Consider the following 138717-nt stretch of genomic DNA (forward strand, 5'->3'; position numbering starts at 1 on the left):
GCTGCGGCGGTCTTTTATTTGATTCAAAGCTCACCCTTTCGTTTAAATGCTTTCGTTTGGCACGAATTGTTTCAGTTCAGACGCGAGGAAAAAAGCGGAAAAGTGCAAAACAAATTATTCAAATTCTATTCTATTCGGCTTTAATTAGAGAGAGTGTTCCGGCCAGCGTAATTAGCACAGTGCAGCAACCAGACCAGCATTCGTGTCCAAATCCTCACCAGAAAGGGGAGGATATGCGTTCTTTCCGTTCCTGATTCCTTAGTCCGCTCTTTTTTCTCCCCACTTTGATACTCTAGTTTGAAGTATTTGAAAGGGGACCTAAACGAATTTTAAATAAATGTCAAATACCATTGTTTATCTCCCTGAAATTTACAAAAAAAACTAAATTTCAAAAAAATATAAAGACCTATTTTTAAAAAAATGTTTCTTTGGTTCTTAAATTTTTGTAGTATACAAAATATACTGATTATACTTTTATAACATCCTTTTTAAAATATAAAATGAAAGTGTATCCAAGCAGTCGACCTATTAAAACAAATGTCTCTATTTTTTACCCCGTTTCCTTCTCTGTGGTTGCTCATTAAACAAAGGACATTAAAGTAATCAAGCTCATTGCACTGGCCAGCGCAGAGATAATCCACAAAAAGGAAAGGGGAGTGCGAGAGACAGGGGAATTAGACTAAAGGATAAACCAACCCGAGGCTCCAGCGGAGTTGCAAACAGTTGGTCCTGGTAGTTTGTCATCTTTTGGCTGCAATCTCGCAGCACAATCATCCAGCCATTCGACGTTTAAACATCGATTGACCCATCAGCAAGGTGACCCAGAGAGCCGGGCACTGAAGTTTGGGGGGGGGGGGGGGGGGGGGGGGGTTGGGGCAATTGTGACAAGGCAGGACAACACGGGACCATGCATCCTTGGGGGATGCATTGGGCTCCATTGTGCAGCAGCAGCAGCTGCAGCTGCATCGCATCCATTGCCATTGTTGCAGTTGCACAGCTGAGACAGTGGGAACGTTGTCCTTGCCGGCCGAAATGCAGCAATTACCATGCACATGGCGTGTCCTCGTGACCAGTGCTGAGCAGAACACATCCGGTCAAAAAACTTACTGATAACTTACTTATTCATTAATATTCATTAAATAAAAGGATTGCTTTTAGCTTTCAAAATATTTCATTATGGTTATTCAAAATAAATTCCACATATTCAAAATAAAACAGCGTTATCCAGATTTTGAATTAAGACAAAAATTGTAGAATTCTTTTGTCTAGAGCAACATCTTCTTGATTTCAAGAAGATGAGTCCTAGCTGGTTACATTTCTCCGGCTATCTGGTCAGCACTGGTTATGACTGTTGGTTTGGCCCCACGAAAAGTTCAATATGTAAATAGGTGGGTGTGCGTGTGGGTGGTGGGGTTGGGGGTCTGTCAACACATCGGCAAACGAAAATGAAACAGTCACCTTGGGAGCCATTGCTGCGGCAACTGTGACATGCACATTTTGTGGGTCACTGCCTCGGTGGTTCAGTGGATCGTTGAATCGCAGAAACGGTGGGGATGTCAAATGGCGGCTCTCAGCTAATGCAGTATTTAAAGAGCTCAACTTGAACTCGAATGGCGAAATCCTCTTTGGCACATGCGCCGAGTGGCAGAGGCGGTGGCAGCAAATCATTTTTGAAATGTTTAGTACACGGAAATGCAGCAAGTGCGTGAAAATGTGCAAAAATCGAGCCGCCACACACTCATATCCACAGTGAAAAGCAGGCGAACATTTCCACCCACCCAGCGCGCATTAATTAAGCAGAGATGCCACTCAGATATTGTTGCTGCCGTTGCTGTTGCTGCTGCTGCTGTTACTGTTGCTGCCATTCCTGTTGCTGCTGGCGCTGCGTGTTGCAGCAACATGCAACGCTGCCATCACTGTGGTCTCCACTCCACATGCCGACTTAATTAAAGAAAACTTAATTAAATGATAACACAGCAGCAGCCAAATAAGTTATGCCAACTATTTGCACTCCTCGGGTGGCTGTGTTCGGTTAGCTGATCACATTGTGTTACAACAACATGGCCACAAGGACAGATATTTCCAAAATAATTGCGGCCCACGAAACAACAGGTGATGGGATGGAATTGTCCGGCTTTGGCAATTGTTCTCCGATATAGTCTCAATTATGGCCTAATTGTCGACGATTACTGGAGCAACACTAAAAAGATAAAATCGTTCAGGGGACTGTCTACTCAGTACCATAAAAAAGATATTCTGGTTAGATAGGATACCAATTTATTGATATAAGAGATAGAAAAGTATCATTTTATTTACCTTTTCTCAAGGATAATTGGAATTATACTATTCGTATCTAAAACAGGAAAATAATAATAATGAAGATATTCCTTACACAAGTTATTCCTTATAAATAGTACCAAAATATTTCACAACACAGTTTTTAAAACATTTTTTTTCAAAGTCAAATATTGTTCTAATTAATGGCATCTGGTATCTACACGTTTTTTTCCCACATTCCTTCTCAGGTTGATTTTCCATTATCTAAATGGAGTTTCCCAATTAACCTTATTTCTCTACAAAATCTGTTTGCTAAGAACTTCATCTGTTGAGATGAACTGAATGCAGTCGAATGTCTGTCCGTTTAGTATGAGCTGCAGGTTGCAAAATCCGAAAGGGGCTGGCAATCGCTTCCAATTGCCAGAGCCCCGAACAATCCTTTCCACTCCAATCCATTCGATGCCACAACTCACACACCTCTTTCCGCCCATCCGGCAGAACAAAGAAAACAGATATATTAGCGACCAAATGCATACATGCACTGGAGTATCTGTGAGAACGGGTGCTCTCGGGGCTGTGAATGGCAGCACTTTTAGATGACTATGCCGAAATGGCTCTATAAGTGTTTATGCAACTGTCCTCGATGCCTGTGGGTGCCTACACACTCCCACCCACCCAACCGCCCACTCGCCACCCCACTCCACTGCTGGCCAAGAAAACAGTGACACTTTTCTGCTTGTTACGCCTGTTGTTAAAATTGTTTGCTTTCACACACGAACAGCAGAGGTGACACTTATAGATCCCAAAATGTTAAAAGTCTAAATATTTATCATTCAGCTTGTTAATTCTATATAATTGTATTTTTCTTTATAGAGACTTTCAAGATAATTTTTAATTAAAAAAACCTCAATGATTTTTGTAATAAATTTATTATGTAGTAGGGATTGTTTTAAACAAAACCCTAAAATTAAAATATTTTAGTCTGCACAAAAGGCAGTTACTTTTAAGGGACAACTGTTTTTTGCAATATTTTAATTTTCGAGTAATTATTTTTAATACATACTGCTGTTGAATAAAGCATGATCCTGGTGTAAGCCATTGTCAAAATTTTTATATATTTTTAAACATTATTAAATTCTGAATACTCCTCCTTTAACCGCGACTGTATGTGGACTCAGGAGCCACAGTCACTCGCATGCAACACAGCATCTGCATGCATTATGCCATTGTCTCTGTCAATATTGTTGTTTCGTGGCACTGTCCTCAATTCTACTTCTATGTTTGCATGTGTGGGTGAATGTGTACGCTCGTGTTTGAGTGTTGCACGAGTGTGTGTGTGTGTGGGTGAGTGTGCATTCAAGTAAGCCCCAAAAACATTTGTTGCAGACTTTCAGGCTCCTGCCGCCATTGCTCTTGCTGCCTTTTGGTAATTTGTGGGCCGTTTTAAAGTGCTCATCTTTGCATTTAAATGATGCAAAGATACGGATACGTTTACATAATGCTATCATGATCCAATTTCATCCGACTTTTCCGTTCTATCAGAGATATTTTCCATATCAGAGTACCTATTCTAGGTTATCATATGAATGCTTTATTGAGAGTCACCGTTTCCCAGCCACACAGGACTTCGTGTTGACAGCAACCAACATCCGTTTCCGGCGGAATTATGCTCGCGTGCTCAGCCAGCAACTTGCCTCAATCGTTATCCTGACTTATTGGGGCGATAATCCAAAGGGGAATTTCAGTGCCATCAATATGCGTCGGGAATTGTTTGCTCTTCAGCTAAGCAACAACTTGTTTACCACGAAGTGATCATGCAAATTCATTTAGACATGTGCAACTAATACGCGACCAATAAATACCCTTTCAACTATCAACTTTTCTGCAGAACCAAAACACGGTTTAAAGCTTAAGTTTAGTGGTCTGTTTGTAGAGGCTTTATGGCACTTCAATTTTTTTAAACTGCCAACAAAGTTGGAAAAAATATACATTTTTACTCAATTTAAATATATTTTCTTTGAATTTCGACCTTTAAATATGGAATATATAATTAACAACTAGCTTAGATTTATATATGAAATTCTTTTTTAAACTGTCGTAATGTATACAAATGCCTAAAATTACTAACATAGTACCAAATATTTTCTACTTTGAAAATAAAAGTATGTTTTGTTTTACTTTTAATACTAAAATTACTATTTCACTTTTTATCAGTGGCATGTTTCTTTTTTTGCGGCATGTGTACATTTGTTTTTAAACTGGCGTTGGTTACATCTCTCGGCAGTTATTTGTGCATTTTGTTCAGTTTGGCTTGTAAATTTCAAATGACGATTTCCACTCTCTCGCTCGTTTTGCATTTTCCCTTTCAGTATGGCATTCTGCAACTGTTTTTTATGGCATGTGGAAATTAGAAAATCATTTTGTTTGGCTTTTCGAATGCAGATTGTACTTTTTGTGAATGTACTCCATTTGTTGCTGAACTTTCCATAAATAGTTGCAAAATCATCACGCACACACACACAGCCGCCCCAAGCTCACACTCGCACACAGATGCCAAATTAAACTTCCTGACCGTCTGTCCTTCTGTCCAGCTGGCCAAATGGAAAAGTTTACACAAATGTGTACACAATTCGCATTTATTTTATTGCATAAATTTGTCGCTTACCGCTTTCACTCTCCCCCAAATTCCCCCAACTCCTGTTCATGCCCCTCCATTAAATCACAAGCAAATTTTTTGTTCTGCTCTACTAGTTCAAGTGAATGTTGTACAAATTGATTTTTGATAAGGCCAAACCAAGGAAAACTGGCGCCCAGCCCGATGGGGGACGTAAGTCGGAGTTGGAGTCAGATTAAATCCCAATAAACAGCGAAACAAAGCCGGAAAACAAGGCCAAAGTAAGTTGAAGTCGGAAAACACTGCGAAGATATATGACAGCGGGAAAAAGATATTGTTGGCCAAAGTTTCATAAGCAACATGGCGCTATCTAGCCAGTGGTAGGGGCCAAAAAAGCGCTGGCAACCTCATAATGAAAATGCGTTTTCATAGAGAACTTTTGCGCTGGGGGCGAACGTTGATTGATTTTGCGTTTTGGCCCCGGTGACAGACAGCTGTCAGTTGCGGCGGAGTACGGGGTTATCCGGAGGATAGCTCGGCTATCACTTATGCATGTCGGACTCTTACTGGGTTGGCGATTACTTAATTAATAGGTATCTTGATGCTATGGACTGAGATATACTCATTCCTTAAAACCTAAGTAAGTTCATTTTTAAAAAGGTTTTTAAAACAATGATTAGTTAAAAGCTACCATGGTTACAAACAGATTACCCTTATGCTTTTGTATTCAAAAGTTGGCTTACTTAATAGCTGATGCGTTGAGGTATCACTTTTGATTATGTAAATATTGTTAATAATTTTCCCCAGTTACCAGCTGATTCAGTTAGTGGAGCTCGAACAGGTGCAAGCCAGAAACCGAGAAACAAATCGAGACACTGTTTGCAAAGGAAAAGTTTTTAATGAGTTGCGACAGCGAGGGCAATGCCGCTGGCTGCTGATTTTTCCAATAATTTAACTCACGTTGCGTATACGCCGCGTAAACGTCGCCCGAAAACGCAACCGCACATGCCACTTGCTGCACAATCCAATCAAAAGTTTACAATTTACGCTCGAAATGTTTCGCCTGGGACGCGGCACACATTGATAGGCGTCGTCAGCCACCCACTACCCATCCATCCGCCTACCCACCCACTCCCTATAAGGGATCTCCTCAGAAGCCCCCTGGCTCCAGCCCATCCACTTTGCCACCGAGAGTGCAGGGCGTAAAAAATGTATTCAACGCTTTAAATATGTGCAGGACAAAGTTTTGCCAGCAGGCCTAGGCCTCACCCCCAACGAGTGTGTTTTTTATGTCCTTTAAGGTGGACCTTGAAACTAGAGTTATAGTGTTTTAAAGACCCCTAATAAATATATGTTAAAAAAAACAAAAGACCTTAGAAATTTATAGTTTAAAGGTGGATTGGTTTTCATTGTTTACTTGAAATATTATTTTTAATGGACGGAATATGTAAGATAGTTTTAAAATGTTTTTTTTTATTCAAAGTTCAAAAACACACATGTTTTTATTATTATATGTTAATTTTGTAGACATCCGTGGTATCTATGGAGATCATATATTTTTATGTGGTATTCATCTCATAAACCAAGGACATCCACGGTCCATCTTAATATCCATAAACCGCGGCAAAGCCGCTTAGCAATCTCAGTCTCGTTGCGGAAAAAGCAAGCAAAGGACAAAACCCTCAACGCGTGGCACATTCAAAAAAAAAAAGGTAAAAACAACCCAGACACTCTCTTAAACAGCTTATTCGTCTTCATTTCATCTTCAATGATGATTATGATTTAAGGTAAGTGGCCACGCCCCTTTAAACATGCATGCATGGGTATTTATCTGCCCAACAGTCGGTACACATGTTTTAACACTCAATTACAATTTACTTTTCTCGCATCTCGTTTCGGAGAAGTTTTATTATGCAAATGGTTCGGAAGGAAGAGTCAAAGGCAGCAGAAACGCACTTCAACCTTTGACCCGGCTGTCTGTGATTGTGGCCAGGCCGTTGAGCAGGGGGCGAAGGTTATTCGGCCCATAATTAATTACTTTGATCAGAGGGCGTTTTCAAAGGCGGTCGGTCAGTGATACTGCTGCAATGGGCGGACAGAGGGAATGATGAGTGCAGTCGAATGGTTATCGGGTTCTTGAGACATAAAGCAATACCAGAAGACCTTTGACTCAGAGGATATCCACAACAGAGTGGACCAACCTGTAAGGCTCCGAACCAATTAGTTAACCAAATTCTAAGAGGATTTCCATACCTAAGCTTATCGATTTATAGAAGTAATTCTTTACATCGAACTATCAAAGCTGAAACATAATGTTTTCCCAAGTCGGAGGAAAACTCCTTGTACCCACAATAATCAAAAAAAAAATAATAATACTTCCTAACCTTATAGCTCCAATGAAATTCAATATTTCCTCTTCTAGACCCTTTAGTTGCCGCTTGTACTGCCACCGCTGCCTGCGACATTGTGGCAACTGCAACTCTATTAGGATCCATCAATGTCAGCCAATTTATGCGCATATTAAAAATGCGGTCTGCAGATGACAAACACGCCAGGAGGAAGGCTCCAAGGAATAGGGAATAGTACAGAGCGGCGAACCCAGAAGAGGACGCGACAAGGACTCTGGCAGGACGCACGTGGCGCTTACATTGGCAAACATATGACGATGCGCGAAATTGAGAAACTACTCGCCAACGTGACAAGAGCAGAAAGGCAAGGAGAACCTGAAGGAGCCCAAGCAGGAGCTCACAGTGCCTTCTTTAAAAAGGGTTGGGGTAGCACCTGGAAAAATAACCCACATAATCCATAAAGTTGTTCAGCTTAATATAAAACTGAAGCTTACATTTTGAAAATATAGTTTGAGCGAAGTCTTTAAACGGATTTGATAAGATTTAGTGTTTAGAATAAATCAACAATACGTCCACACTTAAAACTAAAAGATTTTAAGATTAGAAAGCTTATGGAAATTTTGTAGTTTAAAATATATTTATATAAAATAAAGTTCCTTAAATCCTACACCAATTTCTTTCCGTCGTACGAAGAAAATTGCACCGAGTAGGAACGGCATGTAACTTTGGCTGGCTAAAATGTAACTTTAATGCAACTCGGCAAAGGAGCTGCTGATGCGATTAGTACGCTTGTGCGGGTGGTTTTCAGGGGTTAGGGGCACCAGGACATACAAAGAGGGGGAAGCACACTCCGTTGCCAATTATGACAAATGCATGAAATCGAGTTCAAGCTGAATATCCCCATCGACGCCACGGGACACCAGTCGAATGCGAATTTCCCTCAGCTTATCGCAATGTGCAGGTGTGTCCTTCCGAGTGCCTCATGTGAATCCTTCATCCTGCCGCCCAATAGAGAGCTGAGAAAAACTACCAACCCAAGACTTAATTTAATCTTCATTCGATTTTCTCTGGCAAGGCTTCCGCTTTAAAGATTATTAAGTCCAAGTCATCGGGAAGGCAGAGGGGAAGGGACAAAAACGGAGGTGGTAGTCCACAACACATATCAAAATGCAATTCATTAACTTTATAACCTCAGAAACGAGCTGACCACAGACCAATAAAACCAGAATGAAATATTTACAAAAAGGTTGCCTCTTCTCGCAAGTGCAGCCAATTTTGCTATTGAAGTCAAGCTGCGACAAATATATATGTATGCAGCCTATATATAGACAAACATACTATATACGGATGTGTGTATCTATAAATTTGTACGTACATGGTAGACATGGGTGGTGTGGAAAATCTTTAGGGACAAATGGGGTGGGGGGTGATATCACATCGAGTTAAACTGGAAATGACATTGCTGTCAAATGAGCCAGACAATAATGATGATTATGTGCATACCATAGAATAATTATTAATTTGCATGGCTGCTCAAGCACAAATATATGAATACACACACACCAATTATATAACAGGTGCATTTAAATTTAAAGTGTATTTTCGATATGAGATTCCAGACTATAGAAGAATATATTTCGCTACGTAAATTGAATAAATACTAATAGTATTTATCTGGCAAGTCAGAGCTGCAACTTAAATATTGGGTGGGCAAGAAAGTCATGTCGTTTTTTTTAGTAATCGTTTTTAATCTAATTTATTTACGACTAATCGAGCACCAGGGTCACACTTATTAGTATCGTTTTAAAGCTTATTGTCTTAGGTACTATCGACGAAAATTTGGTAATTATTCGATAACATTTGTGGAAGCTATAGCAAATTAAACATGGAGGACCAAAGTGAGCATTTTCGGCATATTTTGCTTTTTTACTTCCGAAAAGGAAAAAAAGCGGTCGAGGCTCGCGAAAAATTGTGCGAAGTGTATGGTAAAGATGCCATGAGTGATCGCCAATGTCAGCGCTGGTTTGCCAAATTCAGGCTTGGAGATTTTGGAGTTAAAGACGCCCCACGTTCTGGTCGACCATCGGCCGTTTTTGACGAACAAATTCAGGCTTTGCTGGATGAAAACCGGCGCTATTCAACGCGGGAGATGTCAGAGAAGCTCAGTGTGTCGCATACAACGGTTGAAAACCATTTGAAGAAACTTGGCTACGTAAGCAAGCTCGATGTTTGGGTTCCGCATAACTTAAAGGAAATTCACCTAACTAAGCGTATCAACATCTGCTATTCTCTGCTGCAACGGATTAAAAACGATCCTTTTTTGAAGCGGATCATTACTGGCGACGAAAAGTGGGTTGTTTACAATAATGTCCAACGAAAAAGATCATGGAGCAAGAAAGATGAGCCAGCCCAAGCCACATCAAAGGCCGATATCCATCAGAGGAAAGTTATGCTGTCTGTTTGGTGGAATTGGAAGGGTGTAGTGCACTTTGAGCTGCTGGGACGGAATGAAACCATCAATTCAGATGTGTACTGTCGCCAGCTATCCAATTTGGCGGAAAAAATTAAAGAAAAGGAGCCGGCACTAGCTAATCGCAAGGGTATAGTCTTTCACCATGACAACGCTAGGCCCCACACATCTTTGGTCACTCGGCAAAAATTAACGGAGCTGAATTGGGAAGTGCTACCACATCCACCTTATAGTCCGGACTTAGCACCTTCAGATTACCATTTGTTTCGCTCTCTTCAAAACTCTTTGAATGGTAAAAACTTTGATTCAGATGAGGCTGTCGAAAACCACTTGTCTCGATTCTTTGCTGGAAAAGACCAAAAGTTCTTCGAGCGCGGAATTATGCAGCTGCCCGAGAGATGGTCATTAGTGGTCGAACAAAACGGCCAATACATAATTGATTAATTATAAGTCCTGATATAAATAAATCATCTTTGAAAATATTGAAAAAAAACGACATGACTTTCTTGCCAACCCAATAGTTCGTATTATTTTATTGGTCACCAATATATGACTAATAATTACGATGCTATTGATTGTGGTTTCTTATATGTCTCTGCATATGCTATGCTAATATAGTAATTTAGGTCAATTGTTCGAATCATAGGCCAAATTCCTGATTATATACCATCGGAAGGCATTGTATGTGTCTGGCACAAGTTGGGTGTTCTTTAATTTATGCAAATTTGTCCCACAGTCAGACGACGGGCTTTGTTTATCTGCCCATTGTATTTGCCCCTCAAAATGCATTCTGCAGCCTCTGTGTGTATGTGGGGTTGTTTAATATTTAAACAATAATTTGCTGTTCGTCTCTCGAGGGGGAAACTGCAATAGAGAGCAGCATGTCCATGCACAAATTTGGGTCATGGTGAGCATTTGTTATGATTATTAATAATGCTACTAATGGTCTTGTTTTTGTTGCTGTCCCCAATATCGGTATTAGACAAGTTCACACTGCATTTACCAGGCTTTCGGAAATAAGTCGAACAAAAATACCATCGCAATGCATTGAATGACATACGGTGACACGGAGCGTATGAGCAATGTGCTTAATTTGATGGGAAAATAATTAAAGCCATTAAAGTATTAATCTTTTGCTTGCCCGACTGCACGGCTCATTGAGTGCACACATAAGTAATTTCATTCCGACTCATTATCTCGTTTGATTTGATTTGCCGTTAATCAAAACATAACAAAGCTCAAAAACACACACTCCCAAGTCGTCGTCTGTCTATATGGCCTATGTCTACATGCGGCAAGGACAAACATTTTAAGGAGTCGACAGCTGGCAGACATTTTAGCCCAAACACCCGTCCTCTTATGATTATAATCCCCCGGCCATTTACACGCTCAATCAAATTCAGACCGCGTTTGCGAAATATTAACCAAATTAGTTAAATACCAGAAAAATGCATTCAAAATTGAGTTTACCCCTTAGATGTGAAAGCGCTTTCGCCCACGTAAAAGCCCAATAAACTGGGTGCGCGAAAGTTTTTTCCTGTCTCTGGAAAAAGTTTGGCTAACTGAAGGCAGACGAATGGGTTGAAATATGGAGGAACTTGTTTGGAGCGTGCCCACGTGAGGATTATTAAATCACGCAAGGTGTTGCAGGTCTTTCCAAGGAATATCAAGTTGGAAACAAAACGTATTAAATATTCATAGTTGCAATGGCCAATGAAATAATTTGGATACTAAGAGTATACTTTATAAATATGATATATGAATAATAATCTTAACAATATACCAAGATCATTATTCTTACTAAGCCATTTGATATTATTTTAAAAATCGATACATTTTAACAAGTTAGCTATAGTTTATATTTCGCAACCTCTCAAATTAGGTTTATTATGGACGCCACGTGGAGGGGAAATGGATACCCCTAGCATGTGTGCCCTGCCATAGAATGTGGCACACTGCCAGCAAAGGGCAATGGCAGCTAGTCGAAAAAATAATAGAAATATAGGGTGGAAAAAACAGCATGGCAATGGTGAAATAAAAAAAACATATCGCGGCCTTATCATTGCACATTTCAGTGTTGGTGTAACAATTACGCCAAAGCCAACAACATTTGGCAAACATTCAAAAGCGCCAGAAGCCAAAATATATACACGGACTCCCTTCATTTCCCCGATCAAACCCAAACCCTTCCAAAAAAAAAAAAGGGCAGCCCTTCGACCAACTCAAACTCATCCAGCGCTCTGTTTTCCTGCTACAAATGTTTTTGATAATATGCAACATTGCAACAAACTAACCAACAACGAGAGAAACCAGCAAACACACACGAAAATAAATGAAAATGTTTATACTCAATGTATATGCATATACACTCGAGGGCAAAATAGTGGAATACAAAATTTATTTTTTCAGAATGGGAATAGCTTACATTTTGGCATTATACATTCGAATAATTAACCTATATTTGTTAGGGTAAACGAGATTGATATAAAATCCTTAAATCACAGTTCTAATACACTAATCATAACTATAGGTATCGTAAGCTTTGCAGATACATAAAGACTTCTTTTTGGTATTTCGAATAATTTAACTACATTTTTTAGGATAAACAAGATCGATATAATGTCCTTTAACTACAGTTCTATCACTTTAAGCACAACTGTAGATATCGTGTGCTATGCAAGTTACATATACACATAATTGCTTTGTTTGGGGGTCTGAAACGAAGAGTAAGGGGCGTCGAAATAGGCACACCGACCCCTTTTTTGTCTCTGGCCCTCGCCACAGATAAACCCGTCCAGAGGGGTCGGCCCCAAAATGCAAACGGAAACTCAAGGACCTTGTTCCACAGCCAAGGGGCGCTGAGGCATACGTGTGCTATATGCATGCAGATTAATCTGCATAATTATTAGCTGGAAAAAGGGCTGCCGAAAAAGCGAAAGCTGTTTCCCTGCAAGTGTGAGCCAGCATTTTCGCTAAAAACTAAGCTTATAATCATAAAATGCATTTCGAAGTGTGTTATTTTAGCTAGTTTGCGCAATAATAATATGCAATTACATTACCAACCCTAAGCTGGTTTCTTGACTTTTATAAAAATATAAAACCTTTTTGATGACCCGTATTTAATTTGTATTATTCAGAAATAATGACGACTGTCATTCTAGTTTAGTACCACTACCTTTGCACTTTAAATCCCTTTTTATTAACTTTTTATGCCACCATCGACAATTACTGAAATAAAATAATTAAAATCAATAAAACTTCTGTAACCGCAGTTTTTTCAACTTGTTTCCAATAACTTTTTCTACACATAAATCGTTAGGCACTCGCAACCAAAAACAGTGAGCAAAAACTTAAAGTGGCAAATAGAAATACATTAAAATTGCATAACGCTGACAGTCGCCAAGGGCGGCAGGAACAATTTATTAAATTAATTTTGGTTTAACATTACAAATGCCATTAAGGAGTGAAAAATTGTGCGCCGCATGAGATAAATTTAAAATGCTAATTGCATTTGAGAATAAATCTCATATGGTAAACTACACACATGCATTCAGACAGCTGTGCGTATAAATGCTCTTCATTAACGTTGCTGCGGCGAAATAGTCATGTAAATTTCATTAGGAATGCGATACGCAAATGAGGTCAGTTAGTCATAGTCATCTGATCTGATTCTGATTCAGAAATGGGATAAAGAAAGGGTTCGCCGGGCTGTCATCTCACTTGGCCCGCCTGAATCGAAATTAATTGCAAAATTCCTAGGACTTTTTGCATTAAAACAAACGAGCGAATAAACCTCCAGTGAGAAAGAATGCAAGCAAATTCAGCATTACTCGAAGGCAGCAAAACAGTTGATCCAGACATAAACTGGGTGTCATCTGCCCCCTGAAGAAATGGGAATCCGAATACGTTGCAACCGGCCAACTGGATGTGTGTGTGTGTAAACAGGAAATAGGCAAAAACCCATGTCACTGACACACTCTCAGCCCCAGCAAGTGTGTCAAGAAGCAAAAACAAGGACGAAACAAAAGCTGTGCAGGCCATAAAGAAAACACATAAATGGATCTCCAAATACTTTGAGATATCCGAACGGAAAACAAAACATCAACAATCAACGTTCAACGTTCAAAAGCGCAAAAAACTTGCTCTATAGATGAAAGGAAAATAAAGTGGTTTTATAAAAACCAAATGAGATAGAAAATCTTCCAGAGCAATTTAAAAATATATTTTACAAGTGAAATAAACTGTATTATTTGATAGATAGTATCTTAATTGAACGGAATTCAGGAGTGAATCACCCAGAACAGAGGTACAATTTAAGGCACCTTAGTATTAAGACATTTGTCCACTCAATTGCCCACCCTGGGTCGAACTAATCGCTGACATTTGTGAGCAACTCGGGAGCCACTTAATCGTGGGAGTCATCGATTTCAAGTTAGGGGCAATTAACCACGCCCCCAGGACGACCAACTGACGGGTTCACAACGCCCTAATTGAGAGATGCTCGCCGTGTACATGCTAATCAAGTGGGCGTGGCAATTGCCCAGTGTGTGCGGCAATAGTAAATTATTAAATCATCGCAATCGCAGGGGTCTCTGGGCTCGACACTAATTTTTGGTATAGGTATATATAGAGGACCAAAGGAGCGGAAAATTGGACAATTCCAACATGGCAGCGAAGAAGAAAACTCAAGAACCCAAGGAGCAGGATAAATCCGATCCCATTCCATTGGATGGCTTTCTGAAGTATGCAAATGTTTTCTATCTATCGATTGGAATGTTGGCCTACGATCACAAGGCAAGTGACAAAAGAAAGGAGCTCCTGCTCCACTGGATGTTCATTGGGCAGATGGTGAACCTGAACGCAGTGCTCGTTTCGGAATTGATCTACGTATTCCTGGCGATCAGCAAGGGAAGCAACTTCCTGGAGGCCACCATGAATCTGTCTTTCATTGGTTTTGTGATTGTTGGGGATCTAAAGATCTGGCACATTTGGCGTCAGCGAAACAGACTCACCCAAGTGGTTAACGAATTGGAGAACTTGCATCCGAAGCGATTAGATCAGCAGGAGCCATATAATGTCAAGTATCACCTAAGTGGCTATAGCCGTTATAGTAAGTTTTACTTTGGAATGCATTTGGTGCTGATCTGGACCTACAACCTCTACTGGGCGGTCTACTATCTGGTCTGTGATTTCTGGCTGGGAGTACGTAAATTTGAGAGGATGCTGCCCTACTACTGTTGGGTGCCCTGGGATTGGAGTACCGGATTTAGCTATTACCTGATGTATGTCTCGCAGAATTTGGCTGGACAGGCGTGTCTCTCGGGTCAGCTGGCAGCGGATATGTTGATGTGCGCCTTGGTCACTCTGGTGGTGATGCACTTCATCCGCCTTTCCGGGCACATCCAGGGGCATCTGGCGGGGACTCTATCGCCACAAAGAGACATGGAGTTCATTCAAGCGGTGGTGGCCTATCACCAGAGGTTACTGCACCTCTGTCAGGACATCAACGAGATATTCGGAGTATCGCTGCTGTGCAACTTCGTGTCCTCATCTTTCATCATCTGCTTCGTGGGATTCCAGATGACCATCGGTGGCAAGATCGACAACCTGGTGATGCTAGTCCTGTTTCTCTTCTGCGCCATGGTTCAGGTCTTCATGATTGCCACACACGCCCAACGGCTCATAGATGCGGTGCGTTCGATATTAGTTTCAATATTACTTAAAATGATACATTGCATATATGATTTAAATTAAAAATGTCTGCTTATGTCCTGAATATTATATAAAGAACTTAATATTAGAAATATATAATTTCAGAGCGAGCAGATTGGCCAGGCGGTCTACAACCACGACTGGTTCCATGCAGATTTACGCTATCGGAAGATGCTAGTTCTGATCGTTAAGAGGGCCCAACAACCCAGCCGCCTAAAGGCCACAATATTCCTCAATGTCTCACTGGTCACCGTAGCGGATGTAAGTTTGGTAAACTTCCTCTTTAATCAGAATTAGTTTCACTTAGTTAATTTATTTTAGCTGCTACAACTATCCTACAAATTCTTCGCCCTCCTGCGCACAATGTATAGCACCTGAAGTGTATGCCTTTCCTGATTATGGCCACAATTCAACGGCCAACATCATGTGGCAGTGACATTGTGTGGTCAGAAGGTTTTTAATTAAAGTAGTTGCTCAAATGATTAGCGCGAATCGCAGGTCACGGAACAAATCGAAGGGCGGTCAACTAACCGCAGTAGCAATGATTAATTATCGCCATTTCGTTTGCACAAAGGGCCAATTTCAGATGCCAGACAAAGCACTGGTGCTTTTAGAATTAGCGACTCCGCCAAGCTCTTTTTGCCCCCAAAAATCACCTGGCACAAACGATTGGCCACCCCGTGACCAATTTAATTAAAGATTCCCCAATCCTTCCTGTGCTTGAACTTGCTAACATGCTGCACTATCAGGGATGCAAAGCGGAAATGGGCCAACGTGGGTTAATGAATTAATAGTTCATCAATTGGAAAACCTTAGCGATGAACAGAGTTACCATTTTTTGTATCTATGAGTACTTTTTCAAAATAATCACTGGGATACGAAAGTTAATAGTTAAAAGCCTTATGACACTTGAGTAAGTTTTTACTAACTTTATATGATATAATGCATAAGTCCCATAAGTTAGTTGAGATTGATGTAGGTGTCATACGGCCATAGGTGTAGTTTGCTTGAAAATCTTTGCAATATCCCCAAATTTACCAAAAACCTTTATTTCGTTATTTTTAGACCCTTTTAGTATCCAGCCCTGTTTCAAATCAATCGCATATTAGCCATTTAGGCACGCCTCTTGACCTTATGCAGCACTTAAAAGTAATTTCGTGATATCTTTACGCCCACCGAAGTCGCTGGCAAATTGCATTTTTTATGAATATTTAATTGAAAAGTTGACACAAACAGACAACAGTCGGTGGATTTACGGGGCGTTAGGGGTTGGGTTAGGGCCAGGCTAATTACATTTCTACGGCTGTCGACTGATAGATGCGAACGGGCCAGGACGGGACCGACCTGCCAGTCAGATGGATGGCAAAATTGAAGAATTTTTTCAATTAAAATTACTAAAAACGAGCAGGGAAAAGAAGTCGGCTCACGACCAAATGGAAATCAAATTGGGCCCAGTCTGGGGAGGATGGGATCTAAACAGGAAGAAAATTGTGTTTAGATGCATGTAATTATCGATAACTACATATGTGGGTTAAGTAGGTTTCAAACCATTTCTTTTTGTGAAAATATCAGAAATTTGGATACCCGATTTGTTCAAAAATTAGAACAGTTCACTATTAGCTTTGCTTTAAATAAAAAAAACTTAAATAAATCACTGAAAATACATCATATATATCGATATTCTTATGCAAAAGTCAAAAGTTGTGTTGTATATATAAAAATTCTTATTGAACATAGTAATATTTTTTCCAGTGCCAAATTTAGGCGTGGTCTGTAGGAACCTCCCCAATATAATTAGAAATAACGCGCGTCACGAACTTGACTTTGCCAGTGTGAATGTAAAATCGGTCGAGGATGCGGATGTCGATGCCTATGGAAATTGGCGTGGAGTGGATGGCCGGCTCATTGCCACGGAAATGCCCAAATAGTTTCGACTAATTTCATTTGCGTTTGCAGTTTTCACTTGCCAAAGTTGTGCTAGCAAAAAGTTTCCTTTCGACTGCCATTCCCAGTTCACTGGTTCCTCACTCTGCAGCAAATAGTTAAAAAAGGGACGGAAGTGGGTGGTAAACCGCAGGCATTCTTGGGGGGTGCCAAAACCGCCATTAATCAGTGTAATTGCAGCGACACAGGAAGGTGGATTGACCTAACCACCTAGGCTAATTAGAGGGCAATGCAGGTGAGCAGTTCTTAAAACAAAGGTCTTTTCTGGCACAAAATGTTTCATGTCCAGGATATAAATAACAAGTACCACAACTATAGTAAATATTTTTAATATTTACACACTGAATTCGAAAACTTAACTCTCTTTCAAAAGAATATATTTTAAATTAAAGAGGACATTGTATTTTATTTAAACTTCCCTCAAGTCGTGCCGGTTTTTATTATTGTTTGCGTGGGCCTCATTCAATCTATATTTATACATTGTCGAACTCAAATAAATTAATTCGTGAAACCAACTTTGGACGTACTTTGTGTGTGTGTTTCTTTTTCGCGAAAAAGAAACCCAATGGCTCTGCAAGTCAGAGAAATATTGGCTTTTAAAAATGTCAATATACCAAGCAGCGTGCGCTGATTTGGCAAGAAAATTGCAATTGCAACCAACTTTTTTGCGTTCAGTTGCGTTGCTCGTTGAGAAATTGTATTTCGTTTCATCAAATGAAGAGAAATCGTACATTTTTATATGGCCAGTAGAATGGGGATGCTGCAGGACATAAAGGAGGGGTGCAGGGAAATAGAGTTGGCTGCCATTGTCCAGAGTTTGGCGCCACAGTAGCTGCTCCTTCTTCTTCGCCAGATTTATCCTGGACAAGGGTTTCCAAGGGGTGCGGATCAGGAAGCACGTCACTTTGGCTGTTATTGAATTTGACATATTTCCGCACAGTGTGTGTTGGTTCGAAATGTGCGCCACAGTCGGGCCTCGGAAATTGAAGAACTTAGGAAGTGACACAAAAAATCACCTTGCCTAAAAATGATAATCAAACAAATTTATATACATTTTTTTTAAGGTATGTCATTCTAAAATCGGCATCCGAGACTATGGATATGCATTTCTGGGTCACCTTTTTTGAGAAATCGAATTCTAGAATCGGATTTGGACGAATGCCCACTGTACTGGTGCACCCGTATGTGTGAGAGTTGCGCCGGCCAAGGGATTAGCGTCATTGCCATTTTTGGCGTATTTCTCATGTGCCCTAAGCTCGCTAGTCGGATGTGACCCCGGCCACGCCTCCTTTTCCTACTCCCATTCGAGCCGCCCTTGGACTGCATTTTAGTCGTCTTGTGGGTGTGCCTCTGTGTGTATTTGTCAATTTTCACTCACTTCATTTAAGTAAACACATTTGCTGCATTTCATATTTCCAGTCACGTTCTAAGCATAAATAACACACACAGAAACGCCGCCATACAAATGTGAACGCGAGTTTAACTAGTTCCCAGTTTTATATTCGCAAATTTTAGTCAAATGTTGGAACTCTAGTTTGGTAACCATTTTCGTTTTTAGACCTTAAGATATAGGATCTATTTCATTCTACTAAAAACTCCCTTCAATATTGAAATCTAAGACATAAACTTAAAAGAAAACCTGAACTTTTCAAGGACAATAGATTGGTTTTCATTTAAAATAATTTACTAAGGTACCCATTTATATTCCTTATCGTTTTGAGAACATTTCATACGTGCTTGCTGTAGTGCATATTCTATGAGTTGACTTAGTTTACTTGACGATGGTTGTCGTGGATTGAAAAGAGGAACCGAGCATCTAATACTAAAGTTATGTACTTGTTGTGAACTGAGAGTGTCGGGTCTGTTTACAATCCATTTTTTAAACATTCTGTGATAGTATCCGGTTTTCCTACTCTACCATCTTGTTTCGTATAGTAAAAGTGAACTTTGAAAATATTGAAACCGCGTTTCTGTGGCTGCTGAAATGAAATTTGGTACTATCTTGTGTTGCTATCCATTTTCGGATATTGTGCGGCTGGCTCGGGCTTTTTCGCCATATTTCCCATATTTATTTTGGCCGAAAGTTGGCAAAGAAAATTCTTGGCCAAGGATACATAATTAACGACCCCTTTTTTCAATAACTAAACAATTTCGCGTTTCCTTTACCCGAGAATATGTTTGCAGCGGCTGCAATTTGTGGCCAAAAGAGGGGTTGGTTATTGGAATACGCGAAATCGATGTAATCTGGCGCCAGGCCCACCGCAAAAATTTAAATTAAATCTAAGCTGCATCGAACTTTAACAATATAAAACGGGTTTAAATAATTCATCAATGTGCTTCTTCTTAAATTAATATATCTTAAAAAAATATTATTTACATTTTAAAATGCTAAAAGAAAAGTTGACTGGCATTAATAAAAAAATTCCACTACATTTTTATGAGGCCATTAAACTTAATAATATTGCTTTTTTTCACATCTTTTACAATGTATTCATAATTTTAATTATGTTTTAACAATATTTTTTGTGTTAATTGATTTTTTATAGATATTTAGCATTGCTGAATTTTGATTTATTGTAATAACAAACTCAGTGAATTGAGATTTGCCGTATGTTTATAGGCTATTATCAAATTCAAGCCACAAGTAAATAATCAAACTAAAAAACATATTGTTCATCCAAGGTAATTAATTAACTAATAAAACAGAATACTTCATTAAATGTTTATTTGCATTTTGATCAGGGAAAGGGACCCAAAGTAGAACTCATCTTTCTGCTGTACAAATACTCCGTTCAGAATTAATTGCCTTACAAACAGCAATTTATACCCGTATGAAATATTAATCCAGACTTACAACAATCACAAATTCTCAATCCCATTGTAAGTCCAGGTATTTTGTGCGAATGTAAATAGGCAAGTGCTTCCGTTTTTAGTTTTCCAATTTCAGACAGAGCTTGGGCCAATATTAAAGCATTTACCACTGTTCGGGTGGAAATTTAAATTTCTTAACGCCGCAAAACGGTAAGCTTACAAATCCAAACAATAAACAAGAAACAATTGCTCCCAAGCAACAATAACAGGAGCAACAACAATATCGACAGCAGTCGCATTGGATAACAATGGGAATTTTCCATATTGCTGAAATGCAATTGCAAAATGCTGCTTACAGGCTTCGCACACACACAGAGCAAGGAAAACATAAATAAACGTAACCATCAATGGTTCAATTCTCCATGCAACTGCATGATTGTGCGGGGGAGGAACTTCCGGAGGGTCCGCACCGGGGGATCCAGAAGGATGCTACATGGTACATTTTGGGAACTGCAATCGACCGAAAAATGTTACATATTTATATTGAACTTTATGCGGAATCGCTCTGTTCATAAAGAAGGGAACATCCCAAATTTCACTACCATTATGTAGCTCCTCTATATATTTCTATACTAGATAACCATTAGTTTTCCATCAAGAGTTCGGAATTTGAACTTCCTAGTGAATATGTTTAAATTTAAAAATAAGTTACAATTTACCTTCAATTTGAAATCCTCTGTTATGTTAGACTGGTGATATCCTGCAGCATAGAATGGCGATGATTTTGGATGTTTATTTACCTCTTTGTACTTGTATTCAATTGTTGGCACAGACAAAACCAGCAGACGGAGAGAAAATGGTACCAGGCAATACCCACTGAATGCCGCATTCAAAGCCCATTTATACATAGCTGGAATCGTAGTCCTTGCTGCTAAAATAAAACGTTAAACAGTAAATATAGATACTTGTAACACACGACCGGAACAGACAAACAACGCGTTCTACCATGGAATGTAAAAATCAACAACCGAATGCCAGATGAATTGGAAACTTTTCTCGCCTCAAGGACACGTTTTCCTCTATTTTAAAATGATTTAAAAAACGGTGTATCTGAACTAGGTCAAAAAACGTAAAATTAAAAACCAATTACTTAACTTCCTTTATCATTAAAAATCTAATTTATCTCTCAGAATATTTGTGACAGGTATAAAAATAAAAAAGCTACCCTAACTCTTAATATAGTAAATAGTGCTTTTCAGGCTATTTTTGCTGTTGCCCATTTAGATACTGCTGTGATTCCGTAACCGTGTGGCTAATAAACCCCGTATATTTTATATGCCCGGGCAGGAGGACAATGGGCGGAATCACCCATGAGCATGGCATCACATTTTCATCAACAGGAATCTGTTTTATCGCACTCCCCAACTCCGAGTAGCACATCTACATTTTATTAGCCTTGCAGCTATTCGTTCACATAATTCGATGGCGCCCCTACTTGTCTATTTTTACTGTCTTTCGGTTTATCGATGCCACCTATCCCCAGACTCCTTACTCCTTGCTTCATTGCGCAAATCCAATGGTGGGTATTTGTCCTGATTTAATTAAAGCCGCCCAGCAACAACACCGCTTTTAAGACAGGGAATTTTTACACCCTCATGGGTCTTACTTATATGAATTTAAGTAAATATTGAATCTGTGTACTTAGAAAAACATTTAGAAACAGTGACTTTAATGTGATTACCATACCTTTGATAGTACCTTCCAGGTATTTAATTTCTTGTTGGATTCCACCATTACCAAGGAATTAAAAGTCCTTTTCAACCAAACATAAGGTTCAGTGTGCGGACTAACTGGCATCTATTTTATGGGAAAATTCAATCAGGCTGTTGGATTTACACTCCACCCTTTAGATTCCCATATTTTCAGACTAAGCTAATGCAACGACTGCAATTGACTGAGTGGCTTCAAAACGGATGATACGGATCAACAGGCAGCATCAACACAGAATCAAATCGTCAAAAAATTTGATTAGTCGTCACTTGCCCCTGCAATAACTTGGTGTCCTTAACCACCAAACTCACCCCTTCTTCCTGCAGAAGTGCCACCAGCATCCAATAGCTTCGATGTGTGCCGGACTTGAGAGTGCTCCTACACTCGAATGTGAAGGACAGGACAGGCAAGGCAAAAGTGCTGAGATTGCGTAGGGTCCGATGTCCGTGCATATCGATGTGGATGTTGGAAAGGGCAGTGGATGTGGATGTGGGGGCTTGCAAGCAAATAACAAGATTTCACGCTTGATTTTCACATCAAAAGCCGGATAAAGAAATGAGGAAAATCTCTGTGTCGTGTGCAAATGAAACGAGGCAGCAAACAGAATAGGGATTGGACCCGTGCCTCTGCTCCGGATTGTTTTTCATAGCAGCAAATTGAAGTTTACAAAGTATCGCATTTGATGGACTTAAAATAGGTGCAGTAAATGCATTTTTTCGTGTGAGCTTTGCTGTTGCTTTAGAGCTCCTCCAAGGACTCGATTTTCAAGAGGCGTTGTTCGGCCAAATGCTGCTCTAAAGCCTCCAGCATGGCGTCCAGAAAGTCCGACAGGCTGATCTTCTGGTCCAGTTCGAAGAGATCGCTGCTGGTGTACTGGGCATGGGCCAAAAGAGGCAGCTTACGCAGCGTTCGGCCACTTAGTCCAATGCTCCGCTCAGCCAATTGGGTCAGAAGTCCCTCCTCGGCGTCCTCCGCCTCCAGAGCCTCGCGCTGCAGAACTCCCGCCGTCATTAGCTCAGCCAACATGCCCTTGTATATGGCTCGAATAGCGGGCATACCGGGGTACCCGATAAACAGACGCACGTCGGCACGATCCAGGAAGGCCAGGTCAATGCTTTGAGCCAGATTGGATGTGGCCAGGATGAGTACGTTGGGACAGGCCTTAATGTCATCCAGCTGAGTCAGCACCGCGTTCACCACCCGCATGGCATCTCTGGGCTCGTTACTAGACATGGCACTCCTGGCGTAGGCCAGCGACTCCACCTCGTCAATCAGCACACAGACCAGATTGTTACGATCCGCCACCAGTTCCGAGATCTTCGAGAACAGGCGCGCCACCAGTTTGCCACTCTCCGAGAACCACTTGGAGAACAGGCTGTGGCTGTTGATCTCCACCAGGTGGGTGTACGCATAGCTTCCTTGGGTGCGTATGGCCAACTTCTGGGCCAAGGCCTTGCAGAGGCTCGTCTTTCCCGTTCCCGGTGGTCCATGAAGCAGCAACAGCCGGTTGCAGGCGATCACATTCATGTCCACCCGGTGCTGCGAGAAAGTGAGTGCCGACAGAGCAAACTTCAGGAGCTGGAGCGGAAAATTTGTAAGATCGAGTTGTTTTGTGCTGGTATCTACATATATACAGTGCTCCCCTTACCTTCTCCTTCAGTCCGGTCTCGTAAATGAGGTTCTCCCACAGGCCCACAAACTGAACGGCCGGCAGGAGGACATGATTGGCCGAAACGACGCTATCGATGTCATCCGAGTCTCCACTACCTCCTGCTGGGAAGAGTCCACCAGTTGCCTCTACCCGCTGGGTCATATAGAAATGGAAGCGGTACTTGATCTCGGTGTTCTGCCATGCCTTGCCGTCGCCGTTGTCGCGCTCCAGGAGCACACTCTCCAAGTATTGACGCTGAACTTGAATGATGTCCGGCTGGAATGCCAAATTTCTGGGTAAACTGCTGGTCGACTGAAAATAAGCCAACAAAGCGCGCTCTAGACCGTTGCGAATTTCACTAAGGCGACTGCAAAAGGATTTTTTAAAATATTTATTCACTTTTCCGGCAGACTATACTCACAATTCGTTTTTCACGCGAACTTCTACATGAACCGTGCCGCTATTGCTTAAAAAACTCATTGTGCAAGTAAAGCTTTGAAAAATTGCGGGAACAAAGAAATTATAAACAAAGTGACGCTTGAGCAGTGTGACCAAATTAATAAAGCTAAATGATCCAGCACACTTTGTTTTTAAAATTAAAAACAATTCTTTTTAGATGTGACTATAAATTGTCTTATTTTACATTACTCGATTTGAAACCAAAATAATAGATGAACTCCCAGAGAAGTTAAGGCCAAGTGTAATCCTAATCAACCGACGAAGTACCTCTATTAACACATTTATTGCATTTAACACTAGTATTTAATTGTGGACTCCAGGAAGTACTTGTTGAACTTGCGCCAACCGAAGCGCTTCTTAGGATCCTTTTTGCTCCACTCAGGTGCCAGATTGGGCATCAGTCCCGCCTTCTGGGCCATGGTCACCAGGGTGCCCATCTTCTTCTGCTGCCGGTGGCACAAACCGGTGATCCGCCTGGGCAGCATGCAGCCGTCGGAGCGGACGTACTGCGACAGGATTAGCACATCCGTGTGCTTGATGTCCAGGCCCAGAGTGCACTCCGGGCAGAAGTTGGTCTGGCAGGCGGATTTGAGCATAAGGACGGCACGCGGCGACTCCACATTAACGCCCTCGAAGATCTTCACATTGTTCTCCTGCTTCTCCTGGACTGGAAGTGGTATTTAAACCAAGAAATCCATTAGTTCTTGTACTATTCCCCTTCGGAGGGGTTATGAAACACCCCATGGAGGTCTGTGGAACTCACTTTCTTTTATCTGTCTGGGCGTTGTGGTGGCCACGCCGCGCACTTTTATGATGGAACTCCTGATTGTACTGGTGGCCACTTTCAGCAGGGAGGACATGTTGAGGGCGTTTTTTAGTTATAATTTATAATTTATAAAAATTGTGCTTAAATGCAATGTTATTGCTCGGTTGGCCATTCACCACGAAAGCCGCAGCGTTGCCACATCAACGGTGACTAATCGTTTAAATGTATCGATAGTCGGGAAAATACTTAAGGTTTAATTTTAGATTAAAGACAAGATACGTTTGAAATATAATATTTTTTATCTCGCTAATGATATGATAAATTCTTTTAAACGTGCCTTGTAAAATGGATAATATAGTACAAGTATCGATAATAACAAACAAATAGGTGGAAAGGTATCGATATTTAACACGTACATGAAAGACGCCGGCTGGTAGAAAAAATAAAATATGTGTAAGCAAATTATGGGAAATTGCGGCCAACAGAAACCAAAACCCGATCCTTTGCAGCCGCCTCGATGAGCAGCAAGAGCACACTGGTGTCCTCCATTATCTCGGGACTCCTGAGCGTCGTCCTCTTCGCCACACTGCGATTCTGCTCCGAATGGTTCAACGACTCGCAGCTGAAGGTGCTTTTGGGCGGATACCTCTTCTCCTGGCTGTTCATTCTGAGCCTCACATGCGTCTCCAACGCGGAGATGATCATATTTGGCCAAGACTTCCAGGCCAAGCTGCTGCCGGAGATCCTCTTTTGCCTCTCACTCACGGTGGCCGCAGCGGGGATCGTACATCGCGTCTGCGCCACCACCAGTGTCCTGTTCTCCTTGGTGGGCCTCTACTTCCTGAACAGGATCTCCACAAAGTACTACTCCATCCAGGTGCCCACGGTGGATGCATCTGCGGCGAGGAAGGGCGGCAAGAAGTTCAAATGATCACGCTGAATCTCTAGCCTGGACCATATGTGCTGACTAAAACATTCGAATAACTATAAAACACATTAATAAATAACACACTCTTATAATCTATGCCGAACAGAATGTTGTGGTCCATAAAGCTCACAATCTGAAAGCAGATTAATTGCATATAATAAGAGCTATTAATTATTTTTTTAGTCATTCTGAATCTTTAATTTAATGGATAATTGATAACCTAGTATCTCAATCCCTGCCTTACCATTAGACCTTGTTTGCACTACAGATCCCTGTGCTTCTCGAGCCGAGCACGCAGGGTCTTGAAACACTGAGATTCCCACTGCTTTGGGTGGCAAATCGGAACCTCTGTATCCTGTCTGATTTAGTTCCTGGTTGTTAAAGGCGGCGGTGGCGGTCATCATGGCAGCAGGAACAAATCCACGGATAAAGAGTATTTAGCCACCACCTCCTCCAGGCTTAGGTTGCCTTTAAGCGTCTGCAGGAAACTGTCATGGAACTTTCATCCACAAAAAATGAGTGTTTATCCTTATCAACAATGATTTTAAATTTCCCACCCTGCCTACATTGCCGTCCTTACAGACGCTTCAAAATAATTTTCCGCTGTTCAAAAGCTAAATCGGAAGCTTTTATATTTGAAAAATGTGATAATTGTGAAAAGTTGTTAACAAAACAAATACAAACTGCCTTCTTTTCAATATTTAGTATAATTTTAGTCGGAAAATACGATATTTAATAGACGTTGCCAGATGGTCTAAATATATTCTGGCATATTATGCTGGTTAAAAGTATCGTAGTTTTAAACACATAGACAACACGTTTAAAATCAGGTAACATAAAATTAATTTTTAATATTGTTTATAAATAAAGATTAACTAGTTTTTATATACATGATTTAAAGGACTAATTAAACATTCTAATTGGGAATCCTGGATTTTTTACGACTTTTCATAAAGGAATAAATTTTATCAATAGTTTTAATCAAAATCAAAATGATTAAGATGTAATTATTTTTAGCAATCTAATATATCTTTAATTGCCAATCCACACCCCGCAGAAAATAAAAACAGTTACTTTTTAGCTATTTATAGCTACTTTCAACTTTTTAAATGTTCGACAGCCCTGTGCGTTCAACAGTCTGGCAGCACCGTACTTAGGCGCGTCTTTAAAGGTTTCTGGCAACACCAATAGAAAGCGTCGCATCCTTTGACTAATTTAGAAATTTTGTGTGAAATTAGTGAAATAAGTTGTGTTTAATTGTAGTAATTTATGTAAGAAGCGTAAGAGGTCAAGTGACCATAGCCAAAATGTAAGATCGCGATCATGGATCACAGAAAACCATGCAGAAAACCGTACTAACGCAGAGTACACCCAACTATTTCCAGGTCGAAGCCCCAGAATGATGACACTCTGGAGCTGGACGAGATCCTCAGCCAGCCGGTAAAGGACAAGGAGCGCTTTGCAGCCTTCATGTTGCGCAAGTTGGCCGAGAACAAGCCGCCACAGAACAGCAATCTCTTTGGTAACTTCAATCTCGACTTTGACTTGGATTTTGAGGCGCCACTGATCAAGAAGATCAAGCCCAAGGCCAAGGTACCAGAAGTGCAGCCTGCAGTGTTGCGGGAGTTAACCACTGCATCCGATGCCGTCCCCGAGCAACCCAATAAGCCGCCTGTGGACCAGGCATCCAATGAGAATCAGCCGCCGCCCACAACCTCGCCCACTTTGTCGCCAAATCATCGACGATCCTTGCGCCGCAGCGGAAATGTTCCGGGCTCCGACAAGCTACGCCGACATGCCATCCGCAGGCGATCCCGAAGCTGCGGACGCCAACTGCTCCCTGAGTTCGAAGAGGCCATCAACCTGACCCGCAGCCTATCCAGTCCCGTAAACTTTGTAGGTGCCACACATCTCCAGAAAAGTCTTAATCTTATCTGAAATCAAATCTTGTAGGTCCCAGAAATAAGCAGCACACCCTGCGCAGAGAAAACTAAACAGGATGATGCTAAAGCTGCGGGAAACCCAGCAGACAAACAAAAAAAGCCAGTTGAAAAGCCGGCGGTGCAACCCGAGAAGCCAGCAGAAAAACCAGCGAAAAATTCTTTAACGCCAGAGGTGAAGTCCCCTTCCAGGTCTTCTATTCTCGCCGCTGAAATTGATCAAATCTGCAAGGAACGGCAGAATTCCTTTTACAACAATGTCCTGCAGCTGGAGTACACTGGTCGGTCACCGCACACGCGTCCCTTGACCCCGTCTTCACAATCTGTGGCGGGTTTGCGACGCACTTACACCATGGAAAAAGGTCCAGCTCCGGGACAGCTGCTGCTTTCACCTTCACATCGCTGTGAACCAATTATCAAATCACCAGTGGTGAAGTTAAAGCGGACGAATCAAGAAGTAACAGTGCCTGACACACCACAACGACCGAGTCATGAAACTACCTGGCAATCGCAGCCACAACCGGAGTTCGTGGTGCCGGAAACTCAGCCACAGGATCTGGGAGACCTGGTGCAGACTCTGTCGCGGAATGCCAGCGGCCCAATTGTGGTGATAAACACAACCAATCCAAGGCGGAATTCTGGCCAGGTAGAAACTCCTCCGACATCTCCACTTCTCAGGTCGTTTTCCCAGCCGGTATCTTCCGCTAAAAGTTTTGCTGCTGCCCCTTCCCCGAAACCGAAAGGCCAATCTTCGCGGGTCGTAGAAAATGTAGACGCCATTATGACCGACGACGAAAGTGACGAACAGCCCAGCTCAGCGGCATTGAATCTAGCCCCCCCGGGCGGCAACACAACTCGCCAGCGACGCTTGCGCAATAGCAACCGGGTTCGAGTTGCCGAAACTAAGGAGAGTTCCATGCACCTGCTTAACTTACACCGGTCGGACAATGCGAAGAAGACTAAGCCCCGTATGACAACAGTACCACTAAACAAGGCCCCCAGTGCTCCCATTAATGGGGAGCAGTTCGCCAACGAACTGGCCCGCATGAGCAACTATGAGATTTTGGATCTGCGCAAGCGCATCTCAGACGAGGCGGTCCCTTTAAATGGCCACAAGCGCCGTTCGGAGATGCTTATTCAGCAGGAACTTATGCGGAGAAATATGATGGACGAGCGCGACGGATTGCCCGGAAAACCATCCTCCTATTCCGATTCAGATGAGGAGTATTCGCCGGTTAAGCGAAGAACCCGTAGTAATCTACGAAGAAGCAGTGAGCGATCGAAGAGAGGCCGACCGCGCTCTAAGCGACGGGATCCACCAATGGTGAGTTGTCTTAGGAAATAAATAAATGAAGTTCATTAAAATTTCCCTCCCGATTTCACTCTGCAGACGAAGGAGCTTGAGAACTATTTGGGCCTCTCCAATACTATGGAAACTCGTCGAAAATTATCCAAGCAAAGCAAACGAAGTCTTTACACAAAGGGGGACTCCAACGTTGAGGATTATGATTCGTCATCGCCGGTTAAGCTGCCAAGACTGAGTAAAAGTATTCAAATTGTTCCGCCTCCTCCCGCTTCCCTGCGCTATTCGCAATCGATGCAAAATTTGCGCCGCAGCACTAGATTCGATTTCGATGATGTCGTGATGGCTGCTCCTCCAGAGTTTAATAATACTGGGAATAATGATAGCATTGAAATTGCACCACCGCCTCCAGAGTATTTAGTAAATACACAAAACAGAAGCACAATTGGACGAAAAAGTCATAAAGACGATCTTTTTTCTCCTCCACCGGAGTACAATGAACAAAGTGAAGACGATGAGCAACCAAGAATTGGAAGAGCCAGACCATCACAGCAGTCGATTCGACGAAAGACGAAAGAGAACGAGCTGGTTCCACCTCCATTTGAATATATTGAACAACAGGAGAACGAAGGAGTCGAGGAACAAAATGAAAATGACGAACCATCAAATAAACCGCAGCTTAGTTTGCAGCCAAGACAATGTGGACAAAAGACTAAAAAAGACTCAGTGGTACCACCTCCATTTGAATATATTAACCCAACGGAAAACAAAGATGAAGAGGAACAGGATCGTAACGATGAGCCACCAAGGAAGTCGCTGAAAAATACAAGAAAAACTGCTGAGTACAACGCGACAAATCGGAATACGGAGCGACCGGAGCCCCCGAAAAATGGAATCGGCGATAGCGATAGCGAAATTGAGCAACCCAGGAGTCTGAGGAGCAGAAGAAACAAATCAGACAACCTAAATCCAAATGTACAAAAGGCGAAGAAGAGCGGAGTCGTTCCACCTCCAATCACTGCGGATGATGTGGAAGACGGGGAACGGGGGCAGCAGGATGAAGTAGTACCACTTACATTAGAATGTATTGAAGGTCCCGATGATAAAGCTCCGGAATCGGCATCGACACCAAGTGCCTTTGATTCTTCATCTAGCAATAGGAAACGTAATCTTCAGAGTGTATCAAGAAGCCAAGATGTTGATCAGTTACCCAATCGGTCATCTAAGTCCTATAATCTTTCAAATAACCGCAAGAGTCCTAAAGCTGATTATGTAATAAACGCTCATCCAACCACCCAAGAGGAAGAAATTATCGAGAAATCGGAACAAATGGAATCCCTACGCGTAAACACTCCCACTCCTCCGCCAGCTCCAAAGTCAAGTGATGTGAGCAGCAAAAATCGGCCTGTCCATGAGGGTTCTTTGGACGAAGACGATGTGCCCAGCACGAGTCGAGCGGCTCTGGAAGCTCTGCATCGTAGTCAAAGAATGGCAAAGAATCAGTCAAAAGATGTTTTGAACGATGATGTGGTGTTTAAGAAACCAAAGGCACCGGCACCACGTGCGAGATCCAAGAAAAATAAGTCTGAGGTAGACAAGTTAAAGCTGTCGAAGATTCCGGTGAATTTGGACGATACCTGTGAGTATATATAATGATGTTAAGATTTTACATATCTATTTATATTTTCTGCCTCATTAGCCGGTATCAGGCGTTCCAAGCGAGGTCAAGTGCCACTTCAGATGACTTGGTGCCATACTATGGATCCTACGCAGTTTAGCTTCATGCGTGACTCCGTACAGCCTCCTAGCCAAAACTCGAAAGGTATAAAAGCAAATTTGAGTAAAACGAAGAAAGCCAGTGTCGCAAAAACGAAGAAAGCTGCAGTAGACAAATTATTGGTTAGCCGGGGACCATTGTGCAGCAGTACCCCACGAAATGCCGAAAAAGGGTCAGAGGCAATCCCAAACTCGGAATCTCTTGGCATCAGTCCCTTGGCGTGGGAGGATACGGCGCCAATAGTGGTGCAAACAGTGGTTGAAAAGGTTGCCAAGAAAAGAGGACGAAGCAAGAAGCAAGAGGAAGTTGTGCAAACTGAAACACAGTCTGAACCAGACGCGGAGCCGAAAGAGGCCGTGGCGTCTTGCGCAACACCCTTCAGAAACGATCACTACCCGGAAACGGAGCCGGAACCCGAGCCCGAGCCCGAGCCCAAAGTGCCACCGGCAACTTCTCTTAGAGACGAGCAGGAGGAAGCCTCCATTCAGCTGATGCACTGGCTCCGAGGCGTCCGCGATTTCCAACCCACTCCTGGTATGTCGGATGAAAGCGCGAGTGTCTGTAAGTATACATAATTACCATTATGGTAAATATATTTAATAACAATTGTGTTCTTGTCCTTGCAGCTACTGCAAATGAATTGGTTTTCACCCAGGTAGATGGCATTGACTACGCTTTCTACAATACGAAGGAAAAGGCAACATTGGGATATATGCGATTCCAGCCCCACCAGACTCGCAACACAAAGCGCGCCAAAGTACATCCTCTGGTGAGTAGTAAAGAGGTTTCTTCAATTTCTAGCTTTCAGTTTTATGAACCTGTTATGTTTTTTAGAAATTCATTGTGCAATTCGGAGAGTTTGCCGTGCAAACCCAGTCCGAAGGCCAAGAGAATGAAGTGCATGCTACTCTACGTGTCGGCGACATGATTGAAGTAGATAAAGGTAAGATATCACAGCAGTAATACCTACTATAGAAAGTACTTATAAATCTTGATTTCTTCTAGGCACCAAATATAGTATTCAAAACGCTATAGACGATGTAAGTGTCCTAATGGTTATACGCAGTTAATTTTGGATTTATTATTTAAAAACTTGGAAGTTATATTGGAGTTATATTTTGTACGTTTTCATCGCAAAGAAGCAAAGTAATAAAGTGTTGTTTTGTTATAATGATTAAATGTGGTTTTTTTTCCGTTGGCCAGACATTGACATTAAACTCTGTTTATTTATAGGAAAATATTTTTTAAAGTTCTTAGGAATGTATTCATACTTTAAAAAGTCTGTCAATCGCACAGATAGAAATCCTATCCATTGTTTCAGTGATTTGGGAGTGAGTATGGGTACGATATTCTAGTCTAAGCTGCTCAGAATTTCAAGTTCATTTAATTTCCATTTTCTTTGAAATTCACAAGTTGCTCGCCATAGATGTGGATGCCATTGGAAACTTCAAAAGCGAAATGGCAAACAGGCGTAACAACGCCAGAAAGAACACACAAGCAGCCAACCCAACACCGCATGCAACTTTCGAAACATTTTGCACGTCTGCTTTGTATGGCAATTTTTTAAAAAAGCACACAATAAACACACACGCAGCAGGAACACAAACATAAATTCTAAAAAAGTAAATTAAATCAACAGAAACTTTTCCGGCAGGTGTGCTTGTCCTTGTGCCCGTGCCTGCATCCCAATCGTAGCTAGGAGCAGCATTTAAAATTAACACAACACCACCTGACATTCATTACAAGCCTTTGATCATCGCACGCGCCACTCTCGATTCCGAGCTCCGATAAAGAAACACTAAGAGTAAAATTTAATTTAAAAAATATATATATCGTTTGAAAGAAAAATGTACAATCGAATATATTAGCCAAATTAGAAAAATATCAGTATACTTAAACAACACAAACCACAAATAATGATCATTTTAGGTCACCCTTTACTTAGATATTTACTTAACAAACTAATAAAAATTGATGTATTTTATAAAACAATTTAAAAAAGTATATATATCTAACTAGTTTTTGGGAATTATGATAAATGTTGAAAAATGATAACAAAATAGATATGAAAAGTTAAACTTTTTAAAATTTATTCTCTCACATATTTTTTCCGAGTGACCAATGACAATCGGAATTCCTCAGGAATCGTCCAGGTGTGGGCGGGTTGAAATCGGCAGCTGGACTCCACGCCCACCGCCAAGTGCAGCTCGTGCATGCCAATCAGCGGGATTCCTGTAGTGTTCCTTTGAAGTCCTGCAGAAGTTCTGTGGAACGGCTGCTTGACGAACAACGTGGGGAAAGACATCCTAGCAGGTGGACACATATAGGTGCCTGGTTAGCTGGATGCCCAACCAGTGGCTCCTTTTCACGTTCAATTTCCATTTACTTGACGGCAGGAGTCTACAACACCCCTGTAGGCATGCCAACAGCGAGGACAAACATTCACATACGGCACAAAGAAAAAACTGGTCGAGTGGTAGCCTTTGAAATACAATGTGGAAATATACTGAGATGTTAAAATATTTTTGTAAAAAAAATGAGATATTATTATCGTTAAAAAATAAAAGTAACCTTATTCTTTCTTTATATTTTAAGAGGGTTTATATAATATACCCTCAAGTGAGTTTTGTTGAATCATTTTTAAATTCTTATATCAGTGAAATTTGTTTCGGTGTACATGCACTTTGGCACTATCTCAAAGGGGGTTCCAAAGGACAACTAACAGGTATTTATTTTGAACTGGTGGTCAGACACTTTTTCCACTTAAATTTAGTATAAAGGAGTGTCTGCACAAGCTGGGTCTACTATATGTGGTCAATATATTTGCAGTTTAACAAACTGTTTAAATTAGAAAATACATGGACCAAATTGGTGACAGGCCAATGAAGAAAGTGACGAAGCCTGTAGCTACCATGTTAAAGTTCCGATTTAGATGAAAGTCAGGTATGGATGTAGGTGCGATTCAATTAGTCGTAATTCAAGGCTTTCAGTTGTTGGCATCTTGTTTTTGACCATGAGCTGCCATAAATTTTATTTTCTATGTAAAAAAACTCACCGACTGAAGTGCTTTGGGTCAGAGTCTGCAGCTAAAGTCTATACTGACCCCGTTCATCTTGCTCCTGGCATTGTTTTCTGTGGCGCTGAAAGGAGATATCTGTTATCAAGTATACGCCGGGTATGGCCGGCCCATCGGGTAAAAAAGGTGCTCATGCATATTTAAAAAGTTCTCGACGTGAGTATGTGTTTTTTTTGTTGGGCGGTGTCAACAAATCCAGTTTATAGGTGGCTAAGAACCCAGACATTGCTCGGATCGGTTCACATGCATTTGCATTGCGGACAAGAGTCACAAAAGTTTTTTTCTTGTTTCGAGGGCAGCTGCCGAGAGTGTCTCGTGTGACTGCCAAATAAATAGACCCATATCAAAATTTAATTTTGTCGAGGGTTAGCCGTGTATACTGAATGGAGTTGTGCGTACACAGACAGGCATCCACAAATATAAAAATATCCCTCGGCCCGGTTGCGTACATATATCTTCATTTACTTGTGCCTTAAAGAGCTGACCACAGGGAATTGGTTAAACATAAATTCTTATTTAATTGCTTGCCTTTCGATTATGGACGGCAAAACAGTTGGGGAAATTGCTTACTTAAAATTTAACATTGAATTTGTAATATGTTAATAAGCCCTAGGAATGCATATTTTCAATAAAAAATGTGTAGAATTATAGTATTGAGAATATTTAATAATTTAAGTTTTGTTCTTAGTTAAAAATATGGACTTATGATTATTTTTTACATTTTGTTTAATGATCTTAAAATTATTCATTAATTAAAACCAGCTCATAATTAAGTGCTTTTTAAAAAGCTTCTTAGGCTTTAATAATATACATCAAATTATCATTTCATTAATTGCTCTAATGGATAAATCATTTCTCATAAATGGGTCGAGATATACAAAAAATTGTGTTTAATGTGCATAATTAAGTAGGCATGGTTAATTGGACATTTCATTATTTCAATCACCTCTGCTTGATTTGCTTCAAAAAGTGTCGCTGGACGGTCAATGCCAAAACATTTATGTATAAATTTTATCATTTAAATAAATGCTTACTCATATTTTGGTCAAGTTGCCGCCACAGAAGCCACAGTCACTAAATCGACCACATAATCTGACTACGTGTGACATTTTCTTCTTCCCAATCGCTTGGATTTTGCGTGCCTCGCCAGCTTTTGCACATGGAACACACAAATGCTAATTAACAGCAGCTGCAGCGCTCATTGCATTTGCGGTTGATTAAAGCATTGTGTCCAGCATCAGTTCCCTCGCAAAAATTCTAAATCTATGCCAGTGTCAGTCCACCGGTCAGTCTGCGGTAGTTCCCCAGTGCACACTGTTCAAAAATAGATTTATAACTGACAATATGTAATATTATGTATTTGTTGGGTTGATATTTAAAGTTAAAGATTATTTTTTATTTTAACATTATATGAAATTTTTAAAATTATTTGGAGTAATATTAATTTTTATAGGATAATCAATAACCAAAACTCTGCGTATACGCAATTTTATTTTGTTGGAACCATAAACTAATAAAATAAGTAGAAAGCAATTCCTATTTTCAAATATGTTTATAGAATTTTATTGAAATAAAATATTTCTTTTTAAATTCTCTATTTTTCAGTGTACCCTGCCCCAAATTAGCTTTGCATTAGAAGTGCAGCGGCGAACCGCTTTCGGTGGCCACTATAAGTTTGGTGTACTGTTAATCAGGAGAACATGAAATTAGCCCGATGGAACCGACGGCTACATCATCTGACTAACAGGTTGTTCTACAAGTCCCATGTTTTATATTTGTAGGGCCTTTGAGTTTTTCGCTTCGCCATTCATTTTAATTAATGTTGTTTCTGCTCTTCATGTTGCTGCTGACCGTGTTCGCCGAAAGTAAATTATTCAAATTAGTTCTCATTTTGCATTGAAAAGGGTACGATTTTGGGGGTATTTTGGAGGATAGCTGACCAAAAGACGTATGCCATTTGCGGTCAGCTCGGCGGTTTGTATATACCTATATTTAAATGAATTCATGTGTGTCCCTTTGGCATAATGAAAATGTTGAAATTTGGAGAAGCTTTTAAAGTCGTTATTCCGCCTCCGAAAGGCTGTCAACCCAAGAAGGGTTTCTGGATTTCGGAAAGGGTTGATGGGGTAGGCTTAACAAGAGGACAAGCCTAATGCATTTTTCGGTCTTTTAATTTAGATGTAAATTTAATAAATACACATTTTAACATATTGGGTATGCTGATTTGAAAGTACACAATATAAGTACAATAAAGTACACAACGGGTAAAGTATCTTATGGAAATGACAAACTTAATGGTTTAGAATAAAATGTTATGTTATTTTAAAAAAAAACAACAAGTTTGGTTATGTATTATTAAAAAAAAAAGTTTTTTAATACTCCCTTAAGTTGTGTATTACTGCTGAAATGATTTAAATTCCGGCCCATAGCCCATCTGCGTAGCCTACTTTTATGGGCTTAAATAAAAATCGTTGATTCAGGGCATTCCTTTTTATTGCACCAATTTACATTCAATTACGGAAAGGTTTGAGATTCATCATGCACGGAAACTCTAATGCAAACGGAAATGCAAATGAAAAACTGGGATATTCTAAAATTGGAATCGAATGAGACTACACACCGAACTCAGGGATTTTGGCACGTGTCCAGATTCATTTTTTTTCGAATTTGCGCTGAGATAAAAAAGTAAATATTTGTAATTTGATTGTGCAGCGGAAATGCATCGATGCATTCGAGTGGTTTATGCATGGCAGCATTTCTGTTTCCTGTCGCCGATAAATGCCGCTTTAGGGGGCGTGCAACAGGATGGGGGCGTGGCGGGTCAATCGATGAACCGAAACATAAACACACAACTTCAATTTGCCAAAAAATATGGCACTGCCCTGGCAGCCATAAAAACCACTCAGCCAGGACCATTTGGGGACAGGAAAGGACAGGACAGGCCAGCGTCGAAAGTGCCAACACAGCAGCAGTGCCAGGAGTCGCTTTTGATGATGACCACGACCTTTGGATGGGCCCCGGCGACCAGGTGCTGGTCAAGTGTCCATCCAGAGTGATTTCGTATGTAAGATGTCCACGAACGTGTGCAAAGAGGCTGCATGCAAATTGCTTGTCCAACCGTCCGCAGCCTGGCTAGTGCCGCGGGTGGTGGTCAGGAGGTGTCCACGTCGCCTAGACAGGAGCAACAGATAGTTTTCCCGTCTTCCAGGCGGGGAAAGCCGGCCATGGGTTGGGGAAATTCACGCATGTGCAGAGGCCATTGGAGGGGAAATGCCGGACAGTGGGACTGGAAATGCATTGGGACTCTAAAATGATCTTGATCTATATAGCCTTCTAAGCAAACTATTATTTTTGCTAATTAATATTGGCTACCTGGTTAATAATAGGTACTATATTCCGAATAGAAATGAATTAAAAATAATTTATTATAATATTTATTACAATTCTTACATTTTCTTATAGAAATTTAAGAATACCCCATTTCAATCCAAATTGTCTAGAAAATATGTCCTTCATACTTATAAGTAATGATATTCTTAGAGGAAATATCGTGTAGTCCTTGTGATTTATTTATTAAGATAATATATTAATCTTTACCCATAATGACTCACAAAATAAGTAACCCGACTTTGAGCGATAAAATGTTGATCTAAAAATAATCCATGTTAGTAGTAATTAGGCTCCTTGCTACAAAGAGCAAAGGGGTTTCACCAGATAAACTCTTCAGTTTCTATTTTTATAGTGTGAAATTCTAGGAAACTGCATACAATATAATCCAAAGCCCTTTACCAACTGACTAATTTCCAGCAAATTTAATAACATGTTTTTTGAGTTTCATGAGAAACGCCGTGGCGCCCACTCATCAGCTGTTTTGGCCCTATCAGAGCAGCTGGTGCCGCTGATAAGAAACCACCTCCCCGTGCCACCTGCTCACTGGAAGCGAAAGGCTGCAACTGGAAGGCTAACCCCCATCGGCTTTTGGGCCCACTGTCGGCTGTGCGTCGGCTCTTCTCGGCCGCCTGCTTTTGGCCACAGTCGCAACAGTTTGGCCAAAACATCCGCACATTTCAGTTCCTGTACGGCGTTGCACGTTGACGGTATCAACGGCATCTAAAGCGGAATAAAGTTGGCGGCGGTTGCCAACAAGTGACGTTTTCAAATACGATTGGTAGAAGTGCTCAATTGTGCTAACAATAATTTGAAAAACGGAGTTTTGCTGTAAATTGTGTTAACAACAATTTGAAAACAGAATTAGTTTTAAAATGTGCTAAAACCATTTGAATATATTATATTATATTAATAATTAATTTGTCTATGTCGAAATCGTTAAGGACTGTAAATTGACGGGAAACTTAAAACGATTGTTTGTAAGTCATGTTATTTAAATAAAATATATAAATATTGATATACATTGATAGGAAAGGCAATATATTTAATATTGATATTTCAATATGTGCTAATAATTGTTGGTTTTAAGCGGAATAACATTTCCAATAAACGATAAAGTAATTAAAAGTTCGTAGTAAATATAATTAAAGGCCAAAGAGTCACAAAAAAATAAGAAATCCATATAAACACTTGCAAAAGTATCATTTCCTTTAGCTATGATACTAAAATTGTCAACTGCTTTAGTTAATACATTAACACTGTTACCATTTGTTAATACAATGCTTAGCAAACTCGATAGCTACTTGATGCCTGAATTCAATGTGATTTACTTTGTGGTTTTATCTCTTATTATCTTTCAGAATTAAGTTATGAAATTAATGGGAGCGGCACATTGTGATTAATTTCAGCTTATAGTAAAAAAAAAGCCTAATGCAACAATTATTATAAACCATTACCTTACATTGTAATGCTAGCCAAAACTAACTAAATTTTAAATATTAAAAGCTTTATAATTGTCCATGGTTCCTCAATTTGATGAACAATTTAAGAACTTAGCTTGTAAAAGAATTTCAAAATGTAGTATTTTCAAAAAGGGACCGAAAAGTTAGATATTTTCCTATTTTGATTATTTTTGGACACATTGTCACGGTAGGCTTTTAAAAATATAACTCAGAAGTAATGATTCTCGGTCGCTGTTTTGATATACGAAATACCTTTTTAATTCATTCCCTGTGAATAATGTTAGCTCCATTTGTTGCATAATCCTGGTTGTACCATTTGCGGGTGAAATATGTGGGTGCATGGCTGCCAAACCGAAGTCGAAGGACTTTGGCAAGGCTAAATAATGCGGAACCACGCCAACAAGTCGGATTGCATCCTTAAGCGCAAAATGCCGTGCCGTGTCAACGGGCCAGAACAACAAACCACAATATTGCGAGACCATTAAAAACCTGCAAACACTAAAAACCCCAAAATAACAATAATAATGGTATTGCAGAGGGCCAAGAAAATCCGGTGGAAATGCAGGAAATTCACTTTCTCCAGCGACAAGCCAAGCAATTTCTTCCTTTTATGTGCCGAACTCGTTGAAAAACCACGAAAACGGGGCGTGGCAGGGGAGTCCACAAATGCATTTTCGGCTTTTCCTACACTTTTCCACCATCATCCCACTACCATCTAGCTCCTTCCTGTTTTCTTTTCATTTCGCTTTGCTTGTGCCTGCAATTTGTTTTTCAATGACTTTGTAATTGAGTTAAAAGTTTTGTTCTAATTTCGCTTGTATTTTTTTTGGTCGAAATTTCAATAAAAATAAAGTTTTGACAGCTGCCGAATCGATCTGAACCGAAATCAGAGCGATAATACCCTTATGTATAGTATGTCCGAGGAAAGCACTACCACCAAGTTGATTAAATTATATGACATGAGCTTCATAAAACTCGTTTGTGGCTCAATAAATTAAACAATTAATGGTCCGGCGAAGGACATCAATGAAATTGCAGCATCATTCCTCAAGCGGCGGCCAATGAATTCTCGATAAGGACGATAAGGACGAATGCGATGAGGAGAAGGATGAGCCGAGTTCGAATGCGAGGCGGACAATTAAAAAAAAGGCTCGTAAATGAGAAAAACGAGTAAACGACCATCGAACAATTTACAGGCGTAACCAAAACGAGCAACGTCATCCGGACAATGGCGGGAAAATCGTAGGCCATCAGCGCTCCATGTCACGTTTTTTTTTCACGTCCGCCCCTCTGTTTTTCCTCCTTTTCCTCTTGCACTTTCTCCACTTTCCATTCAGCCAGTTATTAAGGGTAAAATTTTTAATTAAATTCTCGCTTGAATTAGCCCCGTTTCAGTCACGTGTTAATAATAATAATCAAATGTCCAAGACAACTTCTGGGGCGTAATCATCATCATCATTCCCTTATTCCTCATCGAGGGCATGACGCAGGCAAACGCCCCCCTTTTGGGGGAAAATCCAGCATAACAAGTAAAACTTACTACGGCCAATTGATTTTTTCTGCCGCCGTATTTTGGAACTTTTTTTGGCCTCTATCCGTTTGGTTTGAGATTTATGGCCAAAGGCTTGATCGGGTGCAGGGCCACCCTGATTAAAATATTGTTTGACGTTGGCCTGTTGTTGATTAAGGCCAGTTATGGGCGTCCACAGCGCTGGGTTTATGGCAACTGGCAACTGGAATAACGCAGACGGGTTTATTTAGACGAGCATTTATTGACAATTGAGGTAGGTGCCGTGAGACAATATTGTTGTTTACGCCAACAATATGTCAATGTTGCTTTTATTGCATAGCAAACAATTAGGTTCTTGTCTGTCCAGAAATTTCTAATGGCTGAACAATTTCTAGTAGAAATTTTCTACAATTATTCAAATAACTTTCTTCTTGTATACAAGCCGGTTCCGGTTTTCACTTTCGAGTATTTTAGTCGAATTGGATTTGCGCAAATGCTAGTCGCTTTAAAAGAATTCTTCTTGGAATAAGGTATTATAATATTAATTTAGATGGTTTATTTAACCGTATTGACTTTCGTTTTCCAAGTGGTATAAAAACAGATTCAAAATCATACCGACCTCGACAAAATTTCTTCAAAATAAACATCAGAACAGACCTTAAAATCTTATAATCAAATTCCATTATTCCGAAAATATCCTAAAAATATTTTTACTGTTTCCTGTTTGAAATTCTCCTAAAACTATTTATCTGCTAATTTGCAATATCATGCTTATACTGTTTCCTTGGCTATTAAATAACCATTGCATTTTATGGCACAATCTGAAAAACCCAACTATTTAGCCACTTTTCTGGCTATTGAGTTACTTTGGGTAGAACTATGACAACAATGTGGGCGCCATACATTTGCATATACGCTCGAGGAAACGAGAAATTCTGTCTAGCCACCCACTCTTTCGGTTGTTATCAAAATATTTTATGACAAAATACTGGGAAATACTCTAAAATGCCGCTGCTTTCTTCGTGGAATTCGTTGATATCCTTTATGCAAATATTTAAGCAGTAATGCCTGACAGCAGAGCAGGGGCATTGGGGCCCTCCTGATTATCACAGTGCTTGAGACAGAGGCTCCAAACTTTAAAGGGGCCCTCAAAGTGCCCACCTAGCCGGGTCCCCCATACCATATCATAATATTCCATACCATTACCATGTCATACCATGGCCCACGTACCCACATAAGCATCGTTGGAGACGCCGCCTCGTCCTTGTCGCCGTGTTTAAATCAATTTACGCGCGCTTTGGCATATTTAGTGGCATAAAACAGCACAACATGCTGCCGCGAGTGGCGGCATCGTGAAGGGGCTGCCTGCCATCAAGGGAAAGTGAAAGTGAAAAGTGCCGTTGACAGATTTTTCTCGTTTTCGGCTGGATGCCATCGCCATCACGCACTCCGCGGAAAATGGCTGGGGGAAAAGCGGGCTCTGACATGCCGCAGACACTGCAAAATTTATGAATGTAAAAAACACGAAACGAAGGCATCATGGAATGCGATGCCTCGCAGGTGAAGCTATGTTGGCCAGAAATCTGAATGATATGCCATATATGCGAGACAGCAGTTAATTAAGGTAGAATATATGCGACTTTTCTGTTTTTTAGGCGCGTGCTTCTCCCTGTTGCATTTGTTTTTTGTTGAAGAATGTTTACAACTCATTATGAGGGTTAAGTTTTTAAGTAAATATTTTTCTAGGAAATGTCAAATTAAGTATATTGAAATTGTTAATCTTCATGTTAACAAAGTAATTTTTATAGCCAAGTGTGATATATGATGATCTTATTTTTAATTAAATATAATTGAATTTTTAGCTTGCATTAATAAAATAAAACAAATTAAATTACAAACTATATAGGTTTTTAGGACTTTAAATTATTTCTATATTTTCTTTGTGCTAATAATTATACTTGTTGCTCTGACAGATTATTAAATTTTATTTATGATATTAACAATAACACTACCTAGTTAATTATTGATGGCATTATAAGCTTGGTTTTACAGCTAATAAACTGAAAATTGGCCGCAAAATGAAATCCCAAATTAATAAATAATTCCCCCTTAATAGTTTCCGAGAACGTGCTTATTAAACTTGCGAAATGCGAAACTTTTTGGGTCTACCCTTACACATAGCTGATATATAGCATCTGCAAACTAAAATTGATTGAAAACAAAATTAAAGTAGAAAAATAAGGAGGGAATTTCGTATATGAAAAGCCAGCAAGGAAATTCCCAAACAAACATATGGGCATACTCGTACACATATTTACATATTGATAGGTTCAATTAAGTGCTTGGACGCTCATGGGTTCAATTTGCTTAGGCCATCTTGAGCTACGTTCCCCATCCTCAAAAGCTTTTTATAGCCAATTTTGGGACCTTTCCCCTTCCGTGTTATTGTTGTGGTCCTAAGCCACAGCATAAATATTTAAATTTGCTGCTGGGCGAGGAAAATTGATAGGATTTAATGGCATTAGACTGGAGACAGCTTCGCCATCGATGATGCTGGCGATGTTGAGTTCCCGATAAGCCTATCCATAATGCGATGCTACGACTGCATATGTGTGATTATGTGCGGGTGGGGGATGGATGATGTGTTAACTCATCGAAACTCCCGACCCTAATCTAAGGCTTTGATTTATGGCCCGCACATTTGGGGCTCATTAAAAAGCCATAAAGTGTTGCCATTAGACAACAGGCAAATAGATGCAAAGCCCAATTTGCACCCATAATAGCCTCATTAGGTTAAGTGTAAAAGTCCCCCGAAATAATGTTTAAACAAACACATATAGTATTTTTTAAACTACTTTCACTTCTCCTAAATATTAATAAAATCAATTAAATTCATAAATTGCATATTTGAAAAATTTTTACACGCGCTTTATGCCAACTTCAATCATTCAATTTCAATCATCCACTTCATCTGTTCACAATATTCCACACCTAAACCAATTTTCCATTTATATAGCGTTGCGTTTAAACGCATATTATAATAGTCAATTTATTCGAGTAATTTGAGTAGGGCCTCTATAAATATTTACAAACACCTCAAGTGCAATTTTTGCAACATATCGATTTATCACTATGTTATCACTTTATCGAAATGCAATTCACCATGTTTGCCACTAAACGCTGTGCAAATATTTCAAATTGCACTTATCAATATTTGTTGCCATTGGTTTTTATTGTTAGGTACTGGTATATATGTATATGGCAGTTATTATTATCATTTGTACTTTTACCGTTCGCTTGCTGACGTAGGTTTTATGGCCAGCAATTCATATTACCCCCCGCAACCCATCCCCTCTCCCAGCCTTTCTCACTTTTAGCCACGTCCATGGCCGTGGGACTAAAGGGTCCAGTGGGGAAATCACATAGGGAGCATTTACAACATGCATGCGAATGCCGAGTGCCAGCTATTTGCCGAGCTGGCAACTTAATTAAAAGGCCAAGCCGGGCCAAGTACACAGTTGGACAATTATATTTGCCAATGAATATTTGATTTCATTTTAAAACTGTCCGGGGGCTGGAGGTGAGGGATAACATTTAGAAATTGCTACCATGTAACTGCAAATTAAATGACTATGGCTTTTCGTATCCTTGGGATATAAATACAAAAAGAATTCTCTTAAGTATGCATCACACGTTTTCAGTACGTTATTTCCAAAAATATATATTAAGTTTTATTCGGGATAGGGAACATAACATGTTCATAAATAATTTCTCAATTGTAACCATACCATTAAAGGGGGCTTTAATTTTTATTGGCTTTTTGTCGCTTCGATCGGTTGACAAATTGACATAAGAATGTGTACTACGTTGACCTTTCCAGCGCCAAGTGTGCATAAAATAAATTCTTTATGGGGCACTTAACAAACGAGATGCATTTGTGCACATCGATTCATTCGAAAATGTAGACTACGAAAGTTTTCCTGACTGTTAAAGGGGGTTCTTAAGTGCGTTTCGGGCTTGTGTGTGTGGTTGGTACACTTCGGGTGCATTGTTGTGAATTTATGGGGGTGCATGGGATTTAAATGTAAATGTAAATGGGTGCACAGAAAAAAGGGGGTTATAAAATAAATAATCTTACATCTTAAAATTTAATATATTAATTTATTATTGCTACACAATTTTCATGCTAGATAAAAATTTTAACTGAAATGTATTGGTCTCGTCAATACCTATCGATTGATCCAAAAAAAAAAAATTTGCCACGCCCACTCTAACGCCCACAACGCTTAAATCTGTCTACCGCCGGTAGGTGGCGCATTTCAATCTCGCTTTGCTGCTTGCATATCTCCATTTTCCTTTGGTCCCTTTAGCTGAGTAACGGGTATCTGATAGTCGAGGTACTCGACTACAGCGTTCTTCCTTGTTTTTGTTTGAAATAGTAAGTGAAAATTGCATATTTGTTATAAAAGGATTAAGATGTTCTTACTTAAAACACGCAATATTATCTGGATCCCTTTGGTTAATAATAAATTTGAGCACTATTTGATAATTTCAAAAGCAAATGCTCAATTTATGTCCTACTTCTCATTAACCTTTTTGTCTCTCAAAATGTTTTTCTTAAGATTGTAAGGTTCTTTCCAGTGTAAGGCTGCGTTTGTACAATGTAGTTGCAGCTAGAAAGTAACCAAATTTGTGGCACGACTGGCAGGTCCTGGTCGCAGGACATTTTCCTGCGTAAACTAACCAAATTGTAGCGATACATGTTGCATTCGCTGGTGCGAATGGCTTGCCACATTATTCATATGTCGGCTGGGGGCAACCAGACAAACTATGTGGCTAGCTGCCCCCCGATTCCTATTTCTGTTCCTGTTTCGATTCAAGTTCGGATTCGGATGCTCTATTTCGATGCCGGCGGCTGCAACTTGCGAGCATGCACAATTGATTGTCATGATTGCTGGGAGCCAACATTGTCGGGTGTTTACCGCTGTTTGTGTGTACTTCTGCCGATGTCTGCACTTGTTGTGGCCATAATTGAATTTTATGGCCGCTTATTTTTATTGCCACCCCCTAACACCCAAACCCCCTACCCCCTGCTCCACACACAGCTGCCAATTTATGACACAAATCGAAATCGACGCAGGGTTGTGCGGGAAAGGGAGCTTTCCGTTTCCCATTGGAGTTATATAAATAATTGATGCACGCAAATAGGTAAATATGCCATCAAAATTTGCTACGAAATTCGTGTCCAGCAACGTAATGAGGAAAATTGGGAAACGCGGTCATCTATTGGATAGCTTACTCACTTCCTGTTCCTGCTGGCTTGCCTTTAATCCAATGAGGGTCCATCGACTATGTGTTGATCAATAACTACTAGCCCATTCTATTTATTAATCACTTACTAAAAATGTAGAAAATCCATTTAAATATTTTTTACTTGGTTTTAAATAAAAAACGTAGAAATATTTAATTAAAGAATTATAGTTAATTTAAGTATTCTAAACTTTATTTTCAAAAGGAAACTCTTTTTTATTAAAATAAAAAAATACATTTTATTTAATATATTCTACTGTCGTTCTTATACTTTTAAATTAAATCATTAAATTTAACATGTTTTATAAAACTATGACGTTTTTGGGCTTAATTCAAAAATTAAGTTGTATTTCTTTTGATATATTCCGCTAATCAAAGGAATATACCTACATTTTGTTCAACTCCTTTCAGATAAGCAACAAAAATCCCTGAACCAAGAGTATTTTACTGCCTAGGAGGACGAATTTCGAGCAATTTTTCTTGTTTTGTCACCGAGCAAATCAATATAATAATTTATACGTGCTGATATTATACTTGGCCCCGTCTTGGCCATCGTCAATGAAAACTTTCCTCTGTGTGCCACGGGTTTTTCCAGTCGCATTGTGCTTTCTTCACACCTGCGAAGCCTGCCAAACAATAATGGAGGACGCTACGTGAAAAATTGATGCCAGATGTCCGTCCGGCCTAATAGTGAATGCGAATGTGGCAAGCAACGGCAGGAAAAGCGAGGGATCGGAATGGGAAGGACTCGGGCTGACCTAGACACACATCAGTGGACTCATAAATCTCAATTTGATTTGGGTTTCCCGTTCCCGTTCTTTGTCTTCGGGTTTTTCCGCCTTCGCACATTCGACGATTTTTGTTTGGCGCTCAGTTCGCCATAATTTATTTGATTTTCCCCGAGATGTCTTACTTTGTCCTTGACTCTTCTCGGCGAAATCCTTATTCTTGGCAGGCTGTTTGTGTATGCGTGTGCTTGTCTGTCTGTGTGTCTTGGCCACGCCCCATTGTGCCCAGAGTGGGGCGGTGTCCTTCTAATTGTTTTGCCATTGTCAATTTCCCGTGTAATTGCCTAGCAATTAGGCGGCTGTTAAATGAGCTTACATAACTCATGTGGGGCGTAGGCGTGGGAGGGGGCGTGGCCGCTGGGCGTTTCCTTATCTTTCGTGCAAACAATTAAAAGGGAAATCCAGGGAAAAGAGTAATGCCGCCAGGCCGCAACTTAAATTGCACTTTCTAAATACACGACACACTCAAAGAAAAATGAAACCACCTTATGCCCCATATAAGTTAACTCACTTAACCATATATTATTAAAAAAAACTTAAATTATTAAGGTCAAACTAATCCTGTTTATAGTATTGATCTTAAAATATCTCATACCAAATAATCTGATTTACTCGCTGTGTGCCTTTGGATGACATTAGCCCTAAATGCAGGGAATTCCGATTGGATGGAGACCGGCTTTGGTTAATTAGTTTAGCTCGCTTACTAATTGCATCAGCGAGTGACGCTGCTCGGGGCATTACGCCAGTGGAAACTGCGGCCTGACAAGCTAATGAAATTGTCAATGGAACCACACGGGTTCCCAGGCACTTCGCACTTTTCCCACGCCCTCGCCTCCTGCATCCCGTTTCTGCCACACATTCGTGCCTTAATTGCCAGCCCTCTCGCATAAGAATTTAATTTATAGCCCAGGCCCTAAGCCCTGTCGAGCTCAAGGGTCGTCGATGTCTTCCGAGGGTCGAGGGTTGTGGGTTGAGGGTCGAGAACGCCCCCGCAGCGAGATTGCTCGATGTGCTGCGGCTGAAACTATAACAAGGTACAGGGCACGATGTCTCTTAAGATTATCATCGATTCGTTAGCTATTTATACCGAGAGTTCCCCTATCAAAGGCTTGTTAGTACGATTTTCTTTAAATATATCAGATCAATAATATAAAAGGGATTTGTTATTAACCTCTTATACAAAAGACTTTACATTATAAGTCAACTTTTTTTAGGGTAAGCGTAAAACTTGTTTTGAAAAATATATAGTATTTATTTATAACTATTGTTGTTCCTTTATGATCCTAAGGTAGATAATTTTTTTTAAGGCATTTCGAAAAATATTTGCTTAATACATTTCCTTATAGGTCAGTCAGTTTCCCTGCAATCCTAAGATATATGTAATTTGTATAATTTATATATATTAATACTACTTTCTTAAAATGTTCAAGAATAAAGTCAACTTTGCCAGTTCTAAATATATTCCATAAAATTCTTTAGTTTTTTTCATTAAATCAATAATTGTTTTAGGTCATTTTAAATATAATATTCAATTTAAATAGCAATTTGAAAAACAGTATTTTACTTTCCCTGTGTACTTGATGGACATAAAATTGTCGTAGCTAAGTTGCGGATACGCTGAGAATTCCTTTCGCCGCGGATGATATGGCAAGGAAACAGTGAAGAAATCAATTAAGTGTGTGCGACCCTGTGGCCAGTGGGTGGTGAAAGTGGGCTGTGGGTGGTGAAAGTGTGCTGTGGGTGGCGATAGATAATAATGAACGATAAGTGTTAGAGTTGCCGCCTGCCATCAGTCACCGCCCATCCAGGACCATCCTGGGACCCTCCAGTAACCCTCCAGTAACCCTCTAGAACCCATCCAATAACCATCCAGCCACCAATGACATGGGGAGTGGCTGGGGGGAAATCCTTGAGCCGTTCGAGAGCATTGTTTGGCATCGCCAGCCGCCTCTTCATTTGTTGACTTCGAGCTGAGTGCATGTGTAAGTTTAGCTAACATTTTTAGTGTCAACTTGCTATGAAAACTAGTTGGGCTCGCTCAGGAAGTCCGAGTCCGGAAAATGGGACTGGAGGCAGCTTTGTGTGATTAATGGCACGCCGCAAAGTGTACTATGAATGGAAATATCATAGGATATTTCTGTTTTGCCCGAAACTAAAATGCTCTACCTTGGAGGCATATGCAAAATTAGTGTTCCCTCAAAATTTTCCGGAAGTCAAGGTAGTCATTTGTGTTTACTTTTGATTGGTTTATATGAGACAGAATGCCTAAAGTTAGTAAACATGTTTCCTATTCACTTTAGATGATATAAGGTAATATATTTTATAGAAACATATGGCTGACTTTTTGAGTTTTCTATTTGAAGCAGGGCTGTAATTGAGGAGTATTTACCTAAAGTAATACTTATTATTATGTCATTAATATCATGTACAGTTAAAAAACGTAGTTAAACCATTTAAATCATTTTGTTTACATTTACATTTATATTTAGTGATAAAAAAGAGGGTTCTGATTTTTCCAAGATTAGCTTCCCTTTAACCAGACTTTTTAATGATTAGCGGCCAATGTTCAAGCTCAACTGTGCCCAGAACAACTGTGCCAGAAGACAAAACTGTTCCGTCCAATAGTCACTGTGATTAATCGTCGGCGGTGCTGTTTTGCCATAGAGGGTGCGGTTTGTTGGGTTGACGGAGTGAAATTATTTTCGACAAGCCGGAAAAGTCTAGTCAACGGAATATTACGCATTACATCAGCACCCAAAAGTAGTCGACATGCATGCGCATAATTCTGGATGACAGAGTGGAGATGGATGGCCAAAATGTCGGAATTGTGGGCTTCGCATTTGCAGGTGAGAGTGCGAGTAATATGTTTTCCTGGTAACAGAGCATGATAGTTCCAAAGAAGATTTAAGCCCTTTTGTGGGCTGACTAATTTACCAAGCTTCACATGGAATTCATTAAAATGTGAAAGGCTGGGGAATTTTCAACTGAATCTCACAAGGGAGCAAATGCCATTGGTCTTTTTAACTTTGCCAGGACGAGTTTAAAATTCAAATTTCATTGCCTCAAAATTTTTGTGGGCTTCTCTCCGCTTTGATCGCTGCAAGAGAAAAAACTGGTAAATAAATAAAGCGAACTGAAATTAAATCAAATTGCGTGCTTAAGCTGCCAGGGCAAATAAAAATACCGGTGCGACCGCACCTGTCTCAGTTTTCCATTTTCCATTTACCGTGTATCCGTATCCGAGTTTTCCGAGCTTCCGAGCTTCCGAGCTTCCGAGCTCCCAGAGTTTTCCCTCACCGCCGTTTCCCCGATGGCCGCTTGTCGCTGACATGTGAAAGATATTTTAAAGCAAATATTTGCGCAGTGTTTGTGGTACCTTGGATTGTGTTTTTTTTTATCGTATCTGCCCCATAGGCAGTACCCATTCGCAGGGCGACTGAAACAGATATGTGTGGTGTGCCTTTGGGCCGACGTGGAGTACGCGTGATGCGATGTGTGCGCCGCCCTAGGAAGCCGACGGATTACGCTGCGGATAAGCAATGTGCCGTGGGATGGGCGGCGGATGAGCAATGAGCATGCGATTAGTTGCACTCATCCCCTCGGGGCCGATGGACTTGGAATGGCATGCTGCCAGAGCGGAATTGAGTGGAGGCACTGATACGATTGCGGGGTGCAGCTTGATTTTCCCGGAAGGAATGTCGATTTCGGAATTTCACTGAATATTTACTCCATAACTTAGTTTTTTCCAACGAAATCTGAATGTATTTTAAATATAGTCTCTTAATTATACTATAATATAACCGTTTTTATTGGTATATTGGTTTTCTTGGAAAAAATATCACAAAGGTATAGAATGATTTTTCATAGAATTTTATGGCCCATATATTTTGTATACAGTAAAGCTAGCTTAAATTTATTACAATCCTGCACTTAAAGACTCTTAAAGAACTTAAAAAAATACTACAACTTCCCCATTTTATATGCTTCCTGTGCCTTGACCACATTACGTATACGCCTCCGACACCTGAAAATCGTGCCATTTACTTATTTATTGACTTTGACGGGGCGGCAAACAGCCGAAATTGACCCACATAGTCGGTTTATGTCTATCAATGGAGTGACAGACAAACAAAAGTCGTCTTGCCTCGGCTCACCCGAGTTGAGTTTCTGGCCCGGCTGCCTCGCATTTTGGCTACCTTTCGCTGTTTTACGACTTAATGACTCCACCGGGATTAATATGACTAATGGTGCTCCGCTTTTTATTCGATACCTGCTCACCTGACCTCCCATTCGAGCCACAAAAAAAATATGGCTTTCCTGCAATTCATGTCCAACGGCGGGCGGAAGTGGGAACTGAATAATAATTATGGGCTCTCGGGCTGACTTTGTTGGTTCTGTAATGTGCTGACATGCTATTTTCTGCCTGAAAAGAATTTTTGTTATTTATACGAAAGCGGACTTCTTTTTAAAGGGGAATTTTCGGTGGGATAGGAAGACATTCTTGGAATTCATATAAAAGTGTTATTTCATTAACGAAAATAGGTACTCTAAATTTTTTTGGAATTCACATAAAAGTGTTATTCAAATAACGAAAATACACTACAATATTTTCGTTATAATTGGTAGAATAAAACTTTATTCTTATAAAAAATTATTTATTTTTCTTAACAATGTTATTTGATTAGTGTGTCATAACGAATATTCTGATCAATAAAATCACTTAAAATGGTAAGCTCAAATATTATATTCTATTTTTATAAAATGTTATTTATTCATACGAAAATGGTATTTAATTAGAGGTTCATTTACTCCACAATATAAATGCTTAGAATGGTAGACTTATAAAGTACCTTTTGTTAATTCAGCTCAAGATATTATTAATTAAACCACAACAAAGTCATTTCAAATGGTATTTTTATTATCGTCATGCGTAAACCGTGTCCTTTTATAATTCGTAGTTATATTTTTAGATATTGAACTTTTAAATGTGATTCCCTCATGCTCAGGGGCTCAATTCCAGCTGTTCCAAAGGCCTGTCGTGTGGGCAGCTGTCTTACCAACTTATCTATAAATATAACTGTAGCAGCTGGAAATTTAAACACGACACCCCCACAAACAAACACACACAGAAACACTCGACACGCAGGCGACCTTTGACCCATGTAAGAGTACATTTGAAGTGGCCGTTTGGCTGTCATTAGCCGGCTGCAGTGACAGAGGAAATGGCAACTACAAGTTGGCCAACAACGGGGCAAACAAACAGTTTATCAAGGCGCCCGGACTTCGGCAAGGGTCAGCTGTGTGGCCCGGGCCAGAAGTGGGAGCCCCACTTATCTGGTGGCATGCATCAGTCAGTTAGTCGGTCGGGAAAATTAATTAACAACAACATTGACACTTGAGCATTTGGCAGGACGTGCAGACAGGAACGAAAGTCAACAAGGTGTTGTCGAGTTGAGGTCCTTTCCAAAGTTCCTCGATTAGCCACACTCCACTCCTCTCCACCGCCGAGCCATTCCTTCGATCTCTGCCAATGTTGTGTATTGTTTTGTAACGTTGACCTGCTGTGGTGGCTGCACGCAGAGAAAAATATAAAACCAACAAATAAATTGCATTAAGCAAAATTTAATTTACCAAATAGCATTTAAATAATATTTATTGACACTTCGATTTCTTTTTATTTCCTTTAAATTACTTTTATAGATATTTTTGTCTTATAAAGTACTTCATATTTGTTGTTGTATATATATAACAATGCGTTATTAATTTTGTTATGGTTATTCTTGAGAACTTTTAGAAAATATAAAATCATAAAATTGTTGGAAATTTATTTTACATCTTAATAATAAATCTAAATACAACATTCCATTATAATTTATATTGATCTTCTCTTTTTAATATTTAATTTTTGTTGTCCATTAAATTATAAAAATTATATAATAAAATTGTAACTACGAATATTATTTTGTTTGGATTAATATATCGGGTATAAATAGACAACTGTATTTTTTTTTTTATTTGTTGAGTATCAGTTTATTAAGTACAATAAAATTATTTATAAAAATTAATATAAAATGAAGATTTAAGATTGTTACTGGTATAATACCACTGTTCTCTAAATGTGGCCTACTTCCTTGTTTGTCTGGTTGGGCCAAGAACAGCTTCCAAAATAGCTGGTCCCTTCTCTCCATCCTGACCACTCAAAGTTATGCTTTTGCGGCTGGGGAATTGTGTTATTTCTTTGTTTTGGAAATAAATTTCATGTTAGTGCTGTTTTGGGGCACACAAGTCCACAGATATGAATGGTATTGTGGTCTCTGTCTGCGGTTTCCTGGGCTTTTTGGTTTGTTTTGAATTTGGGTATTTGGGTATTGGGAATGGGGCATTGCAAGCCCTGTCATTGTTCCTGGGTTTCTGTCTGTTGCGTGAAATATGTCTCAATTAATTATACATGTTTGTGACATACGCAGGCGGAGAATTGATTTGATTTCTGGTTATTGTTGCTTATCACTATCGATTTCGATTATTCAAAGAACCTTTTTCCCCTGCGGCCACTGCCGATTGCCCTTAGTTCCTGCAAATCAAATGCAATTATGTCGTCCAATCGTCTGAATAGAGAACGGTAAATCGAGTAAACAAGGGTGGGCGGAGATGGAGGCACTGATAATTTATGGCCGGCCATTAGTTATTACTCATGGAGCTGTGCCATGACTTATCGACTTTAAGCCAATTGGGGGAAAGTAAGCAGGCCAACCCGATCGAAGCCAAAAGCCAACGTAAGTCAATTACTATGTATTTGTAAATTAGATGGCCAGATTTAAATAATACTTGTGTGTTGTAATACAATTCCTGATTCCCATTGTATGCGTAGTCAATTCAATGGAAATTTACCTTGGTTAACATCTAACATGCTTGGTTTTGTCATTGTTCTAATTCAACAAATGTAATATATGATGTTTACGGTCAGCCAAGGGAATTATTTAGAATTTGTAAATTAGAAGGCCAGGCTTAAACAATACTTGTGGCTTTCATTGTGCTCAAGGTGAAAGATGTAGCAATTATAACCTGTTGACACTTTTGTTGTTATTTCTTTATTATTATACAATTTAGCTAGTTTACTTTCATTTTTTTATATCATTTAAAATAAAACATCCATGTTGAATTTAATATAATATTAACTGGAAACCCGTTCTCAAAAGTATCTTCAATATCTATTCTTAAGTTATATTCTTCAGGATGCATTTAAATATATTCCCTTTACGTAAGTTAAAATAATAATTTGTACAGTGTATTTCTCATGGAATACATTATAAGGCTTAATTCTTAGTTAGTATTTAATTATTTTTTGATTTTTATATATATTTGATTGCGAATTTTATTATAATACATTTTAGTTAGTTTTCTATAATTTTTGTATAATCAATGCACCACGTTCCCACAATTATTTTTAAATATTGAATAAAAATGATTAAAATTAAATATATTTAATATGTCAATACGTAAGTTAATAAAAAAAACAAATAGTGCAATGTTTTTATCATGAAATACCATATAAGGTTTAATTCTTGAATCGTATTATATTTAATTAGGCATTTAAGCTATATTCATTCACTGCAAGGATTGCCCATCAAAGTAGTTTTCTATAATTTTTCCATTCTCTTCTTTTCTCCATTGCAGCACAAACTTCCGGCAATTTCGTGGCATAAAATGTTTGCCACCAATATCCGTTCGGTTGCCGTAGGAATCGTAGAAATCGTTGGGTTGCCGTGAGCTCGTCCTGTCCCTTTCGCGGATCCTGATCCCGTGTCCCTCACTCATTTCCGGTGCAGGCGGTTGCGCCATTTTACATTTGCAATTCGAATCGAATCGGCGCGCAAGGACCTTTCCTTTTTTCCCTTAAGCCCCCCTTTTTGCGTTGCATATGCGAGGGCTAATTAGCATGCTGCATTTCCAGCAATCAGAGTAGAACTTCGCACAATAGGAATAATAACGCGGAATGGAAGAGGATGTGTATGCCTCGCTAGGTGCCTACAACGACAGCGGTGGCGAGGATTGGAGCAGCTCGGAGCACCTGGTCCTCTGGGAGGAGGAGGAGCAGCGGCAGCAGTCGGGGGGAAATGCCAGCAGTCGGCATAATCAACCGCTGTTTGCCAGGTGGAATATCACCGGGAATGTCACCTCCGCCACCTTCCCCGAGGACGTCCCCTTCGATGCCAACAACTACTGGGCCCTGCTGGCCCTCGTCCTCGTCCTGGGAACGGCGGCCGGGAACATCCTGGTCTGCCTGGCCATCGCCTGGGAGCGCCGGCTGCAGAATGTGACCAACTACTTCCTCATGTCACTGGCCATCACCGATCTGATGGTCGCCGTTCTGGTCATGCCGCTGGGCATCCTTACCCTGGTGAAAGGTGAGTCCTTTGTCCTTTGTCCCTTTCAAAGTCCGGAACAGACGTTCTTCTTTTTTTGAGCCATCCCATTGTTGGCTGGCCGTCTAAAATGAAGGAGAAAAAAATATACACTTGAGTAACTCACTTGTGTGCAGCCAGATTGGCTTTTGCTAATCTTTCTTGAAAAACTTTTTATTTCATAATTTCACAGTTTACTCCAGAGAAAATTAGTTTGCACATAAGTTGTGGAAAATTGAAATTGATTACTTTGGGCAAGGGACTAAGAAATTAGGCATGGTTTTTAAAGTAGTTGGAAGTTTTAAAAGTATAAGAATAAATGGGTAAATTAAATTGTTTACCAAAGATTCCCTGAATGGCAAGGTCCCAGAAAAAACATTTTATTAAAATTCATCAAAAATTCAATAGAAAATCTATACGAATTTCATTAGCATTCGCTGTCTTTTAATTCTATGAAAGAAAAAATTTCTTAGTAAAGGATTGCGGAAAAGGGATGTTTGATAAATATTTGCACATATAATCCGAACTCTTAATGTAGAATATTCTGTAAACTTTAAACGCTTTGATCAAAAGCCCTAGACGCAGCAAGGAGTTCATTTGAACTATATTTACAAGAAAAATATGGATACTTATGGATTCCCTTTTTCTAGAACTCAAAGCGAGTAATAATCTCTCCAAGTGGAAGAGTATAATAATCAAAGCCAGCGCCTGAGACGTGGCAAGGACATTTGGCCCAGGACGAGACAGGGGTTGCATTTAATGAAGCTGCTGGTGGGAATGGCGCTAGCGGAGTGCAGATTGCATTATGTCTCAGATATTTCGATCAAAGCTGGCAAACGTAAGCCAGGATATAAAAATGGAATCGACGGGGGGAGGGCTGGGAGGGGCGTCAGACAATTTAATAAGCGCGCTGCCTTTGAATCCCGGCCAGGACGAACCGCTGCCGGAGACAAGGAAGCCCAGAAACAATGCCGGGGAGATGGCAACGGAAGCTCCCAAAGATTTTGCAGGCGGCGGAGCAAGTGCAGCATAAAAATTGCATTAGAGGCGGCAAACGAGCGCAGGCGAATTTCGCTTTGACTTAGCTGGGCTCTGGAAACATCTGCCGGCAGATTTTTATCCTGCGAGTACACAGAAAAAAATTTAAAATATTTTTAAACCACTTTTCATAGGTGAAAAAGGGGATTAAAAAATATATAATAATAAAAAGGCATAAAATCATTTTCTACAAAGGAACTTCTTTATTTGAAACCAATTTTTGATTATTTTTAAGTTTAAACTGTCATTCTAAGATATTTAAAATAATTTTTAAGCACATTTTTTGTTAGTGCTTGCTTACAATTTTATTTATTTTAAAAGTAGTACGAGATAGGTATCTCAAAGTTAAGTATTTTAAGTGTCACCCACTCGTGGAAAAGCTATTTCCTCGATTTCCAAACGGAATTGCTTATTTCGTAGGTGCATTTATGTGAGTGCTGCTTCCGGCGCCTGTAAAATGTTACGCCTTCGATATTCGAGAACGAATTGCTGATTTGAGGACTGCATTTATCTGAGTGCTGCTTCCGCCTCCATTTTGCCGCCCACTGCAGATGCTGCCACACCGATGACAGTTTTGTTTGTGCGCTCTGGGAGCCATTACACACACAAATACAAACACAAACACAAACAGGGGGACGCACACACGCACACAGATACCTGGAGCACTCCTTGGCAATCCAAAGTGAGCAATGTTGCAAGGAGGGCCAACAAATGGCTGCTTGTTATATCAAGTGTGAAAAATATTGCCAGCAGTAGTTGCCGCTGCAGTTGCAGTTGAAAGCTAGCAAGGACGAAATCGGGATTTGCCTGCTGTCAAGGGGATCCTGCGACGGTAGCTGAAGTCTCCGGCGTGCAGGAGGCATTAGATCCCCAGGATTAGGCACTCACAGTGCAAAAGGCAAGACAACAAAGGCAGCAACTGGATATGGGTGAGCCTCGCAGTGCATTAATTGCATTGGTTGCATAAGTTACAATGGCGGCAAGACCGACTTGTCATCGCCTGTTACTTCCGGTTTTTTTTAGCACAAATGGAAGGCCAAAAGGGGTTTGCTTTAAACTGAAAATGATCTATATTAAGTTATATAATATAATTCAGCGAAACACAATACGATAACATAATTATAAGAGGATAGTTTCGCTTTCGCTTTGCTTAAGTATTAATGATCCGAAATCGATTACATTAATGTAGAAATAAAATTATATACCGAGACTTAAATTGAATTAAACAAAATAAACATTTAAATTGTATCAAATAGCTAAAATTATATTTGCAATGTGAACATTCATTATTTAGTCAGAAAATAAAATCATTAAAAGCTTAGTAGGAATTAAACTGCAAATAAATACAAATTTTACTAAGCTGAGGGATTAAATATTAAAATCCATACGGTTATTTTTTCTGATAAGCCCATGTAAGGATATCCTCTGACTTTCATCCTTTGTGACTTAATTTTTGTCCGACCATATGGACACATTTTCTGCCTTGATCAATCGACATGCGACCACAAGACCAATGCAATTAAATGCAGTGCGACACATGTTGATGCCCTTTAACCGGTGCGTGAATTATGATAACGAAATTACGACATAATTTGTGAATAATTCATTTGATTATAAAATCTGCATAAAACGCCAGTTAATTAATAACAGTAAACGCAATTACTGCATAGCCATGAAACGACAGGAAAAAGACAGCAAATTGAATTATATTGTCCCGTCAATGGCCGTGAATATTTAAGTAAACGCGAAAAGCTCGCAAAATGTTTGCAACTTAATAAATTATACTTGGGGTGGAAAATGATAAACAAGATAGCAGCCGCAAATAATATAAAAAAAGAAAAGCCAAGCGAAAAAAGACCAGGGACGAGAAGCAACAAAATTAATTGAGCGCAAATTGGTGAAGCTGCGATTTTCAGCGTCAAAAAAAAAAGGAAAACAAAATAGGCAATGAAATTTTACACAGATATCTTACTGTGCAGAAAATCGAGGTTGGGGGAAAATTGAAAATGGGAAAGTGGGTTGTCAAATGGCTGGGATTTTCTGTGAGGGGACTGCTAGACGGCGCGTGGCTTACACGAGAAAAACCATCTAGAAACAATGGGAAGGGAACGAATTTATCATTCTACTACTGCCAACCGAGTTGTTGCTGTTGTTGTTGTCAAAAAGCATTTTAAGCGCTTAAGCCGGAGCATAAGCTGCGACACGCACAAATCTTGAGGAGGAGAATAGGCCAGGCCAGGACCGTACTTTAAAGCAACCGATGGCAGTGATGGGAAATATCCAAGTAGTTGAACCCAGTACATAACTACAGCGAGAAAAATTCTGGAATATTGAAATTGCCTTCTCCCCTATTTAAGATAAAGCGTTCTTGATATCAAGACAAAATATCAAATTTGTTCTTGGAATCAAAAGTGGCTAAGTTTTGAATTGAGAATTTTTTTCCCTGTAAGTAGTTATGTATTTTCTGAACGTATTAGAATACATTTTCTAGTTGTTAGATTTTTTAGGGTAAATATAATTCACTTGGATCAACATAAAAATGTATTTATAAATTGAAGTAATCTATTTTTAAAATATTTTTATGGCTCCATCTTTTCTAAAACGAACGGTTTTCTCCATATAAATACAAAGCTATTTTGGGTTTATGTACCTTATCGGCGTTAAATAAATATAACCTTTTCCATCACTGTCAATGGGTTTCTGCAGAGTATTTCTTGGAAACACAAAAATATGGAAATTCCACTTAATCAAATTAATTCACGAACTGTCATCAATAAAATACAATCAATTTCTGTTTTATTTGCTATCTAAATATTCAGCAAACTGTAGAAATTCGGAAAAGCTTCAAACAAATGTCGCGATATTTCAGTTGAAAGCCCAAATGGGAACGCTTCGTTTGGCAATCAGATTCCTTCATTTCATAGATAAACGAGCCGCAATGAGCCAATGCCGAAGTTAAAGCAAAAGTTGGATAAACTTTTCCCGCCCCCCCTTCCTGAGTTTGGTGGTGGATACCCCGCCCCATTTTGGCCATTCTTCTCCACCCAGTCCACTATAGTTGCCTTTATCATAAATCTTTAAGCTACCTGAAGGCATTGGTAGTGGGCAAATGGATGGGCAGATCGAAAAGTGGGAAAATGGGTGGTGTTTTCGGCGTTGGGAATTGACATGTCTACGCATAGCAAATGGCAGGCACAAAATGGCAGCTGTCGGCCGGCTCACAGCAGCCAATTAATTTTTGGTCAGCTCCCAAAAGAAGGCAGCCCACGCACGCCCATCCTAACACCAAAACTGGGATCGTATCGGATTGGGGCCTAATGAAGTCGGGGCCCCAAATCGGTTGTGTTTAAAGCACCGTTATGGAGTGCTACGTAGGTGAACTGGGGCGTGGCCAAAGAACCCTTTTGGCAATCAGTGCGGAATTTGTTTTGTTTTTGCGGTCATCCGGAGTAAAGAGCTCATCCGGGGGGGATGGGAAATGGGATGGGGTGTAGGGACGGGATGGAGACGAATGGGCGTTGATGGGGCACAGGGGGGAAGGTTGGAGGAGGAGCGTCCACTGGAGCAGATGTTTGACGCCCGCACATCCATCAAGTTGTCATGGAGAGGAGTCACCAGCTCACACGCCGTCTCCCGGAAACTATACACTTGAAACAGAAGTTTAAAGAGAAAATTATATTACAAAATCTTGTATATCTAGATATAAGAAAGCTAAATAAATTTAGATCTTTTTCAAGTCTAATTTATTTGACAAAACTTTTGATGTAATTTTTAAGATCTTTCTTTCAATCCTGATAAGCTAAAATATTCTTATTATAGCCATATATCACTTTAATGATAGTCATGGTAACCCAGATATTAAAGTACCTAATACTCAATCAAAACATAAATTCTTAAGTAAAAATGACTTTTTACATAAATCCAGTCAGTTTGTCGATAATGTCAGTGTCATATACCCCTTTTTAAATTAAAGGACTCAGGTATAATTTTCTTGACCTGAAGAAGTTTAATGTACAGAAAATTGTTGGCAGACTTTTAAACGTCAGAAATTGGAAAGCTGATACCAGGGATTACATACTATATATCTTGTCCTTATAATCTTTCTTTCAGTGCAGCACTATCCCTTCAGTGGCCTCTGCGTGTGTGTGCAGCTATGTGTAAAAAGTCAGGGAATATACCGCACTGCTGCACATCGCAGAAATCGCTTTAGTTTCAGTTTTAGTTTCTGGTTTGGTCTATCGTCTTCCGCTCAGGATCTTAAAGTCCTGGAACCCCAGACATGTGCATGTGAGTCGGCCGCCGAGGCTCGCCTGTGCTCATTACTTATGCAAAGTCCTTTTTAGCTGTTAAGTGTTTTGTGTCTACTTACAAATGTAGCTGTAAATCAAGCGGAAGTCGTTTTGGCGGGGCTTTCCCCTTTGGGAGGGCGGTAAGGACCAAAAAGGGCGCAATTGACTGCACAGGATTGCGGAGCCATTAAATTTTTCATGCGTTTACTATTTCCGGCGTTGGAAATTTACCGCATTTTAAGGGGAAAAAAAGGGGTGCTGAAGGGCTCGAGGAATTTTATAGGTCCGCATGCATATATGCAAATCTTTTCTTCGTCAGATTGGGCACGAAAATTGATTATACCGATATACCGCCTGGCGCGAGGACAAAAGATTTCTTGAGTTCATTAGGCTATTGAGCCCGACCATTTGTTTCGATGATTTAAGGCCAGCTACTCAAAGCTTGAAAGAGGAGTTCATTATAGGTTAAACGCCAATCAAGTTGAACTAGGGAATAGTATATATTTTCCTTGCTTTTTTAATGCTATAAATATATTAAATAAATATTTTAACACGTTTTAGTTTATTAAGTGCTCAAGGGGTTGGCTGCAGCTTTATAGAAAAGAGTCTGAAAATATTTATTATAAAAAAATCGATTCAAGGTCATGAGCTTGCTTAAAGTTAATTCGGGGATATTTCAGAACTTATGCTTAAAGTCTCTTTTGGGTTATTAAATATTTAAATGTATAGCAAGCCCTATTTGCCAATATCTAAATATAAACCTTATAACTACCCATAAACACTTACTGCACTTCATTCCCTGACAGCGACAACTGCAAAATTACACTTTCAATGATTAATTGAACAAGTGGCGTAAACAGGCGTTGCGAAAGGGAAAGCGAACGAAATGCTAAAAGCCATTACTCTAATAATATTTGACTTGAATCGATAACTTGTCTAAATTGCAAATAGCTTACGGGGGGTAGCCCAGAAGGGAAGAAGAAGTCGCCGGGGATAGACGCAAATAAACAAGGAGCTGCCAGGATAAACAGCTGGCAGACAGGGCAGAGTGGAAAATAAACAAGCCGAGTGCAGTGGGGCAAGTCAAGGAAGTGGAACCACACGGAAAACTAGGTAACCAAGACCCAGACCAAGACCAAGACCAAGACCAAGACCGAGAACGAGAACGAGAGCCTCTCACCGGACCGCCTTGACAGTCAATGCCAAAACAATTGAGGTTGGGGGACTGGGTGGGTCAAAGGACGAAGGTACGACGCAACGAAAGGCCGAAAGGACATGTGATGGGAACAGACATTTGCTCGAGCAGCACGTATTTGCCTCTGTGGCAGCTGCCTCGAGACTTTGGGGCTAGCGACTCGAGTCTGGGTATCCACACTGGGACAGGGCCACCAGACCCAGGTCGAGGCTATAAAGAAACAGACTAGCCCTAGCCCCACTAAATGGATGACACACTTCCGTAACTTTCGAGGCCAAGAAGTGGGCATAGCAATTTTGCCATAGCCTACCTCCAATGACACATATTTCGTTATTTTCATAGGTATTCTATACAACTCTTAAGAAATTTGTACTCAGCCTTCGGAATTTAAAATCATAAAGAGAATTGTGAGATAAGTTTATCTGACAAAAGAGTTAATACTCACATCAAGCTTAAAATATTTTCATGTCAGGTATAGATTTTTAAATATTTCCAATGAAGCTCAATTAAATAATTTTTTAAATAATATAAGCAATGGTAACATCAAAGGAAATATGGTATTTAAAAATAAACGGGGTTTTAAAAAATCGGTTAGCTAATTGGTTTCCATATAAATGTAATAAGAAATAAGAACCCCAAAGAAGATACTTTTTTTTAAAATTAAATGTTTTATAAATATAAAATTACTAATTACCTAAATTATCAACAATGATACCATCAAATGATTTATGCTACTAAAAAATCCTCATCAGCTTAAAATAATAAAAGTAATGCCTTTGTAGTGAAGAAAATATTTTTAAATAGTAAAAGCGGGCTTTTTTTAGTAGCCTTATCAATACTTAACTAAGAACCTGTTTTAGTAAAAAAAAGTGTCTATTTATTGCTTACCAATAACCCATCATTTGTCAGATCGATCATTTGCCACCTTTATTGAGTTCATACAGAGCATCCATAATGAGATCGGGGCAGGGGCGGAAGTTTCGAATGCACTTTTTTAAATTGCCTGACAAATTGCTGTTGTCGTTTTCGGAGTTCTCCGCATGTGAGTTACCAAGTGAAATTGTGGCCGAGTGGAAGGACTGAGCCCATTACTCATTCATCGATTGTTTGCATGCGACCAACTGTCTGAGGACTCCAAAAGGTAGAGGTAAAGGTGGAAAAGTGAGAGAAGGACCACCCATGACGATCCAGGACCGTATATTATTTTAAAGTAAATGGCAATGCTAATGGATTAAGAAATGCATTTTTTATAGTCATCACCCGGACTTTGTTGGTTTAATATTTAATTCGGCGAGCACGGCAATTGCGATGGCATTGTGAAAGCTTTCTTGCACTTTAAGTGGCCGCAGGTTCATTTGCAAGGCGCAAAGTAAGTGCCATGTAATTTATGTGCCGCCTCGTTGATACTGCAAAAGAGTGCGAAAATTGCCGCAAGTGAGAGCCCCACTGCAGTGAAAATGGAAATGGAAATGGGTGTGTGTGTGGGAGTGGGAAAAGTCTTTCACGCCACGGTTTTTCCATCTTTTCATGGCGACTTGAATGGCGCCTCCAGTGTCCTTTTGTCGCATGCTTATTCAACGACGGCTTAAAGCTTTCAGTGGGATTTTTGAATGCACGCTTTCACTGGGTATTTATTTAATTAAGGAGTCAAAGAAGTCGTCGCATGCGTTTGCATGCAAAATACCCAAGAAGCAAGCTAAGTTAAGGCAAAATCCATCGGACTCTGGGATTTCCAGCCCCATCATTGGCCACTTCATTTATCAAGCTTTGACACTGACAGGGCGTCCGAGTTTGCATCGAGTTTCGCCTATCCTTTTCGGGATTTGATTAACGAGCCGTGGCTTTGGACAACTTTTGGCCAGCCCTGGACTTCTAGTCAGTCTGGCCAACAACAGCAGTGCGGAATTGTCAAGTCATATTTCATTTTTGGTCAACGCCCACGAAGGACAAATTCGAATGAAACATCATATCGCATTTGTATCTAGCTCTATTCCCGAGCTTTAAGGGTTTTCGGAGCTGGAGGAGCGGTCTGCGGGTCGAGTGTTGGGCGGCAAACCAGCGACGCATTTGCGTGACGAGTTCGGCCCTGTCCTCCCACTTCAAGTTGACTGTCAACAAGCGAGGCGACCTTGCCGTAAACTTACCTGAGCACTGAGGAAAAAAATTGGCAAAATATACATAGCCCAAAAAATTTAATCATCTTGATAGACAGCCAAATACGTTTGCAACTTAAAGATCTTTCAGATCTTAAAAAAATATTATGTTTTTAAAATTTTTGGTTTACTTTTGTAAGCAAGCCAATCAGATGTTTTTATTTCCTTATGCTTTAAAATAGAAATAACTAAATAAATCTTTTTATTTGGTTTGAAATCATTTGGAATTTATTTGAAATTCATTAAGTCTATATAGCGGTGCGATGAATTTTCGAAGTAGGGAATTTAAAAAATGTAGTTAAAATTCCAATAAGTCTATTGCTAGAGCGGCTTGGAGCATCAACGTAAATCTTTATGCTCTTTAGGCAGTTTTAAAATATTTATGTGTCCCTGCCCTTTAAGGTGTCTTTTTGAGACAAAAAGTATTAATTAAAATGTATTAAAAAATGTTGTTGGGGTAATTTTTCCAGTGCATTTGCACACGCCCAGCTAAGCTCACTTAAGAACAGAAAGCCCAAAACAGGCAGCAGCACGTGCTTGCCCTTTGACAACACGGCGTATGCGTAATGCGGCCTAAGAACCTCGCTTTGCTCGTCCTGCCGGTAGTCCCACTGTTTTGGCACGTGAGTTATAAATAATTATAGACAACCGAGCAACCAAAAATTATAACATTAGGCCCGAATAAAATGCCAGGCACGTTTTAGCTGCCTTTGGCTTAACTGCGCCTGCGACTCGAATAATTGGAACGACCGAGGCTCTCGACAGCCCACTTGAACCTATTCAGCGGTCGCGACCGCCGCGCGACGTGACGTGGCCCAAATTGGAATTATTGCCATCATGTCACTCGATTAGTGGCGTTAAATTGCCAAAGCTACCTCTCATCTCGCTGCTCCCGGGATCCCCAGGACCCCAGGATGTCAGATTCCCAGGACCTGCGATGGAATCATTTGCATCTGCTTTGATACGCTCGCTTCGTTCGCGTAAAAATGCTTCTGCTTCTCATTCTGTTTAGCGCTTTATTGTCGATTTTCCTGCTGCTGGCGGCTATCATTTAATATCCTGTCACTTGGAAACTGCCTGGACAGGCTTAAACGTGTAAGGGGATTTTTTCACATTTATTTTGTTGTCTCTAAGTTTAAAACACTTTAAAGCAAGTTGACTTGGAAATTTTAAGGTGTTTGCCGTATTTATTTGTGGAAATAATATTTATTTATTATTCCCAATTGAACTGGACACATTTCGATTGATTTAACAATTTACCTGTGGACTTCTTAAATTGTTTGCATACATATTCTAATCATTGGCAGAACCAAGGCAAATTATTGATGAAACAGAAAGCAATCGAGACAATTGCTTGCTGAATTTATATTTAACCAATTCGGAAATTGCTTTAATAAATCACCTTGATAGGTATGCAATAAAATAAATTCATGGAATAGCCAGAGCCAGATAAATCCATAGTTATGTACAAGAATTCGCATTTTATACTCCGATGGCTGTCTTTTGTTGAAATATATTCGTAATAATATATGATTAAAGCCTACTTATATTTTGTTGCCAGCAGCTGTACATCCCTAACAATTTCTCTCTATATTGCCCATGCTGAGATTTTGCAATGTAACCCAATGCTTGTATAGTGCAGCCAAAATATCCGGTTGCAAACATGGGCAACCATTTCTGGGCAACCGAAGCCACAATGAGAAAATGCATATTGTGTAAATTACATCTCCATATGTGTAGGGTTCTTCAGCTCCAGAAATTTTCATTTAATTAAATTCACAGAGCCCATCTCCTTTCGTTCGACATATTGTTGATTTTTTGCCTTGACCATTTTTGGACTTTCATTAAAATTGTAACACAAGCAACTACGCAAATATAAACAGAGCCAGATATGCACATAAAACTTAATTTTCATGTAGAATTTCTGGCCTGGCTTACCAAGTCAGCATGTTGTGAAGTGGCTCTTTCACATTGTAATGAAGGTAGCAAACCGGGGGTTTCACAGGCTGGTTGTGTAAGTATTGTAAGTGACACGTGTTGGAAAATATAATGAAACAAATTTAAAATCTTTAAAAGCATGCTGTTTACATTTCTAAGCAGCAAAGGCAAATTTAGCTCGCGGCCTAAGCGATTCGATATTTTTACATCAGTGGCTTTGAGTTTATAATGCCAAATCGAGCATACAAAGCTGCGGGCGTTACAGCAAAGTCGATTCAAATTATGCATAAATCTCAATATAATTGACATTGAACGGCAAACTTTTGCGACTTTGCGTTAAAATTTTTAGAAGACTATTTTTACCATTTGAGGGGGCGTCTTCTCGTCCCAGACAGGCTATTATATCCCAGTCAAGCCGAGTGGCCCACACAAACAGTGTCGAAAAGTTGCCCAATGTGGATGAATGAAAGGATGATTTTGGTTTACCCAACTTCCACAGACTTTTTCGCTATGTATTCTGTATGCCCACATATATATGTACATATATGCCATTTTTCGTGTGTGCATACTCATTGTGAAAACTATGCGAAAAGTTTTTGGTTGGCCTGAAAACGACGTCAGAAAGTACATTAAATTTTGCATTGCACTTGCCATGGCCAGTTGCACTTTCGAAAAATCTCAGCCACAAAAGCCTCTAAAATAGCTCAAAAGCATTTTGCGGCTTTGGACTTCCGGTCGGGGATGAGTGTCCATTGAGACTGTTCTGCGGTTGTCTGAAAAAGCGATACAAAAATGTTCCCCTCAAACGTCTTTCGGGTTTCTTTTGGGCTTTAAATGTGCAGGGTAAATGCAGCCAAGACTTGGGAAATTATTTTTAACAGGCCATAAAAACTAATTGTTGGAAAATGGTTTTTGGTAAAGATGTCAAAAGATAGTTCTAAATGGGTGTTTCTGAGGTCAAACATTCTAAGTAGATTCAAGACATTGAAAAAAACTCTTACCACTTTAATCGCATTTCTGTATTCTTTTATACTAAGCTAGAAAGGCATTAAAATACCCGAATATCTACCCGAATGCTAACATTCCTTATACAATTAAGTGCCCTGCTTTTATAGCTTATTTGATTAACTCATATTATAAACACCCTTTTTAATATATTTAAATCCACTGTTGCTATTTTAATATTATTTCTGTATTCCTTTACTATGCTATAAATATTAAAAATTATATTAAAAATACCTATATAAAAACTTCCAAAAACCTCTATAATATTATATATGCCAACAGTGCCCTGCTTTTGCAGCTTATTTGATTAACTCAAAATGTGAGATGGGAAAGCACGATTTAAGCTGTGACAGGGAAACATCTGCAGCTGAAATACTTATCAGTGTCGTGTGTTGGTTGTCGCATAAACGTCTCAAAAATATGCTCTTGTGCGGCCGAAAAACAAAACCATAAAGATGAAATATGTGTGTGAGAAGGCCCATGCATTGCTCACATGCTGAAATGCTCAAATGCTCGAATGCTAAATTCGCCCCGTCGTCGACATCTTGTAATTTTATTTTATTATGCCCAAAAAGGACGAACACAGTGCCTGTCTGTCTCCTGTGTGTGCCTGGACCTTTTATATCCGCAAGGAGAAAAGTTTGTAATATCCTCCGATGTTCCGGTTGTCTCAACAAATTGGCAAGGAAACATACTAAATAAACTGCCGGCAGCCGGTATTGATGGCATGGCTAATGACCTTGAAAGTGATATGAGATCCCTTTTTCCACCTTATTGTTTTGGGGTTTGTTTTGGCAAAGTTTCATCATAATTTGATTGAAAACCGTTTGGCAACCCCGAGCAAATCGCAGGCAGTCTGTGGTTCTGGGACTTCGTTCAGTTAAGGTCTTTAAATTATTTAATAATATTATATTAGGGACACAAGGAATTTAATGGAAGGACGTTTCACTTTGAGCTTAGAGACCTTTTCATATATTCATATATATATTCATTTCCTTGAAACTTTGTTTTGGTGTTCAAAACTTTTTCCGATGATTTGTTGTTCTTATAGATAAGAAGGTTTAAGAAAAATCCTTTTTGGAAACCTATAAAGTCAATCCTAAACAATCTTTGTTTTCCTCCTGAAAACTTTACCTCTTGGCATGTTTTTGTTACCGATATAAAACAATGGAAAGTTCAGTTTGCGTGAGTTGTAACTAATAGATGCTGTTGGTGAAAATACTGAATGGGTTTTCATTGGCTAAATGTATTTAAGCAGAGTTGCAATAACTATGCAATGGACAATAGCAAAAACAACCACGAACAGAAGAAGGGAAATAAAGGTATTACAAGTGCTTTGTAATCTATTTGAAAACTTTTCCACAAGCAGGAAAACACTCGCCTGCACGAGAACCCAAACGAGAATAATAAAGCAGAAAAATGGTAAGAAAGGGCCGGGGTGGAATGGCCTGGGTCTGGTAAAGAGTCTATAAGAAAAACTCTTGTAATAGACAAACAATGAGTATAATGAAACGTTAAGGCGTCGTGTAATGACGCAACGGAAGCGAAGCAATTTACGTAAGCTTCCACACCGAGTTAGGAGTTTAATGAATGCGAAGAATAGAGCGCTCAACTTAATGACGGTGCAGAATCTGGATCTGGAATCTGGATCTGAAAGTGAATGGTGGAAAATCGGTGGGCGGAAAATCGAAGAAGTCGCCACTTTATATGCCACATTAGAGCAATGTCAATAGCAGGGAGCAAAAGTTGCGGCGAAAAATAAAAGCAGGAAGGAAGCATCCGATAGACACAGACACCTCACCTCAGCCACCTTTTCCACTGCTTTCCTTTCCTTTCACTTCATTTTCCTCTACTTTTCCTCGACTTTTCGCGTTAAGCGAGGCGGAAAGAATACAAAAATAAAGCTGTGTAAATATAAAAAGTAAGGGGGATGGGAATAGAATGGCACCCGGTATTTAATGGGGGGCCAATAGCACTCGACCAGACATCAAGAGCCACAACAATTATGACAAAAGTTGGATGGGTCGGTCAAGCAAAGTCGAACACAAAAGTGCTCTATGGTGTATTGTATATATATAAGACCAACAAAATAATTAAAAAAATATAATATATTTTCAAAGAATTACAATTTATAAACTGTATTGAGTCAATAAAAATGAGGTAACAATATAAGATCAGGGCAGTTTGCCTTATATATAATACTATTTAACCAACTACCTCCATTAAATACTAGGATTAAATTATTGGATGTATTATTATATAAATCTCTTTTCGCCATTAAGAATCCTTAAGCTCCTTAAAGAGGAAAATCAAAAGACCTGTTGAGCATACGCTTCTCTCAACGTGGGTTCAGCTATTCAGGGCGTGTGAGCTGTCGAAAAAGAAGAAAAAAAACGGACAACATGGATAGATATTAAAAATTCAATACAACAACAAAAATAGAAGAAATGTGCTTACAAAAACTTGTTAGAAATTTAATTGAATTTCGTGTCTTCTCCTCTATCTGTCTGTGCTCACCATGTGATTTTCAAACACAAACAACAATTTATTTATATATATTTGCTTTGGGACCCAGACAAGGACCGTGGACCAAAAGGACACAGCCGCCCACTCATATGGATGTATGAAAATTTGTTGTAGTTTCAGTTTTCCGCCCTTTGCTAAGCTGGCAGCTGTCAATGGCGCGAGTTCTGGGAAATGGAAAAGCGCTGAAGGTTTGCTTACGGAAAAGTTGAAGCCTGTGCCGAGTTTTCCAGAGCATATGGATAAACAGTTGCTTCATCTTGAGATATGAGCAAATGGCGACAAAGTTGTCAGTGGAAAAATTTGATAAGCAGTTTATATTGCTCGTATGGGATGAGTAAAAAAGATAAACTATTCAAAGTTTTGGTTTGCCTTTTAAGACTCTCAGGTGATTCGATAAAGTCTTGAAATATTTTTAAACTCTTTGGGGATATAGTAAATTATATATAATTTAAAGAAACATTAATAATACATTTGAATTTTAATTACTGGGAAGCATAGATACATATTTTAAATTATTCTTTGCAGTTAGTAAACCGTTTTATTTAAATGAATTCCTAGCGGCACAATCAATAAAAATGTTCACAGTATTTAAAATGCAAATGCAATCAAAAATTCCCGGCAAATGAGGTAAATGGATGGCATTTCCGTTTTTCTCACGCCTTCGCTCTTTCGACTGCCAGCTGGCAGACATCAAAGAAAATCAGGAAACGCTTGGCTCACTAAAAATAGAAGTGTCGGCGGCACTACAAAAATGCCCAACAAAGGAACCGAAAGGCAAAGGCCAAAGTCAGAGCCAAGCACCGAGCTCGAAACACCGAGCACCTGGCAGCCAGGTGAGGACGAACTTGTGGGTCACACGGAAGCTAAAGCCATTTGCATTATTGTCAGCCACCCACTGGTTGGGTGGGCTTGGCCCAGAAGGAGGGGCATCTTTGTGGATGTCGGGAACTTGAAACGAAATCAAAAGTCAAAGGAGGCGACAGGGGGGACTGAAAATGAAGATGACTCTGTCAGGGCGAATTGCGTAAGGAAAATGATTTCAACGAGCCTGATAAGAAGGTCGTGGTATCGTGGTATTGGGGTGGTGGGGTGGTGGGGCGGTGGGCACCCTAATCGACCTCCAACCAGTGGTAACCTCGATTCACTGAACAGCTTTCGATTTCCGTTCGAGATCCGTTGGCCTGGGAAAATGCGTTTATGGCACTTCGATGGAAATCGAAAGGCCATTAAATAGTTTACTTTATGCATGGCAGGCAGATTTTTGCCCTACGGTTATTTACTCGCCCGAACGTCCTATCCTCATCAGGCTGATGATGATGATAAACCCGTCAAGCGCTTAGAGCCAAGTTAACATCGGCCACATCAACAACTTTTCTTTTCTTTCCCTAACAATTTGGTTTTCTTTTTTGGTCCTGCACGTATTCACCACATGTTCCGCTTCGAGCTCCTTGCCATCCGGATTCCTAAGTGTCCTGGCCAGCAAGTTGTGCGGAAGTGTCTATCATATGCATGTTAATAGCTTCCCCTAAGAGAGTGCGTCAGAGAGCCCCCACATTACTGGGTGATTTTGGGGATTTGGCCATGCATTTATAAAGCTGGTGAAGAGATTCAGGTGGGCGAGTGGTGGTAAGCCAGAGAAAAAATGATTTAACAGCTCAGAATAAATTTAAAAAGGACGACAGCCATCATTAGTTTCCACTATACCAACAAACCATATAAATATTTATGTTCACATATATTTTCCCCATAAATATTGATATTTTATATTTATCCTTTGCCATGACATATGTTAACGCATAAAATCTCCAAACGACAACCGCAGCAACATTTTGATTAAAGAAAAAGTTGAATTTGTATCTGAAATCCCTTTACGGATATTTCGCATGGTGGTAATGTTTTTGCGTGATGTCAACACAAATATTTGACCACACAACAAAAAAGTTACAGAAACAATGCCCTCAACAACAAAAGTTTGCAGCATTGGCTACAAACAGCAGAAACAACTGAAATACGCAAAACAACCGATTCACATTTCCGACAATATTCGATTTTTTTTATCTTCATTAAAATAACAGACGAAGGTATCTGTGGTTTGCAGAAAGTGTTCTTATTGATAACAACCAATTATAATTGGCAAACCAATTTAGATTCTTATTAAAAAAATTGAGTTTAAGGATCCACAAAAAAATATAAAAACACTGCACATATATAAAATATTTTAAAGGGACTTTTATAAAACACAATGTATGCTTAAGTCATTTATACCTTATATTACCTATTCATAAAACTGCCCGAAAAACGGAAACAACCAAGATACAACTCGCAAGGGTCGAGGGTCGCAGATTCGAGCACACGATACAAGGGCACATATATATTCAGATTCCCATACTATATATAGCCGTATGAATAAACATATGACCATGCATATGTGTCAACGGGACGCGCGAAATGCAAATGAAAATGATATGTGTTTACATGCGGGGGCCAAGAGCCAAAAACTGTTGTCAGTCAGCGAAATAAAAAGGGAGTCCTGAAATCCCCGGCGGACTAACAACAGACATCACATCTCTCACATCCCTGGCCTCTTTTCGATGCTCCCCATAAATTTGGATGACAGCCGAGGTGACAACGTGTCAACAGGCGCCGCGGGCGGCTGCCACGCCCACCGAATCACAACGCCCACTCACCCACACAGACTCACATATATGGCGGGTCATAAACCAAACGTCAAATGTCTGGCAAATCGGGCAATTAAAGATACGCTTTAAGAAGAGCCTGAAAACATGAACATCCACTCTTTAAATGATTGATTATTCGGCACTAGAAATTGAGGAAAATTAAATTGGTTGGGGGTTCTAAAACTGGGGCCATAATATAAGTCTATTTAACCTTATTAAGTAAGCCACGTGCGTTTTTTTTTTTACAGATGGTGAATAACACAGGGGCGTAGAAGAGATCTTAAATTTATTAAAAATAAATATTGGTCCTACATTTAAGAAATTTAAATTTAAAAAATATATTTTATGTGAAAGTATTTATTAATGGTAGTTCATAGTTTTTCGAATTTATGAAAACAGACTCAAGGAGGATTTTTATGGAGCGATTAAATTTGATTGGTAGGGGGTTCTAAAACTGGGCCCATAATATAAGTCTATTTAACCTTATTAAGTAAACCACGTGCGTTTTTTTACAGATGGTGAATAACACAGGGGCGTAGAAGAGATCTTAAATTTATTAAAAATAAATATTTGTTCTACATTTAAGAAATTTAAATTTAAAAAATATATTTTATGTGAAAGTATTTATTAATGGCAGTTCATAGTTTTTCGAATTTATGAAAACAGACTTAAGGAGGAATTTTATGGAGATATGCTCATTTGAAGTTAACTTTGGTATACTTACTTTGGTATTTATTAGGAAAATACTTATAACATAACATATAATATGTAAAAAATCTTTGGTTTTTATTTTTTAAATGTATTAAAGGACCTATATAAAGGTTATTGCTTATAAATGAATTCTTTAAGTACAATTTGCTATCTCAAAGATAGCCTTTTATTCTTTTTTTACTTTAATTTTTTTTATTCTTTAGATTCCCCCTTGACAATATCTTGCCTCCGCCTCTGTGCTTGTTTCTTATCACGGGTATTGTTCATGCTGCTATCGCCGTTGTAAGTGGCTGTCGATGTCATCTGCCAGAGGCAGGGAAATAAAGGAAATGGGATGAGACTCGCTACTTGCCCCCAACTCCGGGGTTCAATTTATTCCTCTCATATTTCTGTGATTTGTTATTGAAATTGTTATTGTTGCTGGTTGTGCGTGACAACAACAGAAGTAACAACAACAAGGACGAGTTGCGCCGGCTTATTTTATAATCACAGCAATTTTCGAGCTGGGCTCAATGAATTTTTCTCGGCTCACATATTTGCATTTTATTATCGCCCGCCTTTTTATTGACGCAAATCATTTAGGCCGTGTTTGTGGGTGTATGTTTATCCAAGTACGCGTGGGTTTTTATTTACCGTCAGGTATTTGATATTTTATTTCTGATTGCCTTGGGATTTATGTTGATGTTTATTCTGTTTGCTTATTTGCAAAATATTGTAAAAGGATTTCCCACGAATTCAACCAATTTAAAGCAAAAAACATGAAAAAGAAAACTTTGATTATATTCATTGTTATGCAATGTAAATTTTATAAATGTTATTCATAGAGTTTCAGTGACAAATAAACACAGCCTTATTATTTATGACACAAAGTGAGTTCAGTTTAAATGTGCTTTCTGTCAAGCGATTAGATGGATTTGCGATTCCTGAAGGATTAGGCTTCTATTCAATTAAATTGTAATTCAACTAATATTTTGTTAGAAATGCAGATGATCTCATCAGTTCATGAGCCCTTAAACATCCCCTCTATTCTCATTCTTTTGCTGTGATATACAGAAATAAACTTGACCTAATCGGTTAACCGAGGAAAGACAAACCCAACCCTTTTGGCCAGTCATTTCCTTCCTATTAGGTCCGCTTGATGGGTAAACAGTTTTCAGCTGAGATGTATCTAATTGATGGAGGGCTGCTGTTTGAAGGAACTGAAACTAAAATTGAAATCGATGCCGCCGCAGAAACCCAAGTAGGACGGTCCAACAAAGGCTAGTTCACACACAGCCACACACATGTGGCCAACACGAAGCCAGAAGTCCATTCATAAATCATCACATTTTCACCCGATTTTTGCCCCATTTTTCGCATGGGAATTGTTTGCCTGGGTTCAGCAACGCGGAAAAAAAGTACAAATATTTGTTATGGTAGCTCACACAAAGGCTTATGTTGTCATGGACGAGGGTATACACATACAAATATAGTATAGTATATCTTCCATTTTGTATGCACGGGTTTTTTCACCCGACATTGTTTTGTCATTCACTCAATTTGGCAAACAACCGAATCATTAGCTGGACCTTCTATTTCCATTCCGACGCCGCCGCCGCCTTTATATCCACTTAAAGTTACAACAAATTAAATAAGTTTCAACTCATTTACCAAGTCATTTTCCTGCCAACTTTGCTCGTCATCAGCTTCCCCGGCTATTTGTGTTTCAGTTTAGTTTTATGACGACCCCTCTCGCCCTATTTTGGCCCCATTTTGGCCCCATTTTATCCCCATTTTCAGACCCATGCAAAGCAAAATCTACACAAAAGAAATCAGCTAAAAATTTATTTACCCTGACTTTGGCAGCGGAACTGGAAAACGGTAAAGTTTTGCGCTTTTGTTTGAAATTTGTTTCGCATTTGTAAGTTGAAATGCCTTACCCTAAGAAAAGCAGCATAACACCAAAAAAAAATAATACAGAAACACAAATAAAAGCTTTGTCCTGCTCCTCAAAGGAGAACCAAGGAACCAGGACGCAAAGGTTCCCCGAAAACCATCCCAGACAGACCCAGATTTTAGGTAACGCTTGCTGTTTTCCTGGAAAAAAATGTTTCCCATCTCTTTTCTTAGCTGGCCAGTGCCAGCTTTAATTCAATTTAATCTGATTTCCACAGTTTCCTTCGGCTTTCAGGTTGCAGCTTAAACAAATTTCCTCCTTTTTAAAGGTTCGACTACCCGACTGCCCCAATTGATCTTATTGACACTTTACTTACGGCCCAAATGGCCTGAGACGGCCCTATTTTTAGCCAAACTCAATGGCCGTGTCATTTGTACCATTTTCGTTTCGGACTGGGGGGCTCAGCATTATTGCAATTTGAGCGCTTGATGGGCGCGAAATCGGGGACTGGAAAATATTGCCTGCCCATAAACAAATCCTTATGGCAATTTCTTTTTGCAAAAAGAAAGTGCTCCGGTATTCAACAGATGCCATTCCCTTTGAGGCTTCTCGTTTAAACTGGGAAAGTGGATGAAATGAAATGGCCTCGTCATTAGGTCAATTTGTTAGAAGTGAACATTTTTGAAATGGCTTTATATTTCAGAGAAGTGCCTTTAATTCCCATGGCAAATATATACAGGATATTGCAGTAAAAGCTACTTTCACGTTTAGATTACATTTACAAAATACTGTGATACTTATTCATATTTTACATTTACATTTTGTTGGGAAAATTACATTCAGAGAAATATTTTTATTGCTTCCCAAAACGAAATCCTAAGATAAAAATTATTTTCGCCCCACGCTTATCGATCCATCATCGCCTCGAACATATCTCATTTTCTGAAGGCTGACTCGTTAAGAAATTCCTTTCCCCAGCGGCTATACGGAGTTTTGTTCGACCAGATTCTGGACACAAATCCCGCGCCCAAATCTCAGGGCACACGCAAACAGCAGAGTAAACACCAGTATCACTCACCAAAAATGCCGGATGCTCAACCTCCAACCTCCCGGGAAACCAAGCTATTTGCACAGAAAAAAAATGATATATGTGTTGTATTACACGGTTCTGAAAAAAAGCTATACTTTGGGAAATTTTTCCAAGACCTATAATAGTAAGGTATTAATAAACATATAATAATCTTTTAAGTATTCATCTTTCTCGTTCGAATACATATGAACGACATGGTATTTTATAGGCTATATATTTTTGGTAATTTTTTTTGTCAGTGCACACACAATTGTACTTTTATGGGGAGCTGGCAAGAGTGCCGCGCTGAGTTATGACGTCCAACAGCTGTGCAAAACGATGGCCACAGCATCGGGAATAGCCGCTCATATATGTGGGCCAGTTGGTCTGAAATATGTTGCATAAGCCCCCTGGGGAGGGGCGGGCAATATCATTTGGGCGCTTGAAGCGGGGCTCCCGGGGAAAATGTGGGTGGAAAACAGAAATAAAACCGAGAGTATTAAATAAAAATGGCCAGGCGACAGTTGGGGCTTGCATTGTTGCCAGGCCAATCGTAAATCGTGTGTACTCATAGGTGGAAAGTATTGCAGTCACTTAATACAGTCATAAGTCGGGCGGGGAATATTTACAAGCTGGCTGAGAATACAATGGAGAACTGCTTCATCCGCAGGATACTTTCCACTGGGCTCGGAGCACTGCCTGACCTGGATCTGCCTGGATGTCCTCTTCTGCACGGCCAGCATCATGCACCTGTGCACCATCTCCGTGGACCGTTATTTATCGCTTCGCTACCCTATGAGATTTGGCCGGAATAAAACACGTCGGAGGGTCACCCTTAAAATTGTTTTCGTGTGGCTCCTGAGCATCGCCATGAGCTTGCCCCTCAGCTTGATGTACTCTAAGGTGAGTAAATGCTTTGGGTTTGATTCGACTGGGTTTGAGTTATTTTTTTATTGTTTGTCCTGCCTAAAAGTAAATTTGTTAATACTAAAATATACATAATCCTCAAATATATAGGTTATAAATAGACTTCGGTTTTTATGTAATCGGTATTTTTTTATTTTAATGTATTTTCCACATTCGATTTTAATTGAACTTTTATTAAAAATTAAATGTTTTGCTGATTTAATTTTACGGCTATGATTTTTTTTGAGATTTATGAATATTTATTTTATTTTTTTTAAGCCTTTTTAAGCCTTTTAAAAAGCTAAGAGCATTCTTTGTTTGTTTTTTACTTTTTCAAATTTGTTGACACTGCTTTTGCATCGAGGACAATGCATATTATGGATACATTATTTTGTATACTTTGTATAATCCATTAAACCCCTTGAATTTTGTTTCCAAAAATAAAGTCATTAAGAACAATAAATTTATATTTTAAATTCCTTAAATTTCCTGTGAATTTCTCCCAAATCTGAAGGCTTTTTCAATTGAAATATTTTTGTTCTATGATTAAATTTCTCTAAAACTAAAAGACTAAAGACCCCCAAAACCGAAATTATTATATCCCATGTTAACCTAGTAATTAAAACGCAAAGAAAGACAAATGCCCAAAATATGCTTGGGATATGTGTGTGTCCTTTACTTACCCAAATTAATTCCAGCCATGCCTTGCTATCTGCCTTTTGATTCCAGAATCACGCCTCGGTGCTGGTGAATGGAACTTGCCAGATACCGGATCCGGTGTACAAGCTGGTCGGCTCCATTGTGTGCTTCTACATTCCGCTGGGCGTGATGCTGCTGACATATTGCCTGACCGTCCGCCTTTTGGCCCGGCAGCGCCAGAACTTGGGTGGTGGCCAGCAGACGGCAGCGGCCACCCCCGGTTGGGCCAGTGGGTGGCTGGGCCAGGCTCCGGCCTTGGGTAAGGATCCTGTTCTTTTATTTTACCACACCACCCACTTATCTCCTCCCCCAGTGGTGTGAAGCGAAAGGCTGCAGCAGCTTAATATGATTTTCAGTTTGCCTAAAATTTGCATTTCGTTCTCGGTTGCACTTTTTTTCTGTACTCGAAACTTTACATCGCACTCGAGAAAAGGGGCGTAGCGGGAAAGTGTTGAAAGGGGGGCGGGGGATTGCGGGGACAGGGACAGGACAACACTAGACAAACAATGCAGAGACATGTGCCGGATACTCCCTGAATCCTTGTCCCAGGGATTTCTGGGGCCCAAAGTGCGACTAAGCCGCAGCAATGCACACAAAATCGACATTGCCGTCGACATTGAACCGGATGGATAGGGGTAAACACTCCAGAACAGCACTACCCACCCATCCATACACCCATTCATACACCCATCCACTCACACACAAGCCCTACAAATAGAAGGAAAATCCGGCCCATATGTGTAGATAGCTAATTTCCACGTTGCCATGAATCGAAAGCCACCTACGTAAATGGCTTGTAATGCTCTGAGAGCTTTTCTGTAGTGCTCAACTAGTTTTTAAGCCGAAGTTTCAGGCTTAAACTTTTCAATGAGGGCTCGTTAAAAAAGCGTAGAGGTGGGCCATTTTTAAAAATTTCAGAACGGATTTGAAGTTTTCAAGTTGTTAATATTCTAGATATGATCGATTATTTTAAAGGTGTCTGAAATATGTAACTTTTTTAACCCAGTTTCCATCTTTATGATCCCAAATTCCAGAGTGGAAATAAGTGAAATTCTTTAATAATAATAGAATTTCTATCTTTTTATAATCCCACTTTTCTCGGGCTTTGAACTGGGACAATTCAAGATCCCTTGCTTCTATTATCCCTCTACAATTCAATAGAGCAGATTCAATTTATTTTAAGCATAACTAAGTGGCTCCTAATGCCTTTGTCTGCCCGCAGAATTTATTCAACAATGTTCCCATTTCTCATCCGATTGGATTGGCCTGATCCCCAAGGGGAAAGGGAGTCATTTTCTGGGGGACAGCCGGGAGCTGAGGATGCCGAAAGTCAATACAGACGGGGAATATTTAATGGACTGGTGACTGCAGCTGAATCGCATGGACTGCAGGGCATTTTGGCGAATCGTAGCGAGCATTTAGGGGCTGCTCGCAGGACGCGGTGTCCCCGTTTCGTTTGAGTGGATTTGAAGCCTCAGCTGCAAGTATTAGGGTCCGTATGTGGGTGTGTTCGTGTATTGTATATCTGTGAGTGTTCGAGCGCGACTGTGTTGGTGCCGGGGATTTGGGCAGTTATTTTAAGCCAAATCTCTGCTGTAAAGCGTCCGCATTTGGGCCAGGCACGTAGGAGAATTTTCCAGATTGTTCATTTTACATAGAGAGAAATAAAATAAAAATTACCTTTAGACAAGAATTTAAGCTTGCACAAAGTATGCCTAAGTAAACAAAAATATGTTACATAAAATTTCAGTTTATGAACGTTTTATAAAGATATTACATTTCTATAAAATTGCTAAGGATTTTAAACTTACTGAAAAAGCATTAAATCTGATGAACATAACTTTCTAGACAAAGTTTAAATCCTTCAGATATTTTATATTTGTGTTTTTAAAATGATGTTTTTAATCAGTTGATTTGAAGATTTTTAATCTTTCATTTATCGTTCAGATATATTCGCATATTGAAAAGATGTTTTCCGTCAGTAAGAAAGTGAGCAGAATATATAATGACCCGAATGATTCTTAGGATTAGTATTTAGAAGCTTAGGTAATCTTTAGACAACCCTACAAATAATTATGTTTTTTATTAGTTTTGCAGAAGGTAGAGAGTATTAAATCTGAATAAATTAGTATTGAACCTTAGGTAAATATACTTTTAAAGAATTTCCCTCTGTGCACAAGTTAAGAGCGATATTGGAGTGTGTGTTCGTGCGAGTTTATTAGCGCATTTGTGACTTTTCGTAGCGCACTATAGGGCTGACTACAATTTAATGGAAACTGTAGATGCATTTCGCTTAACCCGTGTTCGTGCTCCACAGAACGGCGATGCACCTGGCGCCGCCTACTGAAGCCGGGTCCGGGGCACGCCTCCTCGGTGCTGCACGCCCACTCCGCCAATTCCACGGATACGGATCTTAGCACTTTGGACAACCACGAGCTTTGGCTGCCCGATTCCAGGTGGGCTATCTCGGCACTCAGTGCTGCTGTATAAATTACCATATATATATATATATATATATATTATTTGTATTTGCAGCATAAAGGAGCCCACGCCCACGACAATGACGGCACTGCATCAGTTTGGTGCCGAGATGCTGAAGCTATCCCGGGGCCTGGAATCGGTGGCCTCGTCCTCCACCACCGGTTCGCCCACCAAATCCGAATTTTCCATATCGAACCACCTGCAGATGCAGTTCCCCAGCAGTCCCCAGCGATATGCCGCCCACCTTCAGCAGTCCCACCAGCAACAGCACAACCACCAGCAGCATTCGGGCAATGTGTACCACCAGCAGACATCCCCCAAAGGTCGCCAGGGTACCACGGTCCTGGGGCTGTCCACCACCACGCTGGGGATCGAGCGGGAGAGCACCCGGAACTCCTTGGCCAGCAGTCGCATGGGCGGCGAGCAGAGCGACGGGTAAGTGGGGGATCCCCGACGGGAGGTCCTTTAAATCATACTTATAAAGTGTCTCTTCGTTTAACTTATTCATGTACTCTTTCTGTTGTAACATTAACTGACTCAACGAGTTCTGATGATACCTCCTAGGTACACTGATCAAAAAGACTTAGTAAAACCACTGATTTTCAACCTTGGCGTTTTTTATAATTTTTTATAGTGTAAACTATTACTAATAAAATTACAGTGAACTTAAGGATATTACAGATTGATTGTAATAAGGATTTTTTTTATCGTATTATAAGTTTATAAAATAATTAAATTAAATATTCCAATATTTTATCCTTAATTTCCTGTCCTGAGTTGAACATTTTTAATAAAATGTTGTTATACATTGTTTTTATTTATTTGTACTATCCTACTTCCATATCAGTGTACTCTAGCTCTTCATCACATTAGAGGAAAACTTTTTTTGGTTGTGCTAAATACTTGAATGTTTAATCAAAAAATAATTGTAACCACTTACAAACATGCCTAAAACCGTTTTAAATTGTGTACTTTAAAAAGTTGTTAGTAATTTAGTAGTGGGTGAATTTTTAATTAATTTATCCTTGACTTTAAAACATTTTAAACATCATACGGGAACAATTAAATTTGTTGCTTACTTAACCAGCCACCAGATTCGGCATTGTCAGAAATAATATTATCACTGACAATTAAATTCATTTAACTTTATCCCTTTGCGTGTGCCGAAAGTTTCAGTAATATTTTGTTAAGACCCTCGAAAAAACGTAGACAATTGCGTTTGTGAAGGGAATTCTGCGAAGTACCTGGGAAAAAGTAAAGTTTGGTTCGTTCTTCACCTGACAAAAGGACAAACAGTTGCGACCGGCAAACCGTTTTGCCAGAGTGATCCTTTCCAGTCGCTCGTTGGTCCCTTTGTTGTCGCAGCCTCAGTCGGTTTTCGAGTCCCATTTCCCCAGACTTACCGCTTTTCCCGCCTTTGGGTAACAACTTCGGGCCAAGTGTGCTGACCACACCGAAATCCAAGGAAACTGCTCACCTCGAGTCCTTTTTGTGACTCGTTTACTTTCTTCTTTTCCATTTTTGTTGTGCGCTCCTTTTTGTGGCATTGCCTTTTATTCTCCTTCCGCTTTCAACTTGTGAAATTTTTCCTAATAATTAATTTTTTTAACGTTTTCGTTTTCCCTTTTGTCACAGCGAACTGTTTTTTTTTTATTTTTGGGCAAAAGGGAGATGTACTCCCTTTTTATTTGGCATTCGAGCCGCTCAAGTGATTTTGGCGTCGACTGAGGCCTTTTGCTTAAATGTGTTTTTCATTAATTTTCTAATTTTAGTCGACTGGCTTATGTTGGGATAAGAGATGCGACGAGAAATTCAATTAAAAAATTGAAATCGCAGCAGACGAATATTTTTAAACTGCCAAGAATGTAATAATAAATCGAATGGTTAGTCGGGTGGAAATGATATTAAAGAGCAACTGTTTATGATAAAAAGTTCTTGAAGTCTTTAAAGAAATCAAGCAATAGCTTACATAAATATATATATTTATATCCAATCATATGTTTTTTAAATAATTTAACTTTTTCATTCAATATTTTATTGTCAATAATAACCGCTTTTGCTGTATCACTACACTTCATTTAAATATCGAGCTTTATGGACTTCAATTTCGTTTTCGATTTTTAAGCAAGAATAAAGAGCAGCTTAACTTACGGAATGACTGCACATTTTATCCCGTTCATATTTTCCCTTTTAACCAATCTCTTATCCACGTTTATATCATATATCATTGTGACCGTGCGCTTTTCATTCGACTCGTAATATTGGGTATTGTGCCTCATATATCTGCCACATTGTTTGACAGTCGAACGAATTTGCACAATCAATAAAATGGATTTCGGCTTTGGCTGCCTTTTGTGCTTTTTGCCACTGGATGGGATGCAAAGTGGTTGCAGAGAAACGGGGTCAATGTCGAGTGACTTTTAATTGTTGCACAATTTGTCGTCTCATGCGGGAAAGTTGACAAATGATGTTGGCGGTACTCTAATTTTCGGGATTTGACGCAAGTGTGCAGAACTTGGCTTCAGATTTAGAAATCATCTCGACACTCCGCTTCATATATACATATGATATCCTCGGCGGTCCCTCTGTGATGTCCTGATGAGCTTGGCAGCTGTTTAATTCCTTTGTGGCTGAAACAATAACAAAGTTGGCATCAGCTCGGCATTGTTTCACTTGTATAATGAGACCTTCTCCCCATTCCCCAAACCCCCATTATTTAGCCCTGTTCCAACGCATCTAAATTTATGCGCACGTCTCGTGCAAACAAATCAAAAAACGCGAAGGATGCATAATGAGCTGACATCCTTATCCCTCGTTTTGGTCCCCAGGCAGCCCGATCCCTGCCCTCCACCTCCACCTCCATCTCCACTTGGCCTCCTGTCTGCTAACGCCTTCATTAGCAGCCAACCACGCCTCCCGCCATCTTGGCCAAATAAAGTTGGCGCGCATTTGCATGCAAGACAAACGGGTGGCAAGACAAAAACCGCAAAGGCAGCCTGCTAGTTTATGCGCTCTATTTAAATGAATGCAAAATGAGCCGAAGAAGGGAGCCTTCTCTGTGCAGAGAAAAAAATAAATAGTAATAATATAAATATAAACAAAATACCTATAGTAACAGTTCTCTGAAAATCAAAAAGTTAAGTGTAGAGGAAAATATTTTAATCTAACATTCTATTCTATAATCTATACAATGCTCGGCCAAGTATTAACTAGTTTAATGTAAGACATCGGATTATATGCAGAAAAGTATTCTTTACATACGAGTTAAACACAACAAATGATATAATTCTAAACAAATTTGTTCATTTAATAGTATAAATAATATTTTGAATTTATGAAACTTTATGTAAAATCGACTAGTTATTTCTAGTTTTTGAATATACATTTCCGTTGTCTTCATATAATAAGCAAAGTCCTTTTTTTGCTGATACTAAAACCACAATATTCGTATAAAATATTTAAAAGTAGAAAACTCTTAAAGAACTTTTCAAGTGTACCACAAGCAGTCGTGAAAATGAAAAGGAAAACTCTAAAGAAAAAATGTTAGACGGCGGCAGACCACAAAGTGCAAACACAAAAAATGTTGCCTACTTCGCAGCGCTCTGAAACACCGCACAGGTAAAAGAAACGAGCTGACCACAAAGCGTGTTGCTGCTGTTGAATTGCTGTTAGCGAGTGTTCACTGCATTGTTTTAGTCGCCCCACCTCCGAATAGAGTTTTGCCAATTGGCTGCGCAATTTTAATTAAAAATCTACAACGCCGTGTGGGAGGGAAAATTCAGCAAGCAGAAGGCAGAGGAAAAATGCACAGAAATGCCTACTAAATCAATAAATCGGTGGGGTATAAAATAGACATATTTTATATGTGTAATGGCATAAATACAACCACATGGTTTCCTCTGAATTGTATGGCTTGCACCTTAATCACATTAAAAGCTTAGCAGATTAGAATTTTAAAGCAAATTTGCAATGGAGCAATCTGTTTTCTAAGCTGCTTATTAAAATATTCTGTCCTATTTTGAATTGTATGCTGATACTTAAAATAAAATTGTAAATAAAATCAATCTAAAGCCTATTGAAATACAAATTTCTAATTAAACTTTAAAATTAAATAAAACACATAAAATATTCAAACGAAGGTATCAAATATTACAATCTCTTATAGTTAAATTTCCTTTTCCAATTAAACTACAAGTAATAGCATATTCAAATCAAATCTAAAATATTTAAATAGACCTCAATTTGATGCATTTTCTAGGGCCTTTAACAGCTTTAAGTTTACAATTGTTTAGGTATAAGTTGTATTATTATCCTTTATTTTTTTAAAATAACTAATCAGTTTATTTTACCTGTTCTTTATAATTCCAGGACTCTCTCGCAGCTTTCCCAAAGATTGCGGGCGTACAAGAAGCGACGAAGGGCTTCGTCGGCGGTTCCAGGACAAGAACGGCGCTCCGGACACGAGGATGCGGATGAGGATCTGGACACTCCCACGTCAACTCTGCGCCGGCACAAGCGTCACAACAGCCTGCCCAAGAACGCGCTCTATCCGCGACACACCACCGTACAGGAGAGCCTCGATGACGACGACGATGAGGACGAGGAGGGAAGTTCTCGGCACAAGGATCAGCTGGATCAGAAGACCAAGGGCTGCCACTCGGACACTGAGCTGGATCCACCGCAGAAAGCAAAGCAGTGCCACATATCTGGCCAGAATCACCAGACGGACTACCTGCAGCTGCCCTCCGTCTGCACCTGTCCCTATTTTGGAGACAGACCACTCCAGAATTGTGTGAAAACGGCCGAGGTGAAGATCATCTCATCCGCCTTCCGAGTGACCACCACTACTACCACGGCGGTGAGCAGTTCCCCCAGCGAAATGGAGCTGCTCATGTGCAGTGGTGGCAACAAGAAGGCCCTGACCTCCAGTGTGAGTGCTGGAATAACAGGCGGAGGATCGGCAGGCGGCGGAGGAGGAGGACCCCCGGCTATAGTTGGCTCCACACTCAGTCCACATTCTGCTCACAATCAGGGCAGTTCCCTGACGGTCCAGAGCGATGGGAGTGGATATCTGGCGGCTCCTGGGACTCCCTGTCCCGGCAGACGAAAGTTGAGCATCTCGAAGACCGCCTCGGTGGTCACCTGGGACTCCGGTCGCCATCGCCGGCGGGGCAGCAGTTTTGGCGGGGTGCGTACATCCCTGCTGCTCACGCCCACCAAGACAGCCAACACCTCGAACTCGTCCACCCCCTTGAGAAGATCGGCCACACTGAGGAGTCACCAGAACATGAACTACCAGGGAGATTGTGGTGGCAAAACTAGGAACACCACATCTTCGCCCTGTATGCTACAGCGACAGCAGACAGTGCGTTCCCATCACTCGCGGAACTCCAGTGTGATCTCCAGGAACTCCTCGCGACACGGCAGGATTATCCGGCTGGAGCAGAAGGCCACCAAGGTGCTCGGTGTGGTGTTCTTCACCTTCGTAATACTGTGGTCACCCTTCTTTGTCCTCAATCTCCTGCCCACCGTGTGTGCGGAATGCGAAGAGCGGATCAGTCATTGGGTCTTCGATGTGGTCACCTGGCTGGGCTATGCCAGTTCCATGGTCAATCCCATCTTCTACACTATCTTCAACAAGGTGTTCCGGCAGGCGTTCAAGAAGGTCCTGTTGTGCAGGTATTCCAGCACGAGTGCCTGGCGACCCAGTAGATAGCAGACGCCCGTGAAACCGGGCAAACTGAAGACGAATTCCCATGCCCCCCACAAGTGCGCCAGTGTGGATTTCCAGGATTCCACAGCCCCAGTGAGGGGGGTGCTCAAAAGAAGTGTGGCGGTGGCAAGTGACATATAAGTCGGTCATTTCGCCTGCGGTCCACCGCACAACGTGTCGTATACACAATCTCGGAGGGATGCCTACGCCCACTCCACTTGCTCGCACGTGTGTTTCCCTAAGGCTTAAACGCTTTTGAGCCTCTAATTAATTTCAAATTCAATTTGCATGCCATTGAAAACACACGGTTTGGAGACTCCAGAAGACTCCCCAGTTCCCCGCAGGATTGCCAAGGATGTGGGATTAAGTTGGCCGCAGACAACGGCATAACGAGCACGGTGCCCTCCTCTCTGTGGTTCCTCGGCGAATTACAATTTCCCCTGGCTTTCGGCAGACGGTGGAGGATGCAATTAATTGCGGAATGTTTGTTTTGCAATAATATAATCCTGAAAACCGCATTAACTTTCGTGGAAATGCTGTTTAGTGGTCGGTTAAACTCAAATGCACAGACATTTCAAACAATTCCCAGGAAATTCCTTTTCCAATTTCAGACACAAACTTGGCTCTCAAGATTGTTATTGTTTGAATTAGGCAGTCGATTAGACCTGAAATCCCTGAAAAAAGTTCTTTAGACTGTGGTACATTTCAAAGATTTGATTCACTCCTCGTTAACCAGATTCTTTAAAAAGAAATGGAGCTTAGTCAAACTCCAATTGATAAACGCTATTTTCTGCAGCATTTGCAAGTTATTTACTTAATTTAAGACAATTTTTCCAATGCTGTTTAGTGATTGGTAAAATTCAAATGCTCAGACCCCAAATCCCTAAAATGGGTTCGCTAAATTTAAATATTTTTTCACTTTTGTTTAAAGAGATACATTAAATTCTGGCCAAAAAACAAATGTCGCCGTGCCAAAGTCCAATCGATAAACGCTATTTGGTTCGACACTTGGCAATTATGCATTAAATTTATGGCAAATTTCCTACCCGCAAATGCACAAAGAATTTCATGGGGATCCATTAAAGAAACCGACACGTACACAAATCCACGGCAATTTGTGACTTTTGTTGTTTGTTCGTGTGGCTGCCGCCGCTTTTGGCCCGGCAGATTGCTATTTTTATTTGAAAAGTTCATTCATTTTGTTTTATTTCTGTGGCCAAATGAAAAATTTCAGCTGGTCACGTAAGAATTTGACGGTCAGGATGTGAATGTGCATGTGGATGTGGATCACAAGGATCCACCCAGTGGTGGCCAGTGGGTAGAGGCCCGAGGCCCAGGCGAAGACGAAGACGATGGAAAAGTCGGAGCAGCTGGCTGAAGGACATCAAACAACAAGGGGCCAACTGTAATAACGAAAGCCGGATGAAAGTTTCCAATGTGCTGCCAAGTTTTAAAGCCCCAGATGAGCGGTTCGGGTTGGATGGGGGCAAATGATAGGTAATGACGCCATTAGTGGCAGCCACTCAAAGGCCCCGTCTCGATGACACCTCACAAAACAGCCGGCAAAAATGTTGTACTGCCATTTTTGCTGACAAATTTTTAGCGCCCCCCGAAATTTCGCAGCACAGCAGGCGGCATCGGCTGAAAATGCTGGAGAGACAGACATAAGGAAACCCCCGTGGCACTTGGAAATTTATAGCAATTTTATCGCCGGCGGAAATATTTTTTCCACTTCATTGAATCCTTGGCGGGATCGAGTCGGTTCGTTGGCAAAAGCAAAAAGTGTCGCACTCGGGGAACTTCATTGAACTTTAATGGCAGGCCGACGGGCAAACAACAAAGGCCGTCAGAGACAGTCGTTGGCCCAGGTCCTAACCCACTTCCGTTTCCTCTATCGACCTCTTCTTCCTCCGATTCGGCAACATATGCTCGTTTGGGGGCAAGGAAAATAAAAAACAAACAGTGGGAAATCCATTACAGCAGGCCAAGTACCTTGCAAAAGTTTTAAAAGAGTGTAAATTGTGGGTTATCAGAAACTTTCTCAGATTTCATATCCAAAATTGTTTACCTTCTTTGGTAATTTCCCTAGAAAGCCTATTAAAATTCTCACCTAAACTACACTGGTCGGCATATGTATTTTGACAAAATAAAAGTTAAGTATACTCATAACTTGAATTTACTTCTTGTAAACTATAGGCATCAATGGAAAGGTAATTTCAATGCCGTTTGAATGATACAATACATTTCTTTACCCATTCAGTACTTATTGAAAAGGACGAATTTGTGTAAATCAACTTTGAAATTTAAAAAAAAAACTTTTTTCCTCGTCTTGAAAACTTAAATTTTTTGATGCAAAAAGTTTCTTCAAACAAAAATAATAGTAACTGCAAAAAGAATTTTTCAAATATCATTTTGCTTATATTTTTTATGATTTTTTGAAGGTGACAATGTCGGAAAAAATTTGTATGAAAAAGACAAAAATATGGCTCAAATGCCTGTTTTTAAGCATTTTCAAAAATTCATAAAAAATATAAGAAAAATGATTTTTGAAAAATTCTTTTTGCAGTTACTATTATTTTTGTTTGAAGAAACTTTTTGCATCAAAAAATTTAAGTTTTCAAGACGAGGAAAAAAGTTTTTTTTAAAAATTTCAAAGTTGATTTACACAAATTCGTCCTTTTCAATAAGTACTGAATGGGTAAAGAAATGTATTGTATCATTCAAACGGCATTGAAATTACCTTTCCTTTGATGCCTATAGTTTACAAGAAGTAAATTCAAGTTATGAGTATACTTAACTTTTATTTTGTCAAAATACTTATGCCGACCACTGTACTTTCCTGCAATGACCATAAACTAAAACTTTTCCAACTTGATTTATCTGATTAAAAGGTCTTTCAAACTTTTAAAGTTACTAAAAGGCACAAAAACCTAAACAATAGACAAGTTCTTGACAGTAGAAAATACTCAACACATCTAAATCGAAGCACATAAGACCTAGAAAAATTACACAGTAGCATAAGTTTATAACGAATTTAAAACAAACTCACAGAAAATTAAATATAACAAGTTATCGATGTTTTGATTGCTAAAACTTACCCATTAAGATGATAGTAAACATTGTACATTGTAGTTTGATCATTGATTTATGGAGAATAAATCAATAAAGGGGAGCATTGTGACAAAACGCTTTTACCAGTAGTCCTAGCTATAAGGAGTGGCACTTCGCCTTCGAAAACTCTGAACCTAAACTGATCTATGGAATAAGTAACTCTTGTAAATACCAGAAACCAACAATAATAACACCCTGGGGGCAATCAACTTGTGTATTATCTGTGTGTTAGCCTAAGGGAGTGATTGGAGTCGAAGAACCCGTCAGGCCTTGTCCTGATTAGATTAGATTGATAGATTGTAGCTTGATCGGGTTGTTTTGTGATTTGCGGACAGATGGAACATATTTACGATTGTAACACTAACTATCAAACACCTCTAACGGACAATGGGTAACAGAGAGCATTTTCTAAGCGGTCAAACTAAGGTTTCCACACTGCGAAACTATCGAATTTGTTAAAGAATTTAGACAAGAAAATCCGAAACCAAGCTCAAGTTGCTTGTGCGTTTTACATACATATTTCGCCTAAGAAGCTGAATTAATCAAAATTGCATTCGCCGAGACAGATAAATATAAAATAAATATAACAAAAAAGAAAGTCTAAATAGCCCGAAATGACATATCCCCATATATAAGTGTGTATTTTACGATAGCCATAGCGAATCCTTCCTAACCTAAGTCAAAGACACTGAAACGTAGATAAAGAAATATGTGAAACATATTAGCTATAATGTATTATGATTTGTACAAATGTTTTCTGATTGTATTTGATTTGTATTAAATGTGCATTACATAAATTGCCCGCAACTGAGTTTTATTGATAAAATGTATTCTGTATGAAATGGTAATGGTGATGATGATGCAACCCAACAAGCCCACTCATTAATATCCATATAAAATTCAACTCAACTAATCAGCGAAGTGCTTTTTCTACCAAGGCTAAAAACTATATAAAATACCCTTTTGAACAGAAGTCTGGTAAGAAAAAAACTATTAAAGTGTATCAATCGGCCTAAAACCAATTTGTGTTGGCTATTAAAACTATATTTTACAAATATTTACTCTAAGCTTACAAGTTTTTAAAAATATGTAAAATTATTCTTACGAAAGGTAAGCCGTATTTAACTTTTTTAGGCCTGTATAATAAAGTCAGGTAACTTTTAAAAAGCTACTGCTCTTCTAAGAATAGCCAGCCGCCTAATTGATCTAAATCCGAGTTATGTTGTGGGTTTTCTAATGGCATTAAAATGTTTTCCATTGACAGCCGGACGACAGCTGCAATTCAAATTGAATTTCCGCTGCCCACGCTTTGTCCAGTCAACCCACATTGCGTATACGACCGGTTGACCAGCGTGGGCGGCACTAAAGGTTGCAGTGTGGGCGGTACTTCAGTTACAACCGAACCAAAGCTTGCTGCATTAGCGTCACAAATTAACGGGCACTTGACAAATTAATGCACGCTAATGCCGCACAAATTTTGTGCTTCAAGAGGCCGCAGAATTTCGCCAAAGTCCCCCTACAAAGTTGCAAGAAAAAAACAAAAACCCATACAAAATGAGCAAAGTCAAAATTGCGACTACTCAGCGTCTCTTAATTTTATTTGCAGCTTTAAGGGCTCGTAAAGTAGCGCGAAAAAGCGTAGAGGCCGTTTAATGGATTCCCTTTGCGCCCTGTGCCCTTTGCCCACCCCCTTTATAAAGAAAAAAGTCCCCTTCACTTGAGAAAAAAGTTGCCATAATAAACGGTTTTTGTGCCAACTTGAAATTTCTGGCCAAGAGCGCCTGCGGGTAGGCGCCAAAAATGGAAAGCAATCCCCAAACTCTGAAGCACTTTCATGCGCTTTCAATCTGCATATGTGTGTGCTCAAAGGTGCGGGTGATAATAGTTTCATTTTTCGTTCTTTTTTTTTGCAATTATTTGCGAGTGCAAAAGCGGTTTGGTCCTGCTCTCAAGTCCGCGGGCCCACAACGAAGCGGCGAGCGGATAAAAAACCCACTCACATTTGTTTGTTTATTGGTCGCACATATCAGCGGAACAACAAAGGAAAGTAAAGCCGTTAAAATATTTTTGTTTCGCGGATAAGATACACAAGCAACGAGGTTTAGACGACCAGTAATTACCCTACAATAGGAAGGAAAATAACAGAAATACTAAGTGTTAATATGAAAATTATTAGAAATACTTTTAAACATTATTATAATAAAATATTTTATGGTTTTAAAATGGTATCCCAGTACTCAGATGGAGAAAAGTGCAGAGTGCTCTATAAATATCCCAAGACTGCACAAAAATATATGTTACCCCTAAGAGATCCTTTGCATATTTTCCTCAAGAGATGGAACCCAAAATCAGCTTATGCAGACCACTTGGCTTTGAATGCCAAGGCTGATTGTGTAACAGGATTTCGCAGTCCTCATGTTCAATTGCTAACAAATTGTGTGCAGTTGCTGTGTTGCTGCTGAACTGCAGGGTACGAAAAGCCTCAGTTGCTGCAGATTTCCATTTACCATTGGCTTTCTACCAAATGGACATGCAATCGTACACATATATATATATATATATAGAGATATGTAGTGGGGAAATCGTGCCACCTGCCATGAAAACTGTGTACATTGATTGCATTGATTTATGGCCCAGATGCTGCTCTATGCCGCTTGTTGCGCACTTTATGGCCATTTCGATTGGCTCTTTGCATCAGCACAAAAGGCTGAATAGCAATGCCATGCCTTTTGCCAAGTGCCATGCAATTCTGCAACATTTTAAAGCCGCTTTGCGACAGAAAGCCAGTCCAACCTCCCACACATCTGCACACCCACAGGTCCACAAGAGCCAAGAGACTATAGTCACATTACGGCGAATCACAATCAAATGGCAAGGCGCCGACAATGGACGGATGATGGCGGGAGGAACAGGGATCCATACCCACTGTTCCCAATTCCGCATTCGTTTTTAAACCTTTTTAATGCTTTCCACTTTTCCAGCTCCTTAATATATTTAATTAATTTCTTGACTGTCTAATAATACTTTTTTAAATGATTTTATATATATTTATATATTTTATAAATATTATATTTAAAAAGTTAAAAAAAACTAACTCTTATATTATAATGTTTTTAATTTGTTGTGCCACGATTCAGAAGAAGCTGTACTAATTCAATTTTCTTCTTACTATGTTGCACGTATTTTTTAGGCATATTTTACTTTTTTTTCAATTTTAAAATTCTTCTTCTTCTTTTTAAACATCAAACGTTGAAGATCATATACAATATTTCATATGTTGTAATTCCCAATTTCAAATTGCTAGCACTGTGCAGACAAGAATAAATATAGTTTCATATGTTTTTCAAATTTATAATTAATCGGCTCAGGCCGATTCTTATTTACTCTGTGGACAAGAGTAAAAATTAAATCACAGTAGTCTTTCCAAAACAAATTTCTTAAAAGTGTAATAAATATAAAAATATTTGATACAATCAAATAATTTTACTGGGAACTGCTATTTATGTAGAAACCACAAAATTCATTTTAGTAATTGTATTTAATTACACAAAAAGGCTGCGTTCATACTTAGGCTCTTAATCTAAAGAACACCTAAAAGAAAAATTCGATGTAATTTTGTAACTTTGGCCAGAACAGAGCCCAGTCTTAGAAGGGCTAAAAGCTGCAAGCGGCTAATTGAAAGCTTGCATCTGAATGGGCCTGAATGTGCCTGACAAATTGGCGAGCAGGTAAAGAAGCCGTTAACAAGGATATCCACTCACCGCCCACACGGCACTCCTTAATGGGAAATTATATGCGGCTTTGTTTTGGTTGGGCCACGTTGTGTGTGTGCTTTTCGGGGCAGGAAAGGGGGAGGAGAGGTCCTTTGTCCTGACCGCAGGCGAATACCCGTTGGCTGAATCGCTTGCAATTTATGTGACAGCATCAACACAAACCCACATATCGCAAAACCCCATTTATGTACCTTTGTGTGGGCCGAGTGACATTGCGTATGCGACAAGTTGCACAATTCAAAGGCAATTGGTCTATGAATTTCAAAATTACTCGCCTGAATGTGGACAACATGCAAATATAATATGAAGTAGCAATGAAATTACCCAACAACAGCCCAGCTCTTTGACATCAGCAGTTGGGGCTGTCCTGATTAGATTACTGCCCCCATAATGATGATGGAACATCATTTTCACAGGTGCCTGGTCCTTGCTGAAGTGTGAATTGAATCAGAGTTCATTTGATCACAGCTCAGGTTGGAATTCATAATGACTTTAGACGGTGCCATTTTTGACGCCCTACAGCTAATATTTCCAACGAAAAGTTTTTAATTAATTCTTGTTGCTATTTTGAAGACACTTTTTTGTCAACTGTTCTCTTATTTTCACAACGACTGTAATGACTTTTTCAAAATGTGACATCTGTCTAAATATTTTTAATAACAATGATAATTTCTATTTCTAGCAATGACTTCGTTAAAGCATTTAAATTATTAAAGCTGCAAAGAGGTTCTTGATATATTCAATAAATATATGTTTCTTTTTTAAATTTCATAAATGAATCTTAAAGCTAATTTGTGGATGCCCCGTAACATATGTAAGAGGGCCATAATAAACCGCAAAATCACATCTAGACCATTTTAAAATCACAAATTTCCCCAGACTCGACAGCTGCCTTCGGTTTCCTCATGAAAAACTCGAGTGTGAGATGTCATGCCTGTGATGGCGTCTAATATTGATTGCTTTCAATTAAAATACCGCCAGCTGACTGCCGAAAAAGTTGACACGGCATGCCTCTGTGTTAATTTAATTTCAGGAGACTACTTCAAAGTTGCAGGCTGAGAGGCAGAGTGCTGGGATATTGACGGCATGTCCTGCGGCTAGATCCTGTCAATTCTATGCGGGCACTTTGGACAGTTTTTGTTGGCTTATAGCCAGGCTACTGACAGCACGACGGAAGGGATAGGGGGAGAGCTCTGTTTTCATTCATCCACTCAACTTTAATTCACTCAGTACAAGCTCCGGTTTAAAATTGAATTAGTTTTTTGTGAGCACATAGTGAACTTTTTATGCGAAGCTAATGGGTTGCAGCAAAATAAAGACCATTAACATATGCCACTGAGAATCCCTTTCAATTTACAATTAGTAAAAAACCCGCTTGCTATATTGCTTTTAATAAATAAAAGATGCGTAGTGAAATCGTAGAGTACCCAAAATTGGACACTTTAAAACAAATACTTTAATGCTCATTTCAACTTAAAGAATCTATACAAATTGGTGAAAAAAAATGTTAAATATAAATATAAAAAAAATATAAATATTGGTTATTAAGGGTCCATCTTAATAATATTCTCAAATTATTTACTCTTGTATTATATTTATATGTTTCTAGATCCAATAGGCAGTTGCCTAAAACTTAAATATAGTATTTTAAAAATTCTACAATAGGTGTTCAGCGAACTTTAGTTAAAAATTTGAGTTATGTAGAATAATAGGAATGGTATCAGAGAAGACTCTTTATTAATATATTCCTTTGAATAGCATTTTAAATAAGCTCTTTTGCCCAGGAAAAAATCCCCGCTAATGTTTTCTACGTCTACTGATGGCTTGATTCATTCGGGCAATCATTGTGCCAGCTTATGTCTCCATTTATGGGCTTTGGCCGATGGCCCAGGGCCGATGCAAATGCTCCTGCCATTGAATGCATTATTTTCCCAGCTAATCCCATGGAGACCGGGCACTTTAGCAGTCGGTAGTTTTTTGTTTTTCCCTCGACGATGGCCTGCTTCCCGTTGCCATGACTGCCGTTGACTGGCATTTGAGGGGGAATTATGGCAGGACATTTGTCTTCGGCCCGGCCAGCTTAACTGTGCAGTGCGCTTATCAAATATCGTGTAATATAAATGTCCCTTTTGGCCCGGCAGACACGCATAAAGGTAGTTAGCATGGAGGGGAAACGGAAGTGAAAGTATAAGTGGAAGTGGAGAAAGTGAATGGCATTTCCGCTGACGAAACCGAAACGAGCGACAAGAGCACAAAAAGCACAATACAAAGCGAACAAAAAGGTAATCATCTAAGCGCTATGGGTGCCCCAATGTAGGCGGCAAAAACTGAAACAAATGAGTCCCTATAAATACACACGTAGCAATGCCCACACTCCCCACACCATCCACATCCCATTTTACCATCCATCCACCCGGATTCGAAAGTTAGAGCAAGTCACTGGGCAAAGAAGGAGAACTTTTCGCTATGTGGGTGGTGGCTGGGTATTTGTGCCTGTGACACAATGAAAAATGCAAAGCGCAAATGAGTTGAAAACTTTGCCATAAGTTTCGGTGCGTACGACGTGCAATCGCAAAATTAAAGGCGACTTTTAGGCTTACAAAATCTAAGAACTTTCTTGAACAGATACAGAACATTACAAGCGGAAAAGGCCAAGTTAGAGAGGGTACATAAGCTTTCTGCCCCGTCAAAGGGAATATTTTCCAGCCCTTTTTGGCTTAGGCTCAGAATAGAATCCAGTTTTACAAGTCAAACTTTGGTTATCATTATAGAAAGATTTTAGTATAGAAAGGGAATATTTAAAAAGAACGTTATTTAATAAATTATACATAGTTCTAGTAAATTAATTTCATTTTTTTATTTTATCTAAAGAGCATCTAATTATCAACTTTAAGAATGTTTAGACTTTTGTAGCGGGAACATCCCTTAAAACTGTTTGGAAAAAGGGCTGTTTATCAGTGAGAAGCCAAAGGCAACAGAGACATGGGACTTGTAGCCGCTTTTCGCGGAGGTTCGTTAGTCGGAAAAGTGGGTTGGGCCCACATCTGCTCGTGCTGCAAGATGTTAAGTAAACATTGGGACGCGGTAACGCAAATATTATTTGCATTTTAACTCGACTTGTTTTTAATGTGCTGAATAAATATCACCGTGTACAAAGGATGCGAAGAAATGCGGTTCCAGTTTAGAGACCCGGTTCGGCCTTCTTGGCAGCCAGCTTTTGCAGCAAAGTCAGGAAGCTAAAGGCCTGCGTTATAACCTGAAATTTAAAATTTTGTTTTCAATTGATAATGTTTTTGGTATAAATATTAAAAACCCAACCCCCTACCGATCTGAGACGATTCACATCCATCACATAGAACTTGCCGGCACTCACGTGGACTGCCCGTCGACTGTTGACCAAGAAGATGAGGATGTCCTGGCGAATGAGGTGGGCATGCTTCCACCATGATCCTCGCCAGAAGGCATCTCCAGATCGAATGCTATGCCTACTTAGCATCTCACCGCAGTAGGTGAACATGAGGAGCTCGAAGAGGGTGAGTCCCAGGTACTGCAGTTGGTTGACAATCCGCAGGACCTCTCGGGTCCCCGACACGCCCACAAAAACTAGCAGACACAGCTGGAAAGTGATCTGCAAGGACTTGACCAGGCAATATGGGCTGAAGAGGTTCTCAAGCTCCACGGCGCAGTGCAGAATAAAGCGGTGCAGGCGAACACACTCCACCAGGGCGCTGTGAAAAACATTTCCCCGCCGACCAAGACATCGGCTTCCTGACGACATTATCAATAGATCAGTTGGGTGCTCCTTCAGTACGGCATACTGATTCAACTCCCTGGTCGAATCCTTCAACAGTAACTCATCTTGTAGCAAACTGATATATAAGAAAAAACTGTCGTTAAATATCTGCATATTAGTTCTTAAAGGAAAACCAAATTTAAAAGGAAAGCCAAAAATACATAGTTAAGACCACAAAAATTTTACTTAAATAAGCTAGAGTTACATGATGAAAAAAGGATTTAAATCCTTCAATTAATTTTAATTGTTAAATTGTTTGCTATTTATTGGCTTTAAATTAATAACAACTGCAATGCTCGAAAATATAAGCAAATAGTACTTAAATTGATTATAAAATCTTATGATGAGTTACGTTTTTTGTCTTTGTTTGCATATATCTTGTCTAAAAAGAAATAGTTTATAATAAATGAAAGGGTACTACACTGGAAAAAAAGCCATAACGTTGTTTTTTGTTGTGAAAGATAATATACTTTGTTGAAATCATGACTTTAGAGCTAACGCCTTTAAGTTAAGAGCTACGTAAATATATAAAATGGAACTTTTTCTATTTGGTAAGGATGTTCTACTCATATGACCTTTTGGCTTTTGACATTTTCTTAAATGTTTAATAAAATAAATAAGAAAATACACAAAGGAAATTAAGTTAAATGGAAACCACATTTAGTTTTATTTCCTTTGTATTTTTTCCGCATATTTATTTTTCTCCGTGTACCAATAACAAACCTCAGGCCATTAACGGGTTCCCCGGCCAGCAGCTTGGCATGGGCATCCATGTTCTTCAGGCTGCAGTAGAGCACATCGAACTGGGCCAGGAGCAGCAGGCTGAGGGTGACGAACAGCGATCCCCCGAAGCCAAAGGTCACGCCCACGAGGACCTGGCCGAACAGCTGGGTGGCATACACCGCCGAATATGTGACGGGGGCCAGGGCGTCGAAGGGATACCAGCACTGCAGGGGCAGCATCCGGATGCCCAGCATCAGGGGCGAGACGCCCCAGGAGATCACGCCCAGCAGGCAGGCCATCATCCACACGGCCGTGAAGTTCCAGGACTTCCGGAAGGCCGCATGGCTGCTCACAAAGGTCACCCCGGCCAGCGAATGGTGGCGATACTCGCGGTTGATGTGCTCCATGTAGGCCAGGAGGCGTCGGGAGCGGAGGCACCAGTAGATGGTCCCATAGCCGGTGAAAAAGTATATAATGGTCATGGTGAGGGCATCGGTAATGGCCTGCAGCTCGCCCGTTGGCAGGACATCCAGTGTGGTCTTGGTGAACAGGACTCCCAGATGCAGCGAGGTAAAAATCACCATGGAACAGTATACCTTGGCCAGAAGTTTGCCCACCATTTGCACCCACTTTGGCCACCATTTGGGTAGTCTGGGCGATGGTTTCATGCCCATCGCCAACTGCATGCCCATCAGCAGGCGGAAAAGATTCGATTCCCTTGCCGGATCTAGACTATTATCATACCTGATGTCCGCATCGAAGTTGCCGTGGAACTGAAGACTGGCCATTGGAAACCAAAATCGAACTGCCTATGGACTGCTTGAGTCTTTGGGAGCGGCTATTTAAAGGACCCTAAATTTATGCATTAATGAGCTTTTAAAAGTTTTCTATGGAAACGGTGTCTGGCTGGGCGTGGCTTATAATTAACCAACTAAATGCCTAATTGCCTTTGAAAAGCCGTTCGGCAAAGTTGGCGAATATTTCGAAATATAAAGCTCTGTTTTTATAAGAAGTGTACTTATAAATTATTATATTCCTTAGGTTCAAGGAGGTTTATCTCTGTCAGCCTAATTTTATCACAACCAAAGGTGTCTGGGTGGGCGTGGCTCATAATTAATCCAGTGAATGACTAATTAACCTTTTAACAAAAGTTTGTTAAGGTTTTCCAAATATTTAGAAATACATACATAGGTCAGGACAAACAGCGAAATATAATTAACCAATTAGTTAATCAGTTCAAGGATATTTAAAAGTTCCTGTGAAAAATGTACTTTATATTGCAAATAAATGTTTATTTTGTTTTTAAAAGCATTCAATTTTTCTTTATATGAAAATCAAATTACACCTGCAATTTTGTTAAATGCTTATTGTTAAATGCCATTGTAATATCCTTAGTTTTACTTTTGAATAATACCCATGATTTAACGCATTTCCTTAATTAATGCATCGCCGCATTAGCCTTTTAATACCATTATTATCTTTTCATTGCAAAATTGTCGTCCTTGGATGCAAAAATAAACACGAACAACCTATAACCGCAGACAAATTGCCAATTACATTCGATTTTATTTCCAGTCACTTCTCCTATTAATTGTCCCTACACCATTTTGCATTGCAGACAGGGGTCTGTGAGTAACGTCAAACTTGACCTTCGGCGGATAGAAATATCCTTTAAATAATAAAAAAAATTGCAGCGCAATTTGCATTTATTGAATATGAATATGAAAGTACGTAGAGGTTATTACCCACGCCTAATTGCCCCAGAGCTTCGTGGCATTCAGCATTGAACATTCGACATTAGAGAGAAATGAAAGGAAACGGGTGAAATGGCTCATGGAAAATGCTAATTGCCGAGTGAACTTCGCACACCTTGCAGGTGGCAAAAACCAAACCATATGTTAGCGTTTCGTGATCAAGTAAATTAGTCCCACCAGCGAGGAATTTAATTAGCCCCCAGCGACATGCAATTAATTCCACAAAATATCGCAGGTTGACAAGTGGTTTTGGAAACTTTTGACCGAATATCCAATACATATAGACGCGAACTTAATTCCTTGTGGGATTTTTACTTTATTTTGAGAATTTGTTGCACATTGTTAATGGCAGGTCTGAAATCTGGCCCGCGGGTTTATGTCTGAGTTATCTCTGGTACTTGGCAGCTACTTGGCCAAATTGTTGTAGGGCTGTAAAATGGCGAAGCTTTACGGCGACCAGCTCCTTCGTTGTTATACACCCAAAAAAATTCAAGAACCGAAAAAAACAAGATAAAATCTTCTCATTTTGAGAATACGCCTTCTCACCTAATCAAGAAGAAACGTTCTTGAAATAAAGGTGAAAGCGATCTCGAGTATTGGCGTTATGATACACTAGTGAAATGTCCAAAATAAAAATGTCTTAACTTGAGAATTCGCCTATTCAACTATTCTAGAAAAATTTTCTTGAAATCAAGATTGCTCTTGAGTTTTGTTCAATTATAATTAGTGATGAAAGGACTCTCGATTTTGTTTTTGAGAATAAAATAGTATCACATTCACATCGATTTTGAGAATTTTGGATAGAATCGATCACGGCTCTCTTTTAAGATCGAATAAAATGTTGTTTTGAGAGATGATTTTTTTTGTGAGTATCTGCCGGTTCAGTTCGGTTTCATTTCAGTACCTATATATGTATATATTTGCATTCAGCCCCGATCTGGGTTCTTGACTCTGTCAGCCTGTTCTAACGCATGTCAAGAGTTGTTTCGAGTGAAATTCACCTGCTGTGATTTATTCAATCAACTTCTGCGACGTTCCACACAACAACTCAGACTCAGGTTGCCTTTATTATTTAGACATCTTTGTTGTCTGTGCCTTACGCGAGTTTAATGTCACTCACCGGGCTAAGCAAACTTGGATGCCACATTTAATCTGCATAATTTTTATGAAAATTACAACCAAGAAGCGAGGGGGAATTTCGTAGCAAGACGCAGGCGAATAAGATACAATTTTACTCAGCCAAAAATTACTTTTAAGATGTTCAACATTTGCGGAGCTGCTTTAATTGCAGTCGCACGTGTCGTATGCTTAATAAAAAGTTCAATTCTTCGTAAATTACAATTCACACTTTGATATTTAAAAAAAGTTCAAAACTTTGTAAATTAATTAGCAAAAAAAATTTAAAATGGCTGTAAAGATATTTACACCTTTAAGTTATCTCTCTTTCCAGTTAATATTAATGTACATTTTGATTTCTCATAATCAGATTAGGAAATCTGTTTAAGTCAACAAAAAAAAAAGATACTAAACAAATAACACAAAGAAATTATGCAATCAAGAGATATAATTTCAAGGGTTTTAAGAAACCCTTGTTCATATGTATGTTTAAAATAACAAAAATGTTACATCTGTTAAACGTATACAGATGTTAACATTTCCAAAAAAAAAGGAACTCGTAGTTCTTTAGTTGTAATCAATTTACTGACTAAAATTATAATACTATCTGCTAGCTAATAAAAGTTATCTGAGTGCTCTTTATTTAATTGCCCACATTTAATTGGTCCGTCCATTTCTTCTGATTATTACCCAGCTGAACAAATGGCAATTTACTTCAATATATTAACATATTAAAATATTTATAAAAATAAAAATGATTACCTTCTTTTAAAAAAAGACTTATAAAGAAATACAAAAAAAATCGTTTGAATATAAAGTATGAAATCTACTTTTTTCATGCGTGTAAAAAATTGATTGAAATAGTTTTGCCGCAACTCACTCTCCATATTCATATTTCCTTTTTCGTACACATGCACAATTTAATACTCGTTCATCATATATTCCGGTAATCCAGTGATAAAATAAAGTTTTTAAAAAAAGAATGCATTCATTTTGCTTTAGTGCCACCTGGCGATTGCACAGTTTTTAATTAAATGTCGCAACGTACATGCATGAAAATAAAATTATTTCCCCGCTACCAGGAAAAATATTTTTAGAGCTTTGCGAGTGGAGCCCCCCCATTTCATCTGGATTTCCGCGGACCTGGAAGCGATTTCATTGTGCAGCAAACTTTTTAATTAATTGCGCTGGCCAATTTTTCGGCGGCAGCCAAACGCTGTAATTGCAATTGAGTGTTGCGAGAGTTGAAAGTGGACCGTGGACCGTGGACCACACGGACATCGCTAATTTGGCGCCGCCAGACAAGCGGGAAAAGCGGGTAAGGCGGGATTGGCGGGTCAATCAGTTGGCCATTTGGGTGGCCAGTTGGCCAGGTGGGTGGTGCAGTACCATAGTGGGTTCGAGCCACTCTGGCCAAAGGTCCTTCAGTCACGATCTCCGCTCGCCTCATGTTTGCTAATTTATGCGGCCGCAGGGCGACGGTAAACAACGAGCGGTAAAAGTTTCCCAACTGGCTCTCAACAAGCAGAAAAGGTTCAGATTGAAAACAGAGGCTTAGGATACCCTCTCAGGTAATATATCTAAAACCCTATTGTTTTTAAGATACTATATAGATTTTTTTTATTATAATTTTGAGATATAGATCATACAAAACATAACTTCAACGGAATAAATCTAATACAGATTTAAAAAATTCGTCATAGATTCTAGAAAATCACTTATTATTTTCAAAATTGTTTTCTTTACTTTACGTCCTTTATAAGATTTAAAGAAGAGGTTCTTTAAAAAAAATGTACTTATTTTTAAAGTCTGGTATTTATTTAACATTTTTCCTGAAAAAGATTCTTGAAATACGAACTAAAACATGTATTTTATATTAAAGCCTGGTAGTTCCTTTGGATTTATTTTCAAAACGATACCAAAATAAAAAAAAATACACAAACAATTCACAAACCAATATACAATATTTTTTAGCTGTAAAGGGCCAAATAAAACAAAGTATTTTTAATCATTTTCAATGTGTTTACCAAACACAAATTCGGATAAGAACAGCAAAAATTTAAATGTTCAAAAATTAATCTTTTTAAAATGTTAATAAGCTATAATATTATATTCCCAATGACATGTTAATTTTATGATAAAACTACAAAGCTACTTGTGAACCTCTAGCAAGAGTAAAAAAGGGGCACTGATGGGAAAGCGGAAAATGAAATGGAAATGTGAAGTGAAAAGCAGAAAATGGGAAACAGGAACAGGATCGGAAGAGGTCTGGCTGCTGGCAACGCCTGTCATTGTTTTTGCCGCTCTTGTTCGCGCTTTAAACTTTGCTCTCGCCTCGATACGCCCCGCCCACATTCATTACACATTGATGGCACTGTACTTTGCCTGTTGTCCTGCCGGCCCACCCACTACCACCCACTCCATCCCACTCCCACCCACTCCTCATCCGCTTTACAGTCGAATGTTGCCTTTTATTTCCTTCGGCCGCTGCACAAAACAATTTGTCAAACAACAAGCAAAACTTTCTTCACTCCAGGGAGGTTAAGGTTCAACACATTTCCACTTTTATGAGGGCCAGTTAACCCTGCAGAAAACCATTTTGAATTGATAGAAAAACTTTTAGTTACACTTTACCAAGTTCCATAATTTATTTTAATATTTGCATAATAGTAATAATTTGAAACAAAATTGCCCTTGTTAAAAGTTGAGAAATTATTTGAGGTGTTTGACACAAAAAAAGAGCAGACGAGCTAAACAATTGCTATGTGAAAGATATGTATATGATGAGTTTTTATTTTATTGTTTATTCAATAATCAATTTATTCATTTCTCAGTGGTACTAGTTTGTATACGACAGAAAATAAGCAGGATGTTTAATTGATTAGAGAGACAATTACCTTTTCTCAATGTGAGATTAATTTACCAAGCTACAAATCTTTTTTTTCTTACCAAGCGATGAAGTACGAAATTCAGTCTGAAAAACCAGAAATTGAAGAATTGGAGAACTTTTCGTTATTTATTATTATATTCATATATCTTAGTATTTATAAGGATAACATATGTGTATAAAATATTTTCGAAAAATATTAGAGGATTTATTTCTTACTTTCATGTTGTCAAAGGGTTAAGCTCCGATAAGTCTGTCCCCAGAGGTGGGCGGAAATACGGCGTATTCTTAAAACTTTGGGTTAAGTTGGCCAACTGATACGATGGACACAAACTGCCGGAGTTCAAATGCCCAACTCGACTCGAATCGCATAGCCGACATCCCTGGAAGGCCTGACTTAGAATTTGCACACTTTGTTGGGTTGTTTTGTTCGGCCATTTTGTGCTGCGTGGCAAAAAAGTTTCTAATGCAATTTCGTTAAATATTTTTGCTCTGATTTCGTTTGGCGCCCCCAGGAAAATAGTTAAGCGCCCACCACGATCAAAATGTCCCAACTATATAAGCTCTGCGGGCGTGTGTCATGTGTTTTTTATTCTATTTATTTTTGGCAAGTGAAAACTAAACTTTTCGACCTGCCAAATTAGGTTTGGAAGTTGCAAACTGTCTCAACTGACAGGCCACATATGAGGCTAATTCAATTTGAGGTAAGCGGTGGCACTTTCTCCCACTTTCGCCCGCACCCACCGAAGTACAATAACAATTAGCATTAGCACATTGATGAGGCGCCACCACTTTTGCAGCACCCCCCCTCAACCCTCACATACTCCTTGGTTTGTTGTCCTAGTAAATTTTGGCCGGGATTTGCTTGGCGCGTGTCTCGTAAAACGGAAGCAAACTTAATTACAGCCAGGATCTGCAGCAGCAGCAGCTGCTTGTTAATGCGGTTTTTGGGGGAATCCCACTCTGGGCTTGCTGGAATGTATTTGGTTTATTAGTTGCTCCTGCGGGCGGGCACCTTTCCCTTACAAATGCTTGGCTGTAATTAACGCCCACGGTTAGGCAAACAATAGCAAAAGCCGTCCAAAGTACACGCGACTGGAAGGCGCTGCATTAACAGAACTCAGCCAAGTGTTACCTGCTTTGCGGTTCAGCGGAAATCGGGCGAAATTGCTTGGAAGTGTCAAAGGGGAATTACAATTAATAAAACCGTTGAGCCCGAACAGCCGCCAAGAAAGAGCCTTAAGTGATTTGGATAGCAAAATATAGGGATTTTATAGTTGGCCTCTTAATACAAAAAAATGTTTTAAGTATAATTATACCCGTTACTCGAAGAGTAAAAGGGTATACTAGATTCGTCGGAAAGTATGTAACAGGCAGAAGGAAGCGTTTACGACCCCATAAAGTATATATATTCTTGATCAGGATCATTAGCCGAGTCGATCTAGCCATGTCCGTCTGTCTGTCCGTCCGGATGAACGCTGAGATCTCGGAAACTATAAGAGCTACAATACTGGGATTAGGCATGCAGATTCCTGAGATTCTTGCGCAGCGCAAGTTTGTTTCAGCAGAGTGCCACGCCCACTCCTACAATTTTTATGCTAGAATAAAAATTGTAACTGAAATGTATTTTTCTTATCAATACCTATCGATTGACCCAAAAAAAATTTGCCACGCCCACAAGCCGCCCACAAACTTCAAAAAATTGTAAATATGATCGTGTATATCTCGGAAACTATCAAAGATAGAGAATTGGGATCTCAGATTTAGATTCCGTAGCCTTGTACGCAGCGCAAGTTTAATACGCGAATATGCCACTCCCACTCTAACGCCCACAAACCGGCCAAACCTGTGGCGCCCACAATTTTCATGCTAGATGAATTTTAACTGAATTGATCTCGTCAATACCTATCAAAAAAAATTTGCCACGCCCACTCTAACGTCCATAACGCTTAAATCTGTCTACCGCCGGTAGGTGGCGCATTTCTATATCGCTTTGCTGCTTGCATATCTCCATTTCCCTTTGGTCCCATTATCTGATATCCCTGTATCTGATAGTCGTGGTACTCGACTATAGCGTTCTTCCTTGTTTTAATTTAATTTTACACTAAATATGATAATTTAATTTGTATTTTATTTTTTTAAATATTTTATAGACTAATAATACTTAAGAAAAAACAAAACAAAAGTTTGAAGAATATAATAAATTTGTAGAAAATAATCTCATTCTTCAGAAATAATTTTATATGATAACTAACCATTTAAATGGATGATGATTGAAAAATTAAAGAAGAACGAACTGATATTTAGGTAATCAGGCTTTAGCCTGAAGTAAAAATTTGTATTGCTGGATGAATTACCATATAATTAGAATTTATACATAGTTGCTTAGTCTGTGTTCTAAAAAAAAATATTTTTTCTAAAACTCAAAAAAGTATGAAGATGATGTAATCAATAAAGAACATATGGATATTCAGCTAATCGGGCTTGAGTGCGCCAAGAATTCGTACTTCTGGTTGAATTGGGTCCTCCAATTAGGGCCCGGAACATGTGCTCATTAAAATCGGATTTGGTATGCAGGCGAACAAAGCCGTCAGTCTGCAATTGAAAGAATCAGGTGACGTGGAAAGCGGAAACCTTGACTGCACCCAATAGGCCAACAGGTGAACAGGCGAGCAGGTAAGTAAATGGGGCGCCAGACAGCCAAGCTGTGGCCAGTTTCGGCATTCGAGCACCTGCCTGCCCTAATATTCAATTAATCACATTATGCAGGCTGTCGACTCGGATTAGCAGACCTTGCCAAGGGTACCAAGTAACACGGTAATCAACCGGTCCCAAATCGGACTCCGAATCCAAAAGCGAGGCAAAGTCCCGGCTTGTTATACAAATAACTGGTGGCCAGTCAATTACGGCAACTGGCCAAGGAAATCCAACTAAATATTTTATTATGAGCCAACGTTTGTCTTGATTATGCGCCGAGTTGCTGGAGGGAAGCGCAACTAATTGAAAACTTGCAAAAGTTTTTCTCATTAATAATAAGCCAGACCGAGAGCCCCGGCGACTATTTGCTTACGGGGCGGAGCAGATCCTCGTCCCTTCGCCCGTGGTCCTTCGTCCTGTTCCGCAGTCAGCTTGATTTGTTGTAAATGATTTAATTACTTATTGCAAGGCGCTGGGAAAGCTATTATTAAGTTGGATGCCCGCCAGGCCGCACTAAACACGCGTATTAGATTAATGTTGTGATTACACAGCCATCTCCATCGAGAGATGATCCCCCGACCTAATAGAAATTCAACCATTTTTCTTGTTTAAAGCTATGGAAACATCTATACACACACTGAACTTTCAGAAACCATAAGTTCTAAAACTTTTTGATACTATGTAATATATATTATATTTCGATATTTAATTTGCAGGTTTAAAAATTGATTCCTTAATCACATATATCATATTATAAAATAAATAAAAGAATAGTTTTTCTATAAATACAAATATTTTTTAAATTACAAAGCTGATCTATATTTTTAAAAGAAACATAACTTTGTTTTTGGAAAATATTTTGGCAATGAGTACCAACTCCTATTATTTTTCCAATAGCTGTATGTGCCCCGCAATCCATCCCATTCTGTATTTTAAAGCGTTAACGAGTCGCAATCGCTTATTGCATACTTTTCAGCTCCCGTCGAGGGGCTTCCCCTCCCCTAATCCTTGTTCCGCAGGATTCTCGTTGGCAAGGACGCAGCTCCTGCTATTGAATTATGCATATTTCGTTGCAGGCAGTGGAGCTTGAAGTGAAATGGTGGCTGGGGGCAGGCTGCCCAGACGGCAATCTATTCGTTTGTCAGGCGTTGGTGGTGCGGGGTAACATTACGGGGTGGCTGGGTGGCAAATAGAATTATTACCTCGGCAAAGTGTTGATAAATTGTATTTGCAACAAGTCAATGATTAAGTAATTTAATACGACAACAAATACACGACCAGGTGGCCAGCGCACTATATTTTTATTTAAATATCCAATCACTTGCTTACTTTTGTTATTTTAACAACACCATTATTTATTTAAGAACAAAAAATAAATTTAAAACATTTAATTAAGTAAATCCATATTATAGAAAGTCAAAAAGAGACACATCATTTTTATCAGCAAAACAAATATTTAGAATTGAAATTACATTTTAAAATATTAAAAAATAATTTTTTTAATTAAACAAGCCTATTAACAATAAAAGCTTAATAAAAAATAAAATAAAAAAGTATTTGTCAAAAAATCCTTCGAGCCGGATTTGAACCAGCGACCTATGGATTTCTATTGCTTGTTTTCCAACTACAGTCCACCGCTCTACCAACTGAGCTATCGAAGGTCGGTGAGGGGCGCTGATCTGGGGCTGTCCATTCGCTATCGGGTACACTATTGCTACATATATATGTTTAAAATTTGTACTACAAATAAATCAAAAAATACATATATTATAATATATGCATCGTTTTTATTTTAACGGTCAGAATCCAATTCTATCTGCTGAGGGGTCACGCGATTTTTTGACCTAGTTATATTTTTTATGATGAACCTAAGATGACAAGATTACTTAAAATATATAAGTTATAAATATTTGCATATATATTATAATGCTTTGTTGCATTCTCAAGTAACTTAACATAATATAACTTGGATTGATATCATTATACAATTTAATTTTAATGAAACTCTTGTTCTTTCATGGTTTTTAAAAGTGCTTTCTTTTCTTTGCCGATTTTGGGTTTCTCTTTAATAATTTACGTGGTATTTAAAATAGCTTATCATAAATAAAAAAATAAAATGAACGTATGGAGACAATAAAAAAATAAAACAAAAAAATCCTTCGAGCCGGATTTGAACCAGCGACCTATGGATTTCTATTGCATTTTGTACCAACTACAGTCCACCGCTCTACCAACTGAGCTATCGAAGGTTGAAAACTTGGGCGGCCGATGTGCGTTTAGTGTGTAGGAGCGAGCGAGACCACTGTTAACTGATGAAACTACTTCGATCAAGTAATGACTTCATAATATGATAAGCAACATGCTTATAAATAAAGCATATGAAGATTTATTTTTAAATACTATGTATCGCAATTGTATTTGATCTGAAAAGCGCGTGTTTTAATGCACGCATTTTTGGTATGGTCTAAAATTATTTAGCTCAGCTATTTGATCTAAGATTAAAATATATTTGTGGTTTGAAACGAAAAATCCAAAAAAATAAACTTTAAAACAACATAAGAAATATAACTTTCTAATTTCTTTACAAATTCTTTCCATTCTTCTTTTAGGTTAAATTCTTTTCATTTGATTAGAACTATATTTCTCAATAAAGAAGTTACGATCTTTCCAATCGGGTAATGAAACGTGATGAATCGGCAGACAGTTTCACTCCCTTTCGTAATCACCCTGGCCAATTCTTTGAGGGCAGGAACTTTGACCGGCCCTCAGTAGCAATAGATAGCACACTCCAGTCGACCAGCCTTTCAAGAAATTCAATCAATTATGTTCTGTATACGCAACGTGTGCTGTAAAGTTGTGGGTGAGCACGAACAAGTGCAAACTGAAATCCATTATAGCCATTTGCAAGCTGGCAATTTGCGCAGGGCCAGGGAAGGAGCAGGAGGAGGGGATGGACATCGTTAACGAGGCCAACAGCAAAAGATGAAACAAACTCAATTTCCAACGCAGGGAAAATGCAACAAAAATGGCATTTTTAATTGAAAAATTACAGCAACCCCTTCCTGTTATCTCCGCTCCACCCGACAGAGCGGATAATCCCTTAGCTTCAGGGAGATATTACCCTTGACCATCAGCTCCTCCAGGCGAGCCTCGGTGCTGATGCGATAGCTGCGAAAGATCCTGGCCAGCAGCAGTTTCATCAGCATCTGGGCATATCGGTAGCCGATGCACATGCGCAATCCCTTGGTGAATGGGACAAATGCGAAGGCGTGCCTCTGCGGGAAATCCAATCCGAAATGTGCCTCTGGATTGTAGGTACGCGAAAGTGGACCCCACACCCGTTCGTCCCGCTGCATGTTGTAGATATCGATGCCGATCTGGGTGCCACAAGGGATCAGGAACTCTCCGTCATCCCGCTGCAGTTGAATATCCTGCTCCGCCGATCGCAGGACCATGGGCACTGGAGCAAATAGCCGCATGGCCTCGTTGATCACCATTTCAGTGTACTCCAATCGCTGCAGCTGCTCCAAAGTTACATCCCCAGTGGGATGTGGCAGTTCTCTGACCAGTTCCTCGTGGAGTTTCTCCTGGTAACAAGGATGCATGGCCAGGCAGAGAATGGTGAAGTAAAGGGCCGTCGATGTGGTCTCGAAAGTCTGTGTTAAAAGTTATTCAACTATTTTTTTAAGGATATACTTTTACCTACCGCTGCAATGGTCACATTGGCCTCATCCCTCACATCCTGCCAACTCAGCTGGCCGCGCTCCACATGCTCCCTCACCTGCTCGATGAAAATGGCCTTGGACTTGCCCCTCATCTCCAGTTCCGGTCGCTGCTGCTCCGGTTTGGCATTGGCAGCCACCACCGAGACAATGGGTTCGAGAAGCTGCCGGAACATGTTAGCTAGGGGTTATGGTGGTCATGGCTCGCTGATCGGATGAGCAGCTTACCTGCTCTATAAACCCAAAGAGTATGCCAACGACCTTTTGCTGCAGGCGAAAGAGTCCTGAACGACGGTATATGACCTCCGGATAAAGCCAAGGAGATAACATACGCTTCACACACACTTCTGTCAAGCTAAAGGGATATTAAAATATGATTTTAGTATTATATAAATATGGAATATTATTTAATTTACTCACCCATTATAAGCCTCAAAAATGGCAATAGATCCGTCATGCTGGAAGTTCATTTTCTTGCCCATCGTGGTCTCTATAAGGCATTAAGTTTGAACCTTAAAGTTCCATTAGCTATATAGATACTCACGGCAAGCTGCTTCCAAGACGGTTTTCTTGAGGATTTGATAGATCTCCAGCCGCTTGCCATGCTGCACACCCTCAAGCTCGAGTTTTTCCAGTAGCACTTGCGCCTCGGCATTGAAAATGGGCAGGAAGTTGCTGAGAATCTGGCGACCAAAGGCGGGATTAATAAGGCGGCGATGTTTGTGCCAACGAGGTGAGCTCGATGTAAAAAGTCCGTCACCTATGGCCGAACTAACGAATCGGTAGAAATCGCCCTTATTGGTGCAGTGCGTCGAGTTGAATATCTGTTCCACACTATTGGGATCGTTGATATAGAGGAAGCAATTGGTGCCCATCCAGGAAATAAAAGGGGCCTTGAACTGTCGCGACAGGCCGTCCATGTACTGCAAAAAGGCTGGCAAAAGTTCGAGCTATCAAGTGCCATTTGGGAAATCCTCTTTGCTCTTACTCTCCGGATTCATCATCTGCAAGCCCATGCCTATCAAGGGCCAGCCAATGGGTCCACGTAACTGCCAGGCGGCTTTGTAATACCTTCGCCGGCTCCACAGGAAGTATATCCAAGCCAGCAGCAGCCAGCCGATTAAAATGATGCAGGCCAGCATGTCGTTAAACCGTATCCGTAGTCAAAAATTTAATTGCTCCACGCACGGCGTTTGAAAGCAAACTAATCCCGGCTCACAGCTCCATTCAGTTTTCTATATGTACATATGCCATAAAGAAATCGTCAATGGATGAAGAAAAAATAATAACTTGCCAGACTAATTGGCCGATTTTTTAAATTTTCACTGTATGATATTTATCATTCAAAGCTCTTTAAAACAACCTTTCCGCTTGGCTTTGCAACCGCAACTCATCTGGTTTTCCTGCTATTCGTCGATATTCTACTATAAGTTGGCTAAAAAACGGGGTTTGTACAGTATGTACGAATATTAACATTTTCTCTAGCTGGGGATTACGCATTTGCGGCCTTAATGCACCTCTTTCCATGCCCCACACGTTGTGGGACGATTCTCATTTTGGTGTCGATATTCATTCGAGTCGCGTGCCCCTAAAAATTATGCCAAAGCAAACTCAAAATTTTAAAGTGATTTTAGATACTCTAACTGGAACATCGTAAAAAAAATAAAAGATCGAAAATTTTATAAAGAAATCAAACATAACATTTAACATTTTACTACAAAATTGACCCAGTTAGGCTTATCTTTTTAAAAAAGTTTTTTGTTCCTCAATATTGATTTTTTCCTTTCGCTAATTTATACATTAAATATTAAATCATAAGTAAATACTAACATAAAAATATTTTATTTATTTATCACCTACAAATTAAATGTTTTATTTCAAGAAAAACATAAATCCAAACGGACATCATTAGTAGATCAAATACTTCGCTTTTGTACTGTGACTGTTATAGGATTATATATTTACCTAGTAATTCCTGGCGAACAGCCATGCGTCCGAATGCCCAATCACAACCCCATTTACACAGCTATTACGCATCAATTGAGTTTTTGAATTATAATTTTTATTTGCTATTAATATTTTTACAAATTGTTTTATTTGTGGTGTTTAGCTTTTTCAATTTTGTTCAACAGTTCTATGTTATTTATCTGTGTGTATTTGCCATGACTTTGAATAGTTCCCTTTCGGTATTTGGTTATCCTTGTGTAATATTAGTTCTCGCCGAGATACGGAGACACAAGCCGGGGTTATTCATACGTATATGTAGACTGTTAGTTAGTAAAACTTAGTGCGCTAAGTGTTGAGTGAGCGTCTCCTGATTCTGCAACGGGTTTTTACTTAGGATCTGGTCCCGAATACTGGGATCCCACAAATATTCCGAAATTTAGCACTCTCTTATGTGTAAGCTAGGTTTAAAAGTTTGCAAATATTAATATTGTTGTGGACGTTGCGTTTCCAGTTTTGTCATTGGTTAGATTTAGTTTAGAGCTTTCGGTCGTGGCATAAATTTGCGATTTAATTTTATTCAAAGGCCTTGGATCAATGGAAGCCAATCTTTGGGGTCTTGGTGTTAGATTTCACATGGGAATTGAGTTCGGGATTGATAGACATAAGAACCGCACTTGACTTGCAGCTGGTTCATAGATTAGTATATAAATATTTGCCAGTCATGTGTCCTTAGTATATCTACCATATATACACATTCCGTACGCCCTCATCATATCCTCTCAAGGGACGTTAAGTTATTCTTACTTTACAAATAAATTATACTCCATTTATTGTCAAAAATATTGACGACTTGCGATTGCATTATTCCTGGCATTACACATGAGTTGTATAATATGATTATTAGTTCTACCGCTAGTTATATCAAAAGTGATCTGCCCAAGTACTTAGGTAATTGTTTTCAACTATACCACCCTGTGATTAGGGATTAAATTCAACATTACGGTCAGTTAGTATGCCATGTTTGCAACTATAGAAACTATTTCATTGGAGATTGAGGTTCTTCACTAATGTGCTTTTCGAGTGGAATGTTGATTAACTTTTTGTCTTGGATTTTTCCAATGCATATGCTTCCCCTTAATAATGTAGTACTTTTTAATTGGTAAATACTCTCCCAAGGGCGAACATGTCTCGGCTGGCCGAACATTACTTGACAAGTCTATATGAAAATTCTGGGATGTTTGCGGGCTTAATAAAAATATATTTCATATTTGTATATATTTCCACTCTAAATGCTGCATGCTGTAGGATTATATTTTGCAAACAAACTTTGAAAAAAAAGGAAAACTGCTGCAGGCTTTGTTGCTTTGCTTATTCTATTTGCAACCCGTGCAAATATATTATGCATGTATATATGTATACAAAATAAACTTTGCTTTCACATTGACGCTTGCATAAAAATGTTAATCAAAAAACATTGGTTTTAGTTGTTACGTGATTTAGTTTGGTTGTTATTGTTGTTGTTTTGAGACGGGGACATAGACGGTGCAATCGTTTGGCTGTGCATTTATGGGGATGAATGTGGGCATGGTGTTTGCAGTACGGCTATATAAGCTTGGGTTTGAAAGCTAGGCTAGGGTTTATATATGGCTTATGAGTTTTGATTAAATTTAAGTTGTGGCTCTCCTGGTAAGTGTTTATCATTTCGGTTTATACTTAGGCACAATACATTTATTTTGTTTTATTTTCAGTTTTCACATGACTTTTGTTTTTGTAGCTGTAACTTTTTTGCTAAATATTTTTGCTTCGCTTACAACTAGTTACTACGCATAAAAACGTGTCTATATGTGTGTAGTGTGTGAATGTGTCGGTGTTGTGGCTAATTATTTCATATATTATGGGATTAATTTTGCATTTCTCTGCAATAATTTCTACTACAATTTAAACATCTCAGCCGCTTGGCTATTATTTAAAGCTTTTCACAATCATTTTTATATATGCAAATTAAAAAATATAATAGGATTACAAAATCTGTTCAATAAATAATTTATAATTCAATAGTTTTTGTTGAACTATGTTTTTTACGCACTTTAACGCGTGTTGGTGTTTCTGTTAGTTTGTATGGGTAGTCAATCTTCGTTCCCACGAAGTTTTTTTTACAAATATTGCTTATGTTTTGCATGTGGCTGCTTATTAACGCAAAATGCATTACCAATTGGTCTTGTTTCATCATTAATGATAAATAAATCAACCGGATTATAAAATGCTCGCTTGAATGAATGTATATAAATAGGCATTGGGCGGGGAGTCCAAAGCTGGTCAAATTATTGGCCGAAATACTCGACTGTAACCTGCTGCTGGCCTGCTTTTTAACACAAATTTATTTTCAACACAAAATTGGACGCACAAAACTGCGAATACAAAAATTATTGAATTATAATAGGCTTTTTAGGGACTTTAAACTATACACACATTATGCTTACTACCAGCTTACACACTTTTCGCTTAGTTTTGTTTTTCTGTTCAACAAAATATGCGCTAGGTTTTCTACGAATGCTACAAAGTAGACAACAATTTAAATTTTCTCTGCTGCCCTTCTGCTTAGTTTGCTTGTTGTGTTGTTGTGGTTTCTCAGTTAATTTATGACTTGCTTCTTTTCGCAGGGTGATTAACTCTCCGCCTGCTGGTTGGCCGTGAACTGCGTGATGCCGTCCTTCTCCATCGACTCTAGGATATCAGCGACGTACACGGCAACATCGGTGTGGCTCGTCTCACCGCGACGAATAAAGGGCATCTCCAACAGCCGGCTATACTTCGGTCTGTCGCTCTCCTTTTTAATCAGGCTTAAAAGATTATGACATTGTTAGATTCTAGTTTGCAGTCGCATAATTTTTATTGATGCTTACCAAGTATTGACAAAGTCAACAAACTCTTTGGAGAACTCCATGCCGTTGTAGGACGTCAATAGTCTTGGCGGTTCACCTTGCACAACCTGAGGAAATGGGATTATTGATAATGAGAATTTCCCTATACTCGAAAGAACAGGAAGAATAACACACTACTACAGAATAAAGATTATTTCAACTACATCAACTACAATGAGGAATGTAGGCTGCCCGCGTTATCTTCTAAAGATTTCGTTTTATTTCCCCTAATAACAAAGGGCACGAGATAAAAAGATATTTGTATAGTTATTTCTCACAAATATGATTCATACGCATAAATCAGATAAATCTTGTCACTAAAATATTTTAAACGCATTTGTACCTGGCACAACTGCTCGAAGACCGAGTCCCATTTCCGGTAAGGGAAATTACCGGTAGCCACCTCCATTAAAGTTATGCCCAAAGACCAAACATCGCTTCGTACATCGTAGCCCTTGGCGCGCTCCGGATCAATGCGTTCCGGCTGCGAAATTACAGAGAACTATAGTAAACAGCTTTGGGAAGGTATAAGTTTCGTTACCGCCATGTAGGGCCTGCAGCCCGCATCCTTGGTCTTGGCAATCGAGTCAACCAGCTGACCTGATATGCCAAAATCACACAGCTTGATGTCACCACGACGGTGCAAAAGAATATTGCTCGGCTTTACATCCCTATGGATGATCTTCAGCTCCTCCTTCAGATAGTTGAGGGCATTTACGGTGGCGACCGTAATCTTAGCAAGTATGGACTCCGGAATGTGGCGCTGCTGCTTCTCGTAAATGTACTTGTAGAACTTGTCCAACGAGGTGTCCATCAGTTCCATGCAAATCCAGCAGTCGCCCTCTTTGAAAAGCGCACCATAGAACTGAACGATGTAAATACACTCGTTGGACTTCATGACCACCTCAAGATCCATGAGCAGCTGCTTCTGTTCCTTCTCGTCGACGGTGGAGCGTATACGCTTCACGGCCATTACCTTGTCCAGTTTCTTGAAGATCATCTTGTTGACCGCCCCAAAGGCTCCACGCCCAATTTCGCCCTCATCCTCGAGATCATCCGAAGTGAAAGTGTGTGTATTGGCGGCGCCCTCGCCAAACTGCAGCTTGCCACAGGCCTGCTGGCGAATCCGCTCCCGGTGGCGATCGGCGGCGCTGCTGTTCGAAGCTGCCGGAACTGCGGGCACACTAGTGCTGGCCACCGGTGGAACCGGTTGTGGCTGCTGGGCACCAAAACAGCGGGTCACATGGTTGTGCTGCGATGAGGAACTTGAGCCCGAAGAGGTGGAACCCGACGAGGTGGACGATGTGGATGAGGGCGGATGGCGAATGCTGAGGTTGTTCAGGCTGAGCTGATCCGGGGGATTGCGGGAACGACTGGATCCGGCTGGAAATGAAAGGGGAAAACGAAGAATGTAGCAGGCTTAATGGATTGATAGAAATCACCGCTTATCACCGCTGCCACCCGATTCCCTAACTATGCGTCACCCAGCGAGTGTGTGTACCTCCTGGCCTGCATATGTGTGACATGCGTGGGCGGTCCACTACCGAAACCAAAAGGGTAACTCACTTGCGAACAAATTCTTCGGTCGCTCGGCCATTGTGTGCGGTGGCTGAAAGTATCGATGTCCCTTTGTGTGGCTGTCCTAAGGATGTTTTGTCCGTTTTCTGCAGGCGCCGCGCCCCGAATACAACACGTCGACTGGGACTTCCTTTGGCCCTCCGATCGCTTGGCCACTGGGCCGCCTTTGATGGGCTCTTCGCCGTACGCAACGGAACTACTTTTTCAGCAATCGAGCGCACTGATATGCACTTTTTCCGCAATTTCGCTAAACATTTACATAAATAACGCAAAACTTAAAGGAGCTAGAGATGAAACATTGATTATTTGCGGCCTATCGATAGGGCACCGCAAAGCGGTCGATATGGCTGCAGACCAAATATCGATAGGCAGTCAAAACCATAGGCATGGTACGTAAATTGTGAGGTGGATATTTAAAGAGTTTAAAAATGATTTTTTTTATTAAATAAAAAAAGTTTTCAAATACAAAAATAAGTTAAATTAAAATATTTCTTATTTGAAAATAATTGAATAAATCAAGTATTTCGTTTCAAATATTACTTTGTAGTAAAACAATTATTTGTACATACGCAAAAATTCTATAGTTAATTGGTGACGTCAGAAGCGCTTAAAATATAAACCGGCGCCACCTGTGCAACCCTGCACCATTCCGTAACCGCTCTAAGCAAAAATACAAATCTCCATAACCATGTCCAGCGGATTCGCGCGAAGCAGCTACAAATTGTTCGTGGGCAACCTTCCGTGGACGATCGGCAGTAAGGAGCTGCGGACCTACTTCTCGAAATACGGGCACGTGGCCAACGCGGAAGTGGTCTTCGACCGGCAACAGGGCCTTTCCAAGCACTACGGATTCGTGGTGTTCAGCCAGCGGGATGCATTCAACAGCGCCAGCAACCAGAACACCCACTTCCTGGAGGGCAGAGTGCTCAACGTGCAGCGCGCCAATGAAAGTCCCCAAGCATAATAGACGACAATTGTATTGATTTACTGGTTATACTGAACAAGGGGCAGGAGAGGTGGAACTTAGTTGTGTACTTAAATGAATACAGCACTTGCTTTAGGACTCGACATCTTCGTTTCATTTCTTGGGCAGGTAAAACTTGGAGTTGGTGCCGACCACTTCCGCCACATTGGTATGACCCAGTTGGGTGACTAACGCCGACAGCTCCGCCTTGATGTCGTCCACGAGAGCGGGTCCCTCGTACACCAAAGCCGTGTAGACCTGGACGTAGGAGGCCCCAGCCTCGATCTTCTCGTAGGCATCATAGCCGGAGGCAACGCCGCCGACACCAATGATGGGTATCTTGCCATCGGTGAACTGGTACATCTGGGCAATCATCTCCGTGGATCGGGCCTTGAGTGGTGGGCCACTTAATCCGCCTGCTTCCTCGGCCAACTTGCTGGATCCGATCTGATCCCGCGACACCGTGGTGTTGGACACAATCAGACCATCCACGCGGCTCTTCTTGCGCTTGATCACCCAAACGATGTCCTTCATGTCGTCCTCGGACAGATCGGGCGAGAGTTTTAGGAAGATGGGCACATTCTTGTTCTTGTCCAGGGTGGATCTGGTCTCGTTGACCTGCTCCAAAAGCTCCCGCAGCTTCTCCTTGCTCTGCATATCCCGCAGGCCCTGGGTATTTGGACTGCTCACATTAATGACCAGGTAATCCGCTACGGGTCCGAAGACCCGCACTCCCTGTACGTAATCCGCTATCGGGCTCATGGTGCTCTTGTTCCGGCCGAGATTGACGCCCACGACGCCGTTGAAGTTCTCCTTGCTCCGGAGCAGGCGCAGCCTTTGTAGCACAGCCTGGTGACCCTCGCTGTTGAAGCCATACCGATTGATAATGGCCCTGTCGTCGGCCAGCCGGAAAACCCGCGGCTTGGGATTGCCCTCCTGGGCGGCTGGAGTGACAGTGCCGACCTCAATGAAGCCGAATCCCAGATCCTGCAGGCCGTCCACCGCCTCCGCGTTCTTATCGAATCCCGCGGCAATGCCAATCGGATTGCTCAGCATCCGGCCAAAGAACGGGGTGTGCAGATTCTGGTCATCCTGGTACTGGGACACCGGACACAGGCGGTACTTGCAGGCCAGCACGGCCAGCTGGTGACTGGTTTCCGCCGGAAGCAGGCGCAATGCTGGCATTACAAAAGTGCGGAACACCTGGTCTTGCTTCTTGTACGCCGTAAGGCCCGCAACCAAGGCGGCAGCTCCGGCCGTAACGATTCCCAGCGACCGCAGACGACCCTGTGGGAGGAGTACATTCAAAATCCGCAGCTATTTAAGCCTTACTTTACTTACAATTCTCCGCGTTGCGTTTCTCGCATTCTTCAAGTGATCTTGATCCATGGTGACTATCGCCGATTATCGATTGCGGCCGATTAAGCAGAGAACGAACAGGTTTCGCGGAGTGTTAGAAAAAATGTAAAAAAGTATGTATGTATGGATTGTAATAGACTTCTAAAATAAATTCAATTTGGGAGAAAGTCGTATCATTTTGAGGGAAAATTCATGTGAGGCTTTACTTGATTACGTGTTAAAATTTTTATGAGCAAGACATTTTCTTTCGGTGCATTAAACTAACCCCTTTCACTCGCAGCCCATGCCGCAAATTTATCGATAACCATCGCTGGCCATCGCAGTGTCATCACTAAAGATTGAGTCAGTTTGTTATGGCCAGCTGAAATTTGGGAAAACTTTCGCTTTTAACCGCAGATTTGGAAACCCGGGGCAACCATGAAGGGCGGAACCTTCCGCAACACCCAGTGGGATCCCACGCTGCTGTCGGCACAGATCGTATCGATGCAGTTCTGCGTGTACTTCACCCTCGGCCTGCTCGTCTTCGTGGCCAACAAGTTGTCCGGGGATAACTACAGTCTGGATCACTTGTTCGAGTACCATGTATGCCATTTGGGTCCCAGACCCTATTAACAATATTCCTAACACCCTACTGACTCTTAATGCATTTGCACTTCCAGGAGATACACATCTACGATTTGGGAGGCAGGCTGGTGATCTGCGCCTTCATGTTAAATGCTTTCCTGGCCTCCCTGGCACTGTGGTGCATCGTGAGACGAGCCAAGCTCTGTCTGGACTTCAGGTGGGCATCTCGAAAGAATTCCAAGGAATTCGTATGATACGTACAACAGAACACTTTAGGAGTGGATGAGGAATAATTGACGATTTGCTTTACTAGCATAACTCCATTTTGATCATTTGCAATATTTCAATCGCTGATTAAGGACGTCAATTATTGACCTTCACCATCAACAGGAATGACGCATAACTAAAATCTGAACACCATTTTACTTATAAGTAAAAATCGTTAGCTTTATTAATCAGATTGCTTTAATGAAAGCTTAAAGATTTATTTCCTAGCCGTACGATGTTAATGAATTTATAAGATACAATTCCAAACTTGAAGGATAATCGCTTGATTTTACAGCTCACGTTTTCATACAATGCATATCTGCCACATTTAACAACTATCCCTATTTTTCCGTAGTTGCACCTTCCACGTCCTGCATTTGCTCATCTGCTGGTGGTACAACCGCTCCTTTCCCGCAAACGCATCCTGGTGGCTGCTCAACGTCATCACAGGCACGATAATGTGCATAGGCGGCGAGTTCCTCTGCCTGCAGACCGAAATGAAGGAGATTCCCGTGGGCTATGCGGCCCTCAATCAAAAGTCGGACGTCTGATTCTAATCCACCAACTTGTGATGCATGCTAGCTTCTCGAACCATCTTCTTTGTAAATGTAATTTATTGTTAAACTAGCGTTAGATTACATAGCATATAAACACTATATTGTACTCCTATCAATGTATTATCTGGTAAACGAACGGGGGTCTTTGCCTGAGCTTCAGCTCTGCAGGTACTGCAGATGGCGGCAGGGAGAACTTGATCCCAGAACCGCTGGGATTCCTGGATACAATTGACCAAAATGGCTCCTCGCACGGCACAAAAATCCAGTAGCTGAAGGCAAGCATGAAAGTGGCGATCAGAGATCCCAGGAGGAGAAAGATCCAGCACGAACCGTGTTGTGGCTTCTGCATATTCGCTGTGTCTACCAGTTGGGGGCCTTAAAATTGACACAGCTGAGATGCGCAAATCCAACGAAATGCACCGAAAATTCCCGACCGTTCTCCGAAATAATATAGAATGAGGTGTGCCCTTGTCAAGAGCCCACGATGTTTAAAATGCTAAGAGCTTTGCTCTGCAAGCAATTTTATCTGACGAACAACGATCGACAAGCTCCCTTATCGTCCAGAAAACATCGGCAAACTAATCAAGTTTGCCTAATCTAATCTAATTAGGGAGCGGGTACGCAGCCACACGATCGTCACATTTTCAACGCTGTTTACTGCACTTCCATTTACGTTTTCTCCCCTAGATTTTCAGTTTCAATTAGGCTGATTGCTTAAATGTGCACAACACCGGTGACAAAGCTCTCGTTTAAGAAGCTTGTAAAGGGTCACTAACCGGGTCTACGATTCTCCGTTTATAATTTGTTCAGTAGCTGCAGATCGATAGCACCTGGAGAGTGAGCGAAGGCGACTACTATACATAAATTGCCGCAGAATTGAAAATCTCTTGTGATGGTCCCATCATGACGAGTGATACAAAAACTAGTTAGAATGCTTACCAAGTCTTTAATAATTTCATTTGGTTTGGGAGAAAAAGTGATGAAGTGAAAATATAGAAAATTTGAGCTTTTAGGGCTGGTGGGGATACATGCCCAAGATTTATAGAATAGTTGAGAATAAGCGTCGAATGACAACTCATTTGTTGAAATCCAATGCTCAATTTAAAACTTGTTCCAAAAACAAGATTTTAGGGGACTTTTGTATGTATTAATCCCTTTTTGGTCTTGGGAACTTTATTATATATATATATATATTAAGAAGCTCGAGATAGAAAACTGTAGTAGAACGACTGAAAAAACCCAATAAATGCTATAGATACGTGTTTTATGTCGCTGTAAAGGTCATTTATTATGCTAATCACGAGTATTACTGAACACCCATTTCATAATTGATTTTTAAAACAAACATATTAGGTCATATAAAAACAATCATAGAATCGAATAATCGAATCGATTCATAGAGTCGAATAGTCGTAATCCTGAAACTTAGAAAAAATTGATATATACCGGAGTAGAAGAGAATATGATAAAAAAAAAGAAAGGAAGTTAGCTTCGGCAAGCCGAAGTTTGTATACCCTTGCAGCTATAATTATTAAATTCTTAAAATACAAAGAATGATATTCCCAATAGTATAAGATAATATGTCCAAAAACACCGAAGCTATAATTTTTTTAATATTATTTTCCCACCAATTTTCCTATCGTTCCTATGGCAGCTAAATGATACAGTCGTCCGATTTTGATAAAATTTAATTCGAATTCAAAACTAAAAATGGAATTTCCATGCTTAGAAGGTTATGTGTTAAAAAACACCAAAAATATAATTTTTTTTTTTCCGATTATTCCTATGGGAGCTATAAGATATAGTTGTCCGATCCGGCTGGTTCCGACTTATATACTACCTGCAAAAGATATAAGACTTTTGGGAAAGTTTCAGCCCGATACCTTTAAAACTGAGAGACTAGTTTGCGTAGAAACGGACGGGCAGACGGACATGGCTAGATCGACTCGTCTAGTCATGCTGATCAAGAATATATATACTTTATGGGGTCGGAAACGTCTCCTTCACTGCGTTGCAAACTTCTGACTGAAATCAATATACCCTCTGCAAGGGTATAAAAACAAAGAAAACCTGGGCTTCCTTTTAATGCTGTTACCTTAAAATCACCGATTTTATCCATAGCCTTATCCAAAACCCATGCTTTAATTCAAATCAAACAAGGCGATCTCTTTTTTCATTTGCTAAATTATTAATTTTAAGTTTAGCAAACTTTGTTTTTTAATTACTTTTTGTTTGTGTTGGTTTCTTGTTTCATATAGTACATTATATCTCGATTTATATATTTGTTAATATATATATCATTACTATTTTTACGTTTTCTTCGTTTAAAATCATCAATTGAAGTTCAAGGATTTGCGCATTCATCGTCTTGATCCGATATCGACAGTATTTATGTCTATATATATTTGTATTTTAAGAATTCCAAGAAAAATGATGTGTGAGAAGTGTAACTTATGGACAAAAATTCAAAATTGTATCAGTTGCTTAAATATTCTTAATATTTGTGGTTGTTTAGCATATTTGTAATATGTATGTTTGCATATTCCTTCAACTACGCGCATCGATTTCATAAAATATAAGGATGGAGGATGGGAAGGGGGCCTGGGGTTTTGGGCTGGCTATACATGAATGTAATATACTTTCGCGATGGACTTGCACAATTTCTTATTTATGCTTGCTCCTGGTTTTTGAGGTTGTGAGAGAGAGGAGAAAATTGCTAAACGAGGGTGGAGGGTGCATCTGTGTATCTTTTCTGTATTTTCGTGTTTTGTGTTGCGCTGCGCACAGACAGTTTCTCTTTCACATTTGCTGTTCCTATATAGTATACGTGTGTGCACATACATATATAGTTATTATCGACTTTGTATTTATCTCCGTTTGGTTAGTTGCGAAAGTGGCTACGATGCGACTGCTGATGCTGCTGGCCCAGGACCTTTGCCTGAAGCTGAGGCCTTGCTCATTGACCCCACCAGTCGGGTGCGTTGCTCGAGTGTGCGGCACTTCCGCCGTAGGAGCCGCCATAGGAGCCACCACCGGCACCGCCGCCATAGTATCCACCGCCGCCCGAGTTGCCACCTGAAGGGGAAAACCATTGCTTAGTATCTCTCGCTCCAATTAAATAACTTCTGATGGATGAATCCACACTCACCAAACTTACCGTACGAGTTTCCGTTGCTGCGATAGTTGCCACCGCCGCCTCCCGATCCGGAGCCACTGCTGCGGGGTGGGGGTCCACTGCGTCCGCCACCGCCTCCGCCGCCAGAACTCTGACGGTAATCCCTTGATCCGAAGCCACCGCCGTAGCGTCCACCGCCTCCTCGTCCTGCCCTCTTGGCGCCGCTGTGGCCGCGGTCCGAGCTCATATCCTCCATGAAACTGGGGATCTCCTGCTTTGTCTCGATCAACAGCTCCAGAAGATCGGAGCAAATGTTGCGGTTCTTCTCGTTGAAGAAGGAGGTGGCCACACCGAGGTTACCCATGCGACCGGTACGACCGATACGATGGACATACTCCTCCACATCCGAGGGCAGGTCAAAGTTAATAACGTGCTTCACGTGCGGAATGTCCAGGCCACGAGCGGCCACAGCGGTGGCCACCAGAATCGGGCAGTCGCCCGAGCGGAAGCAGCGCAAAGCCTCCTCGCGCTCCTTTTGTGTGCGATCACCGTGGATGCTGGTCACGGGATGGTTGCATTGATACAGGAACTCCTCCAGCGAGTCTGCACCCTTCTTCGTCTCCACAAAGATCAGCGTGAGGCTCTCTTTGGTGTACTCGGGGCCGTCGCGAATGGACGAGAGCAGATCGAGGAGATACGAACGCTTATCGGGCTCATAGACCCACAGGATCGTCTGCGTGATATTTTCGGAGGTGGAGCCCACACGACCCACGGCCAAAAAGATGTAGTTGCTGAGGAAATCGCTGGCCAACTCCTGAATCTGCTTGGGGAATGTGGCCGAGAACATGAGCGTCTGGCGCTGTCCGGTTGGCGGCATGTTCAGCTGCTCGACGATGCGACGGATCTGAGGCTCGAAACCCATGTCCAACATACGATCAGCCTCGTCCAGGACCAGGAACCGAATATTTTCCAGTCCCACCTTTCCGCGCGTAATCATATCCTCCAGGCGACCTGGAGTAGCCACAATCAGGTGGCATCCGCGGTCCAACTCGCGCATTTGCTCGCTGGTGTTGTTGCCGCCATACAGCACGGCCGGACGCATCCGGGAGCGGTAGGCGAACTTCTTGGCTTCCTCAAAGATCTGAGTGGCCAGCTCGCGGGTCGGTGCCAGCACCAGACCCAGCGGATACTGCTTACGTCGGCTATACTGCCGGTTGCTCTGCGGCGGTGCCACATGCCCGAGCTCGTACATCTGGTTAAGAATCGGCACCAGGAAGGCGGCCGTCTTGCCGGATCCTGTCTGGGCGCATGCCATCAGATCACGGCCATTGATAATAATCGGAATGGCGTGCTTCTGCACCGGTGTCGGTTTGTCATAACGTGCTAGGGCCACGTTGTTGCGGATAATCTCCGTCAGCTGCACATCATCGAACGATGTGATGTTCGGGGGCACATTCTGGCCCGTCGCCTCCACGGGTATATCCTCGTATTTGTCAAAATTGATACCCGTATTGCCCACGCCGAACAGCTCCACCTCCAGGCGCTCGTCTCGGGCGCCCAGTTTTGTGTAGTCGACGTTGCCGCCGCCGCCCTCCTTCCAGCGGCTGTTGTAGCCACCGCCGCCGCCGCCGCCTCCGCGCTCTCCGCGGTTGCTGAAGCTTCTGTTGCCGCCGCCGCCGGGCTGACCTCCCTCTCCGCCATCGAAACCGGCCGGACGCTCCGGCTCCTGCCAGCGATCGTTGCGCGGCTGCTGCTGTTGCTGCTGCGGCTGTGCCTGGCCATCCTCGGCGGGTTGCTCGTCGAGGGCGTTACCGCTTCCACCGCCACCGCCGCGGTACGACGGACCACGTCCAAAATTGCGTCCTCCTCCGCCTCCGCCGCTGCGATTCCAGTCACCGCCGCGACGCGAGTCGAATTCACCACCTGCAATATATTTAAAGTTTTATATGAATGTTCTTGGTATAAAATAAAATATAGATTTTATTTGGATTACAAAAACTTAAGAAATTCGAGGTAAGCTTAAAGGGCACTAAATGAAAGCGATTAAAATGTACACTATTCTTATATTCTGCATTGTTACTAAGATTTCATACCACAGGTATTTTAACTATAGTTATATAAAATAATTACTTTTTATCTGCGGAAATCAATCATTTAATGACCTATTTTACTTCCGATTTCCTTATATATTGGTCTTTTAGAACTCACCGTTGTAGTTGTCCTCGAAGCGACCTCCTCCACGTCGTCCACCGCCGCCGCCGCCGCCGCCGCTTCCAAAACTACCGTAGTCGCCGCTCTGGCGATTGAAGCCGCGACCTCCACCACCGCCGCCCCTGCGGAATTCACCTCCGCCGCGCGACTGCTGCGGATCCCTGCTCTCCTGGCGCGAATTCCCGGATCTCGACTCGAAGCCCTGGCCCTGTCCTTGGCCCTGGCTCTCTGCGTCCGCTGCGTTGTTGTTGCCACCACCTCCACGAAGGTGCGGGGGCACATACACACCACCGGTGATCGAGTTAGTGGAAGTCTTGCTTGTTATGGGGCCGCTGAAGTCAGCAGAGCCGCCATTCAAGTCCAGACCAGCAACCTGTAAGATACAAAGAGGAAATCGTTAGTGACTAGTAACACCATAAAGGTAACATTAAAGATCCTACTCCAGTTTATTGAGCGCCAACAGAAATTTTTGAAGACCTTCATATCTGCTTAAAAAATATTTTGTAATCTAATAGTAGTGATTATTTATATTCCTGTTTTTAATTTTATTTAAAAGAAATCAATCAAATGATCTCCAAAATAGGTCAAGTAATGTACCATGTCACTCGGCTACATTTCAATCTGGTGGTTTCCATAATCCATGATATATATAAATTCTCTGTTGTTTCACAATCTATTTTATAGGTATTGATGAATCACCAGCTTTAAGTTTATTCTTTCATTGTTTTCACTAAATCCATTAAATAGAACAAAGTGCACTTTGAGATAAGAATTAAACCCACACACCAAAACTAAGCTTTGAAAGTAAGCTATGCGCTGCTTAAGCCTATAAAAAGTTAACTAAAATTAAATTAAGGTTTGATTTTACTGATTAACACACAATTTCTGTGGCTAATAAACAAAATAAGTTGTTTTGCTTTTATTTTGCCGGCACCTGTTCCAGTGTTCAAGTTCAGCTGTTGGAACATTTCCCAGGGGAAATCTACTCCAGAACTTCTCGGATCCCCCTTAGCAACATGTGCTATTTACCGCTGCCTCTTTCCAGGGCAACGTGGATATATACATACGTGCAAATCTCTGGAATACAACAAAGATAGAGAGGCGCAACTAGTTTAAAGCTTTGAATTTCATTTTCGCCTCTCTCTTTGTAAGCATCTCTCTCGCACTCACTGGCAGCCCATTACACAAAGAGCGACCGCCTAGCAACCCAACAAAAACAACACGTGAGCGGGCCACCCACACATGGGTAAATAAATCGCGGCCGTAGTGGTAGAACATTAAGCCCGGTTGTGGAACCCAAGTGAAAACAATGTGGAACGCGTTGGAAGAACATTCCACAAAAATAATTTAAATTCTATAATTACAATATTGTATATATTTGTATATTTTAAAAATCAGTAAAATATGTAATTCAAATTTGTTTTATAGTACATTTACCGCCATAGGTGTTTTCAACATGGCAAATTAAGATAAAAACAAAACAGAGTAACAGACTTAACTTCATAAAGATGAATGTACCTATATATAATATAATTATATTTTTATGGCGAGTCAACAAATGCCTAGATCATTGCCCCCAGTCTGACTTCTATGGTAATTCATTGTCTAATTGGGGGGAGCCCCCGATATTTAATTTGATTGTATTAATGACCCACAAGGCTGAGGCAAGCATTTCGATTGCATGAACTAAATATAAGAATACTTAAGTTTAGGGTTGATATAGAACACAAACACTATTTCTTTGATTTTAATAAAATTGCATCACATTTATATTTTAGTTGAATGGTTTTAAATTCAAGATCAAGATTAACAATAAAATTTAAGGACAAGCAACCACTTGTAAAGTTGGTGTGGATTAGATTTTTTGTTTTTTTTTGCTAAATCACCCTTGAAATTAATCAGCAGATCGCCAACCCCTGACAACCCTGTTTACAACAGCTTCCACATGTGTGCGGGAGCGAGAGAGCGCGAGGTATGACACACACACACACACGGTCAGTCTTAGAACAGCGGCACTGCTCGCACACGCACACAGACGCGGGAGGCCGAGTGGAAACTTTCATATGTATATAATATACAAGTCAAATTGGAGGCAAGCGGGCAAAAATTGTACAAAAGAAATTACAAATTGGAATGACGAAGACGAGCCCAGACGCACATATGCACGCACACAATCGCCACGGACACGATTCACCGTTGTAAAAGAGCGATAGAGACATTAGTGTGTTATGAAATCAATAAATTTCTAGCCGAACTTTTTCCCCCCAATTGCCGCATGAGCATCACTCACACACACGCACGCAATTACTCACTCACCCACCGTGTGTGCATGTACATATGTATGCATGCATATATGTACTTTTCTTATATAGAAGATGGTATTTTCACCCAGTTAAAATCACTACTTACTTGCTGCTCTAGACCTGTGCCATTTTGGTTAATAGCATTACTCATATTATCCTCCAATCAGTTGCTTTTTTTTTCTTGCTTTCCGTTTAGGAAAATTTTGCAATGGTTACGCTTCGGTTTTTTTTTTTAGGGTGCACACTTGCAATTTGCGACAAAAAAATGTATACGATCGTTGTGTTGGTGTTGCACTTTGTGTCTATACGTTTTTCCTTAGTTTTTCCGACAAAACTTCTTACGTTCCACAAGCTACTGCGTTCTCGTGTGAAATTTCAGGGGTCTGTACTTGAATTTTTTCGTTTCTTTTGTTCCTCGCACACAATTCCCTATGTACTGCTTGAAACTGAGACGTTTCCGTATCGGATTTGGCTGGCCTGCTTGTGCCAACAATTACAATTACAAGCGCTATGGGCTTGGAAAATGCTGCTTTTCCGACGAGTTCACGTTTTTTTCCGCTTTCAGACGCGTGTCTAAAAAATAGGGTTGCTAAAACGATTGTATCGATGAATTATCGGTTTACGCACTAGGGATAGCAGGTACTCGATCCAGGGCTTGCGACTTCGTTGGGATAGCGGAGACACGGGCTCGGGCGTTGCCAGATCGCTGCGCCAACTTCGCGGTCTTTGACTATCGAGTTCAAGTTGAGTTTCGGCCACATTCGCTTTTTTTGGGGCGTCGTCGATCTTCTTTGGGCTGTTGATTTTTTTTTTTGAATGGAAGAGAACTGAGGCTGGGCAGTTGAAATTTTGTAACAATTAGGCCAAAAATTGTTGTGTTTATGTTTAGGGGTAGCTGTTTTACAAAGCGTCAGTCCCTCTCCCCATTTCTCAGTTTGAAGCAAAAGGCAAGGAAATTGGCATTGAATTTGGGATTTGAAATATATACAAAATATCTATTTTGATATTGTGTTCTTTATCCCTCCTAAGATACATAAATAAAATCAAAAACTCTTCGAATTCTCGAACTCTCGAATATATTCATGCACTCTCGTATTTAGAATATACATATCGTTGGTGTACATGTTTATATAGAATAAATGCTTTTGGTATTGGCCTTAGCTTGAGATTAGATAGTGGAACAATAAATATAGCTATATAGTATCGTATATATATAATAATGCCCGATCGTCTAGCCCTTGAGCAGGCAGCGGGAGTAGAACTCCCGGTCGATTGCGTCGTTTGGAATGTACGAGCTCCACTTGAAGATCAGCGCCAGCGTATCCCCGGCGGCCATGTGGTCCAGTGCGATGTTGAGGAAGCAGTTCCAGTTGTAGAAGAAGTGACGCCCCAGCTGCTCCTGTTCCACGCCCGAGATGCACTCACAATTGGCGCAAATCAGCTTGCCGCGTTGGAGTTCAACGAACTGTTCGAAGCAGCGACCCCAGGCGCCAACGCTCAGTTGCTTGCCAACATCTGCCAGTAGTTCCGGCAGTCCGTAGTTGAGAACAATGGCCACCACCTTGGTGAGGTTCTGTTCGGCTAGGTAGAATTTAGCTAGGACATCTAGTAGTGCCGGAACACACTGCACCACATCGAAGCACTTGACCTGCTCGCCACGGGACCAGAAATATCGCAGAAGCACGGCTCCAAGTTCATGGTACAGACAGGAGGTATCAAAGCGCAGCGGAAACGAGCAATGCTCACACTTTACAATCTCCGCATTTTCGGGCGCATTTAGCAGCACAAATCCCGCAGCTATGTGATCCCGCGTGGCATCGTCCACCTCCCAGATCAGCTCCGGATCCAGGTAATCAAAGTACATCTCATAGCAGTTGCGTTGCGCTTCATCCGGCGTATCACCATGCTCCACCATCACTTGGGCCAATTTCTCGAGCAAATTCACCAGCTCCCCCGCGGCATACTCATCAAACACTCCTCGATATCGATCGACGCACTGCGTCCGGCTGAATTTAGCGCTCTTGGCGATCAGGTAGAGATTGTAGAGGGTCTTCTCCTCGGGACTGATGCGCGGAGCCTGTGGAACCGGTCTTTTGCAGCGGCTCACAATCTCCTCCTCCTGATCCTCCCCTCCCGATTCGTAGCGCGCCTTGATGTCCTTGAACGGCAGAGAACGCTCGCTGGCCGGGATTAGTTCTCTGACCAGCTGCTGCTGTTCCTCGGCAAAAATATTGAACTTGTACTTTATGATGTTCTTGCCGAATTTACCAGTTACCGTCAGCAGGGCATCCTTGAAGTGTCCCGACTTGAGCGGCTGTTTCAGGTTGTCGCAGAAGGCGTTCTCCAGAACGTACACTCCTTTTTGTGGCGCTTTCGCTGAGCTTCCGCCGCTTAAACTGCGCTCAGTGGTGGCTGAACTTCCTCCCGAACTCTGCGTGTCCAAAGCGCTGCCTGTGCACTGTGTGATGGCATCGAAAATCACGGATATATCATTCAGCAGCTCGTACTCCTGTCGCTCGATCAGCAGTTGCTTCAGAGGATTCAGCTGCTTTAGCTCGTAATCCTCGCGAGCCTTGTCCGCAAAGTACCGCACATGCTGGCGAAGTAGATTCGCACAGGGCAGCAATTTGGACTGCTGCATGAGGGAAACGGCGTGCGATTGCAGCGTCTGCAGCTGGACACTATAAAGTGCACCAGATTGGGTGAATACGAAGATCTCCGATCCAGAGGAGCGGCAGTCGGCGATCCTTTCGAACTGATTGCACCACAGCACAACCGCCGATCGTCGCACATCGAACACATACAATCCCAGCTCTGTGAAAGCCAACAGAAAGTCCTCGTTCAGCCTTTGGACCTTGGCGAACTGCAAGGTCTGCGGCTGATAGTCCAGCAGCTCGGCATTGGCGTCCAGTTCGTCTGCTCCGCTGCCAGGTCGCTGAATCCTCGCAGGTGCGGTGGCCAGGGCGGCCTTGAATTGGTGCGTCTGTATTACCTCGCCCTCGAAGTCCACCTCCCAAACGCGACTGCCTGGTCGGGCGCAGTAGATGCGAGATGGCTGCACAGACTCCTGCGGCGAGACAAAGAAGCAGGCTCCAAAGGCGCCGTCACGCGGACGATTCCCTATCTGAAAGATAAATTACAAAAGAGTGATTAATATAATCTATTGGGTAAACATAGAGCGCTGCAAAATCAATAAAATATAGTTGCCTTTCATAACCACAGCCCAGTAACTCAATGACTTCTAGGAATTACAGCTTACATAAGATAGCGACGTTGTTGCACTTGAAGTGAAATCAAGCGATAGAGATCTAACAATTATAGCTTATATTGTGAGTCTCCTTTTTAAAGCGCATATAGATTATTAAGTAACTCATAGAGCTAATCTAGTAACAGGTCCGCCTTCTGTGTTAAGTGTTTTTTCAGATCTTAAAAGTGTTATTATCTGAAGAATTACGTTAGGGACTCTGACAAAAATTTAATTAAGGATAATCAGATAAAAAATAGGAAACAAAAATGTGGCAAGGAACTCTATGCAGATCTAACTCCCTTAAACTCTCACCCCTGGGTTCAATTAATGATAAGTGATGCGATTATGAACCTGGACCCACCTGCTTGTACTCCTCGTACTCCGTATTGCAGAGAATGCACTTTGTGCAGTTGGACACCAGCAGCAGGGACTCAAAGTCGTCGATCTGGACGATGGGGGAGTCCAGGTAGAGCAGCGGGTGCACGGTCATGTTGAGCAGCAGGCTGTGCCCGATGAACGAGGAGAGCAGGACGAGGCTGACCTGTCCGCGGGAGTCGCCATAGTAGAACTGCTTCTCGTCCTGCGTCCAATGGATGCAGCTCACCTGCACGGATTGGTCCAGGTGCGTGAAGATCACCTGCGGCGTCGCCTGGGCGGACAAATTGACGGCATACACGCAGATGAGCGATCGTTGCGTTGCAAAAGCCACATATTTGCTATTGGCCGAAATGCTGAGACTGGTGATGGCTCCATGTTTGTTGGGTATCAAGAGCAGGAACTTGCCGTTCCGATTGAACAGGTACAGCGATCCGGAGGAGGCCCCAAAGATGATATAGCTGTCGGAGATGTCGAAGCAGGTGTACTAAGGAGGGGGATGAGATTCATCGGTGAGTGGGTGGCTATCAAATTACAGGTGAGATTCGCTTCAACTGGATTGCTCACCTTGATGCGATTGTGGTGTTTCAGCGGCAGCGACAGCGACAGCGAAAAATCAATAAAGTTCGTCAGGCAGTAGGCGTCGGCCATCTTGCGGGTGTTTTATAGTTTCAAATCGTTTGCTGATCACATAGCTTGTTCGTTAATCGGGATTTATTAATTGCCTCACTAATCTCAGGCAATTATTAGCTTTAAAAAACTTGTGTTTTTATCAGCCAGGCAAGCAATTTATGTACACAGGTCGTTGGAACTGTCTGGCAGCTCTGTTAGCGCTGGCAGGTGGTCGATAACAAGTGGTTGTATTTATCGGTCTTAAATGTTTATTTCTATTTGTTTTTATTTAGTTTTATGCTGCTATGTGTTTTAGGCTGTGAATAAAAAGAATTGGATTTCAGGTAATGTTTAATAGCTAAATGTTCAATTTTATTGATTATAATTGTAAGTGAAATATCTATATTATTGAAAGATTTGTAGCATGTTTTATATCATTTCATTTTACAACAACGCAATTAAAAAACAAAAGTATTTAGAAATCCCATTTTTGTAAATATTGATACTTTCTAGTGTTGTAAAATGCCAATAGCCTTGTTTACCTTTCTTTGAATGCATCTGGCAACGCCATAGACAACAGCTGTTGGTTCAGTTTTCACCAAAACTTTCAATAAAAATCCAAGAAGTTGATAGACATTACTATTAAATATGCTAAACATGAAGTAATACTCTTATAAAACAATGAGTGTAGCTAAAAACAGCATATTTAGTCCCCGTTTGAACAGCTGTTGGCTGTTACCTCCCCCAACCGCAAAAGCTGCTGTCAAATAAACGTCAAAACAGTCGCGCGACTCGCCAGGCGAATGAAAAGTGTTAAAAAAAGTGAAATGAGGCTTTAAAGGCATTAAAAAAACATAAATAATTAACCGGGGGAATACAACCAACTCGCATATGTACAGAGAAACCAAAGTGTAGCAATGGGCGACAAGGAGGAGCCCGTAACACCCGCTCCCTCGCCCACGGAGGAGGGAATGGCCAACATGGGGACTGCTGGAGCCGCTGGGGATCAGCCCCAAACTTCGGGGAGCAATACCAACGTAAAGATCGTGATCATTGGAGCCGGAATGGCGGGACTGTCGGCCGCCAATCACCTTCTACAAAACGGCTGCGAGGACTTCATCATTCTGGAGGCACGGGGCCGGGTGGGCGGACGTATAGTGTCCATACCGCTCAGCAATAATCAGAAGGTAGCCATCGTTATATAACCCCCAAGCACCAAGAACCAAAACAAACCGCAATCGAAACCATAGGATAGGATTAAACAACTCCCGATTCGGAAAAACTTTGAGCATGTTGTAACAGATTCTTCGCCCCAGAAGTTGATTATAGATTTTTCCAAGCACTGCGCAGTCGGTCAGCTGTTCTCGCTTTTCATCGGTGCTATTTTTATAAATATTCCTGTTTTGTTCCTCAGTTGCCTAATGTTAGCTTTTTGTGTGTTACATGGCCCCTTTGGGCCCATTAATTTATTTAATTGCACTCAATGTGGCTTTCAGATATTCAAAGTCCCCACATGTCAATGATTTTCTTCTGTTTATTTGCATAGTTTTGACCGGTCTGGCGGTGCCTTATCAAGGAATTTGTTATACAACTTTCTTTGGCAACGTTTTGGGTAGATAAGATAGGGTTTTTCTGAATTAAGACAATGATGACGTATCTAGTGCAATGCCCTAATAAACTCACGGGTTTGCGGGCCCACGATCACGTAGTCTTATATATAGGGCTGAAAAAACCGCCAGTATACATGTTTATAAGGATAGGTATAGGTCCTTAATATCTAAAATATATTTTTAAAGTTCATTGACGACACCCTTTATAAAATAATGCTTTTTAGTAGCATTTATTTCACAATATTTCATTATTTCATAGGCAGTAGCATGACTTAAACTATTTTAGTTAGTCTTTTCGTTAATGATCTAAACATGATTATTACAAAAACTTTCCGCTTTTACGTACTGTCTTTTGCATTTTAAATTCACTTTCTACGCCCCCTAAATAAAATGATCTAGGTCAGTTCTTATCTGTTTATCACCGGCAAGTTGAACGCCATTTATCTATTTTTAAACAAAAAGCTTTAGTCAGTCACTAGTCCTAGAACACCAATTTACCACTGGAACACTCTCAAATTATCTCACTTTTATTACGCAGATTGAACTGGGCGCCAACTGGATACACGGCGTCCTGGGCAACCCCATCTTCGAGCTGGCCGTGCAGCATGGTCTAGTCAGCGTGGTAAACGTACCAAAACCGCACAAGGTGGTGGCCACCACGGAGGACGGGCACCAGGTGCCATTCAGCATACTGCAGGAGATCTACGAAGCGTACGTCTGTTTCTTGAGGCGCTGCGATGAGTATTTCCTGTGTCAGTACAGCCCGCCGCCGGATATTCACAGTGTGGGCGAGCACATTAACTACGAGATCGAGATCTACCTGAGTGGCGTGCAGGATCCTAAGGAGAAGCGCCTGAAGCAGTCCATCTTCAACTGCTTGCTGAAGCGAGAGACCTGCATTACGGGCTGCAATAACATGAACGAGGTGGATCTCCTCGAACTAGGTGAGTGCCTGGAATATTGGAAAACATATGCAAACTGAAACATAAATGTATTCTCCCGTTTAGGCAGTTATACGGAGCTACAGGGTGGCAACATAGTGCTGCCGTCTGGTTACAGCTCCATCCTGCGACCGCTGGGTGCCCAGATACCCAAGCAGTCCATCCTGACCAAATGTCCAGTGAAGAAAATTCACTGGAAGCGAAAAAAGACCTTTACCGGACTGGAGACGGTTGATGAGAACTCAGAGGACGAGCACTCGGACGACTCGGAGCGAACAGTGACGGAAGTGCCCACGGGGGGACTTCGTGGCGGCTCCGTGGAGTCAAACTCCAGCGGCAATTGTGATTCTCCTGCAGGACATGTTCGCGTAGATTGCGAGGACGGTCGAGTGTTTCATGCTGCCCATGTGATATGCACCATACCACTGGGCGTGCTAAAAAACAACCATCGAACTCTCTTCGATCCTGTGCTGCCGCAGTTCAAACAGGAGTCCATCGAGAATCTCATGTTCGGCACCGTTGACAAGATCTTCTTGGAGTACGAACGGCCATTCCTTAGTGCCGATATATCAGAGATTATGCTGCTTTGGGATGACGATAAGCGGGATATGAACAGCACCGAAGAGGAGCTGGCCAGCGAAGCGTATCTGAGCAAGAATTGGTTCAAGAAAATATACTCATTTGCCAAGATGACGGACACACTGCTGCTGGGCTGGGTTTCGGGTCGAGAGGCGGAGTTCATGGAGACACTGCCCCACGAGGCGGTGGCGGAAAAATGCACGGAAATACTGAGAAATTTTCTTCAGGATCCCTATGTGCCCAAACCGAAGCGATGTGTGTGGTATGGCAAAGGCAAATAATTTAGTTTGATGTTTTTATATTAACCAAAATTCCCTTTGCAGCACTAGCTGGAAGTCGCAGGACTTTACCGGCGGAGCTTACACCTCGATACCCGTAGGGGCCACTCAGGAGGACATCGAAAACCTTGCCCAGCCCCTATACGCCACGCCTCAGGCCATGAAGGTTGTTTCTATAAGCTATTTTTATTTTGTAAATCTAAACTAATTTTATTGTATCTCATTAGCCCGCCATAGTCTTTGCCGGAGAGCACACCCATTCCAGTTTCTACTCTACTGTACACGGCGCCTATCTAAGCGGACGGACGGCAGCGCAGCATTTGCTGGCCAGCGAGGAGCCAGACGAGATCATCATGGAGTCGGAAGGCAGCGATCTGAGCGCCTGGATACAGGGCATCGCCCTGGACTGAGTCTAAGCAAATCAACGATCACTCATCGATTTTGTATTATAATTTATTATCGTTTTTCGTACACTCTCTTCAACGCTTTTTAGCTAGTGATATTTCTTTTTTTCGATTGTAATTTATTTTGCTAACGTCGTAAAACGATTTAACTATTTTTCGTACATCCCTTGTGAGCATTTGTTTTATTTTGTTGATGCAATTATTTTGTAATTTATTTGGAACCCGCTTGTACAATACTATAAATAAAAGTAACGATTTAGCTGAGCTGATCAATGTGCTGCCAACACTAACAGATCGTGCACTCGCAGCAGCTTTCAATGTACTTGGACAAAATGTGTGCACAAAACATAATGTTGTTTAGACCTAATTACCGATTAGCAAACATAAGTACATAAATACAAACATAATGCCTATTTTTATAAATTCGTATTTAATGTAGAAAACTTTGCAACGAGTTGGAAATGAGACGGTCGGAGGCTGAGTGCAACAAATGTATATTTAAAAGTAACTATTGTTAACGTTGACTATTTTGCTAACTAATTTATGCATTGGTTGAATCTTTAAGACGGGAAAGCGAGAGTTGATAGTCATAAGACCGTTTTAACTATTGGATCTGCATATTTACTTGTGACAAAAATATATCGACTTGTACGCATAAATAAATAAAAGAAGACGCTAAATTATTAAATAAAATTTGTAATCTATTACTTAACTTATATATTAAAATTGTAATTTAATAAGTAAATGGAAGCTTGATATTATAATGGTAGAAAAACATATTTTTGGTTCATCGCAAAGAAAAAGGAAAAAATATCAAGTAGGGCTTTAGGTTTCAGTCCAAAAAATGTACATTTCAAAGTATCTCTTTAAATATTTGGAATAACTTTCGATTCAGGCATTCAAATTTCTTGTTATACAAAAAAACGAGTTATACTGGGAGGCGGCAATTCTTCATAAGCGAAAAAGGTAATGTAAAATTAAGTTAACCGAACGATCCTCAAAACAAGAAACAGATGTAAACATTTTACGAAATTCTTGTACTAGAACTTCTTGTTATTAGCACCGACATCCTTACTTGTATGAAATGAAAAAAAAAAACAAAAAATCCTTCGAGCCGGATTTGAACCAGCGACCTATGGATTTCTATTGCATGTCTTCCAACTACAGTCCACCGCTCTACCAACTGAGCTATCGAAGGGGGTGTGCTGAGGTGCATGTTTTTCCCCGGGTATCCATATAATCGCGAGCGTTCGGTAGACTTTGTTTGGTAAATAGTCAACTTAATTTAATATTCAGATTGTTAATCCATCTATTGGGGCCTCGGATATTTTATGACCATCTGCTTCTTTAGTATTTTCCTTTTGATTGTTGGTGGTTTTTAAATAACAATCGCCAGACGGAGTCGTTATAAACGACTAGTCTATTTTCTGTATCAAGTGCTTAAATTCATATAATTATAATTTTTTTAATGCGGGTTTTCAAACCAATTGGCATCTCTTAAAAAAAAAACAATAAAAAATAAAGCAAAAAATCCTTCGAGCCGGATTTGAACCAGCGACCTATGGATTTCTATTGCATTTTGAACCAACTACAGTCCACCGCTCTACCAACTGAGCTATCGAAGGTTGAAATTACGGGCGGCCAATGTGAGTTTTGTGCATGCGCACAAACGAGAAGTTTGATTTCTGTTTGTTAATTTTATTTAATTATCCAGGTCAAAAGAAATGGTCAATTTTGTTCGTTTGCACTTACGGACTTTTAAAAGGTGCACGTTTAAAATAACTTTATAAATTTACTGTTGAACTGTTATTATTTTGAGCTGGTATTATAATATGTTTTAATTACATTTCATTCCAATTTTCACGGTTCATCAGTTTTGCAGTTATATATTGAGCATTTTCAAAATTGCAGTCCTGTGATTAAAAAATAATAAAATAAAATAAAAAAGATTACATCTTCCGATCCTTCGAGCCGGATTTGAACCAGCGACCTATGGATTTCTATTGCGTGTTCTTCCAACTACAGTCCACCGCTCTACCAACTGAGCTATCGAAGGTTGAATTCGTTGGCGGCAAATTCGCCTTATGTTCACGAGAGAGGAGGGGAAAGTAACGAAAAGAGAGCCGTTCTCTTGTTAAACTGCTGCATGACATACAAATGCGCTCAAAATAATAGGTCTTGCTATAAAATGGGGTATTTCCAATAGTAGTATTTTAAATTTCAAAAGGTTTTTTCCATACTATGAATATAATTTGTAAATGGTACAAAATAAATTGTATAACAAGCAATTTGATCACCTTTACATTTGTTCCTTACATTCTTACATATTCCACACTAAGCGTTTCAAAGACTGTATTTTCTTCACTCATCTGTTTTTAGAAAATAAACGTATCAGTTTATTATTTAAATTGGAGGAATCGGAAGATTCATACTTTAGAAACAACATAAAAACTATCTTATCTTGCATTGATCATGACTAGTTACCTTCCCGCCGCTGTGTCCAGACTAGAGGGTGCGACCCGAACTGATGTCTATATATATCCATCTCGTTCCAGCCCCGACGAGTGAAGCGTGAGCAGAGCATTGGACTCCAGCTAGCGGTGACTTTGCGAGTGCGAGTTCGCTCCCAAGATTGAGCCCCACCAGCGTAAAAGCGACCGCGGCGCCGGCGACGAGAGTAGTTCGTTCCCAGAAGCCGGCTGCAGCGGTCCGTTGACAACTTCGATTCCAGCTCCTCCACCACGTCGATACTCTTGTCTGTCTTTTGCAAACATAGAGGCGTCACCCTTTGGCTAACGAATCCGAAACTCTCAAGAGTCGTTGTTGTGCAACCTACTATCAAAAACCGCATTCGTACGGATCCATTTCACACCAATATCCGCAAGATGTCGTACCACAAGCCCGAGGCCAAAACCGTCCAGGATTTGAAAGATCTGGCCCACAAGCTGCGAATTCACTCCATCAACGCCACCCAGGCCTCCAAATCGGGGTAAGCTAACGCATAAATGGAAACCCATTAGTAAATCAAAGTGTGCATATATTTGTGAGCAGCGAATTTCAAAAGTTGTGCACCTTGCACTTGTTGCTTCAAAGGTGACCCCTCTATTCCAGGGGCGGTTGTAGAAAAGGTTTACAAAGGGGATTATGTATTTGTTTTGCCAAATTTAATTTAAGTTATATAACTCTCCACTTTCACATGAAAGTTTTAAAGACCGGTTTTATTTTAAACACCCCCCTTAGCCACCCCTGACTTTCTGTTGCCAAGCCACGTGTTTTCCTGTGACTTTAGTGAATTTGCGAATTTTGTCGCTCTGTTTGCGTACTCACTGATAAGCCACATTCACCTTAATTTCTAGGCTAATGTTATTTTGACCTTCGACAACCTTGAAAAATTAAGCTTTTTCTGTTACTGCTTTTTAAATTCTGTTTTGTTTTTGTGCGTGGCTTTCAAAAAGCCGACGCCGCCAATACCCACATATGTACATATGTACCTACACATGGCGTGACATACAAAAATACAAAGAGCGGCGTTTGATATATGAAAGTCTGTATATAAAAGTGTTGGAAAGCACAGCTTGTGACGGGAATGAAAGGGATGGGAATATTAATGGAATGATCCCCTGCACTCGAGATTTACGACCTTATAGCTTTCAATGTAATTATATCTCGGATAGACGCGACCAAAGTATTACTGCAACAGTAAATAAAAAATAGAGTATGCTGATAAGGAAAACACTTTTATCGCCTCCATTAGTTTTTCCGTGTTTTTTTTTTAACGGTTTCAGATAAGATCTGCTCTATATGCTCTAAATGTGACCTCTGCCGGCGAGATAAGCCGGGTTTGGTTACTCACTGGCAACGATATGACCGATTAGAGGTGACCAGCTCAAGTGTGTTCCCCGCATGATAATCGAAAATCACTGAAAATTGATAAAATAGTCGAGCCGGGTCATTTCTGACACTCCGTATCACCTTCATTAGTTCTTGATATGGCTGGAGGAAATGGGGACGCACTTGGGAACTATCTGGAAACACGTGCGTCCACGCAGATCAGCATGCAACCCCATCGTGAAACCCACCCTAGAATTTGGGTTTTTTTTTGGGGATCAGGGAAGTTCAAGGTCTTGAAACCGGTGAGGAATTGCGATGAATATATTCTAGCACTTGTACATACAGGAAAATCACACCATATATGTCATGTTGTTTACGCGATATGGTTTATTTATATGTCTGGGGGTAAGACGAGCCCCCCTTTTTGCCTAGGGTTGCTTGTTTATGCGGTTGGAGTTGTGCCAGATTTGCAATTCTCTTTTGGAATTTATCTTA

General features: G+C 40.5%; 17 protein-coding genes and 5 non-coding genes across 23 annotated transcripts in view; 8 read left to right on the forward strand and 14 right to left on the reverse strand.

Annotated features, from left to right (window-relative positions):
• The first annotated feature begins 14374 nt into the window (after nt 1-14374).
• On the forward strand, nt 14375-15810 carry LOC119561103 (putative odorant receptor 85d). Its single transcript, XM_037874997.1, has 3 exons — nt 14375-15400; nt 15527-15682; nt 15743-15810. Exons 1-3 carry the CDS (start codon nt 14375-14377, stop codon nt 15797-15799), a joined length of 1239 nt encoding a protein of 412 aa, XP_037730925.1. The 3' UTR covers nt 15800-15810.
• Nucleotides 15811-20895: 5085 nt separating this feature from the next.
• LOC119561100 (pachytene checkpoint protein 2 homolog) lies at nt 20896-24279 on the reverse strand. The gene is made up of 4 exons (XM_037874994.1): nt 24019-24279; nt 23595-23964; nt 22258-23524; nt 20896-21104 (listed from the first exon to the last, which is right to left on the reverse strand). Exons 1-3 carry the CDS (start codon nt 24075-24077, stop codon nt 22685-22687), a joined length of 1269 nt encoding a protein of 422 aa, XP_037730922.1. The 5' UTR covers nt 24078-24279; the 3' UTR covers nt 20896-21104; nt 22258-22684.
• Nucleotides 24280-24320: 41 nt separating this feature from the next.
• LOC119561101 (28S ribosomal protein S18a, mitochondrial) lies at nt 24321-25013 on the reverse strand. The gene is made up of 2 exons (XM_037874995.1): nt 24820-25013; nt 24321-24723 (listed from the first exon to the last, which is right to left on the reverse strand). The coding sequence occupies exons 1-2, from the start codon at nt 24914-24916 to the stop codon at nt 24353-24355; spliced, it is 468 nt and encodes a 155-aa protein (XP_037730923.1). The 5' UTR covers nt 24917-25013; the 3' UTR covers nt 24321-24352.
• Nucleotides 25014-25163: 150 nt separating this feature from the next.
• LOC119560213 (protein KRTCAP2 homolog) lies at nt 25164-25846 on the forward strand. Its single transcript, XM_037873573.1, has 2 exons — nt 25164-25275; nt 25332-25846. The coding sequence occupies exons 1-2, from the start codon at nt 25272-25274 to the stop codon at nt 25751-25753; spliced, it is 426 nt and encodes a 141-aa protein (XP_037729501.1). The 5' UTR covers nt 25164-25271; the 3' UTR covers nt 25754-25846.
• A 1072-nt stretch (nt 25847-26918) lies between these two features.
• LOC119560658 lies at nt 26919-31949 on the forward strand. The gene is made up of 8 exons (XM_037874226.1): nt 26919-27059; nt 27136-27646; nt 27704-29014; nt 29081-30632; nt 30693-31331; nt 31397-31539; nt 31605-31713; nt 31776-31949. Coding segments are annotated over exons 1-8 (4332 nt in total). The 5' UTR covers nt 26919-27057; the 3' UTR covers nt 31841-31949.
• A 6000-nt stretch (nt 31950-37949) lies between these two features.
• Nucleotides 37950-87098, forward strand: LOC119560823. Its single transcript, XM_037874468.1, has 7 exons — nt 37950-38213; nt 53979-54709; nt 75855-76087; nt 76820-77048; nt 79107-79245; nt 79325-79705; nt 83639-87098. The coding sequence occupies exons 2-7, from the start codon at nt 54298-54300 to the stop codon at nt 84984-84986; spliced, it is 2742 nt and encodes a 913-aa protein (XP_037730396.1). The 5' UTR covers nt 37950-38213; nt 53979-54297; the 3' UTR covers nt 84987-87098.
• A 7950-nt stretch (nt 87099-95048) lies between these two features.
• LOC119560345 (putative odorant receptor 85e) lies at nt 95049-97175 on the reverse strand. The gene is made up of 3 exons (XM_037873741.1): nt 96384-97175; nt 95193-95736; nt 95049-95123 (listed from the first exon to the last, which is right to left on the reverse strand). The coding sequence occupies exons 1-3, from the start codon at nt 97169-97171 to the stop codon at nt 95049-95051; spliced, it is 1407 nt and encodes a 468-aa protein (XP_037729669.1). The 5' UTR covers nt 97172-97175.
• Nucleotides 97176-106405: 9230 nt separating this feature from the next.
• On the reverse strand, nt 106406-106498 carry Trnay-gua. Its single transcript has 2 exons — nt 106462-106498; nt 106406-106441 (listed from the first exon to the last, which is right to left on the reverse strand). It is a non-coding gene; the product is annotated as a tRNA-Tyr (tRNA).
• A 494-nt stretch (nt 106499-106992) lies between these two features.
• On the reverse strand, nt 106993-107086 carry Trnay-gua. The gene is made up of 2 exons: nt 107050-107086; nt 106993-107028 (listed from the first exon to the last, which is right to left on the reverse strand). It is a non-coding gene; the product is annotated as a tRNA-Tyr (tRNA).
• A 453-nt stretch (nt 107087-107539) lies between these two features.
• On the reverse strand, nt 107540-109941 carry LOC119560029 (probable cytochrome P450 313b1). Its single transcript, XM_037873324.1, has 7 exons — nt 109854-109941; nt 109548-109794; nt 109104-109493; nt 108980-109049; nt 108788-108914; nt 108544-108723; nt 107540-108493 (listed from the first exon to the last, which is right to left on the reverse strand). Exons 2-7 carry the CDS (start codon nt 109699-109701, stop codon nt 107903-107905), a joined length of 1512 nt encoding a protein of 503 aa, XP_037729252.1. The 5' UTR covers nt 109702-109794; nt 109854-109941; the 3' UTR covers nt 107540-107902.
• Nucleotides 109942-112212: 2271 nt separating this feature from the next.
• On the reverse strand, nt 112213-115320 carry LOC119560331 (dual specificity mitogen-activated protein kinase kinase 4). Its single transcript, XM_037873721.1, has 5 exons — nt 114994-115320; nt 113969-114810; nt 113771-113911; nt 113410-113495; nt 112213-113346 (listed from the first exon to the last, which is right to left on the reverse strand). The coding sequence occupies exons 1-5, from the start codon at nt 115022-115024 to the stop codon at nt 113172-113174; spliced, it is 1275 nt and encodes a 424-aa protein (XP_037729649.1). The 5' UTR covers nt 115025-115320; the 3' UTR covers nt 112213-113171.
• A 316-nt stretch (nt 115321-115636) lies between these two features.
• LOC119560535 (28 kDa ribonucleoprotein, chloroplastic) lies at nt 115637-116073 on the forward strand. The gene has a single exon (XM_037874022.1). The coding sequence runs from the start codon at nt 115694-115696 to the stop codon at nt 115967-115969; it is 276 nt and encodes a 91-aa protein (XP_037729950.1). The 5' UTR covers nt 115637-115693; the 3' UTR covers nt 115970-116073.
• LOC119560532 (dihydroorotate dehydrogenase (quinone), mitochondrial) lies at nt 115967-117498 on the reverse strand. Its single transcript, XM_037874020.1, has 2 exons — nt 117311-117498; nt 115967-117256 (listed from the first exon to the last, which is right to left on the reverse strand). Exons 1-2 carry the CDS (start codon nt 117356-117358, stop codon nt 116084-116086), a joined length of 1221 nt encoding a protein of 406 aa, XP_037729948.1. The 5' UTR covers nt 117359-117498; the 3' UTR covers nt 115967-116083.
• A 152-nt stretch (nt 117499-117650) lies between these two features.
• LOC119560533 (protein SYS1 homolog) lies at nt 117651-118832 on the forward strand. Its single transcript, XM_037874021.1, has 3 exons — nt 117651-117910; nt 117988-118109; nt 118515-118832. The coding sequence occupies exons 1-3, from the start codon at nt 117746-117748 to the stop codon at nt 118708-118710; spliced, it is 483 nt and encodes a 160-aa protein (XP_037729949.1). The 5' UTR covers nt 117651-117745; the 3' UTR covers nt 118711-118832.
• Nucleotides 118335-119294, reverse strand: LOC119560536. The gene has a single exon (XM_037874023.1). The coding sequence runs from the start codon at nt 119063-119065 to the stop codon at nt 118829-118831; it is 237 nt and encodes a 78-aa protein (XP_037729951.1). The 5' UTR covers nt 119066-119294; the 3' UTR covers nt 118335-118828.
• Nucleotides 119295-120941: 1647 nt separating this feature from the next.
• On the reverse strand, nt 120942-127235 carry LOC119560013 (ATP-dependent RNA helicase bel). Of its 2 annotated transcripts, none has more exons than XM_037873296.1 (5): nt 126973-127235; nt 126452-126918; nt 124040-124415; nt 121865-123754; nt 120942-121791 (listed from the first exon to the last, which is right to left on the reverse strand). In XM_037873296.1, exons 2-5 carry the CDS (start codon nt 126494-126496, stop codon nt 121673-121675), a joined length of 2430 nt encoding a protein of 809 aa, XP_037729224.1. In that variant the 5' UTR covers nt 126497-126918; nt 126973-127235; the 3' UTR covers nt 120942-121672. The 2 variants fall into 2 exon arrangements, with proteins under 2 accessions (XP_037729224.1, XP_037729225.1); XM_037873297.1 differs by having other exon boundaries at nt 121874-123754; nt 126973-127233.
• Nucleotides 127236-127396: 161 nt separating this feature from the next.
• LOC119560541 (Hermansky-Pudlak syndrome 5 protein homolog) lies at nt 127397-130792 on the reverse strand. The gene is made up of 3 exons (XM_037874032.1): nt 130535-130792; nt 129954-130454; nt 127397-129469 (listed from the first exon to the last, which is right to left on the reverse strand). Exons 1-3 carry the CDS (start codon nt 130616-130618, stop codon nt 127577-127579), a joined length of 2478 nt encoding a protein of 825 aa, XP_037729960.1. The 5' UTR covers nt 130619-130792; the 3' UTR covers nt 127397-127576.
• Nucleotides 130793-131174: 382 nt separating this feature from the next.
• Nucleotides 131175-135084, forward strand: LOC119559887 (peroxisomal N(1)-acetyl-spermine/spermidine oxidase). Its single transcript, XM_037873024.1, has 5 exons — nt 131175-131766; nt 132728-133133; nt 133197-133971; nt 134033-134153; nt 134215-135084. The coding sequence occupies exons 1-5, from the start codon at nt 131497-131499 to the stop codon at nt 134395-134397; spliced, it is 1755 nt and encodes a 584-aa protein (XP_037728952.1). The 5' UTR covers nt 131175-131496; the 3' UTR covers nt 134398-135084.
• A 412-nt stretch (nt 135085-135496) lies between these two features.
• Nucleotides 135497-135589, reverse strand: Trnay-gua. The gene is made up of 2 exons: nt 135553-135589; nt 135497-135532 (listed from the first exon to the last, which is right to left on the reverse strand). It is a non-coding gene; the product is annotated as a tRNA-Tyr (tRNA).
• A 333-nt stretch (nt 135590-135922) lies between these two features.
• Nucleotides 135923-136016, reverse strand: Trnay-gua. The gene is made up of 2 exons: nt 135980-136016; nt 135923-135958 (listed from the first exon to the last, which is right to left on the reverse strand). It is a non-coding gene; the product is annotated as a tRNA-Tyr (tRNA).
• A 337-nt stretch (nt 136017-136353) lies between these two features.
• Nucleotides 136354-136447, reverse strand: Trnay-gua. Its single transcript has 2 exons — nt 136411-136447; nt 136354-136389 (listed from the first exon to the last, which is right to left on the reverse strand). It is a non-coding gene; the product is annotated as a tRNA-Tyr (tRNA).
• A 536-nt stretch (nt 136448-136983) lies between these two features.
• The window catches only part of LOC119559886 (transketolase-like protein 2), a 4159-nt gene continuing 2425 nt past the window's right edge, over nt 136984-138717 (forward strand). Inside the window, exon 1 of the mRNA XM_037873023.1 lies at nt 136984-137380. Coding sequence (XP_037728951.1) covers nt 137277-137380 — 104 coding nt within the window. The 5' untranslated portion in view covers nt 136984-137276. The remainder of the gene's footprint in view (nt 137381-138717) is intronic.

This window comes from Drosophila subpulchrella, unplaced genomic scaffold (assembly GCF_014743375.2).
Source record: "Drosophila subpulchrella strain 33 F10 #4 breed RU33 unplaced genomic scaffold, RU_Dsub_v1.1 Primary Assembly Seq354, whole genome shotgun sequence".
Taxonomy (NCBI): domain Eukaryota; kingdom Metazoa; phylum Arthropoda; class Insecta; order Diptera; family Drosophilidae; genus Drosophila; species Drosophila subpulchrella.

Bases quoted from the DNA above. Each gene is read 5' to 3' on its own strand.
- LOC119561103 (XM_037874997.1), top strand. From the start codon at position 14,375: ATGGCAGCGAAGAAGAAAACTCAAGAACCCAAGGAGCAGGATAAATCC. The intron at 15,401-15,526 runs GTGCGTTCGATA...ATATAATTTCAG, and splicing joins CCCAACGGCTCATAGATGCG to AGCGAGCAGATTGGCCAGGC. The intron at 15,683-15,742 runs GTAAGTTTGGTA...AATTTATTTTAG, and splicing joins CACTGGTCACCGTAGCGGAT to CTGCTACAACTATCCTACAA.
- LOC119561100 (XM_037874994.1), bottom strand. From the start codon at position 24,077: ATGAGTTTTTTAAGCAATAGCGGCACGGTTCATGTAGAAGTTCGCGTG. The intron at 23,965-24,018 runs GTGAGTATAGTC...ATCCTTTTGCAG, and splicing joins GTTCGCGTGAAAAACGAATT to TCGCCTTAGTGAAATTCGCA. The intron at 23,525-23,594 runs GTAAGGGGAGCA...TTTCCGCTCCAG, and splicing joins AGACCGGACTGAAGGAGAAG to CTCCTGAAGTTTGCTCTGTC.
- LOC119561101 (XM_037874995.1), bottom strand. From the start codon at position 24,916: ATGTCCTCCCTGCTGAAAGTGGCCACCAGTACAATCAGGAGTTCCATC. The intron at 24,724-24,819 runs GTGAGTTCCACA...TACCACTTCCAG, and splicing joins GCCCAGACAGATAAAAGAAA to TCCAGGAGAAGCAGGAGAAC.
- LOC119560658 (XM_037874226.1), top strand. The intron at 27,647-27,703 runs GTAGGTGCCACA...CAAATCTTGTAG, and splicing joins TATCCAGTCCCGTAAACTTT to GTCCCAGAAATAAGCAGCAC. The intron at 31,540-31,604 runs GTGAGTAGTAAA...TATGTTTTTTAG, and splicing joins GCGCCAAAGTACATCCTCTG to AAATTCATTGTGCAATTCGG.
- LOC119560823 (XM_037874468.1), top strand. From the start codon at position 54,298: ATGGAAGAGGATGTGTATGCCTCGCTAGGTGCCTACAACGACAGCGGT. The intron at 76,088-76,819 runs GTGAGTAAATGC...TTTTGATTCCAG, and splicing joins TCAGCTTGATGTACTCTAAG to AATCACGCCTCGGTGCTGGT. The intron at 77,049-79,106 runs GTAAGGATCCTG...CGTGCTCCACAG, and splicing joins GGGCCAGGCTCCGGCCTTGG to AACGGCGATGCACCTGGCGC.
- LOC119560345 (XM_037873741.1), bottom strand. From the start codon at position 97,171: ATGGCCAGTCTTCAGTTCCACGGCAACTTCGATGCGGACATCAGGTAT. The intron at 95,737-96,383 runs GTTTGTTATTGG...CTTATATATCAG, and splicing joins GAACCCGTTAATGGCCTGAG to TTTGCTACAAGATGAGTTAC. The intron at 95,124-95,192 runs GTAGGGGGTTGG...TTTAAATTTCAG, and splicing joins ATGTGAATCGTCTCAGATCG to GTTATAACGCAGGCCTTTAG.
- LOC119560029 (XM_037873324.1), bottom strand. From the start codon at position 109,701: ATGCTGGCCTGCATCATTTTAATCGGCTGGCTGCTGCTGGCTTGGATA. The intron at 109,494-109,547 runs GTAAGAGCAAAG...AACTTTTGCCAG, and splicing joins GCAGATGATGAATCCGGAGA to CCTTTTTGCAGTACATGGAC. The intron at 108,494-108,543 runs GTAGGTAAAAGT...CTTTTAACACAG, and splicing joins CCAATGTGACCATTGCAGCG to ACTTTCGAGACCACATCGAC.
- LOC119560331 (XM_037873721.1), bottom strand. From the start codon at position 115,024: ATGGCCGAGCGACCGAAGAATTTGTTCGCAA. The intron at 113,496-113,770 runs GTACAAATGCGT...CCATTTCCTCAG, and splicing joins TCTTCGAGCAGTTGTGCCAG to GTTGTGCAAGGTGAACCGCC. The intron at 113,347-113,409 runs GTAAGCATCAAT...TAATCTTTTAAG, and splicing joins GTTGACTTTGTCAATACTTG to CCTGATTAAAAAGGAGAGCG.
- LOC119560535 (XM_037874022.1), top strand. From the start codon at position 115,694: ATGTCCAGCGGATTCGCGCGAAGCAGCTACAAATTGTTCGTGGGCAAC.
- LOC119560532 (XM_037874020.1), bottom strand. From the start codon at position 117,358: ATGGATCAAGATCACTTGAAGAATGCGAGAAACGCAACGCGGAGAATT. The intron at 117,257-117,310 runs GTAAGTAAAGTA...CTCCTCCCACAG, and splicing joins GAAACGCAACGCGGAGAATT to GGTCGTCTGCGGTCGCTGGG.
- LOC119560533 (XM_037874021.1), top strand. From the start codon at position 117,746: ATGAAGGGCGGAACCTTCCGCAACACCCAGTGGGATCCCACGCTGCTG. The intron at 117,911-117,987 runs GTATGCCATTTG...TTGCACTTCCAG, and splicing joins ATCACTTGTTCGAGTACCAT to GAGATACACATCTACGATTT. The intron at 118,110-118,514 runs GTGGGCATCTCG...ATTTTTCCGTAG, and splicing joins AAGCTCTGTCTGGACTTCAG to TTGCACCTTCCACGTCCTGC.
- LOC119560536 (XM_037874023.1), bottom strand. From the start codon at position 119,065: ATGCAGAAGCCACAACACGGTTCGTGCTGGATCTTTCTCCTCCTGGGA.
- LOC119560013 (XM_037873296.1), bottom strand. From the start codon at position 126,496: ATGAGTAATGCTATTAACCAAAATGGCACAGGTCTAGAGCAGCAA. The intron at 124,416-126,451 runs GTAAGTAGTGAT...TGTATCTTACAG, and splicing joins GCACAGGTCTAGAGCAGCAA to GTTGCTGGTCTGGACTTGAA. The intron at 121,792-121,864 runs GTGAGTGTGGAT...TTTCCCCTTCAG, and splicing joins AAACTCGTACGGTAAGTTTG to GTGGCAACTCGGGCGGCGGT.
- LOC119560541 (XM_037874032.1), bottom strand. From the start codon at position 130,618: ATGGCCGACGCCTACTGCCTGACGAACTTTATTGATTTTTCGCTGTCG. The intron at 130,455-130,534 runs GTGAGCAATCCA...CCCCCTCCTTAG, and splicing joins AACACCACAATCGCATCAAG to TACACCTGCTTCGACATCTC. The intron at 129,470-129,953 runs GTGGGTCCAGGT...TTTATCTTTCAG, and splicing joins AGTACGAGGAGTACAAGCAG to ATAGGGAATCGTCCGCGTGA.
- LOC119559887 (XM_037873024.1), top strand. From the start codon at position 131,497: ATGGGCGACAAGGAGGAGCCCGTAACACCCGCTCCCTCGCCCACGGAG. The intron at 133,134-133,196 runs GTGAGTGCCTGG...TCTCCCGTTTAG, and splicing joins GGTGGATCTCCTCGAACTAG to GCAGTTATACGGAGCTACAG. The intron at 133,972-134,032 runs GTATGGCAAAGG...TTCCCTTTGCAG, and splicing joins AAACCGAAGCGATGTGTGTG to CACTAGCTGGAAGTCGCAGG.